The sequence below is a fragment of the Pygocentrus nattereri genome, chromosome 13 (genome assembly GCF_015220715.1).
Source record: "Pygocentrus nattereri isolate fPygNat1 chromosome 13, fPygNat1.pri, whole genome shotgun sequence".
NCBI classification, from domain to species: domain Eukaryota; kingdom Metazoa; phylum Chordata; class Actinopteri; order Characiformes; family Serrasalmidae; genus Pygocentrus; species Pygocentrus nattereri.
Window position 1 is genome coordinate 37,389,391 of NC_051223.1, and position 144,179 is coordinate 37,533,569.

Genomic DNA, 144,179 nt, shown 5'->3' on the forward strand with positions numbered 1-144,179 from the left:
TGAATATTATTAATGTGAGGAGGAAAAGTCGTATAGATGAGGAGTCCTATGTTTTGTTTTATCTTTATATGGTTATAAACAACAATGAGTCTTCTTTGGGAGACAAAAGAGGACTTTTGATTATATCGTGGACATCTAAGAGTTAAGTAAAATCTATGAACCTCTTTTCAGAGACGTCGATAAAATATATATATAAATGAGATGAGCTCCCAAGAAAGGACAGAATAGTTGAGGAAGTAAATAACCACTGTGCTGACAGATAAGTGTATAAATGTGTGCATTGTTAAAAGAATGGATTGGGATTAACTCTTTGTTGTGTCATATTCACTTTTGTTTGAATGAGCAGGAGAGAGCCAGATGACTGTGAGCGGAGAACCAGTGCATTACCTAACCTGAGCTCCATTGAAGACATCTGTGGGTGACTAAGAGGCTACTGTTTTATCCACAAACTCTTTCACAAACTTAGAAATTAGTATTTAGATGTAAGTGCATTTAATTCTAGCTAGCACTGTTTATAAATCTTCAGTGTGTGTTCATTTATTGATGAATAAAGAAATTTGTTATTAACAGTAAGGGTTAATAAGGGAACTGTTAAAAAGACAAAAAAGGAAACTAAGGTGTCAAATGTAATTACTCCGGTTGATGTTGTGCAGAAGAGTTTATGGTGGGAACACAGCCTGCCATAGGAGGTATCAGGAGACTTTTAGCTAATCTCCTAGGGGTTCCAGCTATGGATGAGATTCTACAGAAAGCTGGACTAAATTGATATCTGGGGACTGCTGAGAATGATCCAGAGCTGTTTTCTGCAGTTTGAGGACGAATGTAGAGAACATTGAGTGATACATTTCCGACAAATGCACATCCTGATAATATTCTGATTGAGCCACTCGGACTGAAAGAAAACCCGAGAGCTTATGTTTCAAGAGCCCTTCAAGTGTGGAGAAATGTTACAGGAAATGATCCGGATTTGAATCAAATGGAACAGTCCATTTTACGAGCCAAAATACAGAAGAGGTTGCCCCTACCAGTGAGGAGCAAACTGGCAGAGGTGGTTGGCCTTGGAAGTATGGCAAAAGGTGTGAATACAGATCATATAGCCAACCAGGTGGGGATGACAAGAAGAAGGAGAAGAAGCAGGCTTTGGTCAAATAGAGTCAGTCTCTGCTAAATCAGCTATCATCACAACAATAGTGATCATTGATACCTCCAGCTGTTGCATGCTCTGATGAAGCACATGGGTTAGCTTATCTTGCAAGAGGGGAAGTTAGAAGTAAAATCACAAAGGCGTATGGGTTTTGGGCACCATACTTACTTGAGTAGATTGATTATGTCATAGGCAGGTGCACAATCTGTTGGAGAAATAATGTTCGGAAGGGTATGATAGTTCCTCCTGGTCACATTCCGACTCCAAGGGGTCCTATGCATGAGTTGTTGTGGATTTTTGTTGGCATCATAAAACCAGTTGAAGGGAAAAGATATTTATTAGTGGTAGTAGCTTTATCAGTACCTAAATTTTGTGTAAAGAAGTCATAGGTAGATAGGGACTTCCAGATCTCCTCAGATAATGAGAAAGAGTTTGTGGATAAGATAGTAAGAATGATTTTGCAAAATTGGGGATTAGACAACATCTTGGAGCAGTTTACCACCCATAAAGTCAAGGGAATTGTGAAAAAATGAATGCTAGTTTGAAAAATCGCATTGCCAAAATCTGTCAGCAGACAGGTTTAAATTGGGTAGCAGCACTCCCATTAACATTAATGATGAAGACGAGGATGAGGTGGAAGAAGGTGAACTGGTGGAAGAATATTCTTTTTGAATATTTAATCATTTTATATTCATTCTTAGTGGATCTGGCATTATCTTATGGAGTTGTGATTCGCATATGATGTGTCTGTTGTTTTTCCCAAGGACTCGCTGTTGTTTTCTTTCCCTTTTAGAAAGAAAGGGGGTTTAGTGTTTGGAAATCGGGATGCGTTGAAGGGGTGCACACCTTCACGGATGGACGATAAAAAATGGACTGAGAGACTCTGAACAAGAAGGTCTACACCCAACATCATCAACACCACTTGGGAGTCGACATGTGGAAGAGTTTCAGTCTGATACACTGATGTGTTCATATGTCTTTGCTTGAATACGTTGGGACCTCAGATGTCTTGTCTTTTCTTTTCTTTTCACGCGTTAGGGAAATGGGTTTTAGGTTTGTTATCGGGTCCGATAGGTCGACTAGCCCGCTAACGAACATTATTTTAATTTGTTTATTTTTGGGGTTCCATATGTATTAGCTTAAGTCAACTGCATACATATTGAATTTTTCTTTTAACGTTGGACTGGAGTTCCATAAAGGAGGTTGCTTGTGGCAGGAGAACCGTGAGAGAATTTTTCCTGTCCAAACTGACAGGTTTTTTCGCTCTCACACTCCAGACAATGTCCAGTTGTTAAGCAAATGTAATGTGTTATATGTGTAGTCGCACTCATGTTCATCTTTTGTTTTTTGAGGCCCTGTATAGCCACGAAGGGGGGAATATGAGGTGTATAGACGATCAACTACGAACAAAGACCGTTGTATTAGTAGATATGGGGGAATACAATTAGACTACACCCTAGGCAGCTCCACAGCATGGATATTTGATTTGTCATTCACTGCGCAGGTCAGAACTGAACATATAGAGGTTACGATGTTATGTCTGAATGTTGACCTTTCGGGTGAAAGGTCAAAAGGGGGAATTGTGGAATTATTAGCCTTAGTATTGTTCATATTACTTTTTAAGATGTATTATGTTTATGTATTATGTGTATTATGTTTAGCATTGAACGCTTAATGGTTATATTGTACAATTCTAAGAGCTAAGAGTCAGCACATAAGGCTGTGTGCTGACTAATGTTGGAATACACAAGGACGTCAGATAACAGGAAATACCTCGAAGCTAATAGTAGTAGACCCTGGGATTAGCACACCACACATGTGGTTCATCTGGTCAGATAAGCAGAGCCATTGTCTGGAAAACGGGGGGAGTTGGTAAACACAGGGAATACCTTAAGCTGACCTTGCAGACGCACTCACGTCTCGAGCGCATCCTTAAACTTTTATGATGTGGATTAGTGAGATGGCCTAACGCACACATTGGAGGCTGGGGTAAGGAAGGAGCGGTCATGCGACTATAAAAAGGGAGTCAGATGAGAAGGGGTCAGAGCTTACTTGGGAGATACATGATGCATGTTCTCTGTTTGTAACCTCTCCAGAATTCTGTAATAAAACCGTTTGTTTCACTTCAGTCTGATCTACTCGTCTCATTTATTTTGCATCAACGAACACGCAGGACTGGTTTCGTCCACATTATTCACCACCATCACTGTAATATCGTGTCTGACGACTTTTCATCAACATTAATGCACAAAGGTAGTAAGAGGGGACGGTGGAGGTCGTGTCTGCAGAGACTGGGGCTTTTAAACACTGTTAGAAAGTCAAAGCCCCATTTTCAGTGTAGATTAATGCAGCGTCGTTATGCTGGTTATAGTGAACTGAGCTGCCCATCACTGCAGAAAACAGTAGAAACAGACGATTAAAACAGAAGGTAAGACGCTCTGGAGTTTATCTTAGAGTTAAGAAAATATTTAGGACATTTTGGCAACTTGGGATGTTTCTGTAACTCAGTTTTCTTATCTGGCTTTCTTATAGACTTGAGAACTGTTGTTCGATAATGACTTCTGTCCTAAATTCAGACTTAACTAAAGTTGCCATGACAACAAAGCAGATCTCAGACTTAAGAATTAGTTTTTATGCCTTATGTGGTACTGGTGTGCTTGTTACTCAGTGGTCAGGTGGACCCACCACATTATTGTCTTTAAATCAATATAGCCGTAACAATATATGTAAAAATATCAGATGTTTATAATATCACAAGTGTCCAGCGTAGGGTTCTTCTTTAGCAGCTGTAGCCAGTCAGCAGCCTGTCCATGTTATATACCCTCACACACACACACACACACACACACACACACACACACACTAACAGCAGGCCATGTAGGAGGATAACAGAGTGAAGGACACAGGCACCTCCACACTTTTGCTCCCCTCGGGTTCAGCCCAACTCCACAAATGTGTGGGGGTGAACAGGGGGAAGACACTGAAAATGACTAATTTTATAGCAAAGGGAGTCTGGGGTTTAAATAATAGTAAATCACATCATTTTTCTTCTTTTGGTTAACACTGAAAACAGGTCCCACAGACCTGAACACCACACAAGGGGTTAAACAGATGTGCATGTTTTTTTGTCAGTTTGTAATGTAAATAAAAATAGGATGCAATGATATGCAAATTAAGTAAACAATATTTCCATCCATCCATCCTCAACCGCTTATCCGAGTCCGGGTCGAGGGGGCAGCAGCCTAAGCAAAGAGGTCCAGGCCTCCCTCTCCCCCGCCACCTCCTCCAGCTCTTCTGGAGGGATACTGAGGCGTTCCCAAAACAGTCAAGAGATATAATCCCTCCAACATGTCCTGGGTCTTCCCCGGGGTCTCCTCCCCATCGGACATGTCTGGAACACCTCCCTAGGGAGGCGTCTAGAGGCCATCCTTACCAGATGCCCGAAGCACCTCAACTGGCTTCTCTAAACGTGGAGGAGCAGCAGCTTTACATCCGACCCTCTCCCGAATCACTGATCTTCTCACCCTATCTCTAAGGAAGAGCCCGGCGACCCTGCAGAGAAAGCTCATTTCGGCCACTTGTATCCGCAATCTCATTCTTTCGGTCACTACCCAAAGCTCGTGACCATAGGTGAGAGTCAGAACGTAGATTGACCGTTAAATTGAAAGCTTCGCCTTCTGGCTCAGATCTCTCTTCACCATGACGGACCGGTATATGGTCTCAGATTTAGAGGTGCTGATTTTAATCGCAGCTGCTTCACACTCGGCTGCAAACTGGTCCAGAGAGAGCTGGAGGTTCCAGATGACGCCAACAGGACCACATCATCCGCAAAAAGCAGACGTGAAATCCTGAGGCTGCCATATTGGACACACTCCGCCACTTGGCTGTTCCATGAAATTCTGTCCATAAAAGTTATGACAACGGACAGCCCTGGCGGAGTCCAACCCTGACTGGAAACCAGTCCGACTTACTGCCAGCTATACGAACCAAGCTCCTGCTCTGTTTGTACAGGGACTGATTGGCCCATAACAACGAAACAAACTCCCACGCACCCCCCTAGGACCCTGGTGAGGCTAAAAACTGGTCCAGTGTTCTACGACCAGGGCGAAAAACGTATTGTTCCTCTTGTAGCTGAGATTTGACTGTTGGTCGGACTCTCTTCTCCAGTACCCCTGCATAGACCTTACCGGGTAGGCTGAGAAGTGTGATCCCTTGATATTTGGAACACACCCTCCGGTCCCCTTTCTTAAAAAGAGGGACCATCACCCCGGTCTGCCATTCCAGGGGGACCGCCACAGATGTCCATGCGATGTTGCAGAGGCATGTCAGCCAAGACAGCCCTACAACATCCAGAGCCCTCAGGAATTCCGGTCGGATCTCGTCCACCCCCAGTACTCTGCCACCAAGGAGTACTGCCCGAGTGATGGACGGACCCACGCTCGGATCTCCAAGCTCTGCCTCCTCTAGGGAAGGATCGTTGGTTGGATTCAGAAGATCCTTGAAGTATTCCTTCCACCGTCCAATGACAGACAAAAAAGTTGGGATGGGGCGTGTTTACCGCCGTGTTTCATCACCTCTTCTTTTAACAACAATCTGTAAGCATTTGGGAACTGAGGAGACAATGCTGTAGAGAAGGTGGCAGCGTTTCTGGATCCTGTTTATATGTGATTTCTTCTTTGCATTTAAGAGTTTTAATTTGCATTTGTGGAAGCAGTAATGAAGTGTTTACACAGACAATGTTTTTTCAGAAGTGTTTCTGAGTCCGTGCAGTGATTTCCACTAATCAAATCAACTCAAATTTATGTGTAGTGCTTTTTACAACTGATGTTGTCACAAAGCAGCTTCACATAATTCCAGTAAAGACAGTTTTAACAAGAATGTAAAAAACCCCAGGTAAGCAAGCCAGGGAGCGACAGCGACAAGGTAAAACTCCCTCAGAGCTGAAACCTTGGGAGGAACCAAGGCGCACAAGGGGGTACCCATCCTCCTCTGGTCAGACTACCTACAAAGTTACTATACTACTAATATTAATAGTAGTCAGTGTAGGACAGCTAGTCCAAGGCTGGTGGCGGTAGCTGGGGTGTGGGCAGCTGGTCTGAAGCGGGTAGCAAGAGTGTCAGTCGTCCTTCAGTGTCTGGCCGGACATGTGGGCAGTCGTATACTTGGAAAAAAGGCAGGGAGATGGAATTAGTTTTATTCTGTCTGTTTGTATGTAAAACAGGGAATGTGAACATTTCCAGAGTGTGGCTAACGACTCTGGCAGATGTGACTATAACAGTTTAACTTAAAGGAGAGAACCAGAAGGACACACAGACACGAGAGCACTCTGAAACAGTTTGGCATCCCTCCGCTCCACCATCCACAAACCTGAGTGACCGCATGCAAGCAGCGGGATGACAGCACCATCAGTTTACTATAATTCCCTGTGTCCATGGACCCCTGGATCTGCTGCCTTTATCTAAGGGGGAACATTACCTACCAAAAGCTGAACTGAACAGGTGCGTTTTCAGCCTAGATTTGAAGATTGCAATGATTGATTCCCAAACATTTTCTGGAAGATCATTCCAGAGTTTGGGGGCTTTAGAAGAAAAGGCTCTTCCCCCAGCTGAAGCCTTATGAATTCTAGGAACTATTAAAAAGCCAGCACTTTGTGATCTGCGTAGTCGTGATGGCTCATAATAGGAAATAAGCAGGCAATATCCATCCATCCATCCATCCATTTTCTAAGCCGCTTCTCCGTCAGGGTCGCGGGGGGATGCTGGAGCCTATCCCAGCAGTCTTCGGGCGGAAGGCAGGATACACCCTGGACAGGTCGCCAGTCCATCGCAGGGCAGACAGACACAGACAGCCACCCACACACTCACACCTAGGGGCAATTTAGCATGTCCAATTGGCCTGACTGCATGTCTTTGGACTGTGGGAGGAAACCCACACAGACACAGGGAGAACATGCAAACTCCACACAGAGAGGACCCTGGCCGCCTGGCCGCAGAATTGAACCCAGGCCCTCCTCGCTGTGAGGCGACAGCGCTACCCACCACGCCACCGTGCCACCCATAAGCAGGCAATATGTATAGTGTAAATAATAATGAACCTAAAATAGAGCCTTGTGGAACTCCAAATTTACTTTTGAATAATTGGAAGATAAATTGTTTACACTGACGAACTGATAACGTTCTGTTAGGTAAGATTGGAACCATGATAGGACTTTCCCTGTGATTCCAACCATGTTTTCTAACCTTTCTAGGAGAATATTGTGGTCTGTTCTTGTGGTATCGAAAGCTGTGCTGAGGTCAAGTAGCACTAACAGGGATATGTAGCCTTGATCAGAGGCAAGAAGAAGATCATTAGTTATCTTAACTAGAGCGTCTCAGTGCTGTAATGTGGCCTGAATCCAGATTGGAATGTTTCATATATGTAGTTCTTATGTAGTTATGAACTAAGTTGTTGGGGCACAGCTTTTTCTAAGATCTTAAATATAAATGGTAGGTTACAAACAGGCCTGTAATTAGACAATATGCTAACATCATGATTTGGTTTCTTGATCAGAGGTTTGATAACTGCTAGTTTAAAAGCTTTGGGTTCATGGCCCAGACTAAGGGGCGAGTTTATTATAGTTAAAAGAGGGTTTATAATAACTGGCAGTACTTCTTTGAGTAATTTTGAGGGAATTGCATCGAGTGTGCAGGTTGTGCAATTTGCAGAGGAGATGATCTTCTCTAGCTCCAGCTGTGGGAGTGGGTAAAAGGTTTCCAGCCTTTCTTCCACAACTATGTTATGTTTTATATCAACCAAATCAGATGACAGCCACGTTGGATTTAATACTGTGGGTTAAATTTGTCATCTAATATTTTAGATTTTATTATTAAAGTAGTCCATAAAAACTTCACTGGTGAGAGTTGCTGGGATTTGTGGTTCAGTACCTGCCTGATTTTTTGTGATTTGGGAAATCACACTAAACAGAACTCTAGGATTATATTTATTGTTCTCGATCAGCGAGGCCAGATATGCTGAGCGAGCTTTAGTGAGAGCATTTCTATACTCTATAAGGCCGTCCTTCCAGGCAGAGTGGAACACTTCCAGCTTGGTTTGTCACCATTTCCGCTCTAGTTTCCAAACTGTTTGTTTTAAGGTACAGGTTTTATCGTTGTACTATGGGGCGAGTTTTTCTGCCTTATTCTTTTTATTTTAAGTGGGGCCACATTTTCTAAAGTGGATCGTAAGGTATTTTCTAAATAATCGGTTAGTAAATCTAACTCTATTTGGTCTGATGTAGTGAAAACTGGGGCTGATAGTTCTGGGAGGTTTTCTATAAAACTGTAGGGCAGTAAAAGGTTTTATTGAGCACTTTGTAGAATAGCGAGGGGACGTACATATACTATGACTCATAAGAAAATAGATAATGGTCAGAGATTGTTGAGGTTTGCGGTAGGATATTAAGCTTCTCTATGTTAAGATCTAGTGTCAAAGCTAAATCTAACGTGTGACTACAGTAGTGTGTAGGCTCTGTTACATTTTGGGTAATACCAACAGAGTCTAGAATTGAAGTAAATGCCTTTTCAAAGTGGATATTAAAATCTCCTACAATTATTACTTTACCTTTCCACAGCGAGGTTTGCAGCGAAATCACAGAAAACGTCACTTATAGTGAGTGCATTTAGTGATCTTATATTGAGTAACCCACACTTTAGATCTGAGGTGTTGCTGCTATCATCTGAATATGATTTATTGTTGATTAGGTTGTTTAAACGGGCTGATTGAGTTTTTCTACGTTTAAATTTAGTTTTAATTTGGGGCAAAAACGTCTCAATAGAGTTGAACCTGGGCGACGCCTCAAGGTCGGTTTGCAGATGGTCGGTTTAGCCTGTCTGTCTGCGGCCTGGTCCCGGCTCTGGGTTGTCAGCAGCTGTTTACACTACTCTGCCGACTAACTAAGAGACTATGAGCTATGCTGCAAGAAAGTAAGGCAGCACCCTCCCGTGTGGGGTGGACGCCATCCCTACCTATAAGACCAGGCTTGCCCTACAGAATCATGTCTTTTTTTAATGCTTGCTTGCTTGGCTTGTTTAAATGATTTGTACATAATTGTATTTTGATTTTATTTACATTTTGCACAGCGTCCCAACTTTTTTCGAAATGGGGTGGTATAATATAACATACCTTCCATTATAATGAATGTAGTATAATATAATAGATCTTCTACAATAATGGCTGTATAATATAAAACTGCTATCTTGTATCTACATTCATTGGGCATGTTAGCAGGTACACCTGTAGCTGCACTTTGTAGGTGCGCAGTTAATGATAGTGTTATACGAAGCACTTAAAATGTCAGTACTGAGGAGCCAAGGGGTGGAAACGTGGTGTAGACGTGATGATAAACAGGGGGGAAGGTCACGAATCACAACAGTATTAAGTTATGCAAGGCTTTACTTGTATAGTAGAAAGTGTATGATACAACAATGTACAGTGCTAGTATGGAACTTATACAAAAGAAACGCATACAAGTACACAAGATATGGGATATAACTTGTGGCTTATAGCATCCGTGCCCAGACCTGCCCCAACAGAGCTAACCCTCCAAAATAATGCAAAGGATTAACCTAGATTATCTATACAGAGTAAGAAAACAACTCTGCTGTGAACGTACAGCCGTGTCCAAGCTTTCCTGTCCATGCTTTGCAACTGGGAAAAACAAGAAGCAACAAGTTAGCAGTCATGTATGGCCAAATGAAGTCACGTGTGCATGATAAATGTACTAAAACAGCTCACAGACTGAGCGGGAAAAAACATTCACATTAGGCTACGCTCACATTACCAGGCTGAAGTGGCACCAATCCGATGTTTTGCCTAAATATGACTCAGATCTGATGTTTTCAGGGCTGTGTGGACACACAAATATGATCCTCTTCAAATCCAACCTGAGCCACTTTCATATGTGGTCCCAGATTGGATATGTACCCGATCCGTGGCCATACAACCTTAATGTGATGTTCAGATTAGAATTCATATGCTTCATACAGGGGGCAGTCATGGGCTGGCATTTAACCAGCCCTGTGACCGGAAGGTCAATGGTTCGATCCCCTCGGCTGACAGTCCATGACTGAAGTGCCCTTGAACAAGACACCTAACCCCCAATTGCTCCCCGTGCACCGTGGATAGGGCTGCCCACCACTCTGGGCAAGTGTGCTTAAATGCCAAGGTCCAACTCCACAGTTGGCAAAGTGGTTCTAAAAAGGTTTTTCCCACTGCGGGTGCACAGTCATTCAGCGTTACTCTGGCAGCAGCGCCGAACAGAAGTTAAAGCCTGTAAACGGTGGAAAAGCAGCTCATCTCACCTTTTTCTCCTTCGTCTGGCTCTAATAATGAAGCTGAGAGCTGATCAGAGTTAATGATCTTCTCAGCGAAGCTCGTTCTGCTCGTTAGTTTGTGCTGATGATGCAGTGATTCAGTCACGTGACGTTACTGAGTAGGACATGTGGTCATGACTGTCATTTCAGGACGCCGGTTCGTTCACAGTAATGACGGATTTGAATCACTTACCTAAACGAGTGTGAACCTGAAATGACCCACATGGTCACATCCTACTCAGTAATGTCACGTGACTGAATCACTGCATCATCAGCACAAACTAACGAGCTTCGCTGAGAAGATCATTAACTCTGATCAGCTCTCAGCTTCATTATTAGAGCCAGATGAAGCACATGAATTTTGATCTGAGTGTCGTCATATGGCCACGAATCGGATACGTATTCAATCTAATACCACATATGAAAGTGGTATTTCATGCATCCCACATACAGAACAAAATCTCCAACTGACCGCTACAGCACCGTCCTCTCAGGTCTCACACATGGAGTAAAGGAATGTCTCCTTTAGGTGGGTATTCAACAAAGCTGGATTTCTCAGTTAGCCAGATAACTTAAGCTCAGAAACATATTGTACATATTGCAACAGCAGTCAGAAGAAGAATCGACTGAAGCCATGACTCTGAACCAACAACAGCTTCTTAATGATAAACAATCGGCAGAAATATGCACTTACATAACACAGGACTCCCAGGGGAGCTCACCATCAGCCACAGGCCGCTACCGGGGACCCCACCTCACACACAAAGAACCCCGCACCCCAACCCAACAACTCACCTGAAACGAAAGGACACCACAGTAATAGCACTCTGCAATGTGGCCTTTGCAAAGGTTATGGCACATTTCATATTTCATTTATTTTTTTTTTATATGCCAACGTGTTAAAATCATAAAATCTGGATGAAATGTTGCTGAAATTGGCAGGAGATGGCATATTTGAGTGTGTTCTCTGTAGGTGATGCTTAGAAATCAACTACCCCACAGGTCAGGAGATAGTCATGCTCAGTTGTGCATTGATCAGTGTGCACTGGCATTATCAACTGGGGGCAGTCGTGGGCTGGAGGTTAGGGAACCAGCCTCGTGACCGGAAGCTCACCGGTTCGATCCCCAGAGCCGACAGCACATGACCCCCAACTGCTCCCTGGGTGCTGCGGATTGGGCTGCCCACCACTCCAGGCAAGTGTGTGCACTGCCCCCTAGTGTGTGTGTGCTCACTAGTGTGTATGTGGTGTTTCACTTCACGGATGGGTTAAATGCGGAGGTGAAATTTCCCCGTTGTGGGATTAATAAGGGTCACTTAATCTTAATCAATCAACCTTTATTTTGACTCGGAAGTACATTGAGGGCAACCCTCATTTTCAGTGTAGCCGAGCATTTACAAAAACAGGGACTGACATGACAAAAGAAAATAATAACTACATTTAATCATTTTAAATTAGAAAATTTTAAATAACAGTGAATAAAAGATAAAAATAGATAAAAAATAAAACTTGAGGTTTAAATGATAAGAGATTAAGATCAAAAGAAGATAAGAGATTGATGAAGTAATAATACAATCCAAATTGAAAAGTAATGATACAAAACTATTAAAAATAAAATGAGAGAAAAAGAAAAAAAGAAAGAAAGAAAGAACTAAAACAAAAAATAAAAGTTACGAATAAATAAGATGAAGTAAAACAGGTCCAGACTGTCTGAAGGTGGCTTGATATTAAAGTTTAAAATGACTGAGTGACGCCAGTGAGCCGAGTTTTAGTGTGTCCTGTAGTGAATTCCAGCTGGTGCTGTGACTAAAAGCAGATTCTCCCAGTTCAGTAAAAACTCTTGGTACCTGGCAGCTGATCCAGTTACTAGAGGGAGTCTGATAATTACTGATATTTGTATTTATCAGCTGAGGCATCAGCATCAGATTCGGATCTAATTCGTCCAGCTCCCATTCACTTCACAGCAGCAGGTTCAATGAACCAGCAGCCAATCACACATCAGGTGGGCGGGACACCAATGGCCAATCCCACCGCAGGAGGGCGGGGCGTGTCGGAAAACAGGTGCTGGAAAAAAGGGTGCACCAGTCCGTCAGCACGTGCAGCACCTCTTCGCAGGTGAAGAAGCGCTGTTTATCACAACATGAGCGCGTGAGGCTCGTGCTGTAGGCGTCATGGACGATAAATATCACCGGGCGGCGCGCGACGGGCGCCTGGACCTGCTGAGAGAGGCCACGCGCAGGGAGCTGAACAGCCCTGACGAGGACGGCATGACCCCCACACTGTGGGCAGCCAACCACGGACACCTGGACGCGGTCAGGCTGGTGCTGGGACGGGGGTGAGTAGAGGAACCACATCACTGAAGAACTGGGCTTTAACCACGTGTGAATGCAGTGAACTCATCAGACTGCAACGCCTTTGGCAGCAACAGGCAGAAAAAGTCAGATTATGACGTGTAACTCTCAAAAGGTGCTGGTCTTCCCTGGGTCACTCTTCTGCCATGGCAGCCATGTGCTCGCCTTTCCACTTCCCGTTGCCATGGTAACCAGGTAAACAGTCCTTTGAAAAAGCTGTGCTGCTCTCAGAAGTCTTTGATCTTATAGCCAGTGCAGTTACACAGACACACACGGTGGTGGGAGATGGTAGAACAAACAGGGACCGCAGTTTTTATGTTGTTATATTCATTCAAAGTGGATGAATTCATTGTGGGAGCAGTGAAAAAGTCTGGAAATAGTGGTGAAAATGGGCAAAAGTGGTGAAATGCTTTATTGTGTTTTTCTTTGACTTTTAAACTCACATAAAAAAGGGCATTATGGAAATAAGAGCTGCTCATCTAACCGTTAAAACATTTTCCTTTGAAAAGACGCTCCATATGCTGTAGGTGCGGTCATTGCCGGCAGTGTTGAAGTTTTAGAATGAAGAAAGTGAACTGAAGTCATTCACTGTATTTCCAAAAGTGTTCGCTCGTCTGGCTCCACACACACATGAACCTGAGTGAGATCCCATTCTTAATCCATAGGGTTTAATATGATGTCGGCCCACCCTTTGTAGCTGTAACAGCTTCAGCTCTTCTGGGAAGGCTTTCCACAAGGGTTAGGAGTGTGTTTATGGGAATTTTTGACCGTTCTTCCAGAAGCGCCTTTGTGAGTCTCCACTCTAATTCATCCCAAAGGTGTTCTGTCGGGTTGAGGTCAGGACTCTGTGCAGGCCAGTTAAGTTTTCCCACACCAAACTCGCTCATCCATGTCTTTATGGACCTGCTTTGTGCACTGGTGCGCATTCATGTTGGAACAGGAAGGGGCCGTCCCCAAACTGTTCCCACAAAGTTGGAGCAGGAAACGTCCAAAATCTCTTGGTGCTGAAGCTTTAAGTGTTCTTTTCACTGGAATTAAGGGGCCGAGCCCAAGTCCTGAAAAACAACCCCACACCATGATCCCCCCTCCACCAAACTTTACACTTGGCACAATGCAGTCAGACAAGTACCGTCTCCTGGCAACCGCCAAACCCAGACTCGTCCATCGGATTGGAAGATGGAGAAGCGTGATTGGTCACTCCAGAGAACTCATCTCCACTGCTCTAGAGACCAGTGGCGGCGCTTTACACCACTGCATTCCAGGCTTTGCATTGCGCTTGGTGATGTAAGGATTGGACCTCTGTGCACTATGCCCCTCAGCATCCGCTGACCGCTCTGTCATCTGTCAAGTGGCCGACCACTTCGTGGCTGAGTTGCTGTCGTTCCCAATCTCTTCCACTTTGTTATAATCCCACTGACAGTTGACTGTGGAATATTTAGTAGTGAGGAAATTTCACGACTGGACTTGCTCAGGTGGCGTCCGTTCACGGTACCACGCTGGAATTCACTGAGCTCCTGAGAGTGACCCATTCTTTCACTAATGTCTGTAGCAGTCTGCAGGCCTAGGGGCTCGGCTTTATACACCTGTGGCCATGGAAGAGACTGGAACACCTGAATTCAATGATTTGGATGGGTGAGTGAATACGTTTGGAAATACTCAATTACATGTTTCTCCAGACAATTTTTCCAGCCTACAACGCATTTCAGAAGAAACTCTGAAGCCAGAGACAAACAGCAAATATAACAATGCATTACAGGATGCTTAAGATAAGATAAGATAGTCCTTTATTAGTCCCACAATAGGGAAATTCTCAGCATTACAGCAGCAAAGAGAGAGCAAGGCATGCAAGAAAAAGAGAAGTAACAGGAAGAGAATTAGATTAGATTAAGATTAAGTGACTCTTATTAATCCCACAAACGGGGAAATTTCACCTCCGCATTTAACCCATCCGTAAAGTGAAACACCACATACACTCTATTGAACACACACACACACTAGTGGGCAGTGAGCACACTTGCCCGGAGTGGTGGGCAGCCCTATCCGCAGCGCCCGGGGAGCAGTTGGGGGTTAGGCGTCTTGCTCAAGGACACCTCAGTCATGTGCTGTCAGCTCTGGGGAGCAATTCACTTTAAGTATTTAACAAGGGTTTTACAGTTTGTTACTTGTTACTATACAAAAAATAACAATATAAAGAATTATAAATAAATATAAAGCTTAGATATTTACATTGCCAGGATGTTTACCTGAAATATTGCACAAGTTACTGGTTTATATCACACATGGGACGGTGAGGAGTTATAATATAATTATATAACAATTATAAATAGAAATCTCAGTATTTACACTATAGAGATGTTTTAAGAATATATCACACACAGGAAAAAGGTGATAAACTCAGCAATGCATAAGGAGATGCGATGAAGGTAAGCGATGCATAAGGAGAAACGAACTTGTAAAGCAATTAAATGACCACCAATTCATGTTCTTATGTCACACAGTGGATAGGATGAATTCCTGTGACTCTGTTCTTGTTCTTGACTCTTGTTTTTATGGACGTATGTGTCTCTCCTGTTGATGGACGGCAGATGGCATTTACTAGGATTTGCATTTTAATTGAGCTGAACTAATATGAGTGAAAGGTCAGTGTTGGGACATGCACATGTTATGAACAGCTGTGCTGAGGGACCTTTAGAAACCATTTAGGGTTTGGGGTCATAAATGAAAATAGAAGGGGAGTTGTGTTATGCAGGGCAGTCTGTAAGTAATTAAGCAGTGGACAGTTTTTGGCAGTGGGTTAAGGTGGAGAATGTCAACACAGTTGTACTGGGTAGAACATGAGTACACAGTTCTCCATTGCAGGAGACACTTTCTAGCCCGAAAAGCTTATAGTCGCATTAGCAAAAGGCTTGGGATACTGGCTGAGTATCCAAATTCATATATCACTGCTGTTGGAACAAAAACCACATGTCCAAAATGGTAACTTTACAGGCAAAGGAAGAAACGTACCGTACTTTTAATGTAAGTCAGTGGAATCACTTTTTTCCAAATCATTTTGGGCCATTATATATGGTTTCTACACTCATTGTCCACTTTATCAGCTCCACTTACTGTATAGATGCACTCTGTAGTTCTACAGTTACAGACTGTAGTCCATCTGTTTCTCTGATACTCTGTTACCCTGTTCTTCAGTGGTCAGGACCCCCATGGACCCTCACAGCGCAGGTACTATTTGGGTGGTGGATCATTCTCAGCACTGCAGTGACGCTGACGTGGTGGTGGTGTGTTAGTGTGTTGTGCTGGTGTGAGTGGATCAGACACAGCAGTGCTGCTGGAGTTCTTAAACACTGTGTCCACTCACTGTCCACTCTATTAGACACTCCTACCTTGTCGGCCCACCTTGTAGATGTAAAGTCAGAGACGACAGCTCATCTGCTGCTGCACAGTTTGTGTTGGTCATCCTCTCGTCCTTCATCAGTGGTCACAGGACGCTGCCCACAGGACGCTGCCGGCTGGATATTGTTGGTTGGTGGACTATTCTCAGTCCAGCAGTGACACTGAGGTGTTTAAAAACTGTGTAATTGTGTGTAAATTTTGTGAAGAATGGACCAAAAGAAATGACCCAAAATGACCTGGGAAAATATCTGGTTCCATTGACTTACTTTAAAAGTCAAGTAGGTTTTTTCCTTCTGCTGTAAAATGACCATTTTGGAGATACGAGGTTTTCTCCGACGGCAGAGATATGAAAAATCAGGGTTGCTGTGTCACCCTCAGTGATGCTGGAGTGTTTTTTATGGGGTTAGTTAACTGCTGGGACTATTCACTGAGCACTGTATGCGTATTATAATGTGCATTGATCTTTTTGTGACTGTGGTTTAGATGAAGACTCATGAGGACACACAATAGTAAATAAAGGCTGAGTAAACCAAAAGCGCTGATTAGTGCACATTGACTATCAGGTTCTGTTTGGTCACCAGTCAGCCTTTCACTGAATGAATGAATCTCTTAATTAAAGTCAATTTGCTTTTCCATGGTCAGTAAGAGCCATGGGGAATAGATGCTGCGTGAGTGTTTACCAAGCTGAGATTGTGCTGCAGTTCTGTTTTCCCTTCTCTGAATTGAGGAATATTATAATGAGTAAAACCAAATAAGCCATAGGCCATTCATAACGTAGACAGGAAACGGAGAGAAATGGTCACTGTGTGATGCTGGAATCATTTAGAGGTGAATACCTGAACTTATCGATAAAGAATGGAAGTCAAATATAATCTCTATATAAGTAATTAATGATGTATTAATGTTTTTAGATTCAAATAGTGTAGCTGAATGACAGTCTAAGGACGTCTGATTGTTAAATATGAAGGTAAAAAAGCATAAATTATTCACTGTAATATAACATGAGCGTTTAGACCTGCGGGCGAACTTCACAGCATCCCGGAACAGGACACTGAGACTGAGGGTGCAGGCCAGACAGGTCTGGCTCCAGCACTGTGTGAACAGTAGGAGGTCATTAAGTAATGAAACCCTGTATTAAAGCATCTTCTTATCTCAACAGAGGGTCATTAATGAAGGCTAAAGGTCAGGCCGTGAGCCCATGCTCAGCTCACACTGCTGCTGGCTAATTACCCTGAAGAGTTTCGGAGCGTCTCTATCAGCCGGGCTCCGGTTTCTCTCTAAAACCATCTCTCTGGGAATCAATTGTGTCCAGTTTTGTGGACATACAGCTGCTGTGTTTTTTTTTTTCCCCCAAAACATCAGCTTTTGTTTAAAAAAGTAAAACAGGTCAAAGCTGATTCAGTTTGGGATTATTTGGGATTATCATTGGGATTATTTGGATGGTGAAACCGGAGCCAACTTCTAGGACTGAACTTCGGCGTTCAGGCTGCCGATTTCTTGGCCAAACTGAAAGCGAGTGTCCTGAAAAGAATGGAGGCTGTAAACAGAGGCAGTAAAAGCTAAAATAATTCTGATGTTATTTTTAGTTGCTGAGGCTTCTGTGTTGTTTTCTGTGAAATGTATGTTTTTTTTGGGACCTTCTCTGTTGATCTGTTGACCATGTAACTTTAACGTAATCTAAAGGGCAACTGTTTTGCAACCTGTGCAGAGCGAGAAAAGAATGACCGGAATAGAGGTGGTTTATGCTGACCATGCACTCACCGACACTGAAAAGACTTTGAAAGGCTGAAGTCTGATACCCTCTCACATTTAAAGACATTGTCACAGGTTTTAGTCGCAGACTATGATTGTGCAAAGACTGTGAATCTTGCAGTGTCACTCTCTCACACTCTCTCCATCTCCATCTCTCTCTCTCTCTCTCTCTCTCTCTCTCTCTCTCTCTCTCTCTCTCTCTCTCTCTCTCTCTCTCTCTCTCTCTCTCTCTCTCTCTCTATACTGCTGGCTCTCTCTCTCTCTCTCTCTCTCTCTCTCTCTCTCTCTCTCTCTCTCTCTCTCTCTCTCTATACTGCTGGCTCTCTCTCTCTCTCTCTCTCTCTATACTGCTGGCTCTCTCTCTCTTTCTCTACCTCGCTCTCTCTTTCTCTCTCTCTCTCTCTCTCTCTCTCTGTCTCTCTCTCCCTCTCTCTCTCTCTCTCTCTCTCTCTCTCTCTCTCTCTCTCTCACCCTCTCTCTCTTCCTCTCTCTGTCGCCCGCTTGCGCTCTTTCACTCTCTCTCTCTCTCTCTCTCTCTCTCTCTCTCTCTCTCTCTCTCTCTCTCTCTCTCTCTCTCTCTCTCTCTACTCCCCCCGCTCTCTCTCTCTCTCTCTCTCTCTCTCTCTCTCTCTCTCTCTCTCTCTCTCTCTCTCTCTACTCCCCCCGCTCTCTCTCTCTCTCTCTCTCTCTCTCTCTCCTCCCCCCCCCCCTCTCTCTCTGTCTTTCTTTCGCTGAACACTTATGCAGTCTTCTGACAAATAATGAAATTTGTCTTTGAAAATGCTGTTAGAGCAAATGGGCTTAGAATAAAACCGTAACCGTAAGGCTCTGTATTTTGGCTGTAAGCGTGAACTTGTTAAAAAAAAAACACTGGCATTAAAATAAATGCAAATACGGCTGCTCTGTGTGTGCAGTGTGTGTGTGTGTGTGTGTGTGTGTGTGTGTGTGTGTGTGTGTATAAAGGTCAGTATAAAGAGGACAATTCCACTGACGGCTTTATGACCAAGGATTTATGAGCCTTTACTGAGAATTCATTAAGCTGTCGGATAATTGAGCACACAGACATAAATATTAGTAAAGGTCAAGGTTGTCATGACGAAGGAGGAAAGTGGTCTCCCTGTAATCGTGAAGTGCAGTTTATTAGAGCGTTGGGTGATGAATTCAGTCAACTACACAGTCATATGTTATATTCTATCTAGTCTATATATAAATAGAACGTCTGCTCTAAACATGTGACTATGGAGTATTTTGGCAAGAAAGTGGAGTGTTATTGTATTTTCATTTCATTGTATATTTTATACAGTAAAGGCATTCCATTCTATTCTATTCTATTCTACAAATTCAGTGACCCATGATGAACTGCAGCTGGGCCTGTTGTAATGATGTCCGTGATTCTGGCAGTAGTGTTTCTAAATGGCATCTCAAAATCATGACTTATGTTGTGAGCCACTGCTTCAAAATAATGTTATTCAGTTTCAAATAAATATTTATTATTGGGATGATAAGTAGTTTATTATGAGATACTACACCATTATTTTGAGAAAATTAGTCATTATTTTGAGATATTAAGACATATTTTCAAGAAAATAACTTACTGTACTGCTGCCAGAAACAAAGGTGATTTTGTTCTCTTCTACCTGAAGAGAACCTTAAGCCAGGAATGGGAATCATACTTACATTTCACTGTAAGTGTTGTGTAGTGTAACACTATGAGTATAAACGAGTATAGAGTGTGTTACATCATTTGCAGGACAAGGGGTGTGTGTGTGTGTGTGTGTGTGTGTGTGTGCGTGTGTGTGTGTGCGTGCGCGTGCTTTTCAGGATGTAATGCGATCAGGATGTGTGTGCGAGTGTATTGTGCTTGAACGTGTGAGGGTCGAGTTACGTTAACACCTCACCACACATTTACACTTAAAGAGACACAAACCCACATTTCCCAGCAGGACAAGGTGAATTAACTCTAACTCTCTAAATCAGGTGAACATCAGGTGAACATCAGATCTTCCTGAAGAGTTTAATTCTCACACAAATACTCCACGTCTCATCATCTAAACTCAGTGAACTGAAGCAGAACTTCTCACGGAGGAACAACAGAAAGAGCACAGAGCAGAGTAGAGGAGCTAGGGGGCGGGGAGCTAATGCTTTTCAGCTGCAGACACAGTCTCGCACTAATTCCTGTACATAGTGACTGACATCTACATATTTTGTCTATATCGTGTATGTTTTATTTATATATATATATATATATATATATATATATATATAAAACAGTCCATCGCAGGGCAGACAGACAAACATATACATTCATACACACATTCACACCGAGGGGCAATTTAGTGTGTCCAGCTGGCCTGGCCCCATGCCTAACCCCTATGTATCTACCTCAGACCCAGTAACTCCATACGTTAAATATATAAATGGAATACATTGTGCACATAAGTGCACATGGCACCAGGACACCCTAGGCCGCAGTTCAATGATTGACTTTGTAGTCGTGTCAGCGGACTTGCGGCCATGTGTACTGGACACTCGGGTAAAGAGAGGAGCTGAGCTGTCAACTGATCACCACCTGGTGGTGAGTTGGATCAGGTGGTGGGGGAAGATGCCAGTCAGACCAGGCAAACCCAAACGTATAGTGAGGGTTTGCTGGGAACGTCTGGCAGAAGAACCTGTCAGATTGATCTTCAACTCACACCTCCGTCAGAACTTTGACCAGATATCGGGGGAGGTGGGGGACATTGACTCAGAATGGGCCATGTTCCGCTCCTCCATTGTTGAAGCGGCTGACTGTAGCTGTGGTCGCAAGGTAGTTGGTGCCTGTCGGGGCGGTAATCCTCGAACCCGGTGGTGGACACCCCAGGTGAGAGATGCCGTCAAGCTGAAGAAGGAGTCCTACCGGACAGGCAGCTGGCAGGTATCGACAGGCCAAGCGATCTGCGGCTTCAGTCGTTGCCAAGGCAAAAACCCGGGTGTGGGAAGAGTTCGGTGAGGCCTTGGAAAGTGACTTTAAGTCGGCTCCGAAAAGATTCTGGCAAACCGTCAGGCGACTCAGAAGGGGAAAGCAGTGTGCCACTAGCACTGTATATAGTGGAGATGGTGTGCTGCTGACTTCGACTGAAGACGTCATTGGGCGGTGGAAGGAATACTTTGAGGACCTTCTCAATCCCACCGACACGTTCTCCAGTGAGGAGGCAGAGTCTGGGGACACAGGAATAGGCTTGTCCATTACTGAGGCCGAAGTCGCTAAGGTAGTTAAAAAGCTCCTTGGCGGCAGGGCTGCAGGGGTGGATGAGATCCGTCCCGAGTTCCTCAAGGCTCTGGATGTTGTGGGGCTGTCTTGGCTGACACGCCTTTTCAACATTGCGTGGACATCGGGGGTGGTGCCACTTGATTGGCAGACTGGGGTGGTGGTGCCTCTTTTTAAAAAGGGGGACCGGAGGGTGTGTTCCAACTACAGGGGAATCACACTCCTCAGCCTCCCTGGTAAGGTCTATGCAAGGGTACTGGAGAAGAGAGTCCGGCTTATAGTCGAACCTCGGATCCAGGAGGAGCAGTGCGGGTTCCGCCCTGGTCGTGGAACACTGGACCAACTCTTTACCCTCTCCAGGATTCTCGAGGGTTCATGGGAGTTTGCCCAACCAGTCCACATGTGCTTTGTGGATTTGGAGAAGGCATTCGACTGTGTTCCCCGGGGTATTCTGTGGGAGGTGCTTCGGGAGTACGGGGTACATGGCTCTTTGCTACGAGCCATTCAGGCCCTGTACAAACAAAGCAGGAGCTTGGTTCGCATGGCCGGCAGTAAGTCAGACTTTTTCCCAGTGAGAGTTGGACTCCGTCAGGGCTGCCCTTTGTCACCGATTCTATTCATAATTTTTATGGATAGAATTTCTAGGCGCAGTCAGGGGATGGAGGGTGTCCGGTTTGGTGACCTCAGGGTCACATCGCTGCTGTTCGCAGATGATGTGGTCCTATTGGGGACATCAGGCCGTGAACTTCAGCTTTCACTGGATCGGTTTGCAGCCGAGTGTGAAGCGGCCGGGACGAGGATCAGTACCTCCAAATCCGAGGCCATGGTTCTCACGCGGGAAAGGGTGGAGAGCCCTCTCTGGGTCGGGGATGAGCTCTTGCCTCAAGTGGAGGAGTTTAAGTATCTCGGGGTCTTGTTCACGAGTGATGGTACAAGGGAGCGGGAGATTGACAGGCGGATTGGTGCTGGGTCAGCAGTGATGCGGGCTCTTTACCGGTCTGTTGTGGTAAAGAAAGAGCTGAGCCATAAGGCAAGGCTCTCGATTTACTGGTTGATCTATGTTCCCACCCTCACCTATGGTCATGAGCTTTGGGTAATGACCGAAAGAACGAGATCGCGAATACAAGCGGCTGAAATGAGTTTCCTCCGCAGGGTGGCTGGACTCTCCCTTAGAGATAGGGTGAGAAGTTTGGTCATCCGAGAGGGACTCGGAGTAGAGCCGCTGCTTCTTCACGTCGAGAGGAGCCAGTTGAGGTGGTTCGGGCATCTTGTTAGGATGCCTCCTGGACGCCTCCCTTGGGAGGTGTCACAGGCAAGTCCACCGGGGAGGAGACCCCGGGGAAGACCCAGGACACGCTGGCGTGACTATATCGCCCAGCTGGCCTGGGAGCGCCTCGGAATCCCTCCCAGGGAGCTAGTGGAAGTGGCTGGGGAAAGGGAGGTCTGGGCTTCATTGCTCAGGATGCTGCCCCCGCGACCCGAACCCCGGAGAAGCGGAAGATGATGGATGGATGGATGGAATACATTGTGCAGTATTGGTGTGTGGTGTGTATTAATGTGTGTATTTGGGGGGGAGGGGGCTACGCACCTGTGCAAATGTGACGCAACAATAAACGTGATTTGATTACGTCGTAAACGACCAGCTCCTGAAATCCTACTGAATGGAAGAGCTTTCCTGGTTGTGTCTAACTGGATCCCACATAACACATCATGATCAAACAATTTTCCGTTGGGTGGTTGAAGATTTTCACCCCGAAAAGGCACTACAACAATACAGGTGTAGTTTAAATAGAGCAATTTATTCTATTGAATAAAAATGAACAAAAAAATATATTGATATGTGTTGTTTAGTCACCAGACACCGTTAGATCTTCTCTGTAGGCCTAGAAGGTAAATACCATTCCATCCATGTCACTCACCATATCAGATTTAAAAACCCGATGCTTGCCTACAAAGTAAAAGTGAATCAGCACAAAAAAGTCTGTACAGAACATGTCAAGCTTCAGTTTGGCTTGGCTTGACCTGACATTCATCAAGACATATGGAAGATGAGCATCATCTGTGTCCTGGCACCCACATGATGGAATGAACCTCCACTGATTGTCCAAGCAGATTCAAATGCTGATTGAAAACCCCATCCCTTTAAAAAGCCTGTAGCTGAAAGCTGCTCTTGCTTAAAATGTCTTGTAATTGTGAAGTTTATGAAGTCTTAACCCTCTACTGCACGCGTGAAATAAAAAAATATATATTTCACTTTTTTTGCAATAATAGCCCTGATTATTAAATATCAAAACTTTTTTTTTAAATAATGTGTGAAGGGGTCATTTTGGAGTATGTTGCCTTGAGGCAACATTGTGCGACAATGGGAAGAAATGATATAGAGCCGTGTTGCCTGAAGTAGCTTGTGTCTGGTCGGTCCATTCCACTGCCGCACAACGTTGCTTCTAGGCAACAAACATATTTCCGTAAATTCTTATAACAAAAAAAGTGACACTGAATGTTAAAAAAAGGTTTAAAAGTGGCCACTAAGAGACAGTATGAGCAAGAGAACATGCATTTTATTGACATACTCAAACTGTTCCCTTTATTGTTAACCCTTTCATTGTCTTTAAATATAGATAATGTTATTGTAAAGTGAGGAAAAAGAGTTTGTTGCCCTGAGGCAACATTGTGAATTAGAGGGTTAACTCTGTCTGCTAAATGCCATCCTTGGCCTCTTGTTCCTTGTCCTAAAATAATGAATATGCTTTTCATTTAGAAATAACCAGTACTAGATAATAAGTGGATAATCCATTCCTTTTCTGTTTCCCTCCTTCCCTTCATCGTCGTCTCTCAGCGGGGATCCGGATAAGTGTGATATCTGGGGAAACACTCCTCTGCACTTGGCTGCAGCCAATGGCCATCTGAACTGTCTGTCCTTCATGGTGTCGTTCGGTGCCAACATCTGGTGTCTGGACAACGACTACCACACGCCTCTGGACATGGCGGCCATGAAAGGCCACATGGACTGCGTGCGCTATCTGGACTCCATCGCCGCCAAGCAGATCACCCTCAGCCCGAAGGTGGTGAGCAAACTGAAGGACCGTGCCTTCCATAACGCGGAGCGTCGCATTAAAGAGTGCGCCAGACTGCAGCATAAACACCACCAGCGCATGGAGAAGCGCTTTCTGAGAGAAGCAGCGGCCTCTGAGATGTCTGACACCATCAGTCTGTCCAGCTACGGCAGCACCCTGAGCCGAAAGATACCGCAATTCAGCACCATCAACTCCAGCATCACCTACACACAGGTACACGTCACTCATACTTCCAGCCCTCAACCCCATACCAAACCCAGTTCAGCCCCAGTTTCAGTCATATGACGCAACGTCTGATATGTAATACAATATGTTGTCAAATATACTCTCCACTTTATTAGAAACCTCTTACTTCCCCTCACTGTCCAGTGACCACTACCACACATTATACTCCACTACATAGATAATAATTACAGACTGTAGTCCATCTATTTCACATCAGTTTCTGACCACAGGATTGCTGTTGTGTAGCAGCGACACTGACATGGTAGTGTGTGTGGTGCTGGCATGAGTGTATCAGACACAGCTGTGTTGCTGGAGTTTTTAAACACTCTGTCCACTCACTGTCCACTCTGTTAGACACTCCATTGTCATGTCTAGGTTAAGAGTGAACACATTTAACACATTTTGGCAGACGCTCTTATCCAGAGCGATTTACAGTTTGATCAGTTTACACAGGCAGCTGAAGGTGGTGTTAGGAGTCTTGCCCAAGGACTCTTATTGGTATAATGTAGGGTGCTTACCCAGGCAGGGATTGAAGCCCCAGTCTACAGCGTACAAGGCAAAGGTGTTACCCACGACACTGTACCAACCACCTATGGACCACCATCCAAAAATCATCCAGCCAAAAGCAGCTCTGTGGTCAGAAACAAATCTTCGATGAATGTCTAGAGGATGACTGATAAAAACCTACAGATATAATGGTTGACGGGACATTTTTATGTTGGTCAATTTATTAAAGCAGTACTATGTAAGTTTTGGGGATTTGGAGACCTCTCTGGTGGAAATGTGTAATTGCACAACATGTGGAAGATCGTGGGTTTTGCTACAGGCCCCATCATATCTTCATCAGTATAATGTTGATTTTGCATTTGAGACTTAAATATTGTGCTGGACTTTTTAGAGCATAATATTAAAATGTAAACACGTATGACATCTTTTTAGAGCCTAATATTAAAATGTAAACACGTATGACATCGTAAGAGAGACTCACCAAGTCTGACCCCACACCTCTTACTTTTAATTATATTTTAGCCTGTTTTTTTTCTCCACTTGATAATGCTACTACTTTCACTTTTGAGAAAAATAAATGTCTTACATGAAGTTTAGAGAACAATTTCAGAACAGGCCTTCAATTTGGCGAACACTTTCATTCTGGCAAATCAAGTCAAATCAGAAAAACAAAATACAAAGTCCACCCTAGAACAAGCACACGGTTATTTTAAAGTTAAGTTCTTTAATTTTTAATTAAATTTTTTTGTTAGTGGTTGCAGGTTGCCAACCCGAATTCTGGGGGTGCTGCAGCCCCTTTTACACCCCAACTGTCTCCATTCTTGGGCTACAAATTTTAACTGTGCACCAGTGAGGCCTACAAGGTAGAGCTATCTAATAATGTAAACATCCTTTCATTCATTTACACATTCTTTTAAACCCTCTAGGGGCTGCACTCCACGGCCAAAGGCAGGACAAAGATCCAGAAGCGCCTGGAGAAGAAAAAGCAGAGCGATGGCACCTTCAAGATTTCCGAGGATGGCCGAAAAAGTGTCCGTTCGCTGTCCGGTCTGCAGTTAGGCAATGATGTAATGTTCCTGAAGCAGGGGACATACACCAGCCCTGGCCAGCGCATCCCTAACCGCCTCCATGTCCGCAACATGTTCTTCCACAGCCCGTTAGCTGATTATGACAGTGATGCAGACACAGTTTCACGAGTGCTGAGTGATCCAGGGCTGTACGAGGCTGCATATTCTGAGATCAGCGAGGACTCCGGGAGAGACTCTTTGTTCTCCCGACCAGGCCTGGGAACGCTCGTATTCCGGCGGAATTATGGCAGCGAGGGTTTGCTGGGGCTCAGTCGAGATGATTCGTACAGTGTGGCGGGAAGCGAACCGGTGGGACGGGTGCCAAACGTTCACTTACGAGGCCGACTGCCACTCAGATCTCCCAGTCTAGATCAGGAGAGCATCGTCAGCATAGCAAGCCTACAGGACAGGAATCTACAGGTACACGTATTCATCTTTTGGGTGTACAGTCAGTGAGCTGCACAGTATTGATGGAATCAGAATCTGAATCTTATTGGCCAAGTTTCAGGTATTCAAGGAATTTCTCTTGGTACAAGTGTCAACATAAAATTAAACCCAATTATCACCTCTCAGCAACAAGGCCCTGGGTTCGATTCCCTGGTCGGGCAACCAAAGATATGCAGTCAGGCAAACCGGAGATGCTAAATTGCCCCTAGGTGTGAATGTACACCGATCAGGCGTAACATTATGACCACCTCCTTGTTTCGACGCTCATTGTCCATTTTATCAGCTCCACTTACTGTATAGCTGCACTTTGTAGTTCTACAGCTACAGACTGTAGTCCATCTGTTTCTCTGATACATTGTTACCCCCATTTACCCTGTTTTTCACTGGTCAGGACCCCCACGGACCCTCACAGAGCAGATATTATTTGGGTGGTGGATCATTCTCAGCACTGCAGTGACGCAGATGTGGTGGTGGTGTGTTGGCACGAGTGTATCAGACACAGCAGTGCTGCTGGAGATTTTAAACGCTGTGTCCACTCACTGTCCACTCTATTAGACACTCCTGCCTTGTCAGTCCACCTTGTAGATGTAAAGTCAGAGACGACAGCTCATCTGCTGCTGCACAGTTTGTGTTGGTCATCCTCTAGTCCTTCATCAGTGGTCACAGGACGCTGTTGGTGTATTTTTGGTTAGTGGACTATTCTCAGTCCAGCAGTGACACTGAGGTGTTTAAAATTAGTAAATCCAATGTGGGGGTCCTGACCATAGAAGAACAGTGTAAAAGCTAATAAAGTATGCAAGAAACAGATGGACTACCGTCTGTAATTGTAGAGCTATAAAGTGCTGCCATGTGGTCAGTGGAGCTGATAAAATGGACAGAGTGTAGATACAAGAGGTGTACTTATTGAAGTGGTCAGTCTGTGTATAAGTCTGCCAAAATTGGTGAAAAACTTGCCCAAATACGCTCAATTAGGCAATTACTCAATAATGTGCCAAAGGCGACCTCTGGAGCCGTGAAGGGAATCCTCGGCTACCGACGTGACCCAAATTTTTGTTTGCATGGCTTCTGCTGTTGATGATGTGAGTGTTTTTTGCAGGAATTGCCATGGGAAGAAGGTGATCTTGGTGTGGAGGAGGATGATGAAGAGCTGCAGCCCTCCTCAGCTCCTCTGGAGGTGTTCCTGGCCTCTCAGGGCCTCAGCGAGTTCCTCTCTATTTTCCTGAGTGAGCAGATGGACCTGGAGGCTCTGCTGATGTGCTCTGAACCTGACCTGACCAGCATTCACATCCCCCTTGGCCCCCGTAAGAAGCTGCTGGACGCCTGCAGCTGCCGCAACCACACGCTGCAGAGAACCAGGGCCATATGTGACACCGATCTATGAAATGTGGATTCAGTGTGGGTGCAAAATTGTGACTGTGTGATGTCACGGTGCAAAAAAGTGGCTGTGTTTTAACACTGAAAACAGTGTTGGTCAGCTTTTCTTTGTGAGCGAGGCAGTGACCATGTTTTATATGTGACTAAGTTATTGAAGCCACTCCAGAGCTGCTTTATACCCGAGTGCATGCTAAACTCAACTGTGTCAGTCTTATCAGCCGGTGCTGTTTTAGTATGTTATAGTTTGTGCTCCAGACAGACGGCTCGCCGCGCTGCTCTCATCTACAGGGTGAGTCCAAAGTCACAGAACAACGTTTTATTTTTCCAATGGGAAGGTGGTCAGATAGCAGATCAAAGAAGACCAAAATTGTCTCAGAAATCGATCGCCGCAGTCAGATTTGCAATATCTCTTGTGGTTCAAAAGTTATCAACACAGAAAGTTGCAACAACTGGGAACATTGCCTGTGATGCACAGCTATATGATGTGTTCGATGTGCTGACCCTGGTGCTGAACACAGAGCTGAAGGCGCAGAATCCAATCATTATGAACCCGCATGAGAATCTCTGGAGAAATGCTGTCACAAGCCTCCGCGATGTGGTGCTGAAGGTGGTGTTTGTTGCGGATTTTCTCAGCATACAAAATTTGTTTGAGATGACCCCAGAGATGAAAGTCGATAATAAAATAAAAAATAAAATACTGTGTCCTGTGACTATTGACTCACCCTGTATGCTTGGCCATGTACTATATGGAGTGGAGAGCAGGCTAGTTAGCAATCCAGAGCACATGGAAAAGAATTTGAGCTGCATTGGGTGATTAAAATCAACATTATTGCCTCACATTTGAGCTTGAAAACAGACGGTTAGGGACAGTCTTGACAGCCCAACCTCTGACTACAGCCAAGATATACACACAGTTTGATTTACACAAATATTTGCTTTAACAGTTTGTCTTTTGAAAATGTTTTTCAGTTCAATTCAATTCAGTTTTCAGTTCGACATTAACTGAGATCTTACCCAACAGCCACTTTCATCTTTAGTTTGAGAACCTAACAGTTCATTCCTTCTACCAGTCTCTTGGGAAACTGGGCAAGTAAGTTTTCAGATTTACAAATGTGCTACTGCATACTATAAAGCTTTCAGTGGTATCCCAGGCATAGTTGCAGTTGCTAGGTTGTGCAGAACCCACTGGGTGAACTGATCTGCTACGTCGCCACCCTGACAGGTGCTGTAGTTTAGTCAGGTTTACAGTACATGACTTTTACCCTGATCTCAGTCAAGCCAAGTCTGTGCTAAACAGCTCTAGTACGCAGATTTTTGGGTCAGTCGGACTCGACAGTTGGCCTCTCCATTAAGTTTCAGACCAGAGTTTATCAAGCATTTTTTTTTTTAGCGTAATCTCATGTAAACTGGCCACTGACTCAGTCTGAATAGATTCCGACAACAGCCAATGAGAACCGAGAGTACGAAAGAAGAATATGGTGAAAAGTCCCTCACATGTGGAGCAAAGCTGCTCAATGAGTTGAGTTTACGGCACGAGAACAACAGAGATATATACATTTAAAACTCTAAAAAATACCAGACTAATCACATTTTTAAATCAATGAGCCTCACTTTAACAAGCTCTAGCATCTCCTAGCAGCAAGTTTGCGTGAGTCATCGTATGTGCTCGTGAGTTCACTGAGTTCTGTTCGGTTCAGCAATAGCTTAAAAGTCGAGAAGTGTGTGATCCCTAATCGTTTAATGTGTGATCCCCAACATTTCAATTGCCCAAAAAATCTCAGAAAAACCAGTCGGACAGTGTGAGATGCCCCGTCTTCTTTGAATCTGTTAAGACTTTAAAAGTTTTAAAACCCAAGGCTTTAGTTAAGAACTAAAAACCACAAACAAAAGCTCAATTTTGTGTGAAGCAGCTGAGCAATGACCTTTCGCTGAATTTGTATCTGAGTGTCTATTTTTCCTAAAAGTATAATAAGTATTTTTATTTGTTTGTTTTCAGCCCCCCACCCCCACCAGAAATTAGATTTTAAGACTTTCAAGAGGTCCAAAAGGTTAACCATTAGGTCCTGGACCCACCAGGATGAAACGTGTCCTCTTTTATTGAATATTGGCTGCAGCTTGTGCTCACACAGACGTATTGGTTGTGTGCGTATGAGTAAAAGCTAAAGCATGTAACGGGGAGCAATGAGGAGGCGGACGCGTGTGCGGAGACGAGTGAGATTTATTCGGGGCAAATCCAGGGTCATGGTCATAACAGTCCGGGTTCAGGGAGCCAACACGGAGATAAGGAGGGACAGACATGACGAAAATAAGCACAGTCCACTTCGAACAGCACAAACAATCCATACAATACATCAAACATACAATCAAAGACCAACAACAAACTCAGGAAAACACAGGACTTAAATACAAACAGGGATAACGAGGGACAGGAGGAAAACAGGTGGAAACAATCAGGAGTGGAGTCACGAAACAAGGGGGCAGGACAGTGAAGTAAAAACAACACGAGCACATGGACAGGACTGGGAGGGCCCGAACGAGCCTGTCTGCGGTGAATGTGATCGTTCTAAGCAGTTCATATGTATTTCATATCAGAGCAGAGTAGGCTTGTGAAGAAGGGTGCTTGCTGAATGCGCGTTGCATCAATCAGTTTCTTGCCATCATTAGGAGGAATTTGTCATGTATGGTATGTGCAGGGAGACTGGATTTAGGTGCAAGCAGACTTTAATAACAAAAACAAACTAAAGGACTTAAACAAAGAAGCACAAACAAAACGCAAGGCAGGGAAAGAACAACTACATAAAACAGAGTGACGAGTAGCCCAGACAACCACTGACTAAAACAAAGGGCTAGATAAAAGTTACAACAAATGGGGAACACCTGGGAGAGGGAGGAGCCAGATTACAGACAGGTGAAGATACTAATGGGGAAGGCGGGGAAAAGGCGGAGCACACGAACCAAAAACAAACAAGCACATGGCAACAACACAGGGCAAGAAACAGACCCAAGAACAAGGGAAACCCTGACAGAATTACTGAAAGAGAAGAGACATTTATAAACATGGCATTTTAGTTTACACTTTATTGAATAATAATATAATATCAGTTGTTAATGTGACTCGTGACCAAACTTCTGAACTGTGGTATGGCTCTTGTCTCTTAGGTTATAGAGTCTTGCAGGATCTCCATGAGCTTTGGCTTCCACTGTCTGCATGTTTTATAAGTGGCTTTGGATAAGAGCATCTGCTAAAATACTGAATGTAAATGTAAATTTGGGGGTAAATGTGTTTGCATGTGGGATTTCATGGCAGTTGAAGTATTGCTCCACAGTGTAGCACCGTTTAGCATGCATTATGTTACATGTTACATTCTGTGGAGAGAGAAGTCATTTATTTATTTATTTGAAATCTACATTGAATTTAAATCTGCTGTTTTTATTTTGTGAGAGTTGTAACTGTGCCAGAACGAGAGTCTCTGTTTAGTAAACAGCACTGCGTGTCTGTAGTAGATAATTATTCTCCATGTCCAGCAGTTTGATGGAAAGGGTGATGATCCTGAAGAAGGATGGACAGAAACACTAAAGGACTGAATCCGTTTCTTATTTAAAAGAATTAAAATGAAGCCAAATGTTTCAACATTTCAGTGGAGATTGAAGAGCCGCTGATGATGTTTATGCTGTTGATTGAAATGATAGACAGATAGACAGACAGATCCATCTATCTATCTATCTGTCTGTCTGTCTGTCTAGTATCTGTCTATCATCTGTCTATCTAGCTGTCTACTATCTATCTATCTGTCTATCATCTGTCTGTCTGTCTATCTATCTGTTTATCTATCTATCTATCTATATGTCTGTCTGTCTGTCTGTCTATCTACAGGGTGAGTCAGAAGTCTCAGGACACCGTTTTATTTTATTTTATTTTTTATGCACACTCCTCCACGATGCGGTGCTGACGGCGGTGTTTGTTGTGGATTTTCTCAGCATACACAGTTTGTTTGAGATGACCCCAGAGATAAAAGTCCATAATAAAATAAAAAATAAAATAAGATACAACGGTGTCCTGTGACTTTTGACTCACCCTGTGTGTATTTGCCTATCTATCTACATATCCATCTGTCTGTCTATCTGCCTATCTATATATCTGTCTATCTACCTATCTGTCTGTCTGTATATCTGTCTGTCTGTCTATCTCTCTGTTTATATTAACAGATACTTCTGCGTGTTTTACCAACTTAAATTCACCAATTAATATAAAAAAAAAATAAAATGTGGCCTTTGTAAAAGTGAGTGGCACATGTTGTATTTTAGGTTTTATTTTTTGCCAAAATGTTAAACTTGGTGAACAAATAAAACAAAATTCACAAAAATATACAAACATACATCCATATCTTTACGATTAATTACGACTGTATGCATCTTTCTCGTTCATGCAGTGTTTGAACTCACGATTATACAGTGAATAAATCCACAACTGCTCACAGCAAAACCCTTAAACAACAAGGTTAACGTTCCCCTTCCTCCCCATGTTGGGCAGACACTTACCAGCTGGGACCGGAATTGTCCATCCCACACTGTAAAGGGAATTTCCTGAGTAAAACCAGATCTCACATGTACATCCAAGTTAGGACCTTTAATTTCATTTATTTTGACATTTTATTATCAAACTCTTTAGATGTTATTACGTAATTTCATTGTTGAATGTAACAGATATGTGACTAGCCTAGTAGAAAGCTTGAATGCCTAGAAAGTTTAATTAAACTTTGTTACGTCAATATATGTATGTATAAATACACTCACCAGCCACTTTATTAGGTACACCCGTTCAGTTGCTTGTTAACACAAATAGCTAATCAGCCAATCACACGGCCTCAGCTCACTGCATTTAGGCCTGTAGAGGTGGTCAAGACAACTTGCTGAAGTGCAGACCGAGCATCAGAACGGGGAAGAAAGGGGATTTAAGGGGCTTTGAACGTGGCGTGGCTGTTGGTGCCAGACGGGCTGGTCTGAGTATTTCAGAAACTGCTGATCTGCTGGGATTTTCACACACAACCATCTCTAGGGTTCACAGAGAACGGTCCGAAAAAGAGGAAATATCCAGTGAGCGGTCAGTTGTGTGGATGAAAATGCCTTGTTGATGTGAGAGGTCAGAGGAGAACGGGCAGACTGGTTCCAGATGATAGAAAGGCAGCAGGAACTCAAATAACCAACCAAACTCTCTGAGGAACGTTTCCAACACCTTGTTGAAAGTCTGACACGAAGAATTAAGACAGTTCTGAAGGCAAAAGGGGGTCCAACCTTTTACTAGCAAGGTGTACCTAATAAAGTGGCTGGTGAGTGTGTGTGTGCGCATGTGTGTGTGTGTATATATATATATATATATATATATATATATATATATATATACCCTCACAGAGCAGGTACTCTTTGGGTGGTGGATCATTCTCAGCACTGCAGTAACACTGACGTGGTGGTGGTGTGTTAATGTGTGTTGTGCTGGCACGAGTGGATCAGACACAGCAGTGCTGCTGGAGACCCCCTTGGACCATCACAGAGCAGGTACTATTCGGGTGGTGGATCATTCTCAGCACTGCAGTGACGCTGACGTGGTGGAGTTCTTAAACGCTGTGTCCACTCACTGTCCACTCTATTAGACACTCCTACCTTGTCGGTCCATCTTGTAGATGTAAAGTCAGAGACGACAGCTCATCTGCTGCTGCACAGTTTGTGTTGGTCATCCTCTAGTCCTTCATCAGTGGTCACAGGACGCTGCCCACAGGACGCTGTTGGCTGGAAATTTTTGGTGGGTGGGCTGTTCTCAGTCCAGCAGTGACATTGAGGTGTTAAAAAACTCTGATCCACTCAGATCAGCAAAACACACACTAACACACCACCACCACGTCAGTGTTACTGCAGTGCTGAGAATGACCCACCATCCAACTAGTACCTGCTCTGTGAGGGTCCATGGGGGTCCTGACCACTGAAGAACAGGGTAACAGAGTATCAGAGAAACAGATGGACTACAGTCTGTAACTGTAGAACTACAGAGTGCAGCTATACGGTCAGTGGAACTGATAAAGTGGACAATGAGTGTAGAAACGAGGAGGTGGTCACAATGTTGTTCCGGACCGGAACGTTAGTCTAAGTCTGCATGGCGGGGGGGAAGGCACACAGCGCTGCGCGGTTGCTATGGAGATGACAAACATTAGGTAAATAAACGGACAGTTTGAAGTTAGCCGTTAGCTTCGCATTAACACTGTCTTCACGTATTTTCTTGCACGAAATTGCGCTTATATACGAAGATAATAATAAATAAACCTACAAACCTGTTTAACACACTTATATCGGTAATTAAGAGGTACACGTTGCGCTAGAGCTGAGGCTGGGCTGTGTGGTGCAGCTGACGCTGGTTTGCTTTTCATTGTTTTCTTTCTTTCTTTCTCGTTTTTGTTGCTTTTCCCAGGATGGACTCTGCATACCTGAAACAGAAACTGGGGAAATGTCTTGTGGAGGGTTTGGCAGAGGTAACCGAGCAGAGACCCGCAGATCCGATCGAGTTCCTGGCACTGTGGATCTACAAATACAGAGAAAACCTGCAGAGGGCAGAGGAGGTGGGTCAGATGGTCAGATGGTCATATGCAGCATAAATGTTATAGAGAAATTCATATGGCTGAAATAATACACACATATATATGGGTCATTCCATGGAAATGGCACATTTTGAGTCCTCATCTCCTCTTTAGGTGTATTTTATCTACTGGGTCACAAAAATCTATATTTTAACAGCTTTACACATACATTGAAATATCTCCTTTAATACAGTGTATTTTTTTTTATTTGATCTTTTTATGAGAACTTTGTTTATTTATTTATTTTTGCTGACACCACCTATTTTGTCATGTCCCTCATGGCCTTCAACGAAAGTATACTTAGAATATACCAAATACAACTATAAAAAAGTCCATATATTTTGATGTCAACCTAAACAACTGTCTGTGTTTAATTGTTTGTGATATTATTTTTCAAAATTAATTGATAATTATTTATTAAAATCACATTATTTAGTCCTGTACCTAAGTAACCCCTCAACCCCGTAACACAAATGAATCTCCCCCACAAAAACAATGGTATGATCCATTTGATCCATATACATCAAGAAGTGACATCACTCAAGTCTTTTGGACAACAGGACAGCAAAGACAGGCAAGTGGCTTCCTTCTTTTATTTAATTTTGGTCATTTATCTTGTGATATTGTGGTCGCCAAACTCAGTGACTCAACACCGTCACATGAAAAAAAGATAGAAAACTATTACTTATAAAAAAAGTTTTTTTTATTTCAAAACTATATGCTAATTCTGAATCTCATGCATGCCATGTGCTCTCTCTCTGGTATACAGTATGTAGAGCAGCGGCCATTTTGTGCAAAAATCACAACCCCGTCACACTCAACCCCGTTACATGTTTGACTGTGAGGTTTACATATCAATGATACATTTAAGCAAAAAATTTGAAAATGTCAAAGTCCAATTTGAACCATTCTAGTGGAATGACCCATATATATATATTGATGATGAAGTATTAGATGACTAGCACAAACTGTGCAGCCACTGTCTCTGCCTATACGTCTACAAGGTGGACCATCAAGGTAGCTTTTGTATGTCTAATGGAGTGGACAGTGAGTGGACACAGTTTTTAAAAAACCCAGCAGAACTGCTGTGTCTGATCCACTCGTGCCAGCAAAACACACTACCACACCACCACCACATCAGCGTCACTGCAGTGCTGAGAATGATCCACCACCTGGTCTGTGGTGGTCACTTACAAGCATTGGGCTGTGGAGCAGTGGAACTGCGTTCTCTGGAATGATGGAGCTCCATCCAGTACCTTTGGGATGAGCTGGAGTGATCCAGAACTGGCCGTCCAAAATCAGTACCTGATCTCACTAACTCTCTTATAGCTGAGTGCTGTCAGATCCTCACAGCAATGTTCCAACATCTAGTGTAAAGCCTTCTCAGACGAGCAGAGGCAGAAAGATGGACAAATTCACTATTTTTATTATTTCAGAAGAAGCTCTGGACGTGTGTCTTTACAGTTTTCTGGACGTATGTGCTAAAAGATACAGTATGACACTATTAATCCAAAAATATTAAGGTTAGTGTATGATCTCTAGAGATTTAGCCATCTGTCAAGCTAACTGTACGATCTGTGATGATTCTAAAACTTGGGTGGACAGAGGAATCTGTAGCAACCTGAACCAACCGAACGCCAACCTGCTTGGAAATGCATTAGATCCAAACTCTCCTGAAGTAGAACCTGCAGTGGAACCTTCATTGTTGTTCGTTCATTAATGTTTACTTCCAAGTTCTTCATTCTTCTTCCAAGCGCTTTACTCGTGGGTCATGGGCTGGAGGTTAGGGAACCAGCCCTGTGACCGGAAGGTCGCTGGTTCGATCCCCTCGGCTGACAGTCCATGACTGAAGTGCCCTTAAGCAAGGCACCTCACAACCTATTGGGTAGGGCTGCCCACTGCGGCAGGCAAGGGTGCTCACTGTCCCCTAGTGTTTGTGTGTGTGTTCACTAGTGTGCGTGTTTCACTGCATGGAGGGGTCAAATGCAGCGGTCTAATTCCTCACAGTTGGCTGATGGTTCTCAATTCAGTTCTGTCATAGACAAATGACACTAAGTTATTCACTAAGCTGCAACAAGTCTTCAGAAATAATGTCCACCTCCACCACAAATTCCTCATATAAATTGTTTTTGAATAACTCTGTGAGCTTGTAAGGGTCCGTATGTGGCCCACACTTCAATTCATAACTACTCAACTACTCTTCCGGCATATCAGTTACTAAATAATTCTTAGTAGTTATTCAGTAAAAGGGCTTAAGTCTAGAGTTAAACCGTATAAATAGCTGAGACTTGCTAAACAGATAAATATAACACAAAACTGCCACTAGTTCATTATGTACTTATATAATGCTCCATGGCCTTTTCACAGAGGGCTGCATATGAGAAGCAGTTAGCGGAAGAGCTGGAGAGAGCCAGAGAGGAAGAACTGCATCAGAAACAACTGAGAGAAGAAGAGGAGCGCATCAGAGCTGAGCAGGAGGTGAGAGAGAGAGGACCAGACTGAGGGTCCAGCCTGTGCCGCCAGCAGAGGGCGACAGCGACAGGGTGTGCAGCCTGCGAAGTGTCAATTTCAGGGAACTCCAATTGCCAGAAGCCCTCGGGCTCATTAGGCCCAACCTGACACCCCTGTAGGCTCCTCTATTTAAGGCTGTGGCAAACAGCAGCCTTTTCTCACACCTTTGTAGAGGGGTGACCGGTAGAGTACACAGCCCAGATGGGTATTTAAACAAAGAGAAAAGTAAAGAGGGCTGGAGAAAACGAGAGTAAAAAAAAAAAACACAAGAAGGTTTGAGCTTTTATGGCTCCAAGCCATAAAAAAGGTCTCAGTCTTTTATTTTCTTATTATCTTTTATTTCACGTATCTAGTTGAGCCTTTGTTTGAGCGGCTTTCAGCATTTCCTTTCTTTGTTGCCGACCAGTACATCGGTTATTCCAGCCTGGCTAAATAAGTTGGTCACCTCATTCCCAACGTGCCAAACTTGTTTAACATTCTTTCTCACAGGTTTTTATCTTTGCACTTGGGTCCACCTCCTTGCTGTCCCATAACGCAGATGTGGAGAAAAGGAGAGAATGAAAGTTGTGCTGCTTGCTGGTGATACATCACAGAGAAACGTGGTTGGGATAGTGTAGTGGGTAACACCTCTGCCTTCTATGCTGTAGACTGGGGTTCAATCCCCACCTGGGTAAAACACCCTACACTACACCAACAAGACTCCTAACACTCCTTCGCCTACCTGTGTAAAATGATCAAACTGTAAGTCGCTCTGGATAAGAGCGTCAGCCAAATGCCGTAAATGTAAAAAATGTAAAAAGAAAGCACCCAGCTTTATTTACAGTGAAACGAGGGGTGGGCGATAAGGCATAAACATAGCATCATATACATAATATAGTCAAGTCAAGGTTTATTTATAGAGCGCTTTTTACAACAGATGTTGTCGCAGAGTAGCTTTACAGGAAAATCCGGATATGAAACCCCATGAGCGTCGCCGATGGCAACACCGGCAAATATCCCTAAGAGTGAGAGGAAGAAACCTTGAGAGGAACCAAGACTCGGAAACGGAACCCATCATCCTCTGGTCGACACCAGCCAGCAAAACAAAAACACCAGCTAAATTAACAGAAAGAAATACTCATTAGGAGAGAGGCGCACACAGGCAGGGAAGGAAGTGAATGATCAGTAAATGGGGATAGATGAGAGAAAAAGCACAGAGAGAAGAAGAGAAGATCTTTCTGAACCTTTGTGAACAAAAAGCTGCCGTATTAAAGGGCCAATACCATGGGAACAGATCAGTGGGTTCTTTAAAAATACCTTCCTTAAAGCCAGCAGAGTAGGCTACTGTAGTGAGCTTTAGACTGGAAACAATGAAACTACCCTAAGAAAACTGCTTGTGAATTTGTCTCCAGGTTGAATCCAGCCTTGTCGATCCCACAGACTCAGAACAGCAGCCTGCAGATGTGGAGAGATCGCCCTCTAGAGCTGAGGCAGAGGATGTGCAGAGACCTGAGGATTCTGAGCCAGGGCCCGAGGAGACGGTAGCATTTCGTCTTATAATCATTTATACACAGGGCACAGGATAGTGAGAGACAGGGAAGAATACAGGAGTAGTTCATAGACTTCACTTAAAGTAGCACTTTTAAAAGCATCCTGTTCAGGTCGAGATCAGTGGCAGCATTTTTAATCACTGAAGATTTTAAAGTGATCTGGCTTCAGCTCCACTCACTAGTAGTTGTGGTGAACAGTGTAATGATGGGATTCTGAGTGGCGCCATCTCCCTGTGACCTAAAATGTAATCAATCAGCCATGTATGGACACGTATGGTGTGCTGAAGTTTTCTTCTTTAGATTTACAGTAGCACCATGATGCCCTTAGAACTCTGAACCAAAAATTGTGGTTTTATTTCCAGAGAAAATGTTCTAGACCCAATACACATTATCCTGGGCAATGTCACTGGATTCTCTGAGGTCATTGGATTCCTGGGGCCGTATTTCAGCCCCAGTTAATGAAATTTGTCTGGCTCACTTGAGGGCCACATCCTTGATTTGTTCTGCTGCAGTACACAGCTGGGTCCTCAGCCCAGATCTGACCCACACCCTGTAAAGTGGGTGGAACTATAGGATATGGTCCAAATCTGGTCCCAATCTGGCCCAACTATCTTGTTGGTCCATAATATTCATGCCAGAATTGTCCCACAAATGTAGACAAAAGGAAAAATGCTAAGAAGCTGTCCAGGATCTGGCCCTATTCTGGCTCGCATGCCAGAACATCTACCTGGTAGTCAGCCAACACTCACATGGGAAAGCTGGAATCTGCCCAAAACTGTCTGCTATCTGGGACGTGATTAAAGGGTTGTTTGCATGTAGAAAGGGTTCTTCAGATTGATGAATATGTTGAATATGGTTCTGTATAGTATCTTTTTGAAAAGGGTTCTATATAGAACCAAAAGGGTTCTTCTGTTGTTACAATGTCAAGCAATGTCAAGCTTAAAGAACCCTTTTTGGTGACATATAGAACCCTTTTCAGAAACATTCAACACATTATCCATACAAAAAAAAAACCTTAATCATGCAAAGGGTTCTTTGAGTGTTCATGGCTGTATATAGAACCATTTTTCTTACAAAAAAAACATTTGAAGAACCATTTTTATGTATGTAGGAATGAAGGACAGAACAACAGTGTGTAAGTTCATAATCTTATCCTAACTCTAGATAACAAAACAATATTACAGAAACATCCTAACGAAACAGTTTCCAAATTGTTGTACTAAATTTAGGACAACCCCAGTGATGAACTTCTGCTTTAACCGTATAATCATAACTAGTGTAATAATGTTGTATTATTACATTAATAATGTTATATGTATGACATGTATGTAATAATTTTATATTATATTACATTATATATATAATGTGTAAAACCGTGGATTTACCTTTGTTTTATAACTTTCTGTTGTCAGACACAGTAGACATTTTTTAATCAAACCCCGGGCCACTGTCTATATATATATATATATATATATATATATATATCTCCTTGTATATATCTTTACATACATCCATGAATAAACATACACACACACACACATTTTCTAAGCCGCTTCTCCCTCAGGGTCACAGGGGGTGCTGGAGCCTATCCCAGCGGTCATCGGGTGGAAGGCAGGATACATACATATACAGATACTTAAAAATATATAACATATGTTTTTATTCTGTTATTATCATCCAGTTCATACTCCATTGCAGTACAGATGTCATATGAATGCCATAGTGGTCCGGCATCACGCTTAAATCCCCCATAATTTCCCACCCAATACTCACCACCCTGAGCTAATACCCTATTTGGTGAAACAACGTGAGAGGAAAAAAAAATTGGCTGAGCAGACACAGACAAAACAGATAAATATACAACCAACACAGACAAAACAGATAAATATACAACCAACACAGACAAAACAGATAAATATACAACCAACACAGACAAAACAGATAAATATACAACCAACGAAGACAAAACAGATAAATATACAACCAACACAGACAAAACAGATAAATATACAACCAACACAGACAAAACAGATAAATATACAACCAACACAGACAAAACAGATAAATATACAACCAACACAGACAAAACAGATAAATATACAACCAACACAGACAAAACAGATAAATATACAACCAACGAAGACAAAACAGATAAATATACAACCAACACAGACAAAACAGATAAATATACAACCAACACAGACAAAACAGATAAATATACAACCAACGAAGACAAAAAAGATACATATACAACCAACACAGACAAAACAGATAAATATACAACCAACACAGACAAAACAGATAAATATACAACCAACACAGACAAAACAGATACATATACAACCAACACAGACAAAACAGATACATATACAACCAACGAAGACAAAACAGATAAATATACAACCAACACAGACAAAACAGATAAATATACAACCAACACAGACAAAACAGATAAATATACAACCAACGAAGACAAAACAGATAAATATACAACCAACGAAGACAAAACAGATAAATATACAACCAACACAGACAAAACAGATAAATATACAACCAACGAAGACAAAACAGATAAATATACAACCAACGAAGACAAAACAGATAAATATACAACCAACGAAGACAAAACAGATAAATATACAACCAACGAAGACAAAACAGATAAATATACAACCAACACAGACAAAACAGACAAATATACAACCAACACAGACAAAACAGATAAATATACAACCAACGAAGACAAAACAGATAAATATACAACCAACGAAGACAAAACAGATAAATATACAACCAACACAGACAAAACAGATAAATATACAACCAACGAAGACAAAACAGATAAATATACAACCAACACAGACAAAACAGATAAATATACAACCAACGAAGACAAAACAGATAAATATACAACCAACACAGACAAAACAGATAAATATACAACCAACACAGACAAAACAGATAAATATACAACCAACACAGACAAAACAGATAAATATACAACCAACACAGACAAAACAGATAAATATACAACCAACACAGACAAAACAGATAAATATACAACCAACGAAGACAAAACAGATAAATATACAACCAACACAGACAAAACAGATAAATATACAACCAACACAGACAAAACAGATAAATATACAACCAACACAGACAAAACAGATAAATATACAACCAACACAGACAAAACAGATAAATATACAAACAACGAAGACAAAACAGATAAATATACAACCAACACAGACAAAACAGATAAATATACAACCAACACAGACAAAACAGATAAATATACAACCAACGAAGACAAAAAAGATACATATACAACCAACACAGACAAAACAGATAAATATACAACCAACACAGACAAAACAGATAAATATACAACCAACACAGACAAAACAGATACATATACAACCAACACAGACAAAACAGATACATATACAACCAACGAAGACAAAACAGATAAATATACAACCAACACAGACAAAACAGATAAATATACAACCAACACAGACAAAACAGATAAATATACAACCAACGAAGACAAAACAGATAAATATACAACCAACGAAGACAAAACAGATAAATATACAACCAACACAGACAAAACAGATAAATATACAACCAACGAAGACAAAACAGATAAATATACAACCAACGAAGACAAAACAGATAAATATACAACCAACGAAGACAAAACAGATAAATATACAACCAACACAGACAAAACAGACAAATATACAACCAACACAGACAAAACAGATAAATATACAACCAACGAAGACAAAACAGATAAATATACAACCAACGAAGACAAAACAGATAAATATACAACCAACACAGACAAAACAGATAAATATACAACCAACGAAGACAAAACAGATAAATATACAACCAACACAGACAAAACAGATAAATATACAACCAACGAAGACAAAACAGATAAATATACAACCAACACAGACAAAACAGATAAATATACAACCAACGAAGAAAAAAACAGATAAATATACAACCGACATAGACAAGACAGACAGCTATACAACCGACATAGACAAGACAGACAGCAATACAACCGACATAGACAAGACAGACAGCAATACAACCGACATAGACAAGACAGACAGCAATACAACCGACATAGACAAGACAGACAGCTATACAACCGACATAGACAAGACAGACAGCTATACAACCGACATAGACAAGACAGACAGCTATACAACCGACATAGACAAGACAGACAGCTATACATCCGACATAGACAAGACAGACAGCTATACAACCGACATAGACAAGACAGACAGCTATACAACCGACATAGACAAGACAGGCAGCTATACAACCGACATAGACAAGACAGACAGCTATACAACCGACATGGACAAGACAGACAGCTATACAACCGACATGGACAAAACAGATAAATATACAACCAACACAGACAAAACAGATAAATATACAACCAACACAGACAAAACAGATAAATATACAACCAACACAGACAAAACAGATAAATATACAACCAACACAGACAAAACAGATAAATATACAACCAACGAAGACAAAACAGATAAATATACAACCAACGAAGACAAAACAGATAAATATACAACCAACACAGACAAAACAGATAAATATACAACCAACGAAGACAAAACAGATAAATATACAACCAACGAAGACAAAACAGATAAATATACAACCAACACAGACAAAACAGATAAATATACAACCAACGAAGACAAAACAGATAAATATACAACCAACACAGACAAAACAGATAAATATACAACCAACACAGACAAAACAGATAAATATACAACCAACACAGACAAAACAGATAAATATACAACCAACGAAGACAAAACAGATAAATATACAACCAACACAGACAAAACAGATAAATATACAACCAACACAGACAAAACAGATAAATATACAACCAACGAAGACAAAACAGATAAATATACAACCAACACAGACAAAACAGATAAATATACAACCAACGAAGACAAAACAGATAAATATACAACCAACGAAGACAAAACAGATAAATATACAACCAACACAGACAAAACAGATAAATATACAACCAACGAAGACAAAACAGATAAATATACAACCAACACAGACAAAACAGACAAATATACAACCAACACAGACAAAACAGATAAATATACAACCAACGAAGACAAAACAGATAAATATACAACCAACGAAGACAAAACAGATAAATATACAACCAACACAGACAAAACAGATAAATATACAACCAACGAAGACAAAACAGATAAATATACAACCAACGAAGACAAAACAGATAAATATACAACCAACGAAGACAAAACAGATAAATATACAACCAACGAAGACAAAACAGATAAATATACAACCAACGAAGACAAAACAGATAAATATACAACCAACGAAGACAAAACAGATAAATATACAACCAACGAAGACAAAACAGATAAATATACAACCAACACAGACAAAACAGATAAATATACAACCAACGAAGACAAAACAGATAAATATACAACCAACACAGACAAAACAGACAAATATACAACCAACACAGACAAAACAGATAAATATACAACCAACGAAGACAAAACAGATAAATATACAACCAACGAAGACAAAACAGATAAATATACAACCAACACAGACAAAACAGATAAATATACAACCAACACAGACAAAACAGATAAATATACAACCAACGAAGACAAAACAGATAAATATACAACCAACACAGACAAAACAGATAAATATACAACCAACGAAGACAAAACAGATAAATATACAACCAACACAGACAAAACAGATAAATATACAACCAACGAAGAAAAAAACAGATAAATATACAACCAACACAGACAAAACAGATAAATATACAACCGACAAAGACAAGACAGACAGCTATACAACCGACATAGACAAGACAGACAGCTATACAACCGACATAGACAAGACAGACAGCAATACAACCGACATAGACAAGACAGACAGCAATACAACCGACATAGACAAGACAGACAGCTATACAACCGACATAGACAAGACAGACAGCTATACAACCGACATAGACAAGACAGACAGCAATACAACCGACATAGACAAGACAGACAGCTATACAACCGACATAGACAAGACAGACAGCTATACAACCGACATAGACAAGACAGGCAGCTATACAACCGACATAGACAAGACAGACAGCTATACAACCGACATAGACAAGACAGACAGCTATACAACCGACATAGACAAGACAGGCAGCTATACAACCGACATAGACAAGACAGACAGCTATACAACCGACATAGACAAGACAGACAGCAATACAACCGACATAGACAAGACAGACAGCAATACAACCGACATAGACAAGACAGACAGCAATACAACCGACATAGACAAGACAGACAGCTATACAACCGACATAGACAAGACAGACAGCTATACAACCGACATAGACAAGACAGACAGCTATACAACCGACATAGACAAGACAGACAGCAATACAACCGACATAGACAAGACAGACAGCAATACAACCGACATAGACAAGACAGACAGCTATACAACCGACATAGACAAGACAGACAGCAATACAACCGACATAGACAAGACAGACAGCTATACAACTGACATAGACAAGACAGACAGCTATACAACCGACATAGACAAGACAGACAGCAATACAACCGACATAGACAAGACAGACAGCTATACAACTGACATAGACAAGACAGACAGCAATACAACTGACATAGACAAAACAGGTAGACAGACATACAACATTCATAGATGCACATTAATACATGTACCTAATAAGTTAAAGAGTTGCAGTTTTGGTGTGGAACCCGGGTCTCCACCATTCTCTCTTATTGTTATCATGCGGTAAAGTTGTAGCAAACTCATCAAATAAAATTGTGCAGTGATGAAGGTGAATAATGAGGAGAGAGACCTGAATGTGTGTGTGTTATTAGGAGGAATAATGGAATAATACAGCCTCTGAAACACAAATAATGCTACCTACATGCATCCTCTATGCCAGCTAACACTGTGCTCCATCCATCCATTTTCCAAGCCGCTCCTCCGTCAGGGTCCTGGGGGATTTTGCATGAAAGTCTGTATCCAAATCTAAATTCCAGCCAGATATGCCTCAACTGACTGACTACGTTAGAGGGGAGAACTGTGCACTTTGGTATATTTTAAATGAGCCGTTGCTTTAAGCAGGAAAGAAATAAACAGTAGAGTATAAATGCAGAAGCAGAGGAAGTTTCTGAATGTTACTATCTCTTTACTTTTCACCTGTGTTGTCTTACTGTAGGATGCAGACAGACCACAGTCTCTGGACGTACATGGCACAGACCCAGAGAACGCAGATGATGCAGAAGTAAAGCTTGATGATTCTGCATCTGAGATGCATACCGCAGTTCACCCTGTCAGTCCCCTCACCCAACCAAGCCAGAGCCAGCCAGAGGAGGAGGTGACTGTTCAAATGTCATATTATGGAGTTCTCCATTTGGTTTAATTTACATTAATAGGTCAGCAAAAAAAAAACTATTTTCCTCTCACACCAGATGGAGTTGATTAACCAAGAAGAATTTGGTGTCCAAATTTTGCTTCTTTACTTTAGCACTGGAGTTCAATAGTCACACAAATCTTTTTTTTCTGAATACGTCCTCAAAACTACTCTCAACCCACTCAAACTGCATCCGGCTCTTCATTAAAATTTGACAGTGTGGTTTAGGACATGGTATGACTTACTCTGCTATGAGCGCTGAGTGTAGCTGAACACTGCGGTCAGCCATTTAAGACAGCAGGTGTTGTGTTGAATTCTGACTCACTGGCCATACAGGTATATGGACATTAGATTACATTTGCATTATGATATCTTTTATCTGTATTTCAAATATCGAAATCATTCAATTAAAACAGTCCCGTCTTTGATGGTGATTCATTTAAAACTGGAGATATTTTACATAAGCATGTGATTCGATTCAGTCAGGATTATTTTTCGCTCTTCAAGGAGTATAGAGGGAGCTCTTTCAGCTCTCAGAAATGGGGTCCAAGGTGCCAGAGAGTAGTGAGAGAGGCTGAAACCTTAGCAGAGACAGCGAGAGAGGACGATGGCAGGAAAACAGAGAGAAAGAAACTGAGAGAAGGCATAGCGAAGATCTGATTGGCTATAAACTGTGGGGCTCACTTTATAGGAAGAATGGGAAAATGCTGAATTTCATGCAGAACTGCTCGGTTGAAGAGTTTTCAAATATAATTTCCTGCAGCACGCAGATGATGACTCTGCACAAGCTCCACTGAACCCAGCAGATGCTGTCCCTGAGGAAGAACCTCCAAGTCAGGAGCATTCTTCAGCACTATCTGAGTCACAGGTATCAGTTTTATTACTATACTTTAATATATACCAATCAGGCGTAACATTATGACCTTGTTTCTACGCTCACTGTCCAGTTTATCAGCTCCACTTACTGTATAGCTGCACTCTGTAGTTCTACAGTTACAGACTGTAGTCCAGCTGTTTCTCTGATACTCTGTTACCCCCTTTTACCCTGTTCTTCTTAAAAGGAAAGGGAATTTCGCTCTCCGAGCAGTGAAAAACAGACTGGATGACAAATGTTTTTCTTTGGTCTGTAACCGACCGGACAGGGCCCGAATGACCCTGAGACCACCCACCCTGACACAGCTGAAGACCAGACAGCGGCTGTGCCAGAAAGCAGTGCTCCCAAACCGGAAGACACACACTCAGAGCTGAAGAAAGACGTGGTAAAGTTTCATGCTGTTTTTTCATGTTTTTACCATGACTGAGAGCTTTAGACGTCACACAAAGTGCAGATCACTTGGCTTTGACTTTGCATCACTCCCATTGTGGCATTTAAGTTTTGCTGCAGTCACGGTAAAGCCGTATGTGTGTAAAAGTCAGTGACTCATTGATTCCAACCCACTTCGACCGCCTTCTGAAATGAAGGGGTCAGAATAAAGGCGTACACAGCAGTGGGTAGAGAGGTCTAAACCCAGTGCTCAAGTAAAAGTATTGTTGAGTCATCCTACCAATGCAGTTGCAAAGGGGTTGAATGCTGATGTGTAATTTAAGTGTAAAACAGAGTCTGTTATATTGAAGGACATCAAAATGACTCAAATCTGAGCTTTATTAAAATACCGATACTGAGTTTTATAACTAATTTTATTTCAGTTTTAAAATGCCTTAAAGGTTCGAGTGTAAGCCCACTGACACAGTCCTTTTGCATCACATGAAGCTGTCTGCATTTTGAATTCATCAAAAATATAAAGTATATCAACATCGGTGCTGCATCATGCGGTGGGTGTGAAGGGCTGCACTGAACATTGCTGCCTATTGTGGCCAGCGAAGTGCGTCAGATGGTGTGCTGCTGTAAAATTGGCTTTAGACAAGGAAAATCGCTGATCTCCACAGAGCTGTGGCCCAGAAAGAACCCAGTTAGACGTGCCTGATCCACTAAAATGACGTTTAAGATGAAGTTTATTGGTCTAAGTAATAAAGCGCACCAATCGCAAAGCAGTGCAGATACTGTTACCAACACAACAGAATGAAATTAAGCTCTAAAAAGAAATGAGTATAAAATACGGACGAGGAAAGAGTCACGCAGTAAAAAGTAGATCCTTTTCCTCACAAATATTAATACAATAAGCCACTACAGGCTGTGTGATATTATCACAGGAAAGTTGTTCTTCCCCCATGATAAAATCACACTAATGCACAGCCTCACGTGCCTTATTGGTTTTATAAACAGTGGGCAACATAAAATATTATAAAATACACAATTTCTCAGAAAATAATTCGTTATTAATAGTAATAAAACATAAACGCCAAGTAATGTAGTTCCTTTAGAGAACGGTATCATTGCAAAGCAACCAATGACCAATTCGGTCGCCGTTCGCTGTAAATTCTGATCATTTCATGAATTTTTAAACTTTTTCTCATAGAAAAATTTACGTATGATAAGACAGCACTGCTTAATGCAAAGACTTTGATTTTAAAAGTGTTTTTTGGCCACCAAATCACCACCACGAGTCATATTTAGCACCAATCCAGTGGCGCCCTTGTTCTTTTGCTGGGGCTGAATTTCAAATGTCTCCATGCTCCCTACATAGTGCACTACATAGGAGTTTAAATACTGGATCCTGCAGCCCAACAGAACAAAATACAGCTAAGAAATAGCAATTTGGGACTCAGACACTCCACACTCGATAAATGAAGCACCGTTTGGCTCTACAGACTTTCATTTCTAAACTTTCATAGCACAGGATTTAGGGAGCAGGGAGCCGTTTTGGGACTCAGTCTGGGTTTGAAGCGAAATGTGATGGAAACACGAACATTTTGAAGTGTGTAAAACATTCAAGTGACATTTTTAAACTTGAACTTGGCCGTTTTACAGTGAATCATACCGTAGTTAAGTACTTTTAAGTCAAGCCTGTGATATTAATGATGGAGCTGTTTAGGCCATTGGCTCTTTTATTCTGTTTGCTAGCTGACCAGCCTGGTTGCCAGCCCCTCAGTTCGGGTTCTTACTTAATCAATACACTTGATGGTCCATGTGAGCAGCATGAGAGTCATAGATTATTCCATTAACAGCACAAGGGTTTTTTCACGTTGTGGCGCCGTAATACATTTATATTTATGGCATTTGTCAGAGACACTTATCCAGAGTGACTTCCAGTTGAATCATGTATTGTGTATAGGCGAAGGCAGTGTTAGGAGTCTTGCCCAAGGACTCTTATTTGTATAGGGTAGGGTGTTTACCCAGGTGGGGATTGAACCCCAGCCTACAGCGTGGACGGCAGAGATGTTGTCCACTATGCAATACCAACCACTTCACAGTCCAGTTGTTGTGAGGCAGTCATAGGTGTGTGTTTATCGTGGGTTGTACAAGTCCTCATAGACGTTTTAGTGTGAGATTGATTATTTTTCTCTTCTTTCTGCAGGAGGAGATCGAAGAGGACGAAAACTAAGGAAGATTTTCTCTAAATACTTTCTATCCAATAACCTACAGTTCCTCTTTCAGAGCCATGTGCATATTTAATGTACCTTCTTGTGTATAAACACAATCAGTTCTACATGGTGTGACTTCATTTTTTAAAACTTTTAAACAGACGTCACGGTCACTGGCAGGTTAAGAGAGGACCACCACCAAAAATAGCCAGACAAGCACAGCAATTCCTAGCTATGACGTCCCATGTCCAATCCAAGATAAACACAGCATTAGTATCAGTGAAATCAGTATCAGTGAGTTGCTAAGCAACGACTCTGACAGCTGTAGGAGATGCTTGAGCCATTTGCACGTTTTTACTTCTTATTCTGCCACAAACAGAAAACGGACACTGTTAAGATGACGTTTGACCACAGCTGATTTGGTCCGACTCTGAAGACGAGACGACACTAAATCCCCAAACTGTCAGTCGGTCTGTGAGGAGCTGGAGAACGAACTTCTGGCTGAGCAGCGAGTGGGCTGAGCTCGTTACTCTGACGTAGCAACAAGCTGCTTGTTAAGGAGCTCTAATTAGGAGGAAGGAACTGAACATTAAAACATATTAAACGCCGTGTTCACGGCCAGTTTATTCATTTCTTACTGTATTTATTTAACTGCTGTATTAAAGCAGTAGAGACACTCGAGGAGTGAGTCACTATAACATCACGGCTGTGATGATCTATAGTGGCCAAATCACAGCTTTGGTGTTATTTCACGATAACACACTCCCTCTTGTGTTTCATTGCTTAAATTCCAAATATGTTGGGACACTGTGCTAAATGTAAATTAAAAAAATGTGATGATGTACAAATCATTTAAACCCTATATTTCATTGAAAATAGACATGATTTTTCAGAAATATATGCCCATTTTGAATTTGATGGCAACAACACATTCCAAAAAAGTTGGGATGGGGCAACAAAAGACTGGTAAAATTGTGTAATGCTACAAAAAAACCCTGGTGCACGATCAAATAGTGCAACAATTCAAGAAGAACTTTTCTCAATGTAAAATAGCAAAGAACTTTTGCTTTTTATCATCTACATACATAATAACATTAAAGGATTCAGAGAATCTGGGGAAATCCCTGTATGCAAGGGACAAGATCAAAACCAGTATTTGCTGGCTGTGATCTTTGGGCCCTCAGGCAGCACTGCATTAAAAACAGACATGATTCTGCAGTGGAAATCACTGCATGGGCTCAGAAACACTATGAAAACAGTTTGTTGCTGCATCCACAAAGTTAAAACTCTAAAACGCAAAGAAGAAACTACATAAACAGGATCCAGAAACGCTGCCACCTTCTCTGGGCCTGAGCAAATTTAAAATTTGCTGAGGGAAAGTGAGAAAGTGTCCTGGGGTCTGAGGAATCCAAATTTAGAAATTATTTTTGGAAATCATGGACACAGTGTCCTCTTGACTAAAGACCAAGCCAGTATTCATGATGGCATAAGGAAGCATTAGTGCGCATGGCATGGGTGACGTGCTCATCTGTGAAGGCACCATTAATGCTGAATGATATAAACATGTTTTGGTAACATCTGCTGCCGTTCAGACGACGTCTTTTTCAGGGTAGGCCTTGATTATTTCAGCAAGATGATTTCAAACCACATTCTGCATGTATTACAGCAGCATTGCTCCATATTAAAAGAATCCGGGTGCTAAACTGACCTGCCTGCAGTCCAGACCGGTCACCACCGAAAACATTTGCAACATTATGACATGAAAAATACCACAAAGGAGATTCTGAACTATTGGGTAGATACAGTTCCCAATCGCTTACAGAGTGTTGCTAAAAGAAGAGGTGATGAAACACAGGGGTAAACAGGCTCCCGTCCCAACTTTTTTGGAACGTGTTGTTGGCATTAAATTCAAAATGGGCATATATTTTTTTAAAAATGAACATTTCCCAGTTTCAACATTTGATATGTTCTCTTTGTGCTATTTTTCCTTTAAAAATATGGTTTACATCATTTGCACATCATTGCATTCGATTTTTATTTACATTCTGCACAGCGTCCCAACCTTTTTGGAAATGGGCCTGTATTATAAAACCTAGGAAACAAATTTCAATGCATTAATTAGAATTCTTGCAGCAATGTTTTACTTGCCTCCTAGATTTCCATCCAAGAGGTTTCCAGTCAATCTGTCATCAGTTTGAACGACAGACAAACTAATTGTACCTCTAGTGATGCTGATAACACTCACACAGGCTCGTGGGAGACTCGTTCATGCGTGAAAGGCTTTCTTAGACTTCATATGAAGACAAACAAGCCTGGTTTGTTTTCATAAGGGGTGAAGGAACTTGCTGTATCACTCAGTTATGGAACGGCCTAATCTCTTTATACATGCGCACAGAAAATACCAGCTTGTGCAACAGCAGCACACAATGCCTGGACCCATGACAAGTTCCTAAACTGTCAGAAGCAGACCTCGTGAGCAGCTCCCACAGGCTGAAGGGCTTTCGAAACGCTCACGGCTTGTGCAACACGGCTCCAGAACATTAAACTCAGCTCCATTTCATGGTGTGCCATTGGGGTCTCGCCCCCTCTCTGCGCCTGGGGAGTATGTGCTGTGCAGTGTGTGGCTGAAGTGCAGGGTGCAGCTGGTCTGCTTGGTTCTCCTGCGTGTGAATGTGTCTGCGTCTGCTTGTCTGAGTTATGGAGCTGGTGACCCGTACTGTGGGCACTGTGGGAGCTTTGATCGCTGAAGCTTTGCGCTCTTTCACAGAGCTTTTTCTCACTCAGCCGCTCTGCGCAACCGTCGCCCTGCTGGGCGAGACCGAGCTCAAAACACTGGATGGAGGTGAGCATGGGTGGGAGTGGGCGCTTGTTCTGTTGGGCACCCTTTGACACAAAGCGTCCTCATTAGGATGTGCTGAAGGTTTGCTTACCCAAAATATGCAAAGGTTTAGGCACCCCAGTTCAAATGATATGTTTTGTTGATTTATTTATTTATTTATTTAGGTGTAAACAAGTAACACCTCTGCACATTTTCACATAGAATCACTGTTTATGTCACAGGCAGTGAATCAATAGAAGTTGCGCACTAAATCTTCGCAGAAAAAGTGTCAATTCAAGTGTGTTTATTATTTTTTTTGCACTTAAATTTAACAAAGCACATCATTTGACAGAAGGGGTTTAAACTTATGCACATGATTGTACGCTTTTATTTCTGACTGTATGTTTTAAGCAAGATAAGGCTTGGGTTCAGGTGTGCCTGCCTTACCCTTTGTAAAGAGGTGCTCTCATTAAAGGGCAATTCCACCAATTATTCCGATTTTTTCAATACTGAAGTCAATGAGATGTGAACAAAGTCATTTAGAGCGGTTTGGGGAGAAATGGCTCAGATGTCTTTACAGTGGTGGTGATGGGAACCAGGGGTCGCCATGACTACAACACAGATATGGACATTTTATTTACCACCCAGAACCACCAGAGAACCTACACGAGTCTGTTTTAGAAGCACTAAACTCTTCAGACGTCTGGTTCCTATCACCACCTATGAAGAACTCTGACTTGGTACGCTTCTCTAGAGCTGAGCGTTTCACACCAGGCCGCTCTGAATGACCTGGTTTACATCTTAACCGTTTAATTATACAGAACTTCCCCTTTAAGATAGTGCCTATTATTATGCCTATTGTTTATTTATTCAAGGACTACGAAACTACTGTAGTTCTAATTCCAGGATTAGACTTTGCCTATTTTTGTCTATTACTGAGACCAAAGGTCGGTGTAAAACAGAAGGACTTGTTTCTTAATGCCTTGTTGTGTGTTGGGCTCATAAACCCTGACCTTTATGGCTGAGATGTTTCTCTATGTCTCCCTCTGTGTTCTCATGGGGAGGAGAGCAGCACAGTGTGAGTAGCCCATTCTCAGCAGAACCTGTTGACTATAGTGTTAAAGGCCTGGGGTAACCTGCTGCATGTCTTCCCTCCTGCTGTGCAGAGCAGTGCGTGTTTAAAGCGCGTGAGCTGTGGGAGAGGACCGGGGCCGTGATCATGGCTGTGAGGAGGCCCGGATGATTCCTGTGCAGAGAGGTGAACACAGTACAAATCAAAATGACAAGTAGTCCAGCATAATGCTCCACCTGTCAAACAGTACAGCCGCATGTAAAACAGTAGAGAAACTGCGTCATAGACTATACCATACTGTGCAGCAGAAGCTCAAGATAGCAAGAACTTCAAGAAAACCAAGAAATTCTTGTTACTTCTTACTATATAATCATGTTTATTTGCAGGTAAGCTTTGTTGCTTGTTGGTTTTGTATGCAAAACACAATTGCAGCAAAGAAAGAGCACAATTTAAGCCATTTTTGCACAGTATTGTATCTGCTAGGGGTCTCAAGTCTCAATATTTTGTTGTTTACTTGTTGGTTATAATATGTTTAAAAGGTACTTACCCCATTGGGAGACCACAATATTTCCAATCTTGCATTTCTGTCTTAATCCACAAGAAGGTGCTGTTTCTTTCTATTGAGACCAAGGTTTATGTCTGTCTGGCTCGATGTTTAGGTCTCAAAGACCTCAAGATGTGATGACCATAGTAGATAACTCACTCACATCCTCGGAAGATGCGTCCTTCCAGTTTTGACCGAATACTCTTTGAGTTTTCTTTCAATGCGCTCGCAATCATCGGATTCATCTGCTTGGGGAAGGGGTCCGAATTTCAACCTGTATTACAAGACGTTCATCCTTGCAGCATGAGCAACTACACATTTCCACCAGTGAAGCTGAAATCTCCAAATCTTTCAGTCTTGCAATAGAACTGTATCAAATCATTTAGATCAACAGTTATTCCCACTCCTAGTATCTGCAAACGATTTTTCGGCAATTACAAAAAGTATCACAGTCTTACATTGTGCATTGTTTTTTGAGGATGTGAGTGAAATGGCAGAGCTCTCGAATGTTTCTGTGATGTGTGACTGTGTGTGTGTATCAGGAAGCCGCTGAGCTGTCCTCTCTAAGACCCCAGCTGGACGCCTTTGGGGTTCCTCTGTATGCTGTAGTTAAAGAGAACATTGGGATGGAGATCAAGAACTTCAAACCTTACTTCAATGGAGAAATCTTCCTTGACGAGAAGGTGACGACGGTTTTTGTTTACCATTAAGGTATCTTTTTCTCCAGTAGATGGCGCTGTAGCTGGTGGCTAAGATCTCAGGACTACAGTTTACTCTCTTTTTAGTAGCACATTAGGAGTATGCGGAGCACCTCATGGACCTGGCCTGGAATAAACCAATTAATAATTGCCGGCTGCTGATTTCCCACAATGGGATGCTTTTATTACTCAAGGACTAAACAGTTAAAGGAGAGCAGTCATGCTGTCAGATAGCCAGTTTTCCAGTCCCAGTAAACAAACATTCAGAGCAAATCATGAGATTTTGTGGTATATTTTTAAAGATATGGAGTTTTGCATTGAACTTGTAAAGCTCTCTCACAGTATATACACCGATATACTGGGCATAACATTATGACCACCACGGCTCCACTTACTATATAGGTGCGCTTTGTAGTTCTACAGTTTCAGACTGTAGTCCATCTGTTTCTCTGATACTTTGTTACACTGTTCTTCAGTGGTCAGGACCCCCATGGACCCTCACAGAGCAGCTACTGTTTGGGTGGTGGACAATTTGAATGAAAGTATTTATAAACTGCAGCCCATTAACCGACGTCCTGTACTCAAGTGTGTAGGGACCGTAGCAGTATTGCTTTAGGGACCATGTGGAATGCAGCATTTGTTTCCAGTAACATTAAACATCATCATCTTCATCATCATCGCTGACCGCTTAATCCAGATAGGGTCACAGTAGCAGTTGGGAGAACAGAGAATCCCAGATGACCCTGTCCCCTGAAACTTCCTCCAGCTCATTCCCAGGGACCCCAAGCCACTCCCAGGCCAACTTGGAGATGTAATCCCTCCAGCGGGTCCTAGGACGACCCCGGGGCCTTATCCCGGTAGGCCGTGCCTGGTACACCCCCACTGGGAGGTGTCCAGGGGGCATCCGAATCAGATGCCCGAACCACCTCAGCTGGCTCCTCTCAATGCGGAGGAGTAGCGGCTCTACTCCAAGCTCCTCCCGGATGACCGAGCTCCTCACCCTAACGAATATAGTGTAGCCCGCCACCCTGTGAAGTAAGTTCATTTCCACTGCTTGACTTTTCAAAGAAAGTCGCACACAATTCATCTGCAAATGTGCAGATTTTGTGAGGTGGAGTTGAGCAGATGTTCTTTCTCATTAGCACATTATACACTTGCAATCAGGCAGTTTCACAGATCATGAGTCCAGTGTTTGTGACACCGGAGGACAAAAGATGTCAAAGGTGCATTTTTTTCCTTGCTTTTTTTCTCTGAAGAGCCTTTAATGGCAAAAAAATAGTTTTTTCAAACCTCTGGTATGACACAGTCCCTTCTGACATTACAAAATAGCCAAATGTGACTGTTCTCCTCCAACAAATGAGAGTAAAGAGTGTCGTCTTTTATGAAACTGAATGAGGAGCCTCTGAAGGTGAATTATAAAAGAATCTAAAACTCTAGTGTGTGTGTGTGTGTGTGTGTTTCAGAGGGGTTTCTATGGGCCGAGGGAGAGGAGGATGGGTCTGTCTGGGTTTCTGCGTGCGGGAGTGTGGCGAAGTGGATGGAGAGCATTTCAGAATGGATACTGGGGGAACGTCTGGGGGGAGGGCTTTGTGCTGGGGGGAGTTTACGTCATCGGACCAAGACACCAGGTCAGTATACTGGTTAGACATGTCTCCAAGCCCAGAATGCCAGTCCCAAATGTTGGCCCTGCGGTCCTCCTCAAAGTCCACACTTAAGTGAAGTCAACAATGTGTAGACCTGTGGGGGAAAAAGACCTCGAGGTTGCTGTTTCAGAGCGCATTTGGGAGTCATGAGACACGCAGAATTAGATCATTTACTTCTCTGCAGTATCTAGATCCAGAATCTCAAAACCTACAATTTGCTATTCTACAACAGGACAATGATCCCAAACACACCTCAAAATCCTCCCTGAACTACTTCAAGCAACACAAGCTGGAGCTTTTGGAAAGGTCCTCACTGTCCTCTGATTTGAACATCACTGGAACTCTGTGGGTAGATCTTCAACATGCTGTACATGCAAGTGCTCTGCAAGGAAGAATGGGTAGAAAATCCCAAAACAAGAATAAGAGAAGTCCTAGCCGGCTACAAAAAGTGTTTGCAAGCTGTGAACTGCCATTGTGTGTTCAAATACAAATGAACTCGGACTAACAAATGCATTAAATGCTACTGTTACAATGACTTTTTTCACCACAAAAATTAAATGTATATATGTCATTTGGCCATGGGTGGCCAGACTGTAAGGGACCTTACTAGCACTGGTGTGCAAAGGCACCAATACAGTGCTCAGTGGCCACAATCGAGATGACCTTAGTAGGCCATACTGACATACTGACATTTTTTTATCAGTTAGAATTTAACATTTTTGTAAAATTTCGTTGCATATTGTCCACTATAAATGGTCTGGAATTACCATTAGCTTCCATCCCAAAATGAAGGCCTGTTTTCTTCTCCTGTAAAGGTAGCAACATTTTGCCTGAAAACCCATTTTCTTCACGCTCCATGATTGAAGTAACTTACAGCAGTTTGCGTTCGGTGTTTCATTAGAGTCTTTGTTTTTAACTGTACAGTGCTGTTGTTTTTTTTTTACATCACCAAAGAATCAAAACTGGTAAGTTTGGTTAGGTAATGTTCCCCTGTCCAAGAGATTCTCAGTGCCGTTTGGGATACATTCAACAGATGTGGCGATGGATCTACAGTATTCACTAGAAAGAAGGAATGCATGGTTGAAGAGTAGTGTCCTGAAAAACAAGCTTTGATAGTTTGGACACTAAAAGGAAAAAATGTCTGATGTGATAAAATACCCTAAAAAACAGAAAACGATCTATTTTGGTGACGACCCAATTGTAACCTTCCAGGATACATTAAATGTGACCCACAATGCTGTAATAAATAAACATGTTGATAGGATATAGTGGTTGATAAAGAATACAAAATGTTGCATTGTGTACATTGCTATTATTGTCATTGTGTAACGGGGAGCGAGGAGGCGGATGCATATGCGGAGATAAGCGAGATTTATTAAGGGCAAATCCAGGGTCATAATCGTAACGGTCCAGGTTCAGCCAATACAGAAAGAATGCGGATCAGACATGATCAACAAAAACACTGAACCTCAACCAAGAATCAAACAACAAACAAGATCCAAACAGAACATCCAACGCAACAGATAACAAAGACCAGCAAACACAAGGGGCAAACACAGGGCTTAAATACAGGGATAACGAGGGACGAGTCAGGGGTGGAGTCACTAAACAAGGGGGCTGGACCAAACCAAAACACAAACACGTGGACAGGACTGGGAGGGGCCAATCGTGACATGTGTCAGTATAGCCTACTAATGTCATCTCGATTGTGGCCACTGAGCACTTTATTGGTGCCTTTGCACACCAGTGCTAGCAAGGTCCCTTGATGTTTGGCCACCCCTGACCAAATGAGATATTTACATTTGAGTTTTGCAGTGAAAAAGTAAACGGAACAGTAGCTTTCAATGCAGATGTTAATCCAAGTTACTTTGTATTTGTATAGTAAAGTATATACATTCTATTTATAAAGTAAAAGTGGCAGATCACAGCTTGCAAACACTTTTTGTAGAATAGGACTTCTCTTATTCTTGTTTTGGGATTTTCTACCCATTCGTCCTTGCAGACCGCTTGTAGTAATGCAAGATTCTTGGTCCATCTTGCATGTACAGCATGTTGAAGATCTACCCTCATAGTTCCAGTGATGCTCAAATCAGTGGACAGTGGGGGCCTTTCCAAAAGCTCCCGCATGTGTTGCTTGAAGTAGTTCAAGGAGGATTTTGAGGTGTGTTTGGGATCATTGTCCTGTTGTAGAATAGCTTATCGTCAGCTTCAGATTCTTGACTGGCTGCGTGATGTTTGCTTCCAGAATTCCAAATATTACCAGCTTGTGATATATGAAGACCTGTACCCATGGCTAATCAAAGCCTCTGAGCCCTTCATGGTTTCATATTTGGCCAGTCAAATTACTTGGTCCTTTTCCTTACTGACCTTGACCTGTTCTACCTATGCAGTGTTCTGCACAGGCCATGAAATAATGACTTCCAGCCCTAAAATAGTGCATTATGTCCCAAAGAGAGCCTGTTGGATTCAGCCACTGACTGTAGTAGTGCTTTACCAGGTGGAGAGGTCATGATTTTGTGATCTAAAGTGTAGAGCCACTCAAGTTTCATGGGAACAGTTTGTAATGTGTTTGTCATTTTGTATTATTCTCATTTGTTTCCCCAGGGAGTCCTGTTAGAGCACAGGGAGATGGAGTTCGGAGACAAAGTGAAAGCATCTGATGTCATCCAAGCTGTGAAACGGATCCAAACTGAATTTCTGCCCCTCCGTCTGAGATAGATGCCATTTCAGACTCTCAATCAACAGGGTGAAAAGCTCTGGAGTGTCACGCTGAGGTTCATGTGTGCTGCTGCCACATTGTACAGGTTGACTCCGCAGCACTGCACAGTTTTGTATGTTCCATGATTTACATTTACAACTACAGACTGATTTCAGATCAAACTGAAATCAAAATTAAAACAAGTCCCCCGGTCAAACCAAACACAATTTATCATACCACACCACAAAGTCATACAAGTGTAGCGTCTTTTTCCGATACCCTGATACCAGGTTTCACTCACAAGTGCATCACGGGGCAGAAGATGTGGTAACACTCCTTGAACACTGCGACATAACATTGACACTATCTTCCAAACATGTCGTGGCAGATGTCCAATGGTGAAGCGACAGCTAGGTGGTGCTGTGTCTGATCCACTCGTACCAGCACAATACACACTAACACACCACCACCACCACCATGTCAGTGTTACTGCAGTGCTGAGAATGACCCACCACCCAAATAGTACCTGCTCTGTGAGGGTCCATTTGGGGTCCTGACCACTGAAGAACAGGGTAACAGAGTATCAGAGAAACAGATGGACTACAGTCTGTAACTGTAGAACTACGAAGTGCAGCTATACAGTAAGTGGAGCTGATAAGATGGACAGTGAGTGTAGAAACAAGGAGGTGGTCATAGTGTTATGCCTGATCAGTGTCTGTTCAGTGTGTCATGTAAACTCCTGACAGCACATGACATCTGTGATGACATGTTAATGGCATGGTTATGTACAGTGTTATGTCACAGGGTGCATTAATTTTTTCAATTGGGGAAACTCTGCAGTGCTGTGGCCTTCCATTACTCTAATATGACCACTTTGTGATACGACAACACACAAGTAATTCAGGAGAGCTGGAAGGTATTATTGTGTGTGTGTGTGTGTGTGTGTGTGTGTGTGTGTGTGTGTGTGTGTGTGTGTGTGTGTGTGTGTGTTCCTGAGAGTGTGTTTATGACAGGCTGACTCTAAGCTCTAGTGAGGGAGCAGTCTTGATGTTTCATACTCTTAACACATCCCATTCACCCGACACACAAACAAACACATGTAAAATGCTTGAAAACATGATGCACAGCTGACAATAAAGCCATTTCAACATTAAAAATACCTTTGTTCTGTAAATGTATTAATATTCAGAAACAAATATGATCTCTTGATGCACCTTTACATGCACCCTTCAAAACTGTAACAGGGAGCGGGGAGGAGGAGGCGGATGCATATACAGAGATAAGTGACATTTATTATGGGCAAATCCAGGGTCATAGTCCAAACGGTCCACGGTCATAGAGCCAACACGGATTGATCGGGGGACAGACATGATAGGAACCAGAATCAAACAAGCAGAACAGTCCAAAGACCAATACAAAGACCAGCAAAGACAAAAGGGCAAACACAGGGCTTACATACAACAAGGCCAACAAGGGATCATAAGACACAGTTGGGAACAATCAGGGGCGGAGTCACTAAACAAGGGGGCAGGACTATAAACCAAAACACAACATGAACACATGGACAGGACAGGGAGGGGGGCAATTGAGACAAAAACACAGTCACTCTACACTTTTTTGGAAGCTCCTATCTTGTTGGTCCAGTATATACAGTACTGCGCAAAACTCATTCGTGCTTTTAATATTCAGTCAAAATGTCCATTAAAGTAAAAGTTATTCATTTTTCAGGAAATCTTTCTGAGAAAGTTGGATATAAAATAATTGTAAAAAGAAGGGAAAGTCAAAGGAAAAAGAAACAAGACTTCAAAAATGATAAAAAGCTACAGAGTAAATGTGACTCTTAGCCAGACCTGGTAGACCACCAGAAAAAAAACAGAAGATAAACAGCACTTCCAGCTTTCGTCTCTGAGAGAGAGGAGAAGATCAAGCTGCTTCAGATCTGAAAACATCCACAGGTGTTTCTGTCCATCCTTCCACTGTGAGAAGACCACTCAGCGCTGTGGGTCTGAAAGGACGTGTAGCTGATCAAGAAGAACCTCACTGAGAAAAGGAGACGGACACATCAAAGTCAACATTTTTGTCATTCAGACTGTACAACAAGCAGTGCACGTGAACGAGACCGCGTTTCTCCGACTACAGTGTGAAAAAATATACATAAATATAAGATAAAAGGCAACTGCACTGATTTAATATATACAGTGGTGGACAAAGTACACAAATCATGTACTTGAGTTAAAGTAGAGACCCCCAAGGTAAAATATCACTCCAGTAAAAGTAGAAGTTCCTCCCTTTAGACCTCCACTTGAGTAAAAGTACTAAAGTATTTCCCTTCAAATGTACTTAAGTATAAAGTAAAAGTACTAAAAGAGTAATTCTGGCTCTGATGTCCTGTTATCATTTTTATAACCAGACTGGCTTCATGAACTCATTTCAGGTGAAAGTCCTCCAGCGTCTCTCTTGGTAAACCAGTCTTTTAATAGAACGTCATTAATTAGTGACGCTGACGTCTATTAAAATGATCAGAAGCACAAAACACTGAAGGTAAACAGTTTCCATCAGGGAGAACCGAGTGGCTCTGAAATCAGTTTTTACACACAAGCAAAGTTTCAGTTTCAGATTTATTTACAACTTAGTTCCAAGTTTAAGTTGAATAAAAACTGGCTTTAAACTCAGGATCACAGATGAGCTCCTTTACTATGTTGATCTGTAGGCGTCTGTTCATAAACATAAACCAGCCCAAACTCATTTACTATAAAATGAAATGGTGTTTGTAGAAATTCAGAAAAAAGCCGCGTCAGTCTCGACTGCATATGTGGACATATTTCTATATTGAGCTCTATTTACACAAAGTTAGGTTAGTTCATCATTTATGTTGAACAGACTCTCCCAAAGTTTTACGCTGCTGCGCTGACGTTGAACCGCGTGCTGCACTGGGTCGGTATGACCAACAGGTCAAAACCAGCTCTAAACAAAGTGACCGCTGGGCCCTGATTGGTGCTCTGGCTTTGCGCTTCTTTCGTTTTGACATGTTACGTTTTTATACACACAGAAACCAAAAGGAACGACAGATTTCTCAGAATGTAGGAGGAAAAAGTCGGATATTAGACTCTGAAATGTAGTGGAGTGAAGTGTAGTAACCGTGTTAAATTGTTAGTGTAGTGGATAGTGTTGCCACCTGTCACTCAAGTGTCCTTGAGCAAGACTGCTCCGGGCAAGTGTGATCGCTGCCCCCTATTGTGTGCACTCACTAGTGTGTATGTGGTGTTTCACAGCATTAATGGGTTAATTGTGGAGGTGAAATTTCCCCATTGTGGGACTAATAAGGGTCACATATTCATAAAATTTGTGAATGATTCTTCAAGATGAGTATTCACAATGTCACACCAGTCGTTTCTGACGCTCCTGTCTCTGACCATGAGAACATGTTCACCGACTCCAACTCCCATAATGCCCTGGACCCTTGCATCACACATCCCACTGATCACATGACTTTAACCAGGTCTCAGTCACCTGGGTTTTAGATTAGCTTCACTAGTATCTATATCTCTTTGTTCCATGTTGTACTTGCCTAGTATTGTTTGTGGTTCTTTCCCCTCATTACAAAGTGTTCCTGTTATTATTTTGATTCTCTGTGTTTGACCTTTTTGTCCGTTTCTCCGTTTGTGATTTTTGCCTTACCTCTGATATTGATCTGCTGTGCTTCGAACCCTGGACTGTTTATTCATCCTGGTATGTTTTGTATTTTGTTCATTTCCTTAACTTTGAGACCCTGGCCCGTTTTAGACTGCTCTTTTTGATTTGCCCTTTTTATTAAAGCCTCATTTATCTCTCTGTGCTGGTCTTCTCCCTGCCCGGTCATTACACACAATCAATGTGAAGATAGAGACAAAACAGGAAACTGCGCTCACCGGCCACTTTACTAGGTTCAGTTGCTTGTTAACACAATTAGCTAATCAGCCAATCACACGGCTGCAACTCAGAACGGGGAAGAAAGGGGATTTAAGGGGCTTTGAATGTGGCGTGGTTGTTGGTGCCAGACGGGCTGGTCTGAGTATTTCAGAAACTGCTGATCTACTGGGATTTTCACACACAACCATCTCTAGGGTTTACAGAGAACGGTCCGGAAAAGAGGAAATATCCAGTGAGCGGTCAGTTGTGTGGACGAAAATGCCTTGTTGATGTGAGAGGTCAGAGGAGAATGGGCAGACTGGTTCCAGATGATAGAAAGACAACAGGAACTCAAATAACCAACCAGAATCTCTGAGGAACGTTTCCAACACCTTGTTGAAAGTCTGACATGAAGAATTAACACAGTTCTGAAGGCAAAAGGGGTCCAACCTTTTACTAGCACCTAATAAAGTGGCCGGTGAGTGTAGATGCCTGGATTTGGGATGGGAGAGAAAGAGCTGCTTTGGTTTGGTTAAAAATATTGGAATTTTTTTTTTTTTTAAGTTGTGAATATGGGAAAAATTGTGAATGTGGGAGCTTAAGTATGGTTTGGAGTTGAGGAGGCAGACGTATCATCTACATTTTCCCTCCAGGTAGAGATCATATTATCTACACTGTAAAATCTAATGAGTTCAGTGAACTTAAATGGTTTAAGGAAACCGATTGCCTTAAACCATTTAAGCTTAGGTTTCTCAAATCATTTGACCATGAGTAATTCCCTGAACTGAGTATGTTGTCGCATACAATGACCACCCAATACTGACAGTTCAGCCCAGACTGCAGCGGTGGTCTGAAGTGTTCAGAGCCACGCTCAGCAGGTGGGGTCACGGCAGCTCAGCTTACTCAGCATTAATCTACAGTCAATACCGACTGAGATTAGATGAGCTCTCAAAATTTAGAGAATAAGTAAGCGCCCAAGGGAAGGTGGGCTGGGCAGAGTGACTACACAGAGATGACAGGTTAAACAAGGTGGAAAGACACGCCCAATATGCCACCAACAGCCAATAGGAATGAAGGAATGTTTTACTCAAGGTTGCTTTGACCAAGTTTTTATCGAGTAAAGCTGAGAAGCCTTAAACCAAACCAAACTGCAAGAGGTCAATTCAACTCAAAGAGCCTGAATGTCCAAAGTCATGAAAATCACTTGAATGTCAACCCAACCCTGTCTGTACCTGTACAGTCAACTTAAATACAAACAGTGAACATAAAACACCTGAACAAAGTTACCTAACGAAAGATTTTACCCAAAATGACTGAGTTACTGTCTCAACGATTCATTTCTGAGCTGGTATGAATTTGTCAGATTCAGTTAGTCCAACTTTCTGTGGTATTTCCTGCATTAACTTTGGCAGAATACTCTTCAGCCTGCAGGACTCCTGCGACTGGGTTAAGGATTATACAAGGAACAGTATGTTAGATTTGCATTAGTGAGTGTAACAGATGAATAAACCCAAAAACATTTAGTGCAATTTGTCACATTCTAGTGTAACTGAGGTGGAATAAAACAATGGTGTGAGTTATTGGAGTGTAAATGGAAGCTGAAGGTGGAAAGACGAAGAAGCCTTTTATTCGATGGAAGAACCGTTTTCCGCATGTTTTCCTGAAAAATGGGTCACTTGGGTTCGTCTCCCAGAAACCTCTGTGGTCAGAGACTCACCACTGATGAAGAGCCGAAGGATGACTAACACAAAGCGTGCATCAACAGATCAACTACGGTCTTGTTCCTCAGCAAGGTGGAACTACAGGGTTCCAGATAAAGTGGACGGGGAGCGTAACGGTCTTTACTTGTTCCTTGGGCCTTTTCATACATTGCATTGTTTAGAGATATTAGAACAATGATGTATTAAGTTTGACCTGTCCAGGGCGTATCCTGCTATACTGCCCTCCGCCCGATGACAGCTGGGATAGGCTCCAGCACCCCCTGCGACCCAGAAGGAGAAGTGGCTTAGAAGGTGTGTGTGTGTGTGTGTGTGTGTGTGTGTGTGTGTGTGTGTGTGTGTGTGTGTGTGTGTGTGTGTGTGTGTGTGTGTGAAGTCTGGCATGATTTAACATGGGATTGTTTTCATTTGCCTGCCAAGGCCATCACATTTTTAAACTCGCTCAACTGAAGTGGCCCCTGATTGGCCGGTGCCTTATTTATGCAAAACATGCTGGTTTTAAAAGCTGGTGTCGTCACTGAAGACGAGCAGAATCAGGACATGGAACGAAGATTTGACTGTTCTGACTGACGTCCACAGCTGAAAGTGAGTATTCATTATTACCACTACTTAAAAAATTCTTATTATTCACTAATAATATTCACAACTAAACTTAGGAGTTATTATTCTGTAACTTCTATAAATCATTCAGCAGCTACTGAAAAGCTAATCTGTAGGTTCTGAAGTGAGGAACCGAAGTGTGGATCCACATACAGGCTCTTTGTTCACCAGGATCTTTGAAAGGACCTGTTCTGGAATGTGTGATAACATTAGGCCCAGATAAGACGCAGGGAATGATCTGGATTTGTTCCGTGAGCCGAAGGACCTGGTCGAATTATTCAGTAGTAATGAAGAATCAGAGAACCGTATTCTTACTCTTGTCTTTGTCAGACAGTTAAATTAATGAGCCAATTAATACCTTGTTTTTCAAGTGTCATGCACTCATTAAACTACAGACTTATCAATTAATTATGAATCTTGCAACTTTGCCTTGAGTAACTACTATAATTTAGAACTACTAATAATTTATTATTAAATTATTCACGGTTATAATTCAGTTACTGCTATGAATTATTCATGAACTACAGGTTAAATTAACTACACTCTGGTGCTTCAAGGGTTCTTTACCAAAGAAAGTGGTTCTATATAGAACCATGAACACTCAAAGAACCCTTTGCATGAGTAAAGGGCTCTTTGCATCATCCAAGGGTTCTTCGGATTCATGATACATTCATGTGCTGCTGACAGTTCAATATAGAACCTTTCTGAAAAGGGTTCTCTATAGCACCCAAAAGGGTTCCTCTATTGTTCGAAGCTTGACACCACAACATTAGAGGAAACCTTTTTGGGTGCTATATGGAACCCTTATCAAAAAGCTTCTATATAGAACCATCTACAGGACGTTCTCCATCAGTCTGAAGAACGCTGTCATGATGCAAAGAACCCTTTAATCATGCAAAGGGTTCTTTGAGTGCTAATGATTCTACACTCTTAAAAAAATGGTTCTTCAAGGGTTTTTTAGTAAAGAAAATTGGTCTATATAAAATACTCAATACTCAAAGAACCCTTTGCATGACTGCAGGGTTCTTTGCATCATGAACGGGTTCTTCAGATTGATGGAGAATGTGCTGTAGATCGTTCTATGTAGGACCTTTTTGAAAAGGGTTCTATATAGCACCCAAAAGGGTTCTTCTACTGTTGTAAGTTTACATCGTAACGAGAAAAGAACCCTTCTGGGTGCCATACAGAACCGTTTTCTTTACTAAAGAAAATTTTGAAGAAACGTATTTTTTAAAAATTGCACTATAAATTATCAGTAATTACTACAAATGATTCAATAATTCCTTGGAATTATTAGTAACTGCTATAAATGATCCAGTACTATTATGAACTGTTCAGTAACTGTTAGAAACTACTGAAATACTACTGTAAATTATTCCATAACTACTATGTAACTAAAGTTCTGTAGTTATGAGAGTATGGAATTGAAGTGTGGACCCAGACAGAGTTTACGAGGTTATAAAAGCAATAAGCCTTAAGAGGCTGTGCATTACAGTGATTTGAAGATAGTTAAGATCTATAAAACTAACAAAATACTATGTTAAATCACACAAATGCTAAATAAAGCCTATTTTATTAATATTATCTATAATCTATAACCAGAGGTGGACAGTAACTGAGTAACTGAGTAAATGTAATTGGTTTCTGTACTTTAGTATTTTTGGTGTATCTGTACTGAAGTTTCTCCGTTCTGGGCGACTTTTTCCTTTCACTCCACTACATTTCAGAGTCTAATATCCGACTTTTTCCTCCTACATTTTGAGAAATCTGTCGTTCCTTTTGGTTTCTGTGTGTATAAAAACGTAACATGTCAAAACGAAAGAAGTGCAAAGCCAGAGCACCAATCAGGGCCCAGCGGTCACTTTGTTTAGAGCTGGTTTTGACCTGTTGGTCATACCGACCCAGTGCAGCACACGGTTCAACGTCAGCGCAGCAGCGTAAAACTTTGGGAGAGTCTGTTCAACATAAATGATGAACTAACCTAACTTTGTGTAAATAGAGCTCAATATAGAAATATGTCCACATATGCAGTCGAGACTGACGCGGCTTTTTTCTGAATTTCTACAAACACCATTTCATTTTATAGTAAATGAGTTTGGGCTGGTTTATGTTTATGAACAGACGCCTACAGATCAACATAGTAAAGGAGCTCATCTGTGATCCTGAGTTTAAAGCCAGTTTTTATTCAACTTAAACTTGGAACTAAGTTGTAAATAAATCTAAAACTGAAACTTTGCTTGTGTGTAAAAAGTGATTTCAGAGCCACTCGGTTCTCCCTGATGGAAACTGTTTACCTTCAGTGTTTTGTGCTTCTGATCATTTTAATAGACGTCAGCGTCGCTAATTAATGACGTTCTATTAAAAGACTGGTTTACCAAGAGAGACGCTGGAGGACTTTCACCTGAAATGAGTTCATGAAGCCAGCCTGGTTATAAAAATGATAACAGGACATCAGAGCCAGAATTCCTCTTTTAGTACTTTTACTTTATACTTAAGTACATTTGAAGGTAAATACTTTAGTACTTTTACTCAAGTGGAGGTCTAAAGGGAGGAACTTCTACTTTTACTGGAGGAATATTTTACCTTGGGGGTCTCTACTTTAACTCAAGTACATGATTTATGTACTTCGTCCACCTCTGATTATAATATAATCAGAGTAAACTTTTCTTTCAAGCTATGTAAGAATAACCAACCACTCAAACAATATTCTACAAACAGCACAATTATATTCAATAATCTGAAGTGTTAATTCAATTCATGAGTGCAGCCACATATTCGTACATTGAGCCAGTCAGATTTTCTTGCTAGAAAATGAGTGTCAATAAAGGCTTTAGTTCCCAACAGTGTAGCACTGTCAGTGTGCTGTGCTGTAGGTTTTGGATGAGGTGTTTATTCTGATATCCTCTCGGTTCCTCTGTAGTATTGTTACTGGACATGGACGGCGTTGGGTTGATTGTGTGGTCTCTGGCCGTGTGTGTGGTTATTGTGTGTGTCCTGCTGGTCAACACTGACCTGTTCCTGACTAAACCACAGCAGTCTGCTCTGGATACACTGGCCAGTGCTGACCTTCGAACCACCACAGGAGGTGAGACTGCAGTTCATCTTTTCCCAGATTAAACCTGTATTGAACACACACCGACCACTGTCTGGTTCAACCAGAGAGCAGTGAGAACTCCATGAACTCGCTCAGGAGTGTCTTCTGGGTTTGTCTGACACTAGTGGACGCTCCAGAGCGAGTCCAAAATGAATGGGTTCCTATGGAGCTGTTGGGTAAAATCATAGTTTGTAGATGATTTGTAAATGTTTTCTCAGCACAGAGCAGAATAAAAATTTCAACATTGCGCTCATATTTTAGCGCTTTGGAACTCCAGTTATAGGAGTAGAGTTTCTAATAGCTACAGATTTATATACATTCATAACATCATTGAACTGCTTTACTCACCAACCGATCAGCCCTCGGCAGCAGGAACGCCAACCGATCATCTCTCAGCAGCAGGAACGCCAACCGATCAGCTCTCAGCAGCAGGAACGCCAACCGATCAGCTCTCAGCAGCAGGAACGCCAACCAATCAGCTCTCAGCAGCAGGAACGCCAAGCGATCAGCTCTCAGCAGCAGGAACACCAACCAATGAACCCCTCGGCAACAGTAACACCAACCGATCAGCCCTCGGCAGCAGGAATGCCAACTGATCAGCAATCGGCAGCAGTAACGCTAACCAATCAGCTCTCATTAGCTGGAACGCCAACCGATCAGCCCTCGGCAGCAGGAACGCCAACCGATCAGCCCTCGGCAGCAGTAACGCCAACTGATCAGCAATCGGCAGCAGTAACGCTAACCAATCAGCTCTCATTAGCTGGAACGCCAACCGATCAGCCCTCGGCAGCAGGAACGCCAACCGATCAGCCCTCGGCAGCAGTAACGCCAACTGATCAGCAATCGGCAGCAGTAACGCTAACCAATCAGCTCTCATTAGCAGGAACGCCAACCGATCAGCCCTCGGCAGCAGGAACGCCAACCGATCAGCCCTCGGCAGCAGGAACGCCAACTGATCAGCCCTCGGCAGCAGGAACACCAACCGATCAGCCCTCAGCAGCAGTAACGCCAACTGATCAGCCCTCGGCAGCAGGAACGCCAACTGATCAGCAATCGGCAGCAGTAACGCTAACCAATCAGCTCTCATTAGCAGGAACGCCAACCGATCAGCCCTCGGCAGCAGGAACGCCAACCGATCAGCCCTCGGCAGCAGTAACGCCAACTGATCAGCCCTCGGCAGCAGGAACGCCAACCGATCAGCCCTCAGCAGCAGTAACGCCAACTGATCAGCAATCGGCAGCAGTAACACTAACCAATCAGCCCTCGGCAGCAGGAACGCCAACCGATCAGCCCTCGGCAGCAGGAACTCTAACGCTTAAACTTTGTGGTTATGCAGTGTTTCTGAAAGTGGTGTCTGACACTGTTTTATCTATAAACACTAGAACCAGCTTACTTACACAAATGGTCTCGGCGGATCGACTGCAGTTTGGGTGGGAGGGGAGGAGTTTGCTTTATTGTGAATACATTTATTTTAGCACACTGTAAAAAAGACTCGCCAGGTCTACTAAAGAAATGACTTCATGTGGTAACAAGTAAACGACCTAGTTTTATTCAGCCTAAATAAATACATTGACCGATTCTGTCAATCAGAGTAATATTGAGATTGGAATAAAACTGGTTCAGATGCCTGAAGTCATTTGATCTGATGACCCACAGTGTAGCTTTAGTGTCTGGTGAGAAGATCCACTCACACAACAAGCCCTGTTCACACCTGTCCGTGTCTTTCTGTCTTTATGGTTTAAATGTTGTGGAAGTAGAAGAGAGGAGTTTTAAAGCCCTCACGCTGTGGGAGGACACTGGAGCGGTCATCATGGCTGTCAGGCGACCCGGATGATCTCTGTGCAGAGAGGTGTGTGAATTTTTGTGGTTTTATTTTTTGTGCTTTGTGTTTTGCTTCTACATTCGATGATCATAACGAGGCCATCAAACGAGGCCACCCCCTACCAAACAGCGTTATACAGACCGCACCCGCCAACACACACCCTGCCTCAAACGCCTGACTGCCTCAAACGCCTTATTCACTCAAACGCCTGACTGCCTCAAATGCCTTATTCACTCAAACACCTGACTGCCTCTAACACCTGATTCACTCAAACGCCTGACTGCCTCTAACACCTGATTCACTCAAACGCCTGACTGCCTCAAACGCCTTATTGACTCAAACGCCTGACTGCCTCTAACACCTGATTCACTCAAACGCCTGACTGCCTCAAACGCCTTATTCACTCAAACATCTGACTGCCTCAAACGCCTTATTCACTCAAACGCCTGACTGCCTCTAACACCTGATTCACTCAAACGCCTGACTGCCTCAAACACCTTATTCACTCAAATGCCTGACTGCCTCTAACACCTGATTCGCTCAAACGCCTGACTGCCTCAAACGCCTTATTCACTCAAACGTCTGACTGCCTCAAACGCCTTATTCACTCAAACGCCTGACTGCCTCTAACACCTGATTCACTCAAACGCCTGACTGCCTCAAACGCCTTATTCACTCAAATGCCTGACTGCCTCAAACGCCTGATTCACTCAAACGCCTGAATGCCTCGAACGCCTTATTTACTCAAACGCCTGACTGCCTCAAATGCCTGATTCACTCAAACGCCTGACTGCCTCAAACGCCTTATTCACTCAAACGCCTGACTGCCTCAAATGCCTGATTCACTCAAACAGATTAGCAAGTTCCACTAATTAACTTCTAATGAGACACACACAGTAATTTAGTGACTGGAGTTCGATGTTTTCTGAATCTAAAGCCTGTTCACACCTGCAGTTAATATCCCTCCTGGGTGATTTTTTTATTTGATTAAATTAATAATAAATTTAATAAAATAACACTTTTATTTTGGAAACAAATTCATAGACATGAGCTACACAATTCCAATCACTTAAGTTCAAACCTTTTTTTTATACCGGGTTGCAGGACCAACGCTGAACCTGCCCAGTGAATGTCTTACAAAGGAATTTCACAGATTTTTAAACCTTTCTTCACAATTAATTGTTTAAAATGTAAACAGAGTCATTCAGAGTGGTTTGGTGTGAAACGCTCTGTTCTAGAAAAACTTAGAGTCAGAATTTTTCACAGTGGTGGTGACAGGAACCAGACGTCTGAAGAGTTTGATGCCTCTAAAAGAAAGATACTAGGTGGAATGGCTACTAATATACTGCCATTCAATTGTGGTGATTTTGAAAAAGTGGTGGAATTGCCCTTTAAAGTCAGCCAGTTGCTTCTGGCATTCGAGTCTGTGGCCGAATCGTTTCTTTATCGTGTGTGTGTGTGTGTGTGTGACTGTGTGTGTGTGTGTGTGTGTGTGTATCAGGAGGCCTCTGAGCTGTCCTCTCTGAGACCCCAGCTGGACGCCTTCGGGGTTCCTCTGTATGCTGTAGTTAAAGAGAACATTGGAACTGAGATCCAGAACTTCAGAGCCTACTTTAATGGAGAAATCTTCCTGGATGAGAAGGTCAGAGATTCCCATTTTTCACGGTCTGATTTTAAACCACTTTGCTTTTTATTTTATAAACAACTGGGCAAACTTATTTATTCGTTTAGTCCAACTTATCTTGGGCTCCCGCACGTCACTCCTGGTCAGAGTAAGGTCATTGTGCCTGACCATACAGTATGTTCGCTATTTTAACTGGGCAAAGCAGTGGGGTCAGTTCTGGCCTTCATAACTTCAGAACGCTTTAAGCTACTGGCATGATCCGCATATCAGGACATTCATCAGATCCGGCCCTAACTAGTGTACATGACGTCATCCAGCTGTGACATCAGCATCAGCAAGTTATTCGGCTTGGAAAATCACTAAAATCCTGATATTATTGCTCTGCTGTTTGGCCTTCATATTCCAAGAAAGGGTTAAAGCAGTGCCATGGTTCACTCCTCAGACTCTGTCCTCATCATCCAGAGTGATCTCACCCACCTGTGACCGTCCATCAGCCAGAGATCAGCTCCAAAATCACCCACAACCTGCTCAGTACTGTTATAGTACATCACAGCCTTTAGCTTCGTCTTATAAACAAAGGCTTTCCGTTTACATTGATTATGAGTATTAAAAATACCTGATATTAAATATGAAACTCAATTTGTGAGTAAAAATAAGGCCTGTCAGAGTTTTAGCACTGAGCCTGAATCCAAGAGGACAGAAAATCAATAAACATCCGTCTGCATTATGCTAATTAATTAATTAAATTAATTTTTCACTAATAATAACTAACAGAATGAATCACCATCTAAATTACTGCACTTTCAGCTCACAGACACTCCAGACTAACAATCTCTGAAAAGATGACTACAACTGCACTAGTTTTCAAGATCTTTTCAATTACAAAAAATACTAAATTTAGCAGACGCTCAGTAAATTTATCAAAAATGACTCAAATTCATAAAAAATTAATTTTTTGTAGCATTTACATGTCAAACTATGGTCTCCTGGAAATAACAACATATAGCATGTGTGACTGTCTCATGCAGATACTTAATAATTGCCGTTGTAATTGACCCAAAAAATACAAAAAAAAAAACCCTGAAACTTTCGGTTTCTAAGGATTACCCTGAAATCAGAACTGACCTTTTGTTTCCCCTGTTAGCTCAGGTTCCTGATCATATTAAGCACATCTCGCGATATCATATAATTTCTTCATATCGTTTCAAAGACAATATGATTGTTTTCCTGTAATCTTCCATCACTGTGTGCTGGCAGTCTGCCTTCTACACTGTAGACTGGGGTTCAATCCCCCACCTGGGCAAACACCCTACACTATACCAATAAGAGTCCTTGGGCAAGACTCCTAACACCACCTTCACCTACTACACTGTAGACTAAGGTTCAGTGCCCCGCCTGGGTAAACACTCTACACTATACCAATAAGAGTCCTTGGGCAAGACTCCTAACACCACCTTCACCTACTACACTGTAGACTAAGGTTCAGTGCCCCGCCTGGGTAAACACCCTACACTATACCAATAAGAGTCCTTGGGCAAGACTCCTAACACCACCTTGGCCTGCCAATGTAAAATGACCAAATTGTAAGTCGCTCTGGATAAGAGCGCCAGCCGAATGCCATAAATGTAAATGTCTTTTGATTGTCACCGTGCACCAGCAGGGGAGGCAAAATTATATCAACCCATAACATCCTGCTTCACTGTATGGAGAGAAAAGCTAGATAAGAGTCCCTCCTGTGCGATCCTAGCCCTGCCCTCCACAATACGAGTCCTGCTGAAGGACAGGTAGCCTGAGACCAACAGGCAAATCATTTCTTGATCGCTTTTTTCCCCAAAACGTGTCCCCGTAGGATGGATGGGCTCGTGCCTTTACTTATGAATATGATTTCATAATGGAAATATGTTGCATTTGTGGTCAGTATTGATCATTTCAGCTTGTTTGATGTTGCAGAAATGTTTTTATGGTTGCAAGCAGAGGAAGATGAGCCGACTGGGCCTCCTTCGTGTTGGGGTGTGGCAGAACATCCTGCGGGTTTGGACGCAAGGCTACGTGGGAAACAAGAGAGGGGAGGGGTTTATACTAGGGGGTCTTTATGTGATTGGACCAGGCTGTCAGGTGACTCTCTGCAAGTTTTGGTTTTTATGATCAATCACTGCTTTCTTGGTGAGTGAAGTCGTTTTAAATATATTCAGCATAAATTATTCTTAATTTCAAGATTGCTGTAAAATGATTATAGAAAGTTTTATTCCAGACATTTTAACTTTAAATGATGTTCTACTTTAAATCATGATTTAAATGATCTCACTCTAATTGTTTGATTGCAGATAAATGTGTTTAATCCAAGCAAATTTCTTGAGACAAGCCAAACTATCTGCTAATACAGTGAGATCATTTTACTAGGTAAAATTACTTCCAAGTAAAAGTGTCTGAAAAGATTAAAAATGTTGTTATGAATTATAAATATGATATATAATTTATTACACATGCACTACCGTGCCACTAACATGTTAATCACTACACTGGAAACTAAAACACATTGAATTTGAACTTCAAAAAAGTGTTGAACTTAGTTGCCCTGCTTTAAATTCTTTGAGTAAAATGTCAATTTGCTGTAAATTAAAGTGAACAACTCTACTTTGTAGTACAGTGTCACCAGGTACAGTGGAGGTTTGCAAACATGAGCTCACGGCATTCAAGTCTATTTTAGATTAAATAAGCACTGACAGTATGAAAGGCTTTTCAATACAAATGCATAAAGGTGTTTACAAATATCATAAAAGAAATAAAAATGAAGCTACATGATTTTTATATATACACTTCTGGGGCCTTAGTGCACCACAGGAGGTCATTCTTCCCTGTGGCCGTCAAACTCTATAACTCCTCCCTCAGATTCACAGAGTGTGGCTCATCTGTGCAAAACTCAATACCTACCAGTTTATATGTGAAATAATAACAATTGTGTGTGCAAAAACTCAATCATTTAAATAATTTAAACTGCCTTATACTAGATGTTTCATATTTACTATCACAGTCACCACCACTTTACTGTATTCATAAGAACTTAGATCTTGTGTACATATAGCAAATTTCTCTCTATCTTTGTTGTAAATGATTAAAGTGGTTATATAAAGTGTATCAACTGGAATTTCCCTCTGGGATCAATAAAGGGTTCTGATTCTGATTCTGATTAAAGATTCTACATGTGCCACTGGCTTGAACCAACCAGGTGCACTGTCGCTAGAATGGCCAAGCCCAAAATGATCTCGCCAACAAACCATTAAACAAACAGATAAAGCAGCTTAATATATGAGAGCTCTTCCCTGTGATTTCGTCAGCTGTTGAAGTTTTGTGGTGTATTTGCAGAGTCAGTGTCATTTCACTCAGTGCTGATGGCGTCAAACTGTTGCGAAACAATGCAGAGCTAGTTTATGTTCAACCTCTTATCCTCCAGGGTACATGTTGGTTTGTCCGTCTGAATTTACATAACAAACTATTCACTAACCGCATGAAATAAATGCAGATTTTTATTTTATGTATTTATTAATTTGTAAAAGCCCCTCAAATTAGCAGAACGTGTGTTTTATGATCTCCACATATCACTACATGCATTATAATTCACTGCTGAAGGCCAAAAATCTCCAACGCTCTTTGTGTTATTTTCTAAAAGTGATGTTTCCAGAGCAGATCACTGAAGAGACGCCGTCTGTTTATAGTTTAGAGCCCAGATTTGGGGAAAAACGGGTCGACTTTCAGTAGAAAAACAAAGTTCAGCTTCTTTTATTATAAGGGTTTAAAATGACATCACCGTCTATTAGACTGGAGAGAAGAGCTACAGCCTCACACGACGCCCAGCTTCTGAATGGAGCTTATGGAATACGAATGTTATGGAGAACATGACCAAGTTCGTTTTGGAGCCACCGGTGGTTCCAAGGAGTTTAGGAGGTTAATGAGACTATATGCTCTTTATAGGGTTTAACTCTGGACTTTGACCAGGCAAAACCATCAGTAAAAACCATTGTATTTTGGGTTTGGCCCTTTTTGGAGTGTCACAGTCAAACGTTAACTCTCTTGTAATGTTCTCTCATCGTTCTTGTTGTTTGCCTGTGTATTTATAGGGTATCCTAAAGGAGCACCAGGAGATGGAGTTTGGGGATAAGGCTGATCTCAGATCAGTCCTGGAGGCTGTGAGGAAAGTGGAGAAAGCGGAATAAATGTGACCCCAGCTCAGCTCTGTAACGAACAGAGGACACCAGTGTCCCAGAGCCAGACTAGGCCTGGATTTAAACAAAGGATTCAAAGGATTTTCAACACCTGCTTTGCTGTTTAGCTGCTCACAAACAAGTGCTTTATTTCAAAGATTTTCCTCATTTTACAATAACAGTGAAAACACCGCACAGTGCAAAATAACGCAAATGGAAATACTGGCTCTTCTATTTGGAGTCATTCTAACAACAACAGTGCACCTGATTGGCTCAAACCGGTGGCACAAGTAGGATCTTTTAAGGCTCCCAGTGTAAAACAGTTAAAGCTCTCAATGAAAATCACTAAGTGAATAAAAAACAAATTACCTAATTTATTTGCTTACTCGCCATTTTTAGGTGAAGTTGAGCAATTTAGTCCAAGACTAAACCGTGAATGATCCACCCATGACTGAGGAATATCAAGCGTGTCACTTAGTGTGTGTTTCCGATTTATATAAAACTCTCTTCATATAAGAATCACAGCTAGCTGCTTTTCTGCCTGCCACTGTTTCACTGTTTGGTATCTCTTCATTCAAACACCGATCAGACACACAATCATGACCACCTCCTCGTTTCTATGCTCACTGTCCACTTTATCAGCTCCACTTACTGTATAGCTGCGCTCTGTAGTTCTACAGTTACAGACTGTAGTCCATCTGTTTCTCTGATACTCTGTTACCCTGTTCTTCAGTGGGCAGGACCCCCATGGACCCTCACAGAGCAGGTACTATTTGGGTGGTGGGTCATTCTCAGCACTGCAGTAACACTGACGTGGTGGTGGTGGTGTGTTAGTGTGTGTTGTGCTGATCTGAGTGGAAATAATCCAAAATATCCAGCCAACAGCGTCCTGTGGGCAGCGTCCTGTGACCACTGATGAAGGACTAGAGGATGACCAACACAAACTGTGCAGCAGCAGATGAGCTGTCGCCTCTGACTTTACATCTACAAGGTGGACCGACAAGGTAGGAGTGCCTAATAGAGTGGACAGTGAGTGGACACAGTGTTTAAAACTCCAGCAGCACTGCTGTGTCTGATCCACTCAGACCAGCGCAACACACACTAACACACCACCACCACGTCAGTGTTACTGGAGAGCCGAAAATGATCCACTACCCAAATAGTACCTGCTCTGTGAAGGTTCATGGGGGTCCTGACCACTGAAGAACAGGGTAACAGAGTATCAGAGAAACAGATGGACTACAGTCTGTAACTGTAGAACTACAGAGTGCAGCTATACAGTAAGTGGAGCTGATAAAGTGGACAGTGAGCGCAGAAACGAGGAGGTGGTAGTAATGTTATGACTGATTGGTGTATGTAGTAGATTATATGTACTGCGGTACAAAATGTGTGTTTGTGTATGTGTAATGATGCTGTGGGGAATGAGACGGTGTTAATGACAGACTGACTTTAAAGTCTTTATAGGATGAGTCAGTCTTGATGCCTCACTCCCTCAAACCAGCACAGCACCAGTACATTTATACAGCATAAGCATCTAAAACTTTACACAACAAGGGTTTTCATGTAGATTTTCATTTGGCCCTACATATCAGACCCAAGTCCCAACATTGTGTAACATTGTGAGTGTTTGCCGTACGTGCCGTAACTTTTGCACTGAGCAGTGTTTTATTATTATTTTTTCAACAAATAAACAGTAATTGTGATTTAAAATGTCGAATGGATGGTGTGTTATTTTATTTTCACTTACTAAATCAACAAAATATGTTCTCTGACTACGGGTACCCAAACTTTTGAATATAACTGTAAAATATTTCCTCACGATCTTGTGGCTGATATTCATTTCTAACCACAAATTGCCCACATGAATGGTAAAATAAAGGGCCATATTACAGAAAATTCATCACTTAGATCATATCTTATCTGCTTTGTTGTCATAGTAACTTCAGTCAAGACTGAATTTAGGACAGAGGCCATTACAGAACTTCTTCTTCTTTCGGCTGCTCCCTTTAGGAGTCGCCACAGCGGATCATCTGCCTCCATCTTGCCCTATCTACTGCCTCCTCTACTTTCACACCAACCATCTCCATGGCCACCTTCAGTACATCCATAAACCTTCTCTGAGGTCTACCTCTTCTCCTTCTACCCGGCAGCTCCATCTCCAACATTCTTTGACCAATATATCCACTATTCCTCCTCAACACATGTCCAAACCATCTCATCCTGGCCTCTCTGGCTTTATCTCCAAACTGCTCCACCTTCACCGTCCCTCTGATCTGCTCATTTCTAATCTTGTCCAGCCTGGTCACTCCCAACGAAAATCTCAGCATCTTCATCTCCGCCACCTCCAGCTCAGCCTCCTGTCTTTTAGACAGAGCCACAGTCACACAGAGGCCATTACAAAACAACAGTTCTTAAGTCTATAATCTCTTATTTCCAGATAAGAAAACTGAAATACAGAAACATCCAGAGTTGCCAAAATATCCTAAATATTTTCTTAACTCTAAGATAAACTCCAGAGCATCTTACCTTCTGTTTTAATCGTCTGTTTCTACTGATTTATGCAGTGATGGGCAGCTCAGTTCACTATAACCAGCATAACGATGCTGCATTTATCAACACTGAAAACGGGGCTTTGACTTTCTAACAGTGTTTAAAAGCCCCAGTCTCTGCAGACATGACCTCCACCGCCCCCTCTTACTACCTTCGTGTGTTAATGTTGATGAAAACTCATCAGACATGATATTACAGTGATGGTGGTGAATAATGAGGAGACGGAGCTGAACGGGTGTCTGTTTATTAGGAGGAGTAATGTTAGCACCCTCGGCTACAGTGGTGAAATGGAGACTGAAACTGAAAGTGGAGACGGCGACGCTCTGATAAACAGCACAAAGCGCTAAAACAACATTCTTAACTATAAAAAAATCTTAAAAGTTTATCCGCTTTAGTTTTATAAGACTTTCTTTACCCCAGTAGCAGTAGCTAACGTTAGCTGTCTGGCCAACTAACCTGATTACGTGTTTACGTTTCAGCTGTGTGCGTACAGCCAGTTGCTAGGTAACAGACACGGCCGTTGATCGTCGACTCCATTCGAGAAAGTTAAGATTTCCTAACTGGAGATCAGAAAAGATGCTCTAAGATAAGAGAAGATTCTTAAACTAACACAAGATTTGGGGACAGTCGTGGGCTGGAGGTTAGGGATCCAGCCTCGTGACTGGAAGGTTGCCGGTTTGATCCCCAGAGCCGACAGCACATGACTAAGGTGTCCTTGAGCAAGACACCTAACCCCCAACTGCTCCCCGGGCGCTGTGGATAGGGCTGCCCACCGCTCCGGGCAAGTGTGCTCACTGCCCCCTAGTGTGTGTGTGCTCACTAGTGTGTATGTGGTGTTTCACTTCACGGATGGGCTAAATGCAGAGGATGCAATTTCCCCATTTGTGGGACTAATAAGGGTCATTTAATCTAACTTGCTTCTGTGATACGAATTTGCGGAACATCTTATCTTGACCTGTCAGGTCTCGAGTTAAGACAAGAAGATGGGTAGCCTAGTTCTGTAATGCGGTCCCAGGACAGCATAAAGCAGAGGCTCTCATTCGTCCTGGGGAGCCACCTGCGCTCATTTACCTCATCTAGCTCACCTGATGTAGCTTATTAACTAATTACTAACTAATTACTAACTAATTAACAAGCACCAGTGCTGGGCCAGCTGTGACAGAGCAGGAAAAACAAGCACAAAAACATGGACCACAAGCTTAAACAGTGGCTTTTAGACCGTGTTTTTGTTCATGGGGGTTAAAAATGCTTGTTTATGAAAATACAGCATGAGCTGACGGCCATTAGGGCGTTAGCGGGTCACTCCGGCCTCACAGTGATGTAATGTAGTCCATCACAAACCTGAAGGAGCAGCCACGTGACTGACATCCTCTGTATCCAATGGCGAGCTTGTGTCCCAATGCAGCCAACCAATCAGAATCAGCGGGCGGGGCTTTGGCGCCGGGGCGAGTGCAGGAGCTGCGAGCTCATTCAGAGTCCGCGCTAACAGGTAATAAAGACTTATAAGACATTTATACTGTAAATCGCTTCAGCTCGTGGGCCGTTTGTTAAGGCACCGAGTGTAAATTCAGTTTAATGCGTGTGGTTTATTTCACTCGCGATGCTGTGGAGGTGTAGGAAGAAACTCAACCGTCTCTTGCATGAAAAAGAAGTTTGTTTGCATTTAGAGCTGGAAGTCCGAGTCAAGCCTGGGAGAGAATGCGCCACCAGTTCTCTGTCACACAGCTTTGAGTCCGTGCATTTATACCCCAGCTGCTTTTTGACATCTGGCTCCTATTGTAATAGCTTCAGCTTATTCTAAGGCTAAGAGAGAGAAAGTGAGGGGCCCCTGTCTCTCTTGGGACCTAGAGCGTCAAACCTGGGCCCCCTTCACACATATGGAACCTTGTCCTATGACCATTCCAGACCCGGGACATGGTGCTTTCAGACAGCTCACAACTGATTGCATATTAGAGCCCAATATCATATCAGTTTCATATATAGCATTTTTAACAAGCCTTATGCACTTCATGAGGTTCTTCCATTTAAACAGCAGCGTTAGAGTAATGCAGCCCGCCGGACTCCACTGTAGTGAACTGGTATCAGCGTTTAAACGTCTTCCCTTTGGACTGTGACTGCTGGAGCCTGGAAATACGGCTGTGTGCAGAGGTTTTCTCGAGAAACGGTGCGATTTGTACGGAGCCCCGCTTGTGGCATCCTGTGTAAATTAAAATAATGCGTGGCCACAACTTAGTAAGGCATGGAAACGAGATGAAGTCATGGCCACGACTTAGCCTTGCTAAGTCGCAGTGGTGGACAGTAACTGAGTAACTGAGTAAATGTAATTAGTTTCTGTACTTTAGTATTTTTGGTGTATCTGTACTGAAGTTTCTCCGTTCTGGGCGACTTTTTCCTTTCACTCCACTACATTTCAGAGTCTAATATCCGACTTTTTCCTCCTACATTCTGAGAAATCTGTCGTTCCTTTTGGTTTCTGTGTGTATAAAAACGTAACATGTCAAAACGAAAGAAGCGCAAAGCCAGAGCACCAATCAGGGCCCAGCGGTCACTTTGTTTCGAGCTGGTTTTGACCCGTTGGTCATACCGACCCAGTGCAGCACGCGGTTCAACGTCAGCGCAGCAGCGTAAAACTTTGGGAGAGTCTGTTCAACATAAATGATGAACTAACCTAACTTTGTGTAAATAGAGCTCAATATAGAAATATGTCCACATATGCAGTCGAGACTGACGCGGCTTTTTTCTGAATTTCTACAAACACCATTTCATTTTATAGTAAATGAGTTTGGGCTGGTTTATGTTTATGAACAGACGCCTACAGATCAACATAGTAAAGGAGCTCATCTGTGATCCTGAGTTTAAAGCCAGTTCTTATTCAACTTAAACTTGGAACTAAGTTGTAAATAAATCTGAAACTGAAACTTTGCTTGTGTGTAAAAAGTGATTTCAGAGCCACTCGGTTCTCCCTGATGGAAACTGTTTACCTTCAGTGTTTTGTGCTTCTGATCATTTTAATAGACGTCAGCGTCACTAATTAATGACGTTCTATTAAAAGACTGGTTTACCAAGAGAGACGCTGGAGGACTTTCACCTGAAATGAGTTCATGAAGCCAGTCTGGTTATAAAAATGATAACAGGACATCAGAGCCAGAATTACTCTTTTAGTACTTTTACTTTATACTTAAGTACATTTGAAGGGAAATACTTTAGTACTTTTACTCAAGTGGAGGTCTAAAGGGAGGAACTTCTACTTTTACTGGAGTGATATTTTACCTTGGGGGTCTCTACTTTAACTCCAGTACATGATTTGTGTTCTTCGTCCACCTCTGCTAAGTCGTGGCTTAACCTCCAGCCCACGACTGCCCCATATACCTTTTAAACCCTTGAGACGTCTGGTTCCTATCACCACCACTGTAAACAGTTCTGATTCTGCAAGTTGCTCTGGAACGGAGCGTTTCACACCACACCACTCTGAATGATTTCACACCCTGGGGGTGCAAATATGCAGAAATTGAGAAAAATCTGTCAATTTGCCTTTCAGTGAGGATACAGAAGGACATGTGTGTTTAATAAAGAGTTTAATATAGTCCTTAAAGGAACCCGGCTGGTGAAACTGCTGTGTGGTCAGTCACCACAGATAACACCTTCCCTGTCCTCGCAAAGCAAAACCTCAATGGGCAGTTGATTCAGCGCGTCCATCACCGTCTCTGATAACTGACTGTATGACACAAACACAGCAGACAGAGATTAAGATTAAAAATGCTGGAATTCTTATAAATTTAGTGTTGAATAATGAAATGATGTCATCTAACGCCGAATTGTCCTGTAGATGTTCGGCTGAATGGTGAAATGCAAGTGAAAAAACCTAAAAAGACTTTTATTTTGTTTTTTTTCCTTGCAATTCTAGAGTGAGCACATTACCTTCTTTTCATAAAAAGTGTCCACTTCCTAAGTGGACAGCTTGATGGTATGATTGGACTGGTCAGTTCGTCAGAGAGACTCTGGGCTGTGTGGAGGAAACAGGGAGGGAAGATGTAAGTGGGTTTGACCGGCTGACCTCCACACACACAGGCCATGGGGACTCAACAGCGACAGGGGTCACCAACAGCCCCTGGACTGGGTCGCCATAGAAACAGATCCCTCTCTCCAGCCGAGCAGTCAGTGCGTGGAAACTCCGTAATAGTGGGTGAGTTGAACGTGTGCCGTTTTCATGGCTCTGTCATCAGGAGGTTGTGAGTTTGATCCTCGGTGATGCCAGAGTCATCGGTGGCCGCGCTCAGGTGAATAGGATGGACCTACCTCTCCCCTGTCGCCTAGGGTGATGATAGCCAGCACATGCGTATGCTGGACTTTGGGAGAAGAATTGGCAGCTAGTGTTCTCCACCAAGCATGCCGAACTGTCCAGTGGGAATGTATTAGCAGCAGATGCAGTGGTGCTTCATGTGTCTCAGAAGAAGTATGTGCTGGCCTTCACCTTCCCAGCTTTTAGCATGGTTTGATAGAGGGGTACCTACCTAGTGGGTTGAAAGACTGAATTGGGGGTAAAAATACTAAAAATACTCCCACAGGAAAACATTAAGGATCCTACTTTGACCGTAACAGTAGGTCAGAGCTGTGATTCATGTGTGTGTGTATGTGTGTGTGTGTGTGTGTGTGTGTTATAGGTGACGATATGGAGGGTGAAAGGTTAACAGTAACAGTAGATCAGACACAGCACGGCCGTTTGGGCTTCAGCGTTCGAGGAGGAGCAGAGCACGGCCTAAACATCTTCATCAGCAAAGTGGAGCCCAGCAGTGCTGCAGGTGTGTGTGTGTGTGTGTGTGTGTCTAGCAGAGATATAACAATAACCAAAATTTTATTCCGTCCAACATGTGTTGATATATTTTCTAAAACAGCAAAGTGGCTGATTTTGGGCCTTGAGTTCATATTTTAATGTTAATATGCCAAAATCCCCAAAATCACGAGCACCAATAATTTATAATTTATTTAATATAAAGTAGGGCTGAGCAGTGTCACAGTATCGCCTCATTGTGCTTTTCGGAGCATATCGTGGACACTAAGTAGTTAAAAGCCTGATTACAAACAGGGCATAATCAGTCTGTCTAACTCAGTTTAGTGCAGCACAGAATGTGAAATACTGAATACGAATCACTGCATTCGTGGATTTTAATAGTATTTTTAAAATAGCAAACTACTGTGTCTGTTCCAACGTGTCGGAAACAGCGAATCATTATTTATCGTTTGTTGTGAAAACTTGAAGTATTGTGACATTACAAGAAAAAGCGAAGCAAAATTGAAGTGCATGCATAAGTAGCCTCAGACAACGAACGATAAAGATAATTCTATAGTAAATGACATTTATTTTTCATAACCACTTAACTTTTCATGATCATTCCAGGCCTTGCGGTTAAGGTTCAGATAGGAGCACATCAGCATTTAAACACAGTTAAAACGTAAGTGTTTTAACTTCAAGTTAGGTGTCCGACTTCGTTCACTGGACTTCTACATTGACAGAACTATAACCTGTGTTTTACCTTCTGTTAACTTATGTAAAGTTCAATGAACTTAAGGCTAAAGGTTAAAGGTGCAGTGTGTAATTTTTAGGGGAATCTATGAGCAGAAATGGAATATAATATACAAAAGCATGCTTTCATTAACGTATATCACCTGTAATTAAGAATCATTGTGTTTTCATTAGCTTCGATATGAGCTTCCTCCCTTCATATCTACATAGGGAGCGGGTCATCTTTCAACAGAGGCTTCCAAACACTGGCTCCAGGGAGCGCCTTGCCCGTTTTTTCATTAAAGGTGGCAGCTTGCATTTAGTGGTGCTCTAGCCATAGAAAGAAGAAGAATGAGCGGTTGCTGCCATTGCTGGCTGCCCATTGTGGTTTCTTTAGTTGCGATGCTGTAAAGGTGTAGGAACAAACTCTTCGGTGACACTCGTCTCTTGCATATAAAGATGTTTATTAGCATTGAGAGGTCGAAGTCACAGACAAGCCTTCGCGAACCAGCTTGGAGAGAAGAGCCCAAATTTCTCTGACACATACGTTTACAACTCCAGGTTTTATACCGGTGTGGACACCTGGTTTCTGTCAAAATAGCCCCTATGTATGGATCTTCTTCAGCCAAATTTGGTATAAACATACGTTCTTGTCCAAAATGGCCCCAGTCGCCTAACCCCCATATATAGCATTGTTTACATTCAGGGGGCCCCTTTCCTGCTCAGATGCCTCCTGCATCAGCTCCACCATTTCAGTCAGAGGCCCACAGAATAAACTCAACCAGAATCTACACAGTCTAATAACCAATATGATAGAAAATAATATTACGACTATAGAATTAATAAGATCAAATTCACCACACCATTATGTCTTGTCAGAAGTTTGAGAGAAATGAAGATGTGTACTGATTAATTAGCGCAAGGAAAAGTGAGGCACGGAGAATCCTTGTCCTCAAAGAAGAACCCATAATAGCCACCGTTGATTCTACTACATGCTTGGAAAGGGAGGGGTGAAGGAGGAAGTCTGTAGTGAAGTCGCAGTCTGTAAACGCATTCCTAAATACCATCAATTCTTACAGACTGCACCTTTAAAACAGTCAATCGTTTTGCACTGTTTGTGAGAGGAAAAGCTGTGCTTGAGTGTAGTTTGTCTCTCACCTTTCAAGTCACAAATTACGGAAAACTTAGGCATAACTTCATGACCGCCACCTTGTTTCTGTCCATTTGATCAGCTCCACTTACTGTATAGCTGCACTTTGTAGTTCTACAGTTACAGACTGTAGTCCATCTGTTTCTCTGATACTTTGTTACCCTGTTCTTCAGTGGTCAGGACAGTTGTTGTGCTGGTATGAGTGGATCAGACACAGCAGTGCTGCAGGTGTTTTTAAACACTGTGTCCACTCACTGTCCACTCTATTAGACACTCCTACCTTGTCGGTCCACCTTGTAGATGTAAAGTCAGAGACGACAGCTCATCTGCTGCTGCACAGTTTGTGTTGGTCATCCTCTAGTCCTTCATCAGTGGTCACAGGACGCTGCCCACAGGACGCTGTTGGCTAGATATTTTTGGTTGGTGGACTGTTCTCAGTCCAGCAGTGACACTGAGGTGTTTAAAAACTCCAGCAGCACTGCTATGTCTGATCCACTCAGACCAGCGCAACACACACTAACACACCACCACCACGTCAGTGTTACTGCAGTGCTGAGAATGACCCACCACCCAAATAGTACCTGCTCTGTGAGGGTCCATGGGGGTCCTGATCACTGAAGAACAGGGTAACAGAGTATCAGAGAAACAGATGGACTACAGTCTGTAACTGTAGAACTACAGAGTGCAGCTTTGTCTGATGTGTTTTTGGAAGTTTCCAAACCTACCAGTCATGTGATCGATTAGTGTAATTCTAACAGTCTAAAATAAATACAGGTGAAGCACGACCTTCAGATCGATGCCCCATGATGTATTTCTATATTTGGTTCGTTCTGCTTGTGTTTACACTCTCTTACCATGTGTGTAGAGCAGGCCGGTCTGTGCGTGGGTGATAAGCTGCTGGAGGTGAACGGTATCAGTCTGGAGAACATCAGCATGAGCAGTGCAGTAAAGGTCCTAACGGGTCACCGCCGTCTCCGATTGGTTCTCCAGAGGGTGGGCTGGGTCCCAGGAGTCCGATACTGCAACGAGAAAACCACCTGGTGAGCAACACACACTTACCATCATGAATTATTCATGAGTCAGGATTTAAGAAGACAAACTGCTGCAATGGGTCTCTCTTTATATAGTGCAGCCTTAAAGGGTCCATATCCTATATTTGTCTTGCATTTTATGCCCCTCAACCCCCCGGCCCCCAGCCCAAGCTCTGCTTATAATGTATGTGTGGCTTTATTTACCAGAAACTTTCATTCATTTTAGCCTGACCATTTTCCAATGCATACGTAACCCTCAGAAACAGGCAGCTGTTGTTACTGCCCCTTTAAGACTAATATATAAACATAGAAATGTTCTGATTGGCTGCCATCAGCATGTATTGAGCCCCATTTAAAAAGCTGTTCAGGCTGAAACCCTCCTGAAAACTTGACCATGAATGGGTGAAGCAAAACTGCTAGAGTCTGAACAGGCAGATGGGTGTCAATGAGTTCTTACCACGTCAGCAAAACAATGAATGTAAAATCATTTTTTTCTAGCGTAGTTTCCATATATGGACCTTGTAGGCTGGGGAGCGGATAGTATGTTTGGAAGCAATGTTTACGTAATGCTTCCAACTCATTTCTTTCCCAAACGTGAGGGACATGTAGTTTTCCATGATATGAGGCCTTTATTCATTCAACTCCAAGGGTCAGTGTTTAAAGTTTCATAGTAGTTAGCAAGTAATTCAAAGCAGTTGCCAAATAATAAGCTTTATTAATGATTAATGATACCTTGTAGCTCCACTATGTAGGTGTACAGTTACAGACTGTAGTCCATCTGAATATCAGCCCCCTCTACACGACCCGTCATTGGTCAGATTCTGACCTCAGGACTGCTGTTGTCTAGATAATCCTCAGGTGGTGCAGATATTACTGGTAAGGTGCATCGTTCTCAGCACAGCAGTGACATTGACGTGGTAGTGTGTCTGGTGTTGATACGAGTGTATCAGACACAGCAGTGTTGCTGGACAATGTCAGTGTCCCTGCTGTGTTGAGAGTGGACTGTACGCTGGCAGGGTGGAGCTATGAGAAAGGGGTTTTTACTAAAGTGTCTGTGAGTGTATATCTGTGTATAGGGTAGATCTGATCCACAGGAGGATGGTGGTGGACGAAGGAGGAGCCGCTGTCCCAGACCGTCGCTCAGATGCAGCTCTGTGTCGGACAGTTCATCTACAGACGTCCCTCTGTCAGCCGTATCTGGGGCTCAACATTCGCGGGGGCACCGAGTACGGCCTCGGCATCTACGTCTCAAAGTGAGTGCGGCTCCTCAGTGCAGATGTGAGGGGAAAGCTTATGGCGTTTACTTATTTGCGGGTTTGGTATCATATACAGAGCTGTGTCTCGGGCTCGGACAGGATTCAGACGCTCTCAGTAAAAAAGGGTTTAAAGGGAGTATCCATAACTCCAGTCAGCCAGTCCAATGCCAAAAAAACCCATACACCAAAATAGGAACCATGGGGGGAGTCCAAAAAACGGGAACAGGGCCAAACCAGAAATCACAACAATACTGAGAGGGCAAGGGAAAAAGGAAAGGTGGAAGAAAACAAAGCAAGGTTCACACACAAAATGGCAAACAGACATGCGTTCGCCCACAAGCACTCATGCACACTCCTGGCGTCACTATTTGCATGAGCCAGGACTTAAAACTTAATGACAATATTAAACACGGTTGATTTTGTCGTAGCGTCAAGTCGAGAAAAAGACTGACTTAAGACAGACGTTCTGACCACCTTACAGTAAACGATTGAGATGACGCGACTCTTAACAAGACTCTCGTGATTTTATTCAAACATTGGAAATTTGTCTGCGACAAAAGCAAAGGCAGGACTTCACACTGAGCTGAGCTAAAGCTGGGGCTCATATACTAAACTATCAGGTAACCATAGCGAGGAGCAGGTGTGATTGATCAGTAGTCAGGTGAGGCAGAAGGTTGGAGAGTCCTGTGGTTGAGGTTGGTAGTCATGCGATCGGGAGTCGGGTTCTGGGAAATGGAGTCCGGAAGCTGGCAGGAACGGAGGGAAGCGTGGCACTGGGCAAACATCTTTGGCAAAATTTTATTTGAAAAGCTGTTTATCTGGGCAGCAAGTGTTTAATTGCTTAGAAAAAACTAATAATATTAAGACAGTAAGTAGTGATTTTATGTAGGTCAAGGTCAAATCTCTCCTCATGGCAGTCCAGTATTCCAAGCAGTTATCATCCAATACCTGGTTAGGTTGATCAGCAGTTGATTAAGTGAAATCAGGTGTGCTGCTAATGGAACTTAACAAATCCATCTCATGTGTACAGTCAATGAGGAGAACGGAGTCAAACATCTGTCAGTACAATTAATGGCAGTGTAGCCTGACTCTGGATAAGAGCGTCTGACAAACGCCGTGAATGTAAATATGACATATGTATGACATCTGCAATGACATTATATTAATGTTATGCAGCAGTTCAAATGAAGTGATCCCTGACGTAACAGATCTGGCGGCCGGCGCTTTCCTTCCTTTCCTTTTCCTAATTTCCTAATTTCCGACTAAATTGAGGAGAAAATCGGGTTAAAAAACAAAGTTGCTAAGCAACGACTCTGACAGCTGTAGGAGGCGCTCGAGCCATTTGAACGTTTTTACTTCTTATTCTGCCACAAACAGAAAATGGACGCTGTTAAGATCACATCTGACCGACAGCCGATTTGGTCCGACTCTGAAGACGAGACGACACTAAATTCCCAAACTGTCAGTCGGTGTGTGAGGAGCTGGAGCACGAACTTCTGGCGGAGCAGCGAGTGGGCGGAGCTCGTTACTCTGACGTAGCAACAAGCTGCTCGTTAAGGAGCTATAATTAGGAGGAAGGAACTGAACATTAAAACATATTAAACGCCACGTTCACGGCCAGTTTATTCATTTCTTACTGTATTTATTTAACTGCTGTATTAAAGCAGTAGAGACACTCGAGGAGTGAGTCACTATAACATCACGGCTGTGATGATCTACGACCACCAGATCACAGCTGAGATGTTATTTCAGGATGACACACTCCCTCTGTGGTCTATTGCTTAATTATCAGTAGCATAACTGAAGTACCCAAAGTGTTAGCCATGTGATCACATAGGCGTTGCTGATTCAGTCCTAAATGGCTGTATGAACAACCCCTAAAAATAAAGTGTCCTGAGCTGCTTGGCTTTTTCTCAGTGGCCAGCTTTTTAAAAAACAAGAAATTCTTGTAAAATTTTTACTTTTAACGGAAGTTCGCATTCCTTCTAATGGGTTTTTAGGATAAATCAGATGAACGATTTGGAACAATGTCCGGGTTTCCAGTCAAACGTTCCGCGAAAGTTCAGCGCATTTACGAAATTTCGTCAGAAAAAAAATCTTTACAGCCGTAAAACTCTTTTTTAGTGCATTCAGGTTTTTCTTTGCACATTTTTAAAAGTCACAATAAACTGGTGGATGGAAAACCCGTTAAATTGCTGAGAAGACGGAGACTTTTGCCTAGTACTGTAGTTGCCCAGTCCTGGTCCTGGAGGTCCTGGAGGTCTGCCACCCTGGAGAGCCATCACAGCTGGCTCTATCATTCAGAAGCCCCTGATGGGCTTCATTACCTGGACCAGGTGTGGTAGGTTAATGTGTTGGTGTCAGTCTTCAAACGGCTGATTAAGTGAGCTCCTGTTCTGTTGGAATGAAAACCTGCAGCCACGTCTCAGAGAGGACTGAAAACAAGTCACAGACAGGATGATGTGTGTGCTTGTTTGTTTCTCTCCAGGCTGGATCCCGGAGGGCTGGCGGAGCAGGGTGGGATTAAGATGGGGGATCAGATCCTGTCCGCTAATGGAGTGAGCTTTGAGGATGTCACTCACAGCAGAGCGGTGGAAGTCCTGAAAAGCCAATCACACATCACACTGATTATAAAGGTGAGTACCTCACACATACACACACACACACACACACACACACACACACACACACACACAGACAAACACACACACACACACACACACACACACGCTACAGTTAAAGGTTTGGAATCTCTTTGGTATGTTAGATGTTTTGTTCACTTGTTTCAAACCACAATATGGTATTAAATGATGAATAATATGTTCTGATTATGGGTTAACAGTAAACTTTCATCCACAAACACTGAGTATTCATTTGATTAGAAGCTTTTTCTGGATATTTTTCATTAGTACTGATCTTTGGGTGCCTTCCACCCATTGACTGCTGGGATCGGCTCCAACTCCTCCCGCAATCCAGAAGGATAAGCAGCTTAGAAGGTGTGTGTGAGTGTGTGTGTGCGTCGGTGTGTGTGTGTGTGTGTTTTCGTCGGTGTGTGTGTGTGTGTGTGTGTGTGTGTACTCTTTGGGTATTGAATCAGAGTAGCTTAATTCTGGATTTCTTTATAACTTCATTCAGAATATTAATTTTATTAGAACTTCTTTCTAGATAGCAGTTCATTAGAACTACATTTTGGATATTAATTAGAACTTCATTCTGGATATTAAAATCATTAGAACTTCATTCTGGATGTTTTATTTATTAGAATTTGATTCTGTATATTAACTTTATTTGAATATTCTAGATATTAATGTATTAGAATGTAATTCTTGAAGATTTCATATGATGTTGCACAAAGCTGGAATATTATTACTTTAAATATTGAAAAGAAAATGACCCCCCCCCCCACCCCCCCCCCCCCCCCCGCACCACTACACACACACTCCCCACGGTGGTGATGAGGTAAGGCAGCAGCTGCTGTGTGAGCGTAACGCTGTGCTCTGTGTGAGGGACGGAGCGCCGGTGTGCATTATTTACAGCGCTGTAGGATCAGGTGTGATATTGCCAGACTCCTGAACTCGCTCCGCTCTGTCTGCCTTATGTTAACACTATTAAACTTTAATACAGCGCTGATAGTCTTGGTGTACACTGGGTGCTGATATGCGGCGGCTGGTGGTCAATCTGGAAGCAGAAAGACAAAACAACACACAAATCAAGAAATGAAGATTTTAGAAATGAATTCTATAAAATGACACTGTGATGTAACCAGAAGTGGTCAGTGATTGGCAAGTAACCCTTAGGAGCTTAAATGCAGATGATCGCCATGGTGGGAAAGAGAACTGACCGAGAAGTAGAAGCAGATCTTTTTTACCTTTGAACAGTAAAATAATATAAACACAAAATGTTCGATTCACTTCACTGTTGAAACGCCGGGTTATTATGGGGTCTAAATAAGCTTTTATGCTTTTATGCAAATGTAGAGTGGATTCCCCCGCCGTCTCACCTGCTGTAGATTTTTCACGCCTTTTCTTTACAGCTTAAGTGTCCTGCTGGTTCAAAAGCTGTAAAATTACTAAAAGTTTGAAAAAAATATGACATGGTTTTCCAAAGGCACATATAACTGAATTCCAGACTGACATAACAACAGAAAACACCGGTTTTAATAAAGTGTGTGATCATGCCTTGAAAATCACCAGAGGTGGACAGTATCTGAGTAAATGTAATTAGTTTCTGTACTTTAGTACTTTAGTGTGGAGTTTCCCCGTTTGTGGGATTAAAAAAGTATTACTTAACTTTCCAGACACTACAAATACACTGTAACTGGACTTTATGCATTTTTTGTCTTGTTGTGACAAAGTTGATAGAAAGACCTGTCGACATCTATTAGATGCTGACAAAACTAATATACAGAATGCTTTATTAGCATTTTTATTAGTGTCTATTAACACTTTTATTAAAATCTTAGGCATCTGAGAAAATAGAGAAGAAGAAAATATGTGTTCATGTATCATTTTATTCACGTAAAACTGACGTACACATTTGAATCAATAAACTTTTTTTCAATATAACCTACAAATTAAAACTTTCTTCAGAGCAAGACTGTCTGGTTGTGTTTTGCTGTATTTATTTAATTTCTATTGATGTGATTTGGTGTTTTTTCTGGCTTTTGGGCTGCGTAAGACTGTTTTACGCAGTACTGAAAGTGTTGATGCTGTTGGGAGAAAACCTTGGATCTCCATTTCTTTGGAATTTTTGTTTTAAAATAATTTGACAATAAAAATTTTAGGACAAACTAACCAAAAGAAATGATCCAAAAAGCTCTTTTTCCATTAATTTCCCCTTAAGTTTCCATGAATTGCGTCTCTGACATTTCTCTGTAGGATCCCAAAGTCTAAAGCAGGCCTAATGTTGTCTAATCTGAGCTGATCTGTGTTTGAGCAGAAAACGCGTGTTGGATTTGACTGAAGTCCTAGCGGAACATTTAATGCATTCCTCTGAGTGAGAGCGTTTGTCTTGCTTGACCTGCAGGAGGCGGGGAGATACCCTGCGTATCAGGAGATGGTGGCCGAATACACCTGGATGGACAAACGTAAGACAGAACTTCTAGTTTGAGTCTTTGACCTCAAGCATTATTCCTTTCATTTTGCAGTGCCTTTTGTATGTAATTACATATTTAACTACATTCACATTAAATTTACGCCATTTAAAAGTTTTCAGTATAATGAATCCCGTTTGGCTGCAGGCAAATTAATATCATTCTAATATGACAGCTCTTCACCAGGTTTGATAGTGAGATCCACAGGCTTGTGTGAGATCCCATTCTTAATCCATAGGGATTAATATGATGTCGGCCCACCCTTTGCAGCTTTAACAGCTTCAACTCTTCTGGGAAGACTTTCCACAAGGGTTAGGAGTGTTTATGGGAATTTTTGACCGTTCTTCCAGAAGCGCATTTGTGAGGTCAGACGCTGATGTTGGACAAGAAGGCCTGGCTCACAGTCTCCACTCTAATTCATCTCAAAGGTGTTCTATGGGGTTGAGGTCAGGACTCTGTGCAGGCCAGTCAAGTTCTTCCACACCAAACTGGCTCATCCGTGTCTTTATGGACCTGCTTTGTGCACTGGTGGGCAGTCATGTTGGAACAGGAAGGGGCCGTCCCCAAACTGTTCCCACAAAGTTGGGAGCATGAAATTGTCCAAAATCTCTTGGTACTGAAGCTTTAAGAGTTCCTTTCACTGGAACTAAGGGGCCGAGCCCAACTCCTGAGAAACAACCCCACACCATGATCCCCCCTCCACCAAACTTTACACTTGGCACAATGCAGTCAGACAAGTACCGTCTCCTGGCAACCACCAAACCCAGACTCGTCCATCGGATTTCCAGATGGAGAAGTGTGATTGGTCACTCCAGAGAACACGTCTCCACTGCTCTAGAGTCCAGTGGCGGCTCTTTACACCACTGCATTCCACACTTTGTGTTGCGCTTGGTGATGTAAGGCTTGGATGCAGCTGCTCAGCCATGGAAACCCATTCCATGAAGCTCTCTATGCTGTTCTTGAGCTGATCTGAAGGCCACATGAAGTTTCTTCATTGTTTCTGCAATGTTGTGCGTTGGAACTATGGAACATTCTGCCGCCTGCTATTTGCCAAGCACCTTCAAAACGTACTTATACAAACTCACATTTGAATAGTGAGGGGCTGTGGGGATTACACATGTTAAAGTCTGTGTTTTAAGTCTTCAACTTTTTTACTCTTTTTACTCTTCTTATTATTTTTATATTTTAATTTCTTGTGTTGTTTGTGTGTGTTGATTTGATGTACAGCACTTTGGGCAACACAAGTTGTTTCAAGAGTGTTTTATAAATAAAACTAACTGACACTGAGTTGGACTTATAATTCTGTGATGATGCTGTTTATCCTTTTCTTTCAGGGAGCAGTAAAATGTTCCATTCCTCCTCTCAGGGCTCAGACTCGCACTCCTCCGCCTCCTCTCTGTCCTCTGGGACGCTCCTAAGCTCCATGACTGGACTCTCACAGGCCACGCTGCCTCTCTGCCAGCCCTTTGGAGGCCAAATGGCCGACATGTCCAGCTTCATTGAGGGCCAGTTTTCTCTAGACCACTCTGATGAGGCTGTCCACACAGAGCAAATGGAAACGAGCTTGAGCCGAGGCCCCACTGAGCTACTGCAGGACTCCGCCATCCGTTATGAAGGAGGAGAGGAGAACAGAAGAGAAGGAGAAGAAAAGAAAGAGGGGAGAAAGACGTCTGTCCTGATGGCTCTAAGCAGGCCTAGTCCACCCGTACACAGGACACTGAGCCACATGACTGTGTCAGGTCAGTGACTTCTTATCCTAAAGCAATATTGGCCCAGAAATATTTAGACAGCCTTTATAAGTGCGTTCGTCTGCTTTAAGCTGCACCCATTGCTGACAGAGTCATTCACACAGCTTGTATAGTCTCCATGGAAATGCACTGACCAGTAGAATTGGACGGAGCAGCCACACATGAGCCGACATGCCCAATGCAGTGAGTCAGCTAGATGTTCATAAAGCAACCTCCCCACCCCATCCAGTACCTGTGAGATGAGTTGGAGTGGCATTTGTGATCCAGAACTGATCAACCAAAATCAGTACCTGACATCACTAATGCTCTTGTGGCTGAATGCAGTCAAATCCGCACAGCAATGTTTCAACATCTAGTGTAAGCAGGAGAGTAGAAGCTGTTACTGCAGCAAAAGGGGACAAATTCATTCCCTTCATTTCAAGAGGAACACTAGGTGAGCAGGTGTCTACAAACTTTTGGACATGTAGTGTAAGGCTGCTTTCACGCCTAGTTTGCTTGCTAAAGTCTCAACTTTAACACTGAAAAAGGACTTTGTTTATTTATTTATTTATGTATTGTTTGTAAATATGTGCTCATTCCAAATATGATGCCTGCAACACGTTCCAAATGTTGGGACACATGCAAAAGTTGTAACTTGTAGTTTACATGCGCTTAATAACTCGGATAACTGGAGAAAATTGGATTTTGTCAGTAATCCAATCAACAAGTTTACATGCACTTGAGTAGTCAATATGAACACACGTCGTCTAGAAGGTGAAGAATATTTAAATCCTTTATTTCAAGTTTGGTTTCAGCGCCGCTCCAACGGTGTTTTGCCGCATCTCGCGACATCTGATCTCACGGATGCGCAGACTGAGAAATCCGAAAGAAATCAGAGTAAGAGATCACATGCACTGAGGAATCTGATCACTGAGCTAAAATCCAGCCTCTCGGATTTCTTAATCAGATTTCTAGATAAGAGTATGGTGTTCATGTGACCATTTGAATAATTGTATAGCTGCAGAAATCCGATTATGATCAAATTATTGGGTGCGGGTATAAACAGGTCCTGTCCGATCACCTTTCCTTTTAACAGCACTTCCACAGATTTAGATTGGGCATTGGTTTGCTCGAAATCCAATCACAATCTGATCTCAGCGATTCCTGGATGTTATTTATACCTGACTTTTCATTCGGTAAAGTTGTCGCAGAAATCCAAACATGATCCGATAACTGAAGGCGCGTGCTAATGCAAGGTCTCAGCAGTCTCTTTGATGCTTTCCTAAAGCCACTCTTGAATCCATCCTTCTTCCTTCCACAGAGGACGAGCAGAGGAAAAAGAAGAGGAAGCAGAGGGAGAGCAGAGAGGAAGGCAGGAGTCCACTGCAGCGCTCCAGAACTTTATTTGGCCTGCGCTGGAAGAGGAATTCCTCCAAATCCCCGTCCAGATCCGAGCCTGGCTGTGGTAATACAGTCTACTCAAGCAATAGAGCATGAGAGGGAGTGTGATTTGACTGTGATTTGGTCGCAGGCACGAAACGAAGGTGAATAACAGCACAGCAGGTAAATAAATGCAGTAAGAAATGAATAAACTGGCCGTGAACGCGGCGTCAGAGTAATGAGCTCCGCCCACTCGCTGCACAGTCTGCAAGCCTCACCGTCTGAAGTTCAGACTGAGCCATAAAACTGAGCCAATATCAGGTTCAGCTCAGTTTGGTCAGTTTCTCCAGATCAGTATTAATGTTGTTTTGTTCCAGCTGGTCTGTAAAGCTTCTTACAGCCCGTTTAGTTTGGCGAATGGTGTTGGGTTCATTTCTGGCTGATTCCAGGTTGTTCAGCTGTTCTTCTGTCACAGCTGCCGACTGAAAAGCTGCTCAGTGGCGACGACAGTTTGGGAATTTAGTGTCGTCTCGTCTTCAGAGTTGGACTGAATCGGCTCTCGGTCAGATGTGGTCTTAACAGCGTCCATTTCCTGTTTGTGGCAAAGTAAGAAGTAAAAACGTTTAAATGGCTTGAGCGTCTCCTACAGCTGTCAGAGTCGTTGCTTAGCAACAGCATCTCAGTGGAGTGATAGTGTTTGTGAAAAACCTGTGATGTTATGGTGAAATAACAGCACCGTTAGAACGACTCTCAACCAATTAGCTTGAGTGGCCGGAACTAACTGTTATATAATGAGAGATAATGTGCGAGTGGAGAGCAGAGTGTAAGGTGACGTGATCTCAAAATACAAGGTGGAACTGTCCAACACATTTTCTATTAGGTGTAACACAACTAGTGTGCTAACGCAAGGAGTGCAGTTTCAAACGGGAATTTCTGCACCATTAAATTGCCCTTTGTGTTATGTGTGGGCCAGTATCTGTGGCCAATTTAAAAAGGGTGGCACAGTGGGTAGCGCTATCACCTCCAGCAAGAAGGGCCTGGGTTCGATTCCCCGGCCGGACGACCAGGGTCCTTTCTGTGTGGACCTTAAGCAGTGTTCTGGATTATCATGCTCCTGTCAAATCTAGAGTGGTCACTTTCTCTCGATCTGCTCCCTGGTTCTCTGAAAATCTACGGAGAATGAAGACAGCTGGTCGTGTCCTTGAGCGACGTTATAAAGCTTCCGGGCTCACTGTTCACAGGATCGCCTATCGTGAGCATCAGAAGTCCTACTCAAGGTCTCTCAAAGTGTCTCGCTCTCAGTATTACTCCAAAATTATTACAAATGGAATGGGAAATTCCAAACAGCTGTTTTCAACAATAAACCTCCTCCTCAAACCCCAAGCTCTCCCGCCACTTAAAACCACACATGAGCAGTGTGATGAATTTCTGACTGTCTTCTCAAAGAAAATTGACAAAATTCACAGTGCATTATCAACCTCTTCCACCATACCTGTGCAGGTTGCTTCATTACAGTCTGAGGTCTCTGAGCCTCTGAGCTGTTTCCCTGTACTCTCACAGAGAGAGATTGAAGACACGATCAGAGGCACAAACTCTTCCACCTGTAATCTGGATCCCTTTCCCACAGCCATGGTGAAAGCTAACATCGCCATTATTAGTCCTCTGATTACGACCATAATAAATCACTCTCTCCAAACTGGTCAAGTCCCTATTGCTCTAAAAACTGCTATAATTAAACCACAGATAAAAAAACTCTCCCTCAACCCTGATGTCATTGGAAACTACAGGCCAATCTCAAATCTCCCTTTCCTCTCCAAGGTCTTGGAGAAAACAGTTGCAGCCTGTCTTCTGGATCATCTCAGGCATAATGATCTTTTTGAGAAGTTCCAATCAGGTTTCCGCTCTGCCCACAGCACTGAAACTGCCCTGATCAGAGTTACAAATGACCTATTAATGGCAGCAGATACTGGCTCCCCTTCACTTCTTGTCCTCCTGGATCTGTCTGCAGCATTTGACACTGTTGATCATGGCATACTTCTGAACAGGCTCTGTTACATCATTGGCATCAAAGACACTGCATTGGACTGGTTTAAATCTTATCTAATGGACAGAACAGAATTTGTTGAGCTTGGGAAAGCCAGATCTCAGACTCACTCAGTGACCTGTGGAGTTCCTCAGGGATCGGTCCTTGGCCCTATCCTTTTTATTCTGTATTTATTGCCACTGGGCAATGTTATCAGACGCTATGGAATTTCTTTTCATTGCTATGCTGATGACCTACAACTTTACCTGAAAGTTGGCTCTTCACCATCATTACTGTCATCAACTTCTCAGTCAGCAACCCCTCTCACTCAACTTCATGACTGCTTGGAGGAAATAAAAGTGTGGTTGGCTCATAATTTTCTTCAGCTGAACAGTGCAAAAACTGAGGTAATTATGGTTGGAACCCAACAACAGATCCGGCTATCCCATGTTTCCAGAATTACACTCTTTGGACAAGACATTTCCTTATCCTCTACAGTCAACAACCTGGGTGTTAAACTGGATTCACAACTCACTTTTGATAGTCATATTAAACATATTTGTAAGACTGCCTACCACCATCTCAGAAATATTGCCAAGTTGCGTCCTATCCTCAGTCTGTCTGATGCTGAAAGACTGGTGCAAGCTTTTGTGTCCTCAAGACTGGACTACTGTAATGCTCTTCTCTTGGGGCTCCCTAGTAAGAGTATTCAGAGATTACAGTATGTTCAAAACAGTGCAGCCAGGGTCCTGATGAAGGTACGCAAAAATGAGCACATTACACCTGTTCTTCAGTCTCTTCACTGGCTCCCTGTGACTAAGAGGATTGAATACAAGGTTCTCCTCCTTACACACAAATGTGTTCATGGCCAGGCTCCCTCTTACTTAAAAGAACTGTTAGTACCACAGACATGTCTACGAGCCCTTCGCTCTGTGCATCTCCAACCTTCTTCTTCCAACCAGAACAAAACTTTGTACCATGGGTGACCGTGCCTTTTGTTCTGCAGCTCCACGCCTTTGGAATGCCCTGCCTGACCATCTGAGGAAGCCTCAGACAACTGATTCTTTTAAAAAGGGACTAAAGACATATCTTTTTAGGAGGACATATGGACAATAAAGTATTATATTTTATTATTATTATTATTATTATTATTATTATTTTTGTTTTTTTTTTATTGTTATTATCTTTTATGTTTTACACTGTACGCACTTTGGGATTTACTATAAATGAAAAGTGCGTTATAAATCCAATGTATTATTATTATTATTATTATTACATGTCTCCCAATCCAAAGACATGCAGGCTGTCCAGTTGGACATGCTAAATTGCCCTTGGTGTGAGTGTACATGTCTGGGATGGGCCCCAGCCATGGATAGGGCTGCCCTGTGCTCTCTGCCCATTAGTGTGTGTGTTCAATAGTGTGCATGATTGTGGGTGGGTTAAATGTGGAGGTCTAATTCTATCCATCCATCGTTTTCTAAGCCGCTTCTCTCTCAGGGTCGCGCTGGAGCCTATCCCATCAGGGGGAAGGCAGGGTACACCCTGGAACGGTCACCAGTCCATCGCAGGGTAGACAGACAGACACAGACAGTCACTCACGCCCAGGGGCAATGTAGCATGTCCATTTGGCCTGACTGCATGTCTTTGGACTGTGGGAGGAAACCAGAGAACCCAGAGGAAACCCACGCAGTCAACATGCAAACTCCACACAAAGAGGACACCAGTCAATCGAACCCAAGCCCTCCTCGCTATGAGGCGACAGCGCTACCCACCATGCCACCGTGCCACCCAGGTCGGATTCCTCTGTGTGCAAACACAGTCGGCTAATGGTTCTGAACTGTATTCTGTTCTATTGTTGGAAGTTCTGTACACTTTGTTTTGGTGAAACCAGGAATACAGCAGTATATTCACTCCCGCTTGAGTCAGAGCAGTTTGGCTGGTCTCCAAAACTCCACAAGCACATCCTATTTTTTGTAAGTGTTTCTGGCTTTAATAGGTTTTATGCCCTCTCACTAGGCATGCAGTGGAGGAGACTCTAAGAAACTACAAGAAAGAAATTACAGTGCTCTTGTTTTACCATTTAGGCTTTTCAACTGTTTTCTTGACCTGCTGGGAAGCACGTAGGTCAGGTCCTCGTCTTCCCTGTGCTTGTCTTTGACCACATTGTTAGAAATTAGGCAGGCAGAGTCAGGAGAGTGGGGTTTATTTACACATACAGAGTACGGGTGCAGTGTGGCCCATCAACATTCATGTGCGTGCAGAGAAAAACACACAGCCACAGCTTGGTCATCAGTGTGTCAGCAGTCCAGTCCAGTTACCAGTCTAAAGAATACATGCTCTAGCATGGTTAAGTAGAGATGCTGGGGGTCGGGGGGAAAAAGCAAAGAGAGAGGGGAAGTAGGTGACAATCAAAAGTTTGGGGAAGAAGGCGAAGGGGGTCAGGGGAGACCCCAAGGGGAACAATACATAGAAAACCCCAAAAGCCACACAACTGTAAGACAATACAGCTGACACAACAAAATGACTACATAGGTTAGAGCATAGAAGAAAGCGTAAAGACCTATATTTTCTCTCACCAGGGACTAAGAATCATGGATTGTCAGACCTGGACTTGCTTACTCAGGTAGAGGAGATGGCCACTAAACTGCTGGAAGAGGAGGATGCGGCTGTGGTCATGGAGATTTGTAGGCGGGTAATGGAAACCGTGTAATATAGTGTTGCTGCCTTAACAGCTGACTAACAGAACCACCCAATTAGTCTATATCCTTACATATTCATTACGGTATATGTTGTAAAAAAAAAAGATTCTGCTGTGTTTTGCAGTACTCAAGAGAGCAGGAGCTAAAGGCTCTAGTGCTCCCCCTGCTGGCCATCCTGGACAGGCCAGAGAAGCTCCTGCTTTTGAGGGAGATCAGGTGGGAAAAACTGGAGAGGACACAGATTTGAATTGAATGAATAAGGTTCCCTTTAAATCCACTTCTGCCCCTATTCTGGGACCGGAATAGCTGAGCTGGGCTTGACTTTTCCTCTTTTTTGTCTTTTTCAGAATGCTCGTCATTAAGGATGACCTCCAACAGTTTAACAGTATGGTGGCTCCCTTTGAAGAAGAGGCCTATGACGTGCTGAAAAGACGTTCTCGTAAGTTCAACATGCAGGAAATAATCGGAAAGCATTTCATTCTAATTTAAACCGTTATCCTCTCACTGCAAATGCAGTCGCTCAGCCCAGGCATGTTTGGTGTCTGAAAAGAACAGTAAACATGTTTTACACTTACCAGAGGTAAAGTCCATCAGCCACGACATGTTTGGTGTCCGGATTTTGCTTCTTCAGTTTAGCACTGAAGCTGCAAGGCTTCATTGCTAATAAACCATAGACGTCAATAGTCACCCAGATAAAATGATTAAAATACATTCCCAAAACTTCAAACTCAAACCGCATCCAGTTGAAGGCGTGTAGACTTGATGTCAAGTTCAAGAGGCTTTGTTGTCATTTCAGCTACATACAAGTACACAGTGAAGAAAAAAACATTCGTCCAGGACCGACACAGGAACACAAGCACGAAACAGTACAATAGACACAATGCAGACAATACAGTGCAATAAAGATGAAAAACATACAATAAATACAAAAAGAAAACAGGCAGTACCGATACTGAGAGTATGTGGAGCTGTGCAAAGGAGGATGTGGCATACTGAATCACGTTAGCACGGTGGCGTGGTGGGTAGCGCTGTCCCCTCACAGCAAGTAGGGCCTGGGTTTCATTCTCTGTCTGGGTGACCAGGGTCCTCTCTGTGTGGAGATTGCATGTTCTCCCCCTGTCTGTGTGGCTTTCCTCAGGGTACTCTGGTTTTCCAGCGACAGTGTAGTCAGGACAATTGGACATGCTAAATTGCTCCTGGGTGTTGAGAGCGTGTTTGAATCTGTCTGTCTGTCTGCCCTGCGATGAACTGGCGACCTGGTCCAGGGTGTATCCTGCCTATCCACCCTATGACCGTTGGGATAGGCTCCAGCACCCCCTGCGGACCAGAAGGAGAAGTGGCTTAGAAGGTGTGTGCGTCATAATTTGAAAATGCCTATTGTCTTTTACATTGTGTGTAAATTTCATGATGAGAGGGCCAATAGAAATTACCCTAAAGTTTTTTCCCTCTCCTGTAAAGTTACCATTTTGGAGATACGAGGTTTTGTTCCGACAACAGTGATATATGAGCATAGCAGTCACAGGGAAACCAGAACAGCAGCAATGAAAAACAGTATCTGGTTGATACAATATTGTAGTAGCTGACTGGGGAAGTCGTGGGCTGGAGCATAGGGAGCCAGCCTGACTGGAAGGTCGCTGGATTGATCCCCAGGACATGACTGAAGTGCCCTTGGGCAAGACACCTAACCCCCAACTGCTGCCTGGGTGCTGCGGATAGGGCTGCCCACTGCTCTGGGCATGTGTCCTCACTAACCCCTAGTGTGTGTCTTCATTGGTGTGTATGTGGGTGTTTTACTGCACGGGTGGGTTAGATTGCGGAGGGGAGGGTCACTTAATATTGTTGTTGTCAGTGCGGTTTAGAAAACTTTGTTTCATGTGTCCTAAATTCAGCAGACGCTGTTTTAGACTGCAGGTGTCGTGTTCTCCCTTTCACATGCACACACATCATGCAGGTATATGGACACTATCAGAATCACAATCAGAACCAGAATCCTTTATTGATCCCAGAGGGAAACTGCAGTTGTTACAGTTGCAGCTGTTTATGTAAAATAGTAAACACTTTAATAATTTAAAACAAAGATAAAGAGAAATTTGCAATATGTAGATGAGAATTAAGCTCTTATGAATACAGTAACTGTGACTGTGACTATGATAATGAATATGAAACATCTAGTATAAGACAGTTCAAATTATTGTACCTCTGAGTTTTTGCGCACAATTATTATTATTATTATTATTACACATATGAACAGCACAGGTAGGTATTGAGTTTTGCACAGATGAGCCACACTTTGTGAATCACACACTGAGGGAGGGGTTATAGAGTTTTTTGGCCACAGGTAAGAAGGAGCATGTTCACGATTTCTTGTTGTCTTAACCCCCGTGTGTGTGTGTGTGTGTGTGTGTGTGTGTGTGTGTGTGTGTGTGTGTGTGTGTTCTTCTACTGCTATACTTGTGAGGACCCCATGTCCTCACTATGATAGGACTATATGAATGTTTTGCTCAAGTGAGGACATTTTGCAGGTCCTCACTTGAGCTTGTGTTGTTTTCACTACAATTACTACTTTTATTTTATTTGAAAACGAAAAGAGCAGAAACATTGTCTTTTGGATACTGAGTTTAGGTTAGATTTAGGGGCAGTCGTGGGCTGGAGGTTAGGGAATCAGCCTCGTGACCGGAAGGTTGCTGGTTCGATCCCCAGAGCTGACAGCACATGACTGAGGTGTCCTTGAGCAAGACACCTAACCCCCAACTGCTCCCCGGTGCTGCGGATAGGGCTGCCCACCGCTCCGGGCAAGTGTGCTCACTGTCCCGTACTGTGTGTGTGCTCACTAGAGTGTATGTGGTGTTGCACTTCACGGCCGAGTTAAATGCAGAGGTGAAATTTCCCCGTTTGTGGGACTAATAAGGGCCTCTAGTATTATTTAGCTACAGTAACACACAAATCAATAGAAACCTATGGATGTCCTCATGTGTACAGCAAGACACCAGACCACTGAGCAACAAACACACCAACACCACACGAGGGTTGAGTGGTTGACCGCAGCATTTAGTTACTCAGTGAAGTTTAGTTTATTTTTATAGCTCACAGTAAGTCATTCTGTGTCCTAACCCACATCAATAAGTCTGTCAAAGAGCTGGATGTGATTTAAAGAACAGATTTGGGTGACTATTGGCTTCTAGTGCAAGCGGTTGGCCTTGTTGATCCAGTGCTAACCTAAAGAAGCAGAAACTGAATACTGTGTCCTGGGTGATTACCTACATATGAAGTAAGTGTGAAATTGTGTAAATTAGATTTTTCAAACCATTCCTTTAAAGGGGAACTCCACCCTATTTTTTAAATTCTAAGCACAATTCGGTCGACCAAGTGTTTCAGCGTGGTCTTGTGTGAAATGCTGTGTTCGAGAGAAACTTGCAGAGTCACGTTTGTTCAGTGGTGGTAAGAGCAAGACATTTGTAGAGTTTAGTACTGTGAAAAATGACATCTTTTGCATGAAATGTTTATAAATACACTGCCTGATGATTGAGACATTGTTTTATGAAGGTTTTAAAAGGTTTGGCCTAAATTTTTTCAGTCCATTTGTGGTGGAGTGGTACATGCAGGGCGTTGCAAGGAAAACTAGTCCTCAAAGACTAATTTCATGATCCACAACATTATGCTGGCAAGTCTATGATGAGGTGGGCTCTTAATTTAAAGGAGGTGTCAACAAAATATCTAACGTCTAACTATGGTTTTACTGTATTTGGTCTGTGATCATTTTTCAGAATTACCACTATTTTGCCTCAACATTGCATATAAAAACTCGTAAGACATGCAGGTTCATTGGTGGTTTTGGATAGCAAATAAAATGGCTGTATTTTTGTGACCCCTGGTTCCTTTCACCACCACTGTAATCAATCTGGGTTAGTGAAACCTCCACACTAAACCATTTCACACCAAACCACTCTTTGTTTACATCTCAGCAACTGAACTAGGTAGAAACTTGGATTGGTGGAATTCCCTTTTAATGTGGAGCTCTCTTACATTCTCTCTGTTGTAGGAAGGTCTTCCCCTCTTCGTTCCCCAAAGGCTGGCCACACCCCCAAACGGCACCTTATTACACCTGTACCTGGTGAGGCAACGTCCAAATCAACGTTTCTCAACCCTGGTCCTCGAGGTCCTCTGCCCTGCGTTGTTTAGTGTTTTTTAGTGATCCAACTAATCAGCTTGTTAACAGATCAATATTGAGTTAAGGATTAAGAGACCCTTATTAGTCCCACACCGGGGAAAATTCACCTCCGCATCTACCCATCCATGAAGTTAAACACCACATACACACTAGTGAGCACACACACACTAGGGGGCAGTGAGCACACTTGCCCCTGCAGCACACGGAGGAGTTGAGGGTTAGGCGTCTTGCTCAAGGACACCTCAGTCACATACTGTCAGCTCTGGGGATCAAACCGGCGACCTCAGGGCCGGTTCCCTAACCTCCAGCCCATGACTGCCCCTGGAAAAAAGCAGGAGAGGCTGTACAGTGTGCAGGGCAGAGGGCCTCCAGGACCAGGGCTGAGAAACGCTGGTCTAAATAACATCACGCATGGTTTAGGATTGAGGTTATGGCTAGGATTAAGGTCTAAGTGATGGTTCAGGCATAAGCCAAATGTACAGTTGTCCTCTCTGCCCAAATGAAGTCACTCAGTCAAGACAGGTTGAAGTTAGCTTGTTTCTATTTAACACTGAAGCTACAAGACTATGTTTGTTGATTGATATGGTTCCAGTTTAGTTCCATTAATATACTTGGCTTTCTATATTTAACCCATTTATTCCCAAAGAAAAGTTTTAAAAAAGATCTGTAATATTAATCAATGTTCGGATTTTGGAAAGCAAGTGAAAAAGAACGCAAAAATACCTGTGGACAATAATTTCTCTCAGTATCTCACATACACTCACCGGCCACTTTATTAGGTGCTAGTAAAAGGTTGGACCCCTTTTGCCTTCAGAACTGCCTTAATTCTTCATGTCAGACTTTCAACAAGGTGTTGGAAATGTTCCTCAGAGATGTTGGTTGGTTATTTGAGTTCCTGTTGCCTTTCTATCATCTGGAACCAGCCTGCCCATTCTCCTCTGACCTCTCACATCAACAAGGCATTTTCATCCACACAACTGACCGCTCACTGGATATTTCCTCTTTTTCGGACCGTTCTCTGTAAACCCTAGAGATGGTTGTGCGTGAAAATCCCAGCAGATCAGCCGTTTCTGAAATACTCAGACCAGCCCGTCTGGCACCAACAACCACGCCACGTTCAAAGCCCCTTAAATCCCCTTTCTTCCCCGTTCTGATGCTCGGTCTGCACTTCAGCAAGTTGTCTTGACCACCTCTACATGCCTGAATGCACTGAGTTGCAGCCGTGTGATTGGCTGATTAGCTGTTTGTGTTAACAAGCAATTGAACCTAATTACCTAATAAAGTGGCCGGTGAGTGTATATTTATAATTAACCAATTCGTTACTGTAATTTCACAACTTATGAGTGTTTTTAAATCAAACTCCTCAGTAGTTTTCATGTGTGAGCTATTTTTGTGTTGTACCTTCTTAATCTTTGCTGTTATTTATGTATTTCTTTAAATGGGTCATTCTCCACTTGGATGGGAAACCATGCCAGAATGTTTGCAGGGCTTAAAAAGATGCTTAGAATATTAGACACAGCTCCAAAAGTCGGTATATACATTTACACAGCTGACCGAAGATTAAATTTCCCTTATGATTTCACTGATTTTTCTTTTTTTTAATTATCTTTAATAGTCGCTCTGCATCTATAAAACAGCTCGTCATTTGAAAAACCATTTTTAATATGAAACAGTATTTTTAAGAGGTTTAACTGAGGAATTTGCAGATCCATGTTTACTTTTATATCATTAATGTTATACTACATTTAAAAATAGGGATTTTATTCAAGAAATTCATTTGTCACAGAGACTTTGATCACCGGTGTTATCAGGACTCTTATTTTATATTCTAACACAGTATTTTCAGCTCTATTAAACTGCTTCTGAGGGTCGAGGCTCATCAGAGCCTCTATTTCACTATATTTAATTAATTTATTAATACTTTTGTTCATCAGACAGCTCAGAACTTCTATGCGTCATCTGTGTTGTGTGCTTTAATGGCTGGCTAATTAAAATGTTGTCATAATAATGCCAAAATATCATTTTAATACTGATTTTAAACAGTTGCACAAGCTCACCTGGCGCCAACGAGTCGGCCGATTTACACAACCCTCAGTTTTAACCAGAATGTCACTGGAGTCGCCGTCGCTGGTGTTACACCAAACTCCTACAACACCGGTGACTAAATTATGTTTGAAATTACGCTCTCGTTTTAGCATATATGATAAACTCACTTGTGTTGCCAGCTATTTAGACATTAATGTCTGTGTGTTGTTCTTTTCAGAGGACAGTAAATCTGCACTGCTATACAAGCTGCACACTGACCACTTTGTTATATCAGAGTTTCATTTCTATAGCGTCGTGAAAAGATATAATAAAATATTTGCATTAATGTGAGTGGTGCGCTCATTTTTGTGAGATACTTTCAGACCAGCAAGGTGGCTTTGAGCTTCAGGATGCTGAGGATCTGGACCGACAGAACCGGCTGCTGGAGGAATTGAAGCATCTTCACGTGACTCAGCAACAGGGCGAGATGTCAGAGGCCTCCAGATCTTTCTCCCCTCTGCTGGACATCCCTGTTGACAGCTATTCTCACTCAGATTCCCTCAAACCGTCGAGAAAGTCTCCCATGCTCCCCAACTGGCTGCTGACCAAGAACACGTCTCCTGCCACAGACAACGGCATGGTCATCTCAGATGAAGATCAGTCTCATTTGGAAAATTCCGGCACAAAAAAGTGGAGGTTCCCCTTTAGAAATGGACATTCAGAGAATAAAGCTAACAGGCCAGAAAATGAGGAACAGGATGTTTTTTTCACTGTAGTGGACACTACTCGCCCCAAGAGGCCGCTGTTGTCCCAGGTCTTTGGTCCACTCAAGAGATCACAGAGCTCCACAGTGCCCTCTACAGGACACAGTGGACAAAAGCAGAAGAGTAAACATGGTCTGGTGCGTTCTGGTTCTGAGGGCAGTCACCATGATGGCCATACTGACCAGGACTATGAACTCAAAACTGTCAGCATCAGCAAGACCAAGCAGTCACTTGGTGAGCATCACCATCTTCTTAACTTTATAATTATTTATATCTTCAACAAAGAGCTTCACCAAACCCTCCAAAGCATGTATTACTTTTAGTGCTAAAACATTTTTCTCTGTTCCGCTCTTCATGTTCTGTCGGCCAAAGTTAACCCCTTAACCCCTGCCCAGTTAGTGAAATGTGTCTGGACCACTGGTGGGCCACATTCTTGATTTGTTCTGGCCCACTAAATGGTTGGGTCCTCGGTCCAGATCTGCCCCACACACTGTAAAGTGGGTAAAACTAAAGGATATGGCACAAATCCAGCCCCAGTCTGGCCCAACTACGTTATTGGTCCGCAACAATCATGCCAGAATTTTCCCTTCAAATGTAGACATAAGGCAGAACGGTATGAAGCTGTCCAGGATCTGGCCTTATTCTCTCCCACATGTCTAGCACCTACCCGGTAGCCAACCAGCACTCGCATAGGAAAGGAAGAATCAGCCCAAACTTATCTATCTGGGTAATTTTTAAAAACCTACTTTTCAGTAACTCCTATGAAATTTTCCGTAACTACACTCAACAATTAAGATGCCAAAAAGGAGATCTTTGCCTATTTCCATTGCAGAACCTTTAGGTTCCCTAATATAAACCATTCAGTGGACTGTTCTTTAGAGAAATATGATGCGCAAAGTAATATAGGACCTTTACATTTTGTGAAGGTTCTAAAAACCTTTCAAAGTTTTTTTGTTTGGATGGTCCACTGTAGATGCTTTGTAAATGCTCAGTGTATCTTTAACTAACATTCAACTAAATTAAATAAAGCTTCAGGTTCAGTATGAGAGATTTTATTAAACTAAACTTAACCCTCACCTTAACCTCAAGGCAAACCTACACCTACTATTAACCCTAAGTCTAACCATAATGCTGTTGAAAAATCAACTGAATGTCACCAGAAAGTTTGTTACTGATTTAAGTATCTGTAGAGCATCTACAGAATCAGAATCAGAATCAAGCTTCACTGGCCGGGATTTGGTTTTGGTTACAGGAGCTCACAGAGCACAGAATCAGACAGACATTCACATGTAGAGAATACGATAAAATATAACAAAATAAAATAAAACCTGCGTTCCTACCATCACTCACTCACTCAGACACACACACACACACACACACACACACACACACACACACAGTCATACCTGTAAGCCTTACGGTGCAAAGTATGAGTCTGAAGTTAAAGTGCAGCAGCAGTTAAAGGGTGTATAGCGGCAGAGAAAGGGGTCAGTGAGGTGACAGTCAGACAGGTGGGGAAATGTAGCAGGTGAGTAAGATACTAGAATAAGCATTGGTTTGAGACGGCAGCTTCAGAGGATGGAGATGAGTGTGATACTGTATACCAGTATATCGCTGTTGTCAGAAGAAAACCTCGTATCTCCAGTTTCGATGTTTTTCAGTTTTTGACATAATTTAAGTAGGTGGTTTTAAGGAGATTAAGGATTTAAGGAGATGGTTGGTGTGAAAGTAGAGGAGGTAATGAATAGGGCAAGATGGAGGCAGATGATCCGCTGTGGCGACCCCTAAAGGGAGCAGCCGAAAGAAGAAGACATCATTTGAAAGTACCTGTTACTCTTTACATTGTGTGGAAGTTTCATGATGAATGGACCAAAAGAAACGGCCCAAAATGACTTGTAAAGACGTCTGGTTCCATTGACTTACATTAAAAGTAAAGTAGGTTTTTTTCCTTCTGCTGTAAAGAAACCATTTTGGAGATATGAGGTTTTCTTCCGACAACAGCGATATGTAGAAGTGCAGTTTGAAGTTTGAAGCTGGAATCTTTTGTGTAATATTTTAACTGTTGAAGAGATTGATGGCTTGTGGGAAGAAGCTCCTTTGTAGCCTGGATGTCCTGATCCTCATCTGGCTGAAACGCCGGCCTGAGGGAAGGAGCTGGAACAGGTGGTGGCCGGGGTGATAGGGAACCATCCAAATAACGTCTGACCATCGCTTGAATAAACCTTTGTGTAACTTTTTTTAGGTGTGTACAATGAAACTAATTTGTGCTGCTTTTATCTTTCAAATGATCAAGGGATCAGCATTTCTGGTGGCGTGGAGTCCAGGGTGCAGCCTATGGTCAAAATAGAGAAGATTTTTCCAGGAGGGGCTGCATCTTCTAATGACATACTGAAGGTAACATCCATCCACTACTACAAACCTCCAACTCTGGCCCTCTATCCTGGTCACACCTGACTCATGAAAAACTCCAAAGCTACTACAAAACTGTCCACTGCATGGATGAGCCTGAGCCTGTGTGTTGTGTTAGAGCTTTACTCAAGCCTGAAACATTGGTTTAAACCTGAACACCGCCCAAAGTGTGACTGGAGTGTCCCATATCATGGAAAACTGAAATTTCCTCCCCATTTTTAAATAGAAGAGTCGGAAGTAGTATGTAAACATACAAACAGTCTGTATATGGAAACCAAGGTGCAAAAAAAAGGTCACCGTTTTCCTGATGTCACATTTACATATATCCACCTATTCAGCCTACAGTTTAGCCAAGTTTAGCCCCGCCCATTCATCGCAAAATTATGAGGTGTGTTTGAGCTCAGCCTGCTTTTTGAATGAAGTGCAGTGACGTGGTGGTGGTGTGTTAGTACGTGTTGTGCTGGTGTGAGTGGATCAGACACAGCAGTGCTGCTGGAGGTTTTAAACACTGTGTCCACTCACTGTCCACTCTATTAGACACACCTACCTTGTCAGTCCACCTTGTAGATGTAAAGTCAGAGACGACAGCTCATCTGCTGCTGCACAGTTTGTGTTGGTCATCCTCTAGTCCTTCATCAGTGGACACAGGACGCTGTTGGCTGGATATTTTTGGTTGGTGGACTGTTCTCAGTCCAGCAGCGACACTGAGGTGTTTAAAAACTCCAGCAGCACTGTTGTCTGATCCACTCAGACCAGCACAACACACACTAACACACCACCACCACATCAGTGTCACTGCAGTGATGAGAATGATCCACCACCCAAATAGTACCTGCTCTGTGAGGGTCCATGGGGGTCCTGACCACTGAAGAACAGGGTAACAGAGTATCAGAGAAACAGATGGACTACAGTCTGTAACTGTAGAACTACAGAGTCCAGCTATACAGTAAGTGGAGCTGAGAAAACGGACAGTGAGTGTAGAAACAAGGAGGTGGTCATGATGTTACGCCTGATCGATGTTTGATGGTATTGACTTTTATCAATGCCAACCAGCACCACTGTCGAGTCAAACAGTTTAGAAATGTTTACTGAGTTACACACGCTAGACCTCTTGTCTGATTGCAGGCTGCCACTCTTCTGTCTAGTCATTTCCTTTTTCTCATCTCATCTCATCTCATCTCATCTCTCAGGGTGGGTTTGAGCTGGTATCAGTAGATGGAGTTTCCCTGCAAGGCATCACTCATCAAGACGCTGTGGAGATCATCCGCCAAGCTTTCAGCAACAAACTAGTGGACCCCATGGAGCTGGTGGTGAAGGTCCCAAGCACTCCTGAGTCGACTGAGTGATGGACAACAGTACGCCTTAAACCAGAACACTGAGAGAACAAAGACCCAAGGGAGGGGGTCAGCAGAGTCCTCCTCCGTTCAGACTTTGTTGAAGGCATTGAAATGTTTTAGTGATTGTGGACACAAACATCCTTTCGGTGCACTGCCACTGCTATCATGAGCAAAATATGAACGTATGAGTCAAAAGACATAGAAGGCTTTCAAAATAATATTTAAAAAATTGCCTTAAAACTTTAAATATTATGCACATGTTTGTATCTCAACAATCTGTGACATGTGTTGATATTTGTTTGACACCTTTTAAAATGGTACAGATTGAGGGGAGACTCCGTTTTATTACCTGGACAATTTTAGGTGATGCAACCACATATTTAATAAAAAAATCTAAAAATATATCCAAGTTATTTACCAGTACTAAATACATATGTACTATAAATACTATATACTTGTATTTGTACTTGGACACCTTTGGTTTCAAACAAGGGTAAGCGAGCCTTTCTTACCAATTTATAGAGACACAGAAAGTAAAATAAAAGGAAATAATATAGACGCATGCTAAAAAACCTGGATTTGCTTATTTGAAGCATGTTTCAGATGTATGGGGGATGACCATGGAAGTAACCATGTGCACAAATACATCTTGAGGCTGGTACGTGGATGAGATTTGGATCTGTTTCTGAGATGGGATTTGGGTCTGGTACTGAGATTGGAATTGGAGGTGTGAAATCCAGGTTCAGAAAGTAAAAGTCCTTCCCAGGATTTTGTTCCAACAGGCTGGCTTCTCTAGTTAGATCACACCACCAGCAGAGCTGTCCAGCCTGTTGGAACAAAATCCTGGGAAGGATTTTTACTTTCTGAACCTGGATTTCACACCTCTGGATCTAGTACTAATATGGATTTGAGATTATTTGAGATTGTTATTGAATTTGAGTTTAATACTAAAATGGGATCCTGGTCTGGTACACAGATTGGACTTTGGTCTGGTTCTAACATGGATATGGGTCTGGTACTAAGACTGAGTTTGGCTCTGGTTCTGTGGAGGTATTTGGGTCTGGGTCTTTTTTTATATCAAAGATGAATTTGGGTCTAATGCTCACACTGGATGTGAGAAATTAGAATTCCGGGGTGGTATTTAAAAGGGGATCTGGATCTGGTACTGAGATTGGATTTGGGCCTGGTTCTAAGATGAATTTGAGTCTCGTATTGATATTTGATTTCTATCTGGTAGTAAGACGGGATTTAAGTCTGGTACTCAGGTGTTTTTTAGTCTGGTACTGCGATTGGATTTGGGACTGGTATAGGGATTTGGCTTTGCAACAAAGTACTAATGTTATTAGTTTGTGATGTCTGAATACTTTTGTTCATAAGTGCAAAGTCAAATAACAAAAAAAAAAAAATCACTCTACCTATCGTTCCGCTCATCTTATAGTCCTCAGAACCCAACTGTCATTGAGCGCGTATACATGCACTCAATAATCCGATCATAATCAGATTTCTGCAGTTATCTGATTATTGAGATGGTCATGTAAACACTGTACTCAGATTTAGAAATCTGATTAGGAAATCTGATAAAACGATCTAGATTTTAGCTCAGTAATCAGATTTCTCAGTGCATGTGATCTCTTACTCTGATTCCTTTTGGATTTCTCAGTCTGCGCATGCGCGAGATCAGACGTTGGAAGTCACGAGACCCAGCGATACACTGTTGGAGCGGCACTGAAACCAAACACGAAATAAAGGATTTAAATATTCTCCATCTTCTAGATGATGATGTAAATTCATATTTTCAGGTAAAGTGGCACAATATTTTTAAAAAGCCGCAGCATGAAGTTTGAATTTTACATTATGTTTACATCACGTCTTCTTCTGTGAGTTAATTGGCTGGTTGTAAAGCAGAAATCTGATTACTGTCTGACTCATGTAGGTCCAGAGTTTCCCATTATTATTGATTATTACTGATTACCCAAGCGGATGCAAATGTGATCGGATTACTGACGAAATCTGAATTTCTGCAGTTATCGGATTACTAAGTGCATGTGAACACACTCAGAGTGCAGGGATGAAGCGTAAGGAGTAATATGATCATTTTTAGTTAGACTGAGCACTTCAGCTGCTGCATTCTGGACCAGTTAAAGTTTGTGTAAAGATGTAAAAGAGCCAGAAAGGCATTACGATAGTCCAGCCTTGAGGTCATAAAGAAAGTCACCAGCTTCTTGCTGTCTTTTAAAGAATATATTTCACAGCGTAAGAATATTATGTAGTATTATGCAACAATGTTGCATATATGCGCATCAAATACTACTGTATTTCTTTATTTATATATACTGCACCTGCAGATGAAGCCTGTATTCACTCATAACTGGCTGGGTTTTCTGTTGTGCACTGAGTGGAACTGCAGTGTAATCGTAACATCACTCACTTTAACCACAGCCTGTTTTCCTCTGTGACTGCAGAAACACTGAGGCTCCGTTTTGGGCTGAAGCAGTTTTGAAAGTGTCACCACAGACTGAACATTTCCTCACATGCTGTTCTGATGTAAAGATGTAAAGATCTGTCTGAAATTGTGATCTGGGCCGTTTCAGTTCTCGAAGGGTCCAAGCTGCAACTTGCAGGTGTGATAACAGTGAAAATATGATGTTATCGTGTTGTGGTGGCGATACAGCCAATGAAGATAAGCCTTAAATGAGCGTTTAGATAGATCAGAGGACGTAGTTCACACGGCAGCACTGTGCATGCTAACTTTCAGAGGGCTGTATATTTACAGTTAAAAAGCTGGAGAGGACTGTGGTTGGTTTGAAATCATACATTAATGCAAGTGTTTAAATTATATGTTCAGGGCTCACATCTTCTAAGCCACTTCTCCCAAAGGGTCACAGAGGGATGCTGGAGCCTCTCCCAGTGGTCACTGGGCAGAAGGCAGGATACATCCTGGACAGGTCGCCAGTCCATCGCAGGGCAGACAGACAGAGAGACACATTCACTCACACCTAGGGGCAATTTAGCACGTCCAGTCGGCCTGACCGCAAGTCTTTGGAGTGGGAGGAACCCCACGCAGACACGGGGAGAACGTGCAGACTCCACACAGAGAGGACCGTCGTCACCCGGCCGGGGAATCGAACCCAGGCCCTTCATGCTGTGAGGCCACAGCGCTACCCACCATAACACCCATATTAAATACATTCTTTTAAAAATTTTTATTTTTTTTAAAAGTTTAAAAGTTTATTACTTGGTATTATTACTAACCAGGATTCACCTTCCCACACACCCTGGAAAACCTGGGAATGTACAGATGAGTTTTCCAGTCATTCAAACCACGAAACTTGATTATAATGTCCTGGGAATATGAGCGAAGTCCTGGAAAAGTGTCCATTTGTGCCATTACGCCACATAGTTGCCACATTTTAACATTTTGTTTGCTAGACTGCAAAAAAATGGTATCTTGTCAAGTAAAATGATCTTATTTGTAGTCAATAAATCTTAATATTTCTCATGTTGATATTTTTGGAAGCAAAATGATTTACCATGTTTCAGTCATTTTAAAGTAAAATGATCTGATTATATTGGCAGATAATTTGGTTTGTTTTGTGCTTGAAGCCTCCAAAATGATCTGCCAGTATAGTGAGATACATTTACTCAACAAAATGACCTAAAAACTAAAAATGGCCAAGTGAAAAATGCCTGGAAATAAGAGACATAATGTTATAATAAGAGCACAGCCATCTCAAAATTGGGAAATAGATTTATGGGCTAGATTTAAGATATTTCACTTGACAAGAGAGCATTTTTTCATTGTAATGCCTAGTTTGAGTGCATTGTGTCCATTCATACGTATTGTATTACATCGTGGCAGCTTCTTGTGCGATATTAATTTCAAATATTTTGTGACCACATTTGGTGCCATTGTTTGGGTCAGTCAGTGAGGGGTCATTAACGGTTATATTGTTGGCTTTAAAGGGCCAATATCCTACATTTTCTCTGTTCTTTAATCCTCAGAGGTCCAGGGATAATGTTCATGTCGTGTTATGTAACAAAAACGGCCGTGATAAATTTTTACATGACCCTGTTTCAACCTCACTTTATCACTGAGACTCAATCAGGCTGTTTCTGTTGATTGATATATGTAAATGTGCTCTTGTGTAGTCTGGACTGAAACACACTTAAGTGGGAGGGGCTAAACTGCAGCAGTCTGAGGAGATATGTAAATGTATAAAATGCATAAACAGCGTTTTGCTCATCTAAACTAATTTTGCAGTTTATTGTTTCATCCAAAGAGGTTATTTGAGTTGCCACATTAGTCAGTTTTATCAATACCGGATTAAACAGCTTTTAAAATGGATATGATGGGTAAACTAAGGTGCAGTAACTGTAACAGAAATTATTAGCAGTACATCAGTTCCACACCTGCGTACTCAACCAGTATATTTGGTGCAGACACCATAGACAACAGTTACAGCTCCAAGTACTGACTTCCTAATATTACAAGAAAATCAGTTTATTCTGCTGAAGAATTAAAAACAGGGGAGGGTTTATGCCCAGCAGCTCAGTGACCTGGAACAAAAACCTCGCATCTCCATTTTTGCCAATTTTCACTTTATGACCTAATTTGAAAATGTATGTTGGCCTTTATATTGTGAGTAAATTTCATGAAGGACGGACCAAAATAAACGGCCGAAAATGACTTGGAAAAACGTCTGGTTCCATTGACTTACATTGAAAGTAATGTCTGTTTTTTCCTTCTCCTATAAAATTACCGTTTTGGACATTTGGAGAGGTTTTAAGGAACTCGCTCCATGCCTGAATTTCACAAACCTGAACATCGTTGCCAGTGTCTAAACACATTTGCAGATCATTAAAACATTAAGACGTTAAGTTAATGTACAAACAGCACAAAAAACTAGGGTTAGGGTTCTCTAAAAAGGGCATTCATGTTACATAAGTGCCGTTTTGGGATCACACATCGTGCTTCGCTCATCCAAAGTAGTTAGTCTTGTCCGCTGTGCAAGTCCAGACAAGTGAAATGTGTTTTCTGTTTCATATTTTGCATTTACAAATACATTTACATTGTTTTATCTTTTTTCCTGACAGCAGAGACGTGTTCAAACACGGCGTTCGGCCTGACGTGCTTCCAAAAACCTGTGAAGCATTAAAACAGGTGATATTATGTAATATCCATAAACTCACAGGTAGAGCAAAAGATCACTCCAGCGATTCATACCTGGATACAAGGTAACCAATCTAATCTAATCTTATTATTTAGAGTCCTTAATCTGATTATTTTGTCAATTCAATACTGTAGGTGTTCATTCAACACTATAGGTATTAATTGAGTACAGTATGTTTTAATTGAGTACTGTAAGTACTAATTAAATGCTATAGGTGTTAGCTTAGTACTGTAGTGTTAATTAAACACTATAGGTATTAATTGAGTACTGCATCTTTTAACTGAGTACTGTAAGTGCTAATTAAATACAGTAGGTGTTAACAGTACTGTAGGTGTTAATTCAACACTATTCATTGAGTACTGTATCTTTTAACTGAGTACTGTAAGTACTAATTAAATACTGTATGTGTTAAATTAGTACTGTAGGTATTAATTCAATGCTATAGGTTTTAATTGAGTACAGTATCTAATAATTGAGTACTGTAAGTGCTAATTAAATGCTGTAGGTGTTAACTTAGTATTGTAGGTGTTAAATCAACACTATAGGTATTAATTGAATACAGTATCTGTTAACTGAGTACTGTAAGTGCTAATTAAATGCTGTAGGTGTTAACTTAGTACTGTAGGTGTTAATTCAACGCTATTTATTGAGTACTGTATCTTTTAACTGAGTACTGTAAGTACTAATTAAATACTGTATGTGTTAAATTAGTACTGTAGGTGTTAATTCAATGCTATAGGTGTTAATTGAGTACTGTAAGTACTAATTAATTACTGTAGGTGTTAAATTAGTACTGTAGGTGTTAATTCAATGCTATAGGTGTTAATTGAGTACTGTAAGTACTAATTAATTACTGTAGGTGTTAACTTAGTATTGTAGGTGTTAATTCAATGCTATAGGTGTTAATTGAGTACTGTAAGTACTAATTAAATACTGTTGGCATTACCTGAGTACAGTATGTGTTAATTCAGTACTATAGTTGTTAATTCCATATTGTAAGTGTTAATTCAGTACTGTAGACAGTAATTAGTACTTATTGTTGCTGTCATGCAAAATCATTGTATCTCCATTTTTTTGTTTTTACAGTGACGATATGTTGGTTCAGTGCTGTAGGAGTTAATTCAGTCCTGTAGGTGTTATTTAATGATTGCGTGAGTTACAGGCAGTAACTCTGCAGGAGTAAAACACTGAGGGTGTAAATATTGTAGTGTAAATTCATCACTGGAGCCTTTGCTGTGCTGTAATGCAGCACAGTCTGCTGCACAGAAACGTCTAGGGAGGAAGTCGCTGGGTTTTTTTTTAAATGTGTTCTTGTGGGTGTTGCAATCCAGTTCTCAAATACTGCAGCACTGCAGACACACGGCACACATATACATGTGTTTTCCTTCAGGTTGGAACCATAATGTTTGCTTTTTTAGAGACAGTTCATTTAGATCATACGTTATGCATGAAGAATGCTTTGAGGTTTGGCATGATGGTCTTGTGGCTCCTTTGGCGTGACATTTTGACATAACAAGTTATGTGATCTTCTCCGTAGGATGTTTGCCGTGTTGTTTGGAAAACTGAGGGACCTGCTGTATCCGCTCCTGTCCTCATGCTCCGTCTTCCATGTGCTCGGACTGTCCGCGCTCACGCTCACCCTGCTTCTCACTGGGCGTCTGGCGCAGCTGCTGTGGAAGCGCAGAGAGCTCTGCTGCTTTCCCTGCCCGCCCCAGCGCAACTGGCTCCTCGGACACATGGGAATGGTGAGTCCATAAAATGGCACTGTTCGCTCAGTGAGCACAATCTGTTAACCTTCACAATCCTCAGGAATGTCTTCTTTTCTTTATTGAATGGGTGCCCACCTGAAATTCTAGAGGGCTGTTGTTCAGCATAGTTTTCCCTGCTCAACTATTTGGTTCGCTACCAGGTTCAGAAGACGTTCTTTATCAGTGCTGCCCAAAGTGTGGCCTGCAAGCCAAAAGTGACTTTTGAGGACATTGAATTTATCATACTACATATATATACCCAAGGTAAAATATTCCTCCAGTGAAAGTAGAAGTTCCTCCCTTTAGACCTCCACTTGAGTAAAAGTACTAAAGTATTTCCCTTCAAATGTACTTAAGTATAAAGTAAAAGTACTAAAAGAGTAATTCTGGCTGTGATGTCCTGTTATCATTTTTATAACCAGACTGGCTTCATGAACTCATTTCAGGTGAAAGTCCTCCAGCGTCTCTCTTGGTAAACCAGTCTTTTAATAGAACGTCATTAATTAGTGACGCTGACGTCTATTAAAATGATCAGAAGCACAAAACACTGAAGGTAAACAGTTTCCATCAGGGAGAACCGAGTGGCTCTGAAATCACTTTTTACACACAAGCAAAGTTTCAGTTTCAGATTTATTTACAACTTAGTTCCAAGTTTAAGTTGAATAAAAACTGGCTTTAAACTCAGGATCACAGATGAGCTCCTTTACTATGTTGATCTGTAGGCGTCTGTTCATAAACATAAACCAGCCCAAACTCATTTACTATAAAATGAAATGGTGTTTGTAGAAATTCAGAAAAAAGCCGCGTCAGTCTCGACTGCATATGTGGACATATTTCTATATTGAGCTCTATTTACACAAAGCACACCGACTGTGATGAACCATTTGGTGCAGCTCTGCATGTTTTGCAGTCTTATCTGCATCCAGCCGAAGCTTATCTGATCTATTTTGCATCAACTTTGGTGTCATTGCTGCTCGCGCTAAAACACAAACACACTGAGTCTAATAGCCGCTTGGGTCCTTCAGCCTATTTGCATGAGCAGTTCAGTGGCTGTTTGTCTCACAAATATTGAACAATATTCACAGGAACTCTTACGTTGAAATAACACATTGCAACCCAAAAGTGTCATCACTCCAGTGGAGTCACTATAGGAAGCAAAGTGGTTTCACAAAAATATCTCGAAAGCCTTTGCACCAGAGCCAAAGAGGATACACAGTGAGTCACACAAATGTCCCAACTCTATGCCAGTCAGAGCATCACCACGGTTCAATGACCGATAACCAGTTTTTTATGTTTGTGGATAAGCAGCACTAATGGAGGTTGAAGAATTTTGGCCAGTATATCGCAGTTGTCATTTTTCAGTTTTTGACATAGTTTGAAAATACCTCTTACCCTTTACATTGTGTGTACATTTCATGATGAATGGACTAAAAGAAACAGCCCAATGACTTGGGAAAAACTCTGGTTCCATTGACTTACATTAAAAGTAAAGCAAGTTTTTCCCTTCTCCTGTAAAGTTGTCATTTTAGAGACACGAGGTTTCGTTCCGACAGCAGCGATATTTTTTTATCTATCTTATTTTTCACGTGACCAGCTTTATATTCAGATTATGGGCTGAAATGTCAAGAAAGGACGTGTCATGTATTACTTTTTTCCCCAACTTGAAAATGTTCTTGCTTGGGTGGTGCAGTGAGTAGTAGGTAGTGGGTAGTGCTATCACCACATGGCAAGGGCCTGGGTTTGATTCCCCGGCCGGGTAACCAGGGTCTTTTATGTGTGGAGTTTCCTCCCACAGTCCAAAAACATGCAGTCAGTTGAACTGGAGATGCTTTCTTGCCCCCAGGTGTGAATGTAGAGGGAGATTCACTTGAAAGAGGCCCTGAATATTCTGCTGTAGCTCCCATTAGGATGAAGCAATCTGACCCAAAAAATACACTACATACCTTGACGAGTGTGTAATCGATTACATTACATGCAATGCGGGAAGTGACCTCCGTTTTCTGCCAGACACATGAAGGGGTCCGGGGGTATGCACCCGGCGCCTCCCTCATCACTCCGACGCAGGGGCATCCCGGCTTGTTCGAAGCTCCATATACTGAGGAGCACATTACACATTGTTTCACTCAGATTGCTTCGTCCTATTGAGAGTTATTACAGAATATTCAGGGCCTCTTTCGAGTGAATCTCCCTGTAAATTTCTGTCTGCCATGCAATAGACTGATGATGTTTCCTGCCTTCTCCCCCATGACTGCTGGGGTAGGCTGCAACACCCCTGTGGCCCAGGATGATAAGTGGCTCAGAATGTGTTTGTGTTTTACTCCTTAAGCCTTGATTATCATTTTAGGTTCCATTAAATGTCTCTTAGACATTCTGAGACAACATGGGACGACATGCATTTCGGGGGCAGGCATAAGATGAAAGAACAGGAGTCTTACAGGAAGACAGTGTGGCTTCATACTAACTCTTTGAAAAGCGTAGTTGTTGAAATCTGTGATGACATTGCCAGTTGAACATCACAGCAGCTGTTTCTGAGGTTTGAGGGGTGAGAGGGGAAGCTACAGCACAGAGAGGGAGGGAGAGAGGGGAAGAGAGAGAGAGAGAGAGAGAGAGAGAGAGGGAGGGAGAGAGGGAGGGAGAGAGAGAGAGAGGGAGAGAGAGGGGTGGAGAGAGAGAGAGAGAGGGAGGGAGAGAGAGAGAGGGAGAGAGAGAGGGAGAGAGAGGGAGGGAGAGAGAGAGAGAAAGAGAGAGGGAGGGAGAGAGAGAGAGAGAGAGAGAGAGAGAGAAAGAGAGAGGGAGGGAGAGAGAGAGAGAGAGAGAGAGAGAGAGGGAGAGAGAGGGAGGGAGAGAGAGAGAGGGAGAGAGAGGGGTGGAGAGAGAGAGAGAGAGAGAGGGAGGGAGAGAGGGAGAGGGAGAGAGAGAGGGAGAGAGAGGGAGGGAGAGAGAGAGAGAAAGAGAGAGGGAGGGAGAGAGAGAGAGAGAGAGAGAGAGAGAGAGAGAGAGAGAGAAAGAGAGAGGGAGGGAGAGAGAGAGAGAGAGAGAGAGAGAGGGAGAGAGAGGGAGGGAGAGAGAGAGAGAAAGAGAGAGGGAGGGAGAGAGAGAGAGAGAGGGAGAGAGAGAGAAAGAGAGAGGGAGGGAGAGAGAGGGAGAAAGAGGGAGGGAGAGAGAGAGAGAGAGAGAGAAAGAGAGAGGGAGGGAGAGAGAGAGAGAGAGAGAGAAAGAGAGAGGGAGGGAGAAAGAGAGAGGGAGGGAGAGAGAGAGAGAGAGAGAGAAAGAGAGAGGGAGGGAGAAAGAGAGAGGGAGGGAGAGAGGGAGAGAGGGAGAGAGGGGGTGGAGAGAGAGAGAGAGAGAGAGGGAGGGAGAGAGAGAGAGGGAGAGAGAGAGGGAGAGAGAGGGAGGGAGAGAGAGAGAGAGAGAGAGAGAGAGGGAGAGAGAGGGATGGAGAGAGAGAGAAAGAGAGAGGGAGGGAGAGATAGAGAGAGGGAGAGAGAGAGAAAGAGAGAGGGAGGGAGAGAGAGGGAGAAAGAGGGAGGGAGAGAGAGAGAGAGAGAGAGAAAGAGAGAGGGAGGGAGAGAGAGAGAGAGAGAGAGAGAAAGAGAGAGGGAGGGAGAAAGAGAGAGGGAGGGAGAGAGAGAGAGAGAGGGAGAGAGAGAGAAAGAGAGAGGGAGGGAGAGAGAGGGAGAAAGAGGGAGGGAGAGAGAGAGAGAAAGAGAGAGGGAGGGAGAGAGAGAGAGAGAGAGAGAGAGAGAGAGAGAGAGAGAGAGAGAGAGAGAGAGACACCACAACCCAAGATAAAGAAAAGTTCGGTTCAAACCAGCCTTTCAGGATTGATTTCTTGACGGCTGCCATCACAACCTTCCTTTGTTGTACACTGAGCATTAAAGTAGAGTCATTAAGAAGTAATGTTGGGGAGGCAAAGAAATGTAGCCAGACGAGATTTGTGTGACATGCAGCCAGAAAGCCTTCACAACTGAACATGAGCAAAACATATGAACATAATCTCCAACTACACCCAACTGGCATCTGTTACAAATTTAGTCATTTGAACGCTTATTCAAACAAGCACGGCAGGGAGTGTAAATCCTGAGAGCTAATATAACGTGAATTAACCGATGACATCACTTCTTATAAGATTTTTTAAGAAATTCTTAAAAACGTTACGCCACACACCACATCCCAATTTGGGAAAATACTGAATGCGTGCAAGTCTCTGTTCCAGAGAGTCAACAGGTCATGCAAATGTGGGACTGAGCCTCAGGAACATTCATGATTACACGAATGATTCAGTAAGAGTTTCTCAGCTGAGCATTCCAAGGAATGCCATAGGCACATAGCGTAGCCTCAAATACAGAAAATACTGGGAGATTCATTCGAAAGAGGCCCCTAATGTTCTGTTGTAGCTCCCGTTAAGATGAAGCCATCTGAAGCAAAAAATACCTTGATGTATGTGTAATCAATTGCATTACATGTCATGATGGACATGATCTCCGTTTTCTGCCAGACACATGAAGGGGTCCGGGGGTGTGCACCCAGAAGTTGCAAACAGAGGTTAAACGCCATGACGGCTGTCCGGCGCCCAGAATATTCAGGGCCTCTTTCGAGTGAATCTCCCTGTAGGAGGCACCAAGAATAGAGAAACAGAAAGAAAGAGTCACATAACTCTTGAAAGAACTAAAGCCCATAGGGGCCAAAGATATCATTCAAAATAGAGATATTGTTCCTAGAACTGTTAAACCATATGGGAGATGATTTGTGCAGTTTCATATTACACTGAGGAAACTTGGGCCACGTTCACATTACCAGGCTGAAATGGCACAAATCCGTTTTTTTGCCCTGACGTGACTCAGATCTGGTGTTTTCAGGGCCGTGTGGACGCAAATCTGATCTTTTCAAATCCGACCTGAGCCACTTTCATATGTAGTCCTAGATCAGATGGGTATCCGATCCATGGCCATGTGACCTTAATGTGACGCTCAGATCGGAATACATGTGCTTTTTCTCCACTGCGCGTGACCATCATACAGTGTTACTATGGCAACAGCGCCAAACAGAAGTTAAATCCTGTAAATTGTGGAAAAGCAGATCATCTCACCTTTGTCTCCTTCGTCTGGCTCTAATAATGAAGCTGAGAGCTGATCAGAGTTAATGATCTTCTCAGCGAAGCTCGTTCTGCTCGTTAGTTTGTGCTGATGATGCAGTGATTCAGTCACGTGATGTTACTGAGTAGGAGGAGCTCATGAGGGTCACTTCAGGAGCCGGTTCATCACATTAACGACAGATTTGTGCAACGAGGCTTGTAATGTGAACGTAGCTTTAGTTCCATATCTTAGGAGAGAAATCTTTTGAGAACCTTGTTGAACAGGTTCTGTATAACAATAGAACAGCTCTATTTTCTTGCTATATAGAACCATGTAGAAGACATTCTCCATCAATCTGGAGAACCATTTCACTTTATGCATGCACATGGTTCTTTTAATGTTCATGGCTCTATACAAAACCATTGTCTTTATTAAAGAACCCTTGAAGAACCATCTTTCTTAAGAGTGTAGGAGCAGTGTGATGGCACGCAGTGAAAGCTGCTTGAATAATTTAAGATTTCCTAACATGAGATAAGATGTAAGGTGAGATATAATGAGGCGGCACGGTGGCGTGGTGGGTAGCGCTGTCGCCTCACAGCAAGAAGGGCCTGGATACAAGTCCCTGGTCGGGGTTCTTTCTGTATGGAGTTTGCATGTTCTCCCCATGTCTGCGTGGGTTTCCTCCGGGTACTCCGGTTTCCCCCACAGTCCAATTGGACATGGTAAATTGCCCCTAGGTGTGAATGTGTATGTCTGTCTGTCTGCCCTATGATGGACTGGCGACGTGTCCAGGGTGTATCCTGCATTCCACCTGGTGACCGCTAGGATAGGCTCCAGCATCCCTCTGTGACCCTGAGGGAGAAGTGGCTTAGAAGATATGAGAGATATAATGGCTTAATTAAGGTTTGCTGCAATATGAATTCTTGAACTTGTCAGGAATAAAGAAGGTTCGGTTATTTTTGCTTTTGTCTTTAAAGCTGTAAAGCCACATATCTACAGCTGGTGAGCCAGTGATGATTTCCACACTAACATTGTCAACAGGGCCAGAATATTGTGAGCATGACTTTTCCTAACACACCGAAGCCCCATCCATGAAGACTGTGCACAAATAATTACATTGTTAAGATGTAAAGTCACTGGTTTGTGATGGATTGGTGGGAAAATGGGAACCAAACTTCTGAAGATTTTAATGCCTCAATGCCTTAAATGCAGGTGGAAATCACACCTGAAGAAATCATATTTTTCTGAATAACTGTCACAAATATTACATATAAAAATATGTAGTTTCACTGGTGGTTTACGATGGCTATCATGGTGTTCCACTCCTCATGACCCCTGGATCCTATCACCACCACTGTAAAGAAATCCAAGTCGATACATTTCTTTACAATGAAAATTTCGCATCAAACGACTCTGAATGACTTTGTTTTTATCTCTAATATCTTATTTACCAAGCATATTTAATTAAAATTCTATAAGGTCCAGTTAGAGAAAATATCCTCAAGCGAAGGTCTGGAACATCATAATGTCTAACTTGCATCATGATTCCGTGCCATATATTGTTTCCTGAAGAAGCCTAGTAGGAATATCAACATCTTATAGTCAACAACTGAATATCAGATCAAATAAAGTCCAGTTCGGTCAGATTTCAACAACATTTACTGTCAGTTTCCTCTTTTTAGAGCACGTCATGCAGAATAACTTCCCTCTGACTCACTTTCTTCTCTGACTGCTGTTTCTCTCCTCGTCCCTCCCCTGTGTGGCTTCATTCACTGGAGTCTCAGTGCTCGTCGTAATGGACAGATCTGATTGGCTGAGTAGGGTCACGTGTGATATTTACAACACATGTGGTTGGTCTGTGAGTCTCCTGGGTCACTAAAGCTACCATGAAGGCTAGAAAAGTTACGTCGATTAAAACAGGACCACCCTGTCGAAATTAAATATTTCTCCATAGTTTATCGGTTATAGGTCCAGGTTCGCATAGGACAGCATCTGGGTCTGGACTCGGATCACAGTCCACCTTTTAGGGACCTCTGTTATATATGTTTATATATATATATGTTATATATGTGAAAACTTTGAAAAATCTTTAAATTCACTGTTAATATACTGAAGCCCTAAACCTAATACTGAAGTCTAATAATGGCTCAGATTTTAACAAGCCACTGCTTTTAGTCCAAACCTGTTGTATGACCTCGTATCTCTCTCTCCTGGTCAGATACGCACTGATGAAGTCGGTATGCAGGAGGTGGATGAGCTTATAAGGACGTATCGTCACTGCTGCGCCTGGTTCCTGGGTCCCTTTTACAACATTATCCGCTTATTTCATCCAGACTACCTCAAACCTTTGCTTCTGGCCTCAGGTGAACAATTTATGCAACTACACTGAACTTCTCGTTGTGGCGGGGGTGAGAATTTATGATAATTTGTCATCAATATCCTTTCATAAGATGGATGTGGCCAGCGTTAGAACACTGAGCAACTGCAGGTATCATAAAAAAAGCCTGGAAACAACAACCCGGGTATAGTAAGCCCACTACTGCTCCGCTGAGGCCTTTACTCTTCCAGTTTGTTTGGAAACATGAGCAAAGCAAAACATCATGATGTATTTCATGTGGCAAGTTTCACCAATAAGGCTGAACAAATTATTTGAGGCATGTGATTTGACTCTAAGATCAATCAAATGGTTTAATTTAATGCTTCAGTTAGCCTGAGGTTATTAGTTTTTTAATACGTTGTATAAGGGGTGTAGCACTAGGAGAAACTGTGTGGTCCAATTTTAGTTATGCCAGAATATATCGAATGCCACTGGGCTCTTTTCGGCCTCTTGTAGTTTTAATATTACAATCCCATTTCCAAAAAAGTTAGGACACTTTGCAAAATGTATATAAAAACAAAATGCAATGATGTGCAAATCATTTAAACCCTATTTTTCACTGACAATAGTACAAAGACAACATATCAGATGTTGAAGCTGAGAAATTTTATTGTTTTTCAAAAAATATTTGCCCATTTTGAATTCGATGCCAACATCACATTCCAAAAAGTTGTGACAGGGGGGCATCAAAAGGTTGTGTAATGCTAAAAAACACCTGGTGGTTGATTGACAACAGGTCTGTAACAAGAGGGGGTCACTGCACCATCAAATAGTGCAACAATTGTACTATTTGCGGCTCCTCGCTCTGATATCCAAACATATCATGCACTTTCATTTCTTCGCATCTGTTTTAAGTAACTTTCTGCTTTTTCCATCACGCACCCCATTATGCTTTACATTATGCTTTGCTCTGGTGGGCGGCGGGATTTGCCTGATTCAGATCACCGTGGTCCACTAATGTGCCTAGATACACATATGCACCCCAGTATTCGTCGACACTTGCCGCTTGTCCTGATCGCACTATTCATTTTTATACAGGGCTTCGTTAGAAACGACCATGTATTCCTCTTTTCCTCACTTTCTCGGCAGCCCCCACATATAGTGGCCCACCAGGCCTTGTCCCGGTCCTCCCAATGGCCAGTTCATCCCTGCTGCAATCCTGTATTACTATCCCTCTCTATGTAGCAACGGGACTGTTCTTGCGGACACAGTCTGATCACATCCTGCACCGTCATTCTGTCACCTGGGGAACAGATGCTCCTCTGCTTTTCCTCTTATATCAGACTAAACCAATCGCTTCACGCTCACCGAGTGTGCAAATTTCCGCTGTATTTGCTGATTTCTATGCCATAGATTAAACACAGATGTCACTTTAGTCACAGTTGCTATTGAACCGCCAGCCAGTTGAGCACTTTGTGACTGAAGCTCCAGTAATAATGGATTCTCTTATTGAAAAAATAATACTGCCAGTGATTTGCAGTGTAAGTTCATATTGCTTCCAGGCCCCTGAAGGAAAGTGATAGTGAGCTTAACACCGATAAAAACCGTGTTGATTTGAATGCCCTAATAGTGCAGACTTGCTGTGGAAGTCTCAAATGAGAAAACCACAGAGTGTGTCATTCTGACGAAGCATTCTGATTTGATGTTGATGCTTTTCTTAACAGCTTCCATCACATTTAAAGATGAGCTGTTTTATGGGTTCATGAGACCTTGGCTTGGTAAGTAATCTAACACTCATTCTCTCAGTTCTGCTCCACAGGCTTTACTAATATGACATGCCAGAACAAGAAATGTGTTTATTATACATCATTCTGTTTAACAGTCAGTGCACATGCACACACACACACACACACACACACACACATACACACCCCAATTTCTCTAATTTTCACTCACAATTACAAATAATCAAAATTTGCTTCATGCTTCAGTCACTAATCATGTAATTATGTCAGAGCTGTGATCTGGCATTGCCACATGTACAGAGATATTGTAGGTGTGTAAATGTAATAATGTATGTGTGTGTGTGTGACAGGGCAGGGTCTCGTTCTGAGTAATGGAAAAGAGTGGTCTCGACAGCGGCGTCTCCTCACACCAGCCTTCCACTTTGACATCCTCAAAAACTATGTTTATATATTCAACCAGTCCTCCAACATCATGCACGTAAGTCTGCAAGTGTTATGCACACACACACACACGCACACACACACACACACACACACACACACACACACAGCAGCATAATTGATATAATGAGCCCCCTACACAAAAATGCCAAAGTATTGATCCAAACAGCACATAGTAACGCACCAATTACCTTTAATGACTTAAAGAAACGACAGTGTTTGTCCCTGAACGACATAAAAACTGTTCCATGTCTAATTCAGGAGGCGGTAAGACAATGAAACAAGCATTTCCATGAACATGTACTTCATGGAAACAAACACCAGCTCACAAGAAGCTCATATCCATATCATTTGTAATGGCCAAATTCACCCTAGTGTACATATTGTTAAAGCACTGCTCCTAAACATGACCTAATTTATGCATATATATATATATATATAAATAATGTTGCTGCTGTCAGAACAAAACCTCCAAAATCGTAACTTTACAGGAGGAGGAAAAAACATACATTACTTTTAATGTAAGTAAATTGAACCAGAATTTTTTCCAAGTCATTTTTGGTCTTTGGTCAAAAACTGAAAATCAACAAAAGTGGAGATACAAGGTTTTGTTCTGACAATAGTGAGATATATATATATATATATATATATATATATAAATACTCACCGGACAGTTCAGTTGCTTGTTAACACAAATAGCTAATCAGCCAATCACACGGCTACAACTCACTGCATGTAGGCCTGTAGAGGTGGTCAAGACAACTTGCTGAAGTGCAGACCGAGCATCAGAACGGGGAAGAAAGGGGATTTAAGGAACTTTGAACGTGGCGTGGTTGTTGGTGCCAGACGGGCTGGTCTGAGTATTTCAGAAACTGCTGATCTGCTGGGATTTTCACGCACAACCATCTCTAGGGTTTACAGAGAACGGTCCGAAAAAGAGGAAATATCCAGTGAGCGGTCAGTTGTGTGGATGAAAATGCCTTGTTGATGTGAGAGGTCAGAGGAGAATGGGCAGGCTGGTTCCAGATGATAGAAAAGCAACAGGAACTCAAATAACCAACCAGAATCTCTGAGGAACGTTTCCAACACCTTGTTGAAAGCCTGCCACGAAGAATTAAGGCAATTCTAAAGGCGAAAGGGGGTCCAACCTTTTACTAGCAAGGTACCTAATAAAGTGGCTGGTGTGTGTATATATACTGTTGCACATTTACAATTAAAGTCACACAGTCAGCTTTCATGATGTTAGACATCTCATACCAAAACGTTCATTAATATGCAGCTGCCCCCACTTCCTTTTTCAGTTATAACAGCCTCCCCTCTTCTGGGAAGCTTCCCACAAGATTGTGGAGGCAGTCTGTGGGAATTTGTGCCCATTCGGTCAAATCAGCATTTGAGATGCCTTCATCTTTGGGGCAACAGTTTGGAGAAGGCCTTTTTAAGTTTGGCGTGGAGGACCTCCAGTGGCCTGCACAGAGCCCTGACCTCAATCTCAGTGAGCCAGGCCCTCTCACCCAACATCAGTGCCTGACCTCATAAATGCTCTTCTGGATGAATGGGCACAAAATCCCACAGACACGCTTCCAATATCTTCTAGAAAGCTTCCCGGAAGAGTGGAGGCTGTCATAGCACCAACAGTGGAATCAACCTGTCACATTTTGACTTACAATGGGTCACTGTAGGCCTAGTTCTAGATACATCCCTGGCTGTGAATGCGAGCCATAGTCTAACTAGGTTTTGGTCCGTTTTCAGGAATGAAAAACAGAAGCTTTATGCTAGGAGTCTTTAGTGAGTCAATGTACAACATAAAATACATGTTACAAATATCAATTAAACACTGAATGTCTTCTACAGGCTTGAAATGTTCATGTTTAATCAAGAACGGCAAAAGAAATGAGTGTGAACTGTCAGGTCAGAGTTATCATCGCTTTTTTCTTTCGTTTTGTTTTTCCTCATTTTTCATCTGGCCCAGACTGAAGGCCTAGCTCTGATAGTCATGGCTCCCCATTAGTAAGCAGTGTGTTTGACAGTAAAAGGAAGCTGATGAATGCCAGCTGTGTGCTTGGGCACTGTGGGCGTTCATTTATGCATGTGGATGGTCAAATGTACTGTTGCAAATTAGCTCTGAAAGCCACTTCTCTATTCTCATTTACACACGTGGCACCAGTTTCCCACACATGCATTACTAGACTGTCCAGGCTGCTCAGGGGTGAATTAGGATATTAGCTAATTACTCTACATATCAGCTGAAATTAAATCAAAGCCAAATAGATGCTGAGGCCTGCCGCAACACAGGTTATAAAGCTAAAAAAGCTAAAAAGTTGTTTACATTATACACTCACTGGCCATTTTATTAGGTGTTCAATTGCTTGTGAACACAAATAGCTAATCAGCCAATCACACGGCCGCAACTCAGAGCATTTAGGCATGTAGAGGTGATCAAGACAACTTGCTGAAGTGCAGACCGAGCATCAGAACGGGGAAGAAAGGGGATTTAAGGGTCTTTGAGGTCAGAGGAGAATGGACAGACTGGTTCCAGATGATAGAAAGGCAGCAGGAACTCAAATAACCAACCAGAATCTCTGAGGAACGTTTCCAACACCTTGTTGAAAGTGTGCCACGAAGAATTAAGGCAGTTCTGAAGGCAAAAGGGGGTCCAACCTTTTACTAGCAAGGGGTACCTAATATAGTGGCCGGTGAGTGTATAGCTCCACATGCTTTCCAGCTTGTGATACTTGCTAACATGTTTTTCCTCGCAGCTTGCCTGTTGCATGCCTGTCTGCTTCTACAAGCAGCTAATAATTGTCTAAGCCTGCCCCACCCACACAGCAACTGGGTGGCTGTTTACCCGCAATGACGGCAGTGCCTCAAAACAAACCGGCCTTGTGCGGATCTCTTTCCCAGGAAACTGTAATAAGTGATTGTTAAATGTTCAACACCGCTTTAACCCAGTCGGACCCAACGTCTCATAGGTGACCCATTCAGAGTGTCTGTCTTTGACTCCTTTACCTTTAAAATGTGTGTCTAATAAAATGGATCAGCTTAATCTGAGCTGGAGCTTTTCTTTTTGAGGGTTTTGTGTGCCATCATGTTTTTATCACTCTATAAAAGTGTCGTTGGATGCACTTTCTGGCTCGGAACAGTAATTTGTCACACAGCATAACGACCTAAGACTTCTTCAGCTTTGGGTCTCATCTTTTACACATCCATTTAATGAAGGGCGATAACGCTATTAATGGAGAAGAGAAGGCAGACTGGCAGAAATAGCTGGTTTTTGCATTTGACCTGTGTACTGTATGATTTAGGAGAAGTGGCGCCGCCTGCTGGCAGAAGGAAAAGATGAGTTGGACATGTTTGAACATGTGACTTTGATGACTCTGGACAGCCTGTTGAAGTGCACCTTCAGCTATGACAGCCAGTGCCAAGAGTGAGTGTATCTAACACACACACACACAAACCCGCACACACATAAACACATTGGGATTTATACCTTGTGAGGATATACACACTCACTGGCCACTTTATTAGGTACACCTGTTCAATTGCTTGTTAACACAAATAGCCGATCAGCCAATCAGCCAACAAAACCTTTTTTGTTGTTTTTCAGTTTTTTACATAAAAAAAATTTAAATACAAGAATTTAAATATGCATGTTGTTCTTTACATTGGATGCAAATTTCATGATTAATGTCCCAAAATGACTTGGAAAAAATTCGGGTTCCGTTGACTTACATTATAAATAAAGCAGGTTTTTTTGGTTCTCCTGTAAAGTTACCATTTTGGAGATACGAGGTTTTGTTCCAACAGCAGCTATATATATATATATATATACAGTGGGGCAAAAACGTATTTAGTCAGCCAATGGGGTCTGTAATTTTCATCATAGGTACACTTCAACTATGAGAGACAAAATGAGAAAATAAATCCAGGAAATCACATCGTAGGATTTTTAAAGAATTCATAACAGAATTTTTTTTTCTCATTTTGTCTTTCTAAGTAGGAGAACTTGCACAATCAGTGGCTGACTAAATACTATATATATATGGTGAAGGAGTATCTGATAAAATGACCAATGACTGTAAGTGGGGCTGTGCAGTCAATATATATTGTTATTTTGATCAATGATGTCACAGTATAATCACAATAAGTACACATATCTTTTGTAAGCATATCATGGATATCAGCAGTGGTTAAAGAACATGGACCAGCTGCATGTTTCGTTTTAAAGGGAGTCTAATTCGATTGTTTGATTGGATTTAGTTCAGTGAAGTTTGTCAAGTGTTACATAAAAATCAGTTGTACTCAGCGTTTGATACACGACACTGTTCCAACATATCAGTCGTCAAAAAAAAATAATCTGAAATATTGTGTATCATGAAGATTTCTTTACATATTGTAACGCTGGGCTGACTAACCAGACACCAATATAAAATAAACTGTGAGGTTTATTAAGAGGAAGATTAACCAAAGGATCAGGTTTTACACCAGACCAAGTAAAAAAAACAGAGCAGCAAAACAGGATAAATGGGAGACGGCAAAAATCGAGGGTCAAAACCAAAGAGCCAATAAACAGGTAAACAGAGCCAAAGGGGTAAATGTGAAAAGCAACAACGAGAATCCAAAGTCAAAGCAGCAAAATAAGAGAAAGGCTGAGCACAGACTCATGAAACACCAGCAATGGGAATGAAACAGACAAGCTTCCATACAAGCAGGTAAACAGGTGGAAGCAATCAGCTGGGGGAATCTTGGGAACTGAAGTTTGTAATGACAGTCATATTATATTTTTGCCGTATATATTATATTTGCCGTATTTTATTAGTGCCCATTACTAATTACATGTATAAGACAGGTGTACCTACTAAACTGGAAGCTCAGTGTATAGAAGTGCCTATACATAGTATTAACGTTATGACCCATATGCCGCTGCTGTCGGAACAAAACCTCTCCGTTTTTCAGTTTTTGACATAATTTGAAAACGCCTGTGGTGCTGTATATTGTGCATAGATTTCATGAAGAAAGGACCAACAGAAATGACCCAAATTAGCTTGGAAAGACGTCTGGTTCCATTGACTTACATTAAAAGTAGAGCATGTTTTTTCCTTCTCCTGTAAAGTGACTGTTTTGGAGATACGAGGTTTTGATCCGACAACAGCGACATATAAATATCTAACAGAATGGCTTGTATGTATTATGGCTACGTATCTACAGTGTATGTACTGCACATTTATTGCACAACTACTGTTTATTTGCTGATTTTAACCAACTGGAAATAAATAAACAAACATAAAATGCGGCCTGTGAAAAAGTTACAGTACATTTAACATTGCATGTTGTATTTTTTCTATTATATTAAACAAATGAGCAAATGAACTTTGTAGTGTGAGTGTGCTCTCTGAAGAGGATGAGCTAACGTATGTTCGCTCGGAGAATCACTGGCCGTATGCGTCTTTATCTGATACGGGTTCTATCAGCCTAACCCTAGACGTAACACTGATCTTAACCTCAGGAACCACTGAGCTTTAAAAAATGAAACACGGCTTTTGTGAAACGCTACAGCTCATCCCTCTCCGTCTTTGTTGCTTTGGCTTCTCTTCGTCTTACAGGACATCCAGTGAGTACATCTCAGCCATTTTTGAGCTGAGTGAGCTGGTGGTGGCAAGGCAGCGCTTCCTCCCTCATCACTGGGAGTGGCTGTATAAGCGCTCGGCGGATGGACGGCGCTTCCGCAGGGCCTGCGACCTCGTCCACAACTTCACCGCTGCTATCGTAGAAGAGCGCCGCTCCAAACTGCTCAAACATGGGCCTCCAGACAGCTGCACCCGAAACAACACGACGGGGAGCAAGAAGAAGACAGTCGACTTCATAGACGTGCTGCTTCTGTCAAAGGTCAGTGGACAAGTAAACTCTTGAACTCTAAGGGTCTGTATGTGGGTCCACGTGGCTGTTTATCCCTCATAACTACATCGAATGGTTACTGAAGAGTTCAAAGTAGGAGGAACTCACAATAGTTACTGAAGAATTCATTGCAGTGCTGAAAAGGAAGTCTAAACGTCATTAATAACTGAAGAGTTTAAGTGGTTGAAGTTGCTGTAGGTCACACTGTCTGCCAAACGAATAATCATTATCATCAACGTATTAAATTGATATTTGTGCAGGATGAGAATGGAGAAGGTCTGTCCAATGAGGAGATTAAAGCACAAGCAGATACGTTCATGTTTGCAGGTAAGAGGGTAACTTTACATATTTACTTGTTTTTTACATTTAGAAGCATGAGCTGTTGCTCAATATGATATTTTGGTGAAAATTCTCAATTACAAAACTTCCCCTTGTTCCAAATGCAGTCAATAAGCCAAGACATGTTTGGTGTTCGAAGTTTAGAGTTATGAGATGGAAAAAGAGCAACAAATGCTTAAGAACCAGAGGTGGACGAAGAACACAAACCAAGTACTTGAGTTAAAGTAGAAGTACTCAAGGTAAAATATTCCTCCAGTAAAAGTAAAAGTTCCTCCCTTTAGACCTCCAACTTGAGTAAAAGTACTAAAGTATTTACCTTCAAATGTACTTAAGTATAAAGTAAAAGTACTAAAAGAGTCATTCTGGCTCTGATGTCCTGTTATCATTTTTATAACCAGACTGGCTTCATGAACTCATTTCAGGTGAAAGTCCTCCAGCGTCTCTCTTGGTAAACCAGTCTTTTAATAGAAGGTCATTAATTAGTGACGCTGACGTCTATTAAAATGATCAGAAGCACAAAACACTGAAGGTAAACAGTTTCCATCAGGGAGAACCGAGTGGCTCTGAAATCACTTTTTACACACAAGCAAAGTTTCAGTTTCAGATTTATTTACAACTTAGTTCCAAGTTTAAGTTGAATAAATACTGGCTTTAAACTCAGGATCACAGATGAGCTCCTTTACTATGTTGATCTGTAGGCGTCTGTTCATAAACATAAACCAGCCCAAACTCATTTACTATAAAATGAAATGGTGTTTGTATAAATTCAGAAAAAAGCCGCGTCAGTCTCGACTGCATATGTGGACATATTTCTATATTGAGCTCTATTTACACAAAGTTAGGTTAGTTCATCATTTATGTTGAACAGACTCTCCCAAAGTTTTACGCTGCTGCGCTGACGTTGAACCGCGTGCTGCACTGGGTCGGTATGACCAACAGGTCAAAACCAGCTCTAAACAAAGTGACCGCTGGGCCCTGATTGGTGCTCTGGCTTTGCGCTTCTTTCGTTTTGACATGTTACGTTTTTATACACACAGAAACCAAAAGGAACGACAGATTTCTCAAAATGTAGGAGGAAAAAGTCGGATATTAGACTCTGAAATGTAGTGGAGTGAAAGGAAAAAGTCCAGAATGGAGAAACTTCAGTACAGATACACCAAAAATACTAAAGTACAGAAACTAATTACATTTACTCAGTTACTCAGTTACTGTCCACCTCTGTTAAGAACAGCTACGGATGGACAAAAGTATGGACATAATTCAGGTTCTGGACACCAAAGATGATGAAGTCTGTGAAGGAACTCGAAGTTGGTTTGACACAGGCATTGCTGTTAAATCCCATAGCTAAGGTATTGCTATGTTATCCTAGGTGGTTGCTAAGGTGTGGGCAGGGCATTGCTATGGTATCCCAGGTAGTTGCCAATGTTTTGCTGGGCCATTGCTATGGAAACCCAGGTGGTTACTAAGGTATTGCAAGGCAGTTGTTATGGTATCCTATGTGGTTGCTAACATGCTGGCAGGCCATTACTGTGTTATCGCAGGTGGTTGCTAAGGTGTTGCTAAGCCATTGCTAAGGCATCCAAGGTGGCTGCTAAGGTGTTGCTGGGTTATATCAATGGTATCCCAGGTGGTTGCTAATTTATTGGTATATATGTGCCAGGATATGAGTAAGTCTGTTGTGGAAATGTCCTTTGCGACACAGTTTGTGCCATTTAGATTCAAATTTTCTTAATATCTGATCCTTTGTTTACTATGGTAGATGCTCTATAAGCAACCCTCCAAAAAACATCCATTTAAACCTGCTTTCACTGCTTCCCTCTTTCAGGTCACGACACAACGGCAAGTGCAATTTCCTGGCTTCTGTACAACCTGGCCATGCATCAAGAGTATCAGGAACGCTGCCGTTCTGAGATTAATGCTGTACTTAGTAACCGAGACACTGAGGACATTACCTGGTCAGGAACCTCTACTCACTTCTGCCACCCACATATCTATCCATTTATGTAGTTTAATATTAGAGCTGGATATCGAAATTCAGTACTTTTATGGTAGCCACCAAACCAAGTATCCAAAACTACCATCATTCAGTACTAAATTTCCTCAGTATTGGTATTAGTACTAATTGTTTAAATGATCCCCAGCCCTAATTAATATATCCACCAACGTCTTATGACTGATTGCGACTGACCTCGCATTTTGCGTTTCTTTGGCTTTAGGGATGACCTCAGCAATCTGCCCTTCACTACCATGTGCATTAAGGAAAGTCTACGGCTCCACCCCCCTGCGGCCACCGTAACACGGTACTACTCTCAAGATATGAGCGTTCCTGGGGGACGCATCATACCACAGGGTAATTAATCACTTTTTCAACCCTTTATAACATTAATTAATATGGAGTTATGGTAAAATGCGCTGTGGCAAAAGTACAGTGTCACATTTGATTTGTGGGTATTCATGTAGGTGTATGTTGTCAGATTTAAGTATAATTTCACGTTGTGGACTCCATCGTTAGGTGAGTGTAAGTGTTGGACAAGCAGAATGGCTGTATAACTCAGCATGTGTTGCAGTTGCTGGAAGAGAGAATGTTGTCAGAAAGATCTGCAATCAAGTTCCTTTCCATGAAGTTTTTTTCTTCTTTATTTTCTTGTTTTTCTTTACTGAAGCGATATAGAATAAAGAGTGAAAAGACTCGGGGAAAGAAAGTCTGACCATTTAAAAGAATGAAACACTTCTGTGTTTGTAGGAAACATCTGTCTCATCAGTGTCTACGGCACCCACCACAACCCTGAACTCTGGCCTAATCCAGAGGTGAGAGAATCGCAGAGAGAAAGCGCAAATTTTAGCCTCACCTCTTCATCTCTTCTCTTTTCTCCTCTTCTCTTCTCTTCATCTCTTCTCTTTTCTCCTCTTCTCTTCATCTCTTCTCTTTTCTCCTCTTCTCTTCTCTTCATCTCTTCTCTTTTCTCCTCTTCTCTTCTCTTCATCTCTTCTCTTTTCGCCTCTTTTCTTTGTCTCTTCTCTTGTCTTCTCCTCTCTCTTCATCTCTTCTCTTTTCTCCTCTTCTCTTCATCTCTTCTCTTTTCTCCTCTTCTCTTCTCTTCATCTCTTCTCTTTTCTCCTCTTCTCTTCATCTCTTCTCTTTTCTCCTCTTCTCTTCTCTTCATCTCTTCTCTTTTCTCCTCTTCTCTTCATCTCTTCTCTTTTCTCCTCTTCTCTTCTCTTCATCTCTTCTCTTTTCTCCTCTTCTCTTCTCTTCATCTCTTCTCTTTTCTCCTCTTCTCTTCATCTCTTCTCTTTTCTCCTCTTCTCTTCTCTTCATCTCTTCTCTTTTCTCCTCTTCTCTTCTCTTCATCTCTTCTCTTTTCTCCTCTTCTCTTCATCTCTTCTCTTTTCTCCTCTTCTCTTCATCTCTTCTCTTTTCTCCTCTTCTCTTCTCTTCATCTCTTCTCTTTTCTCCTCTTCTCTTCATCTCTTCTCTTTTCTCCTCTTCTCTTCTCTTCATCTCTTCTCTTTTCGCCTCTTTTCTTTGTCTCTTGTCTTGTCTTCTCCTCTTGTCTTCTCTTCTCTTTGTCTCTTCTCTTCGCCTCTTCTCTTTGTCCCGTCTTGTCTTGTCCTCTTCTCCTCTCCTTGTCTCTTCTCTTCTCTTCATCTCTTCTTTTTGTCTCTTGTCTTCTCCTCTTGTCTTCTCTTCGTCTCTTCTCTTGTCTTTATCTCTTGTCTTGTCTTCTTCTCTTCGTCTCTTCTCTTTGTCTCGTCTTCTCCTCTTCTCTTCATCTCTTCTCTTCTCTTTGTCTCTTGTCTTCTCCTCTGGTCTTCTCTTCATCTCTTCTCTTTGTCTCTTGTCTTGTCTTCTCCTCGTCTTCTCTTCGTCTCTTCTCTTTGTCTCTTCTCTTCGTCTCTTGTCTTGTCTTCTCCTCGTCTTCTCTTCGTCTCTTCTCTTTGTCTCTTCTCTTCGTCTCTTGTCTTGTCTTCTCCTCTTCTTCTCTTCATCTCTTCTCTTCTTTTCTCTTCTCGCAGTCTTTTCAGTCTTTAAAGCTATTATAAAATGTTGTCTGCAGGTTTATGACCCCATGCGTTTTGACCCTGAGAACTCAAAGCAGCGCTCCTCATATGCTTTTATTCCGTTTTCTGCAGGTCCCAGGTGAGCTTTCCTCAGTGACACACACACACACACACACACACACACACATATATATATATATATTGCCAAAAGTATTCACTCACCCATCCAAATCTTTGTTACAGGAACTGTATTGGTCAGAGCTTTGCCCTGGCGGAGATACGGGTGGTTGTGGCCCTGACTCTGAGAAGATTTCGAATTCTTCCGGGTTCCAGACCCACGAAGCGTCTTTATAAAATCATTATGAGAACAGAGGATGGGATGCCTCTAAAACTAGAACCCCTGACACCATCCCAGGAGTGACACACCTCCCCTGTGTGGTCAGGATGCAGCCTTGTTTATCAAGATGACCGGTTGTTCAGTCTGTGTACCATTTTCTTCTATATTGATGATCAGTTCTGCTTATTACTATTTGTCCACAGATTCAGGCAACTTTGAAACCAACTTATGAATGACTTTAAAATACTTCTTCTTCGTTGATTCTCTGCTGCATGTGTGTGGAGAAATGTACATTAGTTAAACTTGTAATTGATAAAGGGCCCACATCACGAAAAAACATCTCTTTTTCTGGTTAAAAAATGGACACAGTATGTAAACCACAGTACAACGAATCAAAATATGTACACAACGCCTATTCAGTGATTTTGTGATGTCACAAAAACCAGTACATTTACATGTGTCTGCCCACTCAGCCCTGCTCATTTATGCTGACTGTATAAAGAGCCCTGACTCTGTTTCAGCTCCATGTTCATTTTTTGTCCATTTTACATGAATCAGATATTTTTAAAATTATTTAAACCATGGCTTATTTTTATTTTGGCCTCTTTTTTTAAGAGTAGTTTTTTGTCTATTTTTTATTGTCTAAAAACAATAATAAAAACAAATTACAAAACTGTGATGATTTTTTTTATCTGTCTAGGTCCCCACGTTAGACATAGTCTTAATACATTTTTACATGTTCACAATGTTTTTAAAAAGGAAAAGCTATGAAGCAAACATTTAAAAACTTTTAAAACTGTTTTTAAACAACACTGGGCCTTACAAATCTATAATTATAGGATGGTGAAAGAGAAAGGAACATGTCTGGAATGGTGAAGGAGAAAGGAGCATGTCTGAGATGGTGAAGAAGAAAGGAACATGTCTGGAATGGTGAAGGAGAAAGGAGCATGTCTGAGATGGTGAAGAAGAAAGGAACATGTCTGGAATGGTGAAGGAGAAAGGAGCATGTCTGAGATGGTGAAGAAGAAAGGAACATGTCTGGAATGGTGAAGGAGAAAGGAGCATGTCTGAGATGGTGAAGGAGAAAGGAGCATGTCTGAGATGGTGAAGGAGAAAGAAGCATATCTGAGATGGTGAAGGAGAAAGGAGCATGTCTGAGATGGTGAAGGAGAAAGCAGCATGTCTGGAATGGTGAAGGAGAAAGGAGCATGTCTGAGATGGTGAAGGAGAAAGGAGCATGTCTGGAATGGTGAAGGAGAAAGGAGCATGTCTGGCATGGTGAAGGAGAAAGGAGCATGTCTGAGATGGTGAAGGAGAAAGGAGCATGTCTGGAATGGTGAAGGAGAAAGGAGCATGTCTGAGATGGTGAAGGAGAAAGGAGCATGTCTGGAATGGTGAAGGAGAAAGGAGCATGTCTGGCATGGTGAAGGAGAAAGGAGCATGTCTGAGATGGTGAAGGATAAAGGAGCATGTCTGGAATGGTGAAGGAGAAAGGAGCATGTCTGGCATGGTGAAGGAGAAAGGAGCATGTCTGAGATGGTGGAGGAGAAAGGAGCATGTCTGAGATGGTGAAGGAGAAAGCAGCATGTCTGGAATGGTGAAGGAGAAAGGAGCATGTCTGAGATGGTGAAGGATAAAGGAGCGTGTCTGAGATGGTGAAGGAGAAAGGAGCGTGTCTGAGATGATGAAGCAGAAAGGAGCGTGTCGGAGATGGTGAAGGAGAAAGGAGCATGTCTGAGACGGTGAAGGATAAAGGAGCGTGTCTGAGATGGTGAAGGAGAAAGGAGCATGTCTGAGATGGTGAAGGAGAAAGGAGCGTGTCTGAGATGGTGAAGGAGAAAGGAGCGTGTCTGAGATGGTGAAGGAGAAAGGAGCGTGTCTGAGATGGTGAAGGAGAAAGGAACATGTCTGAGATGGTGAAGGAGAAAGGAGCATGTCTGAGATGGTGAAGGAGAAAGGAGCATGTCTGAGATGGTGAAGGATAAAGGAGCGTGTCTGAGATGGTGAAGGATAAAGGAGCGTGTCTGAGATGGTGAAGGATAAAGGAGCGTGTCTGAGATGGTGAAGGATAAAGGAGCGTGTCTTAGATGTTGAAGAACCCTGGTGATCACCTTGGACTCATAGCAATACAGTTCACTTTAGTGACCACTAGAGGTCGTGTGAAGCACTGTGGATGATGAATACCAACAAAATCATGAAGAATGGGACTCACATTGAAGCCTCAGGTAGCACCACTGGGCTGCCTCTGTGGGAAGAGGCTGCACTGTTTTTGATAGAACTAGGAGATTTTACAGGGCATGGACCAAGTAACTGCTGCATAGAGCCCAGAGGAATTCCCCATGCATCCCAGTGCTGCTAAGTCACAGTGCTTGAATGGGAATTCTACTGAAAATGTATGTAATCAAATGGTTAAGATGTTAAAAAGGTCATTCGGAGTGGATCAATGTGAAACACTCCATTCTTGAGAAACTTACTGAACAGAACAATTGAAGGTAAGTGGAACCAGACATCAAGGTCTGAAGCTTTTACATCGTTTCTAACGTATCTTCAAAAAGGTCACTTTACAGGAGAACATACTTCACATTCAGTGCAAATCAGTGCAACAAGACTTTATTCCAAGTATGTTTGAAGCGTTTCTACTGGCAATCCTGAAAGTTTGAGCTGCTCAAATGATGTGTAAAAATTCAAATTCATTGTTTGACCAGTCATTTTTGCTCCCATTAGTGAAACACAAGGCTCGAGGGCCAGATGGGGCCTGTGACACAATCCTATCTGGCCTGCAAAAGCATTAATTTTCTATTAATATCAGCCCATTTTACACTGCGCTGCACTACAGTCCCCAGCATGCACTGCAATGTAATGTGCTCTGACCCAACAACAGTCTATGGGACAGTGGTTCTACCTCAGTTCTACACAGTTCTACACCAGTCATATCACTAAACACACTAGCTGCATTTCAACCCATATAAACTAAAAATAAACTATAATCACTATAAACACTCAGCGGCTCTGAAACTGAGAAGATGAGCCCAAGTTTTAATGAACTTGCAGTAAAATAAAAAAGCCAGGTGTCTAATTCAAGCAAGTAGGTTTAACAGGCTGAGCTCATGGGTACATTTAAATATGGATTATTTCAAGTAATATTTCAAGGCCTACCACAAGAGCCTGTATTTTACTGCTGAAGTTGTTGTGTATTCTGAATAAACAAGGGCCAGTTCGGAATATAGCACACGATAAAAACATTTGTTTCTCTGGCCCACAGATTTGTTGAGATCTTTAAATTTGGCCCCTTTAGTGGCTGAGCTTGACATCCCTGCTTTAGATGGTAAATACGATGGCTATATTTGTGTTGGGGAGATCATGACCCCTGGTTCCTATCACCACCACTGGAAAGAAATCTGAGTCTGTAAGTCTCTCTACAGTGAACCATTTCACATCAAACCACTCTGAATGGCTTAGGCCCAATCTCATTTCGTCTTTTTACCCCTGCCCCTTGTTTTCGAGTGTCACCGTAATCCCTTGGAACTGAGTTACAGTGGGTAGTAGTTGAAATGTTCCTCTACAAATTGGGACCCTCAAATAAAAAGAGCATCACTTCATTAACAGCTACTAGTGCTCCTCTGTAGCAGAGGAGGGTAAGGTCCAGCTTCTCACTGCTGGGCTTTAGTTACATTTAGGGATCATACGCCTTCAAAGAGGGGGGCAATTATTTATTATCATCCACCCCTGATACTTCAGTGATGTGAAGCTGAAGTCAGATATTCTCCAGATTCTTGCTCGAATTTTCCCGTTCCGCCTTAAATAGAGCAGTCAGGCATCAGAACTGCTGGACTATTTAAGGTGGAACGGGAAAGTTAGCCAGCTAGCTACCGAGACATTAGCATTCTGTTAGTGATTTTTTATGCTTGTTACGAAGAAAAACGACCAAAATCCACTGAAACGGCATTAAACTAAGACAAAACAGTGGTCATCGTCATTTTTAACAGAGAAAATTCTCACATTTGTGGGTTTCTTTGGTTTCTTGTTCAGCCGCCTTGCCGGTTTTTCTTCTTTTCTCATAACTCTCCATTTGGAGTCTCTGAAAAACCTCAGTTTGGAGGGTAATGTAGCCCCAACATTTCACCCTACCACTCCATCTCAACAAGAATCGGGACACCCTACCCCAGACGTGAACACGCAAAACAGAGGGCTAAGGGCTCAGTGGTAGGGCCGAGGGGTGAAATGGGATTGGGCCTTATTTTACATCTCAGTCATTTAATTATGCAGACTTTCTCTTTTATGAAGGGCATCATCTATAAGCCTGTAGACTGAAGACTGGCTGCAGAAGAAACTCAGAAGATGTAACATCTAGCAGTGAGGGACAGAGGTTAGCCAGAGTCCCAGTGCAATCTGTCTTCAATTGCTACCTAGTTTCGGTGGCACTAAACCCAAATTGCTGAGAACCACGGTGGCGCTGCTCAAGGCTGCTTGTCTGAGGGAGCCCATGATAGCAGCCTGCGCTAGAAGTTAGATCGTGAACAGGGGTGTGAATGTGAGGAAAGAGCAGTTACAACCCAAACTAGTAGTTGGCCTGAGAGGTTCTAATTTGGGGAAACCAACAGTAATAGCAGAAGCTCGTGGTCAGATTGTGAGCAAAGATGCTACTTTGAGGAACCAGTAGTAGCAACCCTACCTAACAATGTTGGCTGGTGCATCACATGGAGGGCAAAGTAGGCTCCTCAGAACAGCCCAAGTTGGTGTCCCACTGAGAAGATGAACGAGGACGACTTCTGAGGGTATTTATATCACTGCTGTGTCACACGTCACATGATTTTATTGGTACAAGAACTCGTGACTTTGCTGGTATAAGAGCGTCCACTGTGCTTCAAACCGCCTCTGGGGGTCCGCAGGAACCACCCATGCAAGTAAACTCATGAATCAGAAGTGGTTTTTTTGGTTCATGACATGGTGTTTGAGCTACTTGTGCAAACAAAACACGTATTATTTCGTTTTTTTCATGACACCATGATTTCTGTGGAGCCCATTTTCATCTGTGAGTGCTCCAACGAACACTGTGAAGCCTAAACACGAGCGGAATTAAAGCCAGAAGTACCTTTACAAAAACACTTACGAGTATTAGTATCAAAGATATCAGGTTAAAAAAAACTACAGAAAGTACTAAATATCATAAGCTACATTCATATTAGCAGGCCGGCGATCCGATTTGTCGCCTAAATGTGGCGCTGATGTTTTCATCTGACGTTGCAGAAACCGCCCATTTTGAATTCATTGTTTTTGTGAAGTCACGAATACCAACACATTTACATCCATCCACCTATTCAGCCTTCAGGAGTTTAGCCCCGCCCATTCATGCTGAAGTTATAAGGAGTGTTCCAGCACCTGCTTTTGGAATTAGACGTTATACAGGGCAACCAATCAGAACAGGTAGCTCATTAACTTACGTCAGTCTTAAAGGCACAGTCACAAAAAACAACGTTCTAAAGATAAACAGAGGACAGAATATGTTCATGTAAAAATTCATCATCATGTTTCTGGTATTTAAACCACTACACATGTTATACAAAGCGCATACAGACAGACAGACAGACAGAAAGACAGACAGACAGACAGACAGATACTTTATTGATCCCAAAGGAAATTTAATACTGAAATTTTATACTTTATAATTTATACTTGTGCTAACTGTATTTACTTTTACTAAATTAGTATTAATATGTATCTCTATTTTTCTCTCTCTCTAGATGTATCGTTGCTGTCAGAACAAAACCTCGTATCTCCATGTCATTTTTCAGTTTTTGACATAATTTGAAAGCACGGTGTATGCGTGGTCATGGCCTGAGCCCCAGGTTTCTCAGTTATTCGCCAGCGTCTCGTTCGGATTTTCCGCTCCACCTTAAGTGGCGCAGCAGTTACGCTGCAGCATTTAAGGTGGAACGGAGGACTGGACGAGTAGAGGGCTACTTTGCTCCCGTTTTGGCC

At 42.3% G+C, this 144,179-nt stretch overlaps 6 protein-coding genes and 1 pseudogene across 9 annotated transcripts in view; all 7 read left to right on the forward strand.

Annotated features, from left to right (window-relative positions):
• Nucleotides 1-12,618: 12,618 nt before the first annotated feature.
• Nucleotides 12,619-28,496, forward strand: LOC108442037 (Usher syndrome type-1G protein homolog). Its single transcript, XM_017721867.2, has 4 exons — nt 12,619-12,828; nt 24,073-24,523; nt 25,969-26,529; nt 27,653-28,496. Exons 1-4 carry the CDS (start codon nt 12,665-12,667, stop codon nt 27,935-27,937), a joined length of 1,461 nt encoding a protein of 486 aa, XP_017577356.2. The 5' UTR covers nt 12,619-12,664; the 3' UTR covers nt 27,938-28,496.
• A 4,743-nt stretch (nt 28,497-33,239) lies between these two features.
• dydc2 (DPY30 domain containing 2) lies at nt 33,240-49,729 on the forward strand. Of its 3 annotated transcripts, none has more exons than XM_017721870.2 (8): nt 33,240-33,257; nt 34,388-34,535; nt 36,921-37,031; nt 38,456-38,584; nt 45,948-46,106; nt 46,906-47,010; nt 47,285-47,401; nt 49,598-49,729. In XM_017721870.2, exons 2-8 carry the CDS (start codon nt 34,389-34,391, stop codon nt 49,622-49,624), a joined length of 795 nt encoding a protein of 264 aa, XP_017577359.2. In that variant the 5' UTR covers nt 33,240-33,257; nt 34,388; the 3' UTR covers nt 49,625-49,729. The 3 variants fall into 3 exon arrangements, with proteins under 3 accessions (XP_017577359.2, XP_017577357.2, XP_017577358.2); XM_017721868.2 differs by lacking the exon at nt 33,240-33,257 and adding an exon at nt 34,041-34,133; XM_017721869.2 differs by lacking the exon at nt 33,240-33,257 and adding an exon at nt 34,140-34,271.
• Nucleotides 49,730-52,030: 2,301 nt separating this feature from the next.
• selenou1b (selenoprotein U1b) lies at nt 52,031-59,597 on the forward strand. Its single transcript, XM_017721849.2, has 5 exons — nt 52,031-52,446; nt 53,589-53,680; nt 54,581-54,721; nt 56,200-56,364; nt 58,984-59,597. The coding sequence occupies exons 1-5, from the start codon at nt 52,302-52,304 to the stop codon at nt 59,095-59,097; spliced, it is 657 nt and encodes a 218-aa protein (XP_017577338.1). The 5' UTR covers nt 52,031-52,301; the 3' UTR covers nt 59,098-59,597.
• A 7,104-nt stretch (nt 59,598-66,701) lies between these two features.
• LOC108442031 lies at nt 66,702-76,034 on the forward strand (annotated as a pseudogene).
• A 3,918-nt stretch (nt 76,035-79,952) lies between these two features.
• pdzd7b (PDZ domain containing 7b) lies at nt 79,953-111,501 on the forward strand. Its single transcript, XM_037543896.1, has 15 exons — nt 79,953-80,061; nt 83,234-83,371; nt 86,088-86,262; nt 87,330-87,506; nt 89,998-90,145; nt 92,535-92,595; nt 93,936-94,340; nt 95,650-95,793; nt 100,311-100,423; nt 100,555-100,646; nt 100,778-100,869; nt 104,470-104,541; nt 107,007-107,621; nt 109,681-109,781; nt 110,987-111,501. The coding sequence occupies exons 1-15, from the start codon at nt 79,953-79,955 to the stop codon at nt 111,140-111,142; spliced, it is 2,598 nt and encodes an 865-aa protein (XP_037399793.1). The 3' UTR covers nt 111,143-111,501.
• A 4,850-nt stretch (nt 111,502-116,351) lies between these two features.
• LOC108442020 (cytochrome P450 4F3) lies at nt 116,352-138,577 on the forward strand. Of its 2 annotated transcripts, none has more exons than XM_017721851.2 (13): nt 116,352-116,368; nt 117,842-118,049; nt 125,346-125,490; nt 127,169-127,222; nt 127,540-127,667; nt 130,933-131,054; nt 133,231-133,513; nt 133,783-133,849; nt 135,687-135,816; nt 136,078-136,211; nt 136,605-136,669; nt 137,920-138,002; nt 138,107-138,577. In XM_017721851.2, the coding sequence occupies exons 2-13, from the start codon at nt 117,843-117,845 to the stop codon at nt 138,282-138,284; spliced, it is 1,596 nt and encodes a 531-aa protein (XP_017577340.1). In that variant the 5' UTR covers nt 116,352-116,368; nt 117,842; the 3' UTR covers nt 138,285-138,577. The 2 variants fall into 2 exon arrangements, with proteins under 2 accessions (XP_017577340.1, XP_017577339.1); XM_017721850.2 differs by lacking the exon at nt 116,352-116,368 and adding an exon at nt 117,608-117,694.
• A 5,546-nt stretch (nt 138,578-144,123) lies between these two features.
• LOC108442022 (rho GTPase-activating protein SYDE2) overlaps nt 144,124-144,179 on the forward strand; it is a 50,069-nt gene continuing 50,013 nt past the window's right edge. The window contains exon 1 of the mRNA XM_017721852.2: nt 144,124-144,179. This exon is cut by the window's right edge and continues 447 nt beyond it. The gene's annotated coding sequence lies outside the window, so the exon portion shown is untranslated.

Bases quoted from the DNA above. Each gene is read 5' to 3' on its own strand.
- pdzd7b (XM_037543896.1), top strand. From the start codon at position 79,953: ATGGCGAGCTTGTGTCCCAATGCAGCCAACCAATCAGAATCAGCGGGC. The intron at 100,870-104,469 runs GTAAGTTCAACA...TCTCTGTTGTAG, and splicing joins CGTGCTGAAAAGACGTTCTC to GAAGGTCTTCCCCTCTTCGT. The intron at 107,622-109,680 runs GTGAGCATCACC...CAAATGATCAAG, and splicing joins CAAGACCAAGCAGTCACTTG to GGATCAGCATTTCTGGTGGC.
- dydc2 (XM_017721868.2), top strand. From the start codon at position 34,114: ATGGAGATGACAAACATTAG. The intron at 34,134-34,387 runs GTAAATAAACGG...TGCTTTTCCCAG, and splicing joins ATGGAGATGACAAACATTAG to GATGGACTCTGCATACCTGA. The intron at 38,585-45,947 runs GTAGCATTTCGT...GTCTTACTGTAG, and splicing joins AGCCAGGGCCCGAGGAGACG to GATGCAGACAGACCACAGTC.
- LOC108442037 (XM_017721867.2), top strand. From the start codon at position 12,665: ATGGACGATAAATATCACCGGGCGGCGCGCGACGGGCGCCTGGACCTG. The intron at 24,524-25,968 runs GTACACGTCACT...TAAACCCTCTAG, and splicing joins CCAGCATCACCTACACACAG to GGGCTGCACTCCACGGCCAA. The intron at 26,530-27,652 runs GTACACGTATTC...TGTTTTTTGCAG, and splicing joins TACAGGACAGGAATCTACAG to GAATTGCCATGGGAAGAAGG.
- LOC108442020 (XM_017721851.2), top strand. From the start codon at position 117,843: ATGTTTGCCGTGTTGTTTGGAAAACTGAGGGACCTGCTGTATCCGCTC. The intron at 118,050-125,345 runs GTGAGTCCATAA...TCTCCTGGTCAG, and splicing joins TCCTCGGACACATGGGAATG to ATACGCACTGATGAAGTCGG. The intron at 138,003-138,106 runs GTGAGCTTTCCT...TCTTTGTTACAG, and splicing joins CCGTTTTCTGCAGGTCCCAG to GAACTGTATTGGTCAGAGCT.